The sequence below is a fragment of the Triticum urartu genome, chromosome 3A (assembly GCF_056163025.1).
Source record: "Triticum urartu cultivar PI428250 chromosome 3A, HENAU_Tu73, whole genome shotgun sequence".
Classification (NCBI taxonomy): Eukaryota; Viridiplantae; Streptophyta; class Magnoliopsida; order Poales; family Poaceae; genus Triticum; species Triticum urartu.
The window spans coordinates 11,466,625-11,609,065 of record NC_141875.1 but is presented as its reverse complement, the minus strand read 5'-3'; the positions used below and the strand labels follow the sequence as shown (position 1 = coordinate 11,609,065).

Sequence of the window (142,441 nt, the reverse complement as noted above, 5' to 3'; positions counted from 1 at the left end):
CACAGGGGAGGGGAGGGGAGGCGCCGAACTCGAGCAGCTTCGTTCGCCAAGGCCGTGGCCTGGTCGCGGGTATGGGAGTGCCATGGCCGCCGCCTCGCGTGCTCGATGTGGAGCTTAGTTCGTCAGGTGAGTGAAGGGGGAGGGGGTCGTCGACTGTGGGGGTGGGGGTGGGGCGGGGGTAGCTTAGTTCGTCAGGTGAGTGAAGGGGGAAGGGGTCGTCGACAAAGGGACACCTGGGAGCAACATCCGGGCCAAACCCGCAGCTACATCCCCTCTCTATAGACCCGACGCGTCCGTTTCCCCCCTCCAGGTGCCGGCGGCGGCGCCGTCTGTGAGGGAGGGCACACCCCGGACACGCGTGCCGGGCGTTTGCAACCGCCACAACACTTCCAGACTTGTGAGAGGCCGCCTACGCAAGATTTGGCGGCATGCTAGCCCCCGGAGGCCGCCGGCCACAGCCGTAGAAGCGCGAAGGGCAATCCGCGTAGAGGGAATTTTTCGGATGCTTCTCCATCACCAAAAATTATGAAAAAATACCATCGTTCCTATAGCACACGTGCCCACGTCGTGCAAAAAAACTCATGATTTTATCACGCTCTGAGTATTTAATAATATTCACGCCGCATCGTTACCGCAGAACGTCTACTACCGTGTCATCGCCGTCCGTGAGGGGGGCCACGCCCCAGAGACACGTGCCGCCTCTTCGGACATGCCACCACACCACCCCGCATGTATGAGGGCCCGGTGCAACGCTCCGGTCGCATTGCTACCCCCCAGGGCCCCCGTCCCGCCTAACCCTGTAGCGTTTGACCACGGGATCTAGCCCTTTGACTTTGCACGGACGGGCTTTGACCAGCGGACCTCCCCACCCGGTTGTGTTAGGTCAGCCCATAGGAACACTTTGGAGCAACATCCGGGCCAGACCCACAGCAAGATCCCCTCCGTGTAGACCCGACGCGTCGTTTCCCCCCTCCATGTGCCGGCGGCGGCGCCGTCCGTGAGGGGGGCACACCCCGGACACGCGTGCCGGGCGTTTGCAACCGCCACAACACTTCCAGACTTGTGAGAGGCCGCCTACGCAAGATTTCGCGGCATGCTAGCCCCCGGAGGGCGCCGGCCACAGCCGTAGACGCGCGAAGGGCAATCCGTGTAGAGGGAATTTTTCGGATACTTCTCCATCACCAAAAATTATGAAAAAATACCATCGTTCCTATAGCACATGTGCCCACGTCGTGCAAAAAAACTCATGATTTTATCTCTCTCTGAGTATTTAATAATATTCACGCCGCATCGTTACCGCAGAACGTCTACTACCGTGTCATCGCCGTCCGTGAGGGGGCCACGCCCCGGAGACGCGTGCCGCCTCTTCGGACATGCCACCACACCACCCCGCATTTATGAGGGCCCGGTGCGATGCTCCGGTGGCATTCCTACCCCCCACGGCCCCCGTCCCGCCTAACCCTGTAGCGTTTGACCACGGGATCTAGCCCTTTGACTTTGCACGGACGGGCTTTGACCAGCGGACCTCCCCACCCGGTTGTGTTAGGTCAGCCCATAGGAACACTTTGGAGCAACATCCGGGCCAGACCCACAGCAAGATCCCCTCCGTGTAGACCCGACGCGTCCGTTTCCCCCTTCCAGGTGCCGGCGGTGGCGCCGTCCGTGAGGGGGGGCACACCCCGGACAGGTGTGCCGGGCGTTTGCAACCGCCAAAACACTTCCAGACTTGTGAGAGGCCGCCTACGCAAGATTTGGCGGCATGCTAGCCCCCGGAGGCCGTCGGCCACAGCCGTAGACGCGCGAAGGGCAATCCGCGTTGAGGGAATTTTTCGGATACTTCTCCATCACCTAAAATTATGAAAAAATACCATCGTTCCTATAGCATATGTGCCCATGTCGTGCAAAAAAACTCATGATTTTATCGAGATCCGAGTATTTAATAATATTCACGCCGCATCGTTACTGCAGAACGTTTACTACCGTGTCATCGCCGTCCGTGAGGGGGGCCACACCTCGGAGACGCGTGCCGCCTCTTCGGACCTGCCACCACACCACCCCGCATGTATGAGGGCCCGGTGCGACGCTCCGGTGGCATTGCTACCCCAGAGCCCCTGTCCCGCCTAACCCTGTAGCGTTTGACCACGGGATCTAGCCTATTGACTTTGCATGGACGGGCTTTGACCAGCGGACCTCCCCACCCGGTTGTGTTAGGTCAGCCCATAGGAACACTTTGGAGCAACATCCAGGCCAGACCCACAGCAAGATCCCCTCCGTGTAGACCCGACGCGTCCATTTCCCCCCTCCAGGTGCCGGCGGCGGCGCCGTCCGTTGAGGGGGGCACACCCCGGACACGCGTGCCGGGCATTTGCAACCGCCACAACACTTCCAGACTTGTGAGAGGCCGCCGGCCAGAGCCGTAGACGCGCGGAGGACAATCCGCGTAGAGGGAATTTTTCGGATACTTCTCCATCACCAAAAATTATGAAAAAATACCATCGTTCCTATAGCACATGTGCCCACGTCGTGCAAAAAACTCATGATTTTATCGCGCTCCGAGTATTTAAAAATATTCACGCCGCATCGTTACCACAGAACGTCTACTACCGTGTCATCGCCGTCCGTGAGGGGGCCACGCCCCGGAGACGCGTGCCGCCTCTTCGGACATGCCACCACACCACCCCGCATGTATGAGTGCCCGGTGCGATGCTCCGGTGGCATTGCTACCCCAAGGGTCCCCGTCCCGCCTAACCCTGTAGCGTTTGACCACGAGATCTAGCCCTTTGACTTTGCACGGACGGGCTTGGACCAGCGGACCTCCCCACCCGGTTGTGTTAGTTCAGCCCATAGGAACACTTTGGAGCAACATCCGGGCCAGACTCACAGCAAGATCCCCTTCGTGTAGACCCGACGCGTCCGTTTCCCCCTTCCAGGTGCCGGCGGCGGCGCCGTCCGTGAGGGGGGGCACACCCCGGACACGCGTGCCGGGCGCTTGCAACTGCCACAACACTTCCAGACTTGTGAGAGGCCGCCTACGCAAGATTTGGCGGCATGCTAGCCCCCGGAGGCCGTCGGCCACAACCGTAGACGCGCGAAGGGCAATCCGCGTAGAGGGAATTTTTCGGATACTTCAACATCACCAAAAATTATGAAAAAATACCATCGTTCCTATAGCACAGTGCCCACGTCGTGCAAAAAAACTCATGATTTTATCGAGCTCCGAGTATTTAATAATATTCATGCCGCATCGTTACTTCAGAACGTCTACTACCGTGTCATCACCGTCCGCGAGGGGGGCCACGCCCCGGAGACGCGTGCCTCCTCTTCGGACATGCCACCACACCACCCCACATGTATGAGGGCCCGGTGCGACACTCCGGTGGCATTGCTACCCCCAGGGCCCCCGTCCCGCCTAACCATGTAGCATTTGACCACGGGATCTAGCCCTTTGACTTTGCATGGACGGGCTTTGACCAGCGGACCTTCCCACCCGGTTGTGTTAGGTCAGCCCATAGGAACACTTTGGAGCAACATCCAGGCCAGACCCACAGCAAGATCCCCTCTGTGTAGACCCGACGCGTCCATTTCCCCCTCCAGGTGCCGGCGGCGGCACCGTCCGTGAGGGGGGCACACCCCGGACACGCGTGCCGGGCATTTCCAACCGCCACAACACTTCCAGACTTGTGAGAGGCCGCCTACGCAAGATTTGGCGGCATGCTAGCCCCCGGATGCCGCCGGCCACAGCCGTAGACGCGCGGAGGGCAATCCGCGTAGAGGGAATTTTTCGGATACTTCTCAATCACCAAAAATTATGAAAAAATACCATCGTTCCTATAGCACACGTGCCCACGTCGTGCAAAAAAACTCATGATTTTATCACGCTCTGAGTATTTAATAATATTCACGCCGCATCGTTACTGCAGAATGTCTACTACCGTGTCATCGCCGTCCGTGAGGGGGCCACGCCCCGGAGACGCGTGCCGCCTCTTCGGACATGCCACCACACCACCCCGCATGTATGGGGGCCCGGTGCGATGCTCCGGTGGCATTGCTACCCCCAGGGCCCCCGTCCCGCCTAACCCTGTAGCATTTGACCACGTGATCTAGCCCTTTGACTTTGCACGGACGGGCTTTGACCAGCGGACCTCCCCACCCGGTTGTGTTAGGTCAGCCCATAGGAACACTTTGGAGCAACATCCGGGCCAGACCCACAGCAAGATCCCCTCCGTGTAGACCCGACGCGTCCGTTTCCCCCCTCCATGTGCCGGAGGCGGCGCCGTCCGTGAGGGGGGCACACCCCGGACATGCGTGCCGGGCGTTTGCAACCGCCACAACACTTCCAGACTTGTGAGAGGCCGCCTACGCAAGATTTGGCGGCATGCTAGCCCCCGGAGGCTGCCGGCCACAGCCGTAGACGCCCGAAGGGCAATCCGCGTAGAGGGCATTTTTCGGATACTTCTCCATCACCAAAAATTATGAAAAAATACCATTGTTCCTATAGCACATGTGCCCACGTCGTGCAAAAAAACTCATGATTTTATCGCTCTCTGAGTATTTAATAATATTCACGCCGCATCGTTACCGTAGAACGTCTACTACCGTGTCATCGCCGTCCGTGAGGGGGGCCACGCCCCCGAGACGCGTGCTGCCTCTTCAGACATGCCACCACACCACCCCGCATGTATGAGGGCCCGGTGCGATGCTCCGGTGGCATTGGTACCCCCCAGGGCCCTGCTATGTCTCGAGCTAGCGTTGGTTTTCCCCGAAGAGGAGGGGGTGATGCAGCACAGTAGCGTAAGTATTTCCCTCAGTTTTTGAGAACCAAGGTATCAATCCAGTCGGAGGTCACGCGCAAGTCCCTCGTACCTGCACAAAACGGTAGCAACTCGCAACCAACGCTTAGGGGTTGTCAATCCCTTCACGGTCACTTACGAGAGTGAGATTTGATAGAGATAATATTTTTGGTATTTTTGGTATAAAGATGCAAAGTGAAAAGTAAAAGCAAAACAAGTTAAATAAAGTAATGGAGATTGATATGATGAGAATAGACCCGGGGGCCATAGGTTTCACTAGTGGCTTCTCTCAAGAGCATAGATATTCTACGGTGGCTGAACAAATTACTGTTGAGCAATTGATAGAATTTAGCGTAGTTATGAGGTTATCTAGGTATGATCATGTATATAGGCATCACGTCCGTGACAAGTAGACCGACTCCTGCCTGCATCTACTACTATTACTCCACTCATCGACCGCTATCCAGCATGCATCTAGAGTATTAAGTTAAAAACAGAGTAACGCCTTAAGCAAGATGATATGATGTAGAGGAATAAATTCATGCAATATGATAAATACCCCATCTTGTTATCCTCGATAGCAACAATACAATACGTGCCTTGCAACTCTTTCTGTCACTGAGTAAGAACACCGCAAGATTGAACCCAAAGCTAAGCACTTCTCCCATTGCAAGAACTACCAATCTAGTTGGCCAAACCAAACGGATAATTCGAAGAGACTTGCAAAGATAACTCAATCATACATAAAAGAATTCAGAGAAGATTCAAATATTATTCATAGATAAGTTGGATCATAAACCCACAATTCATCGCTCTCAACAAACACAACGCAAAAAAGAAGATTACATCGAATAGATCTCCACGAGAGAGGGGGAGAACATTGTATTGAGATCCAAAAAGAGAGAAGAAGCCATCTAGCTACTAGCTATGGACCCGAAGGTCTGAAGTAAACTACTCACACTTCATCGGAAGGGCTATGGTGTTGATGTAGAAGCCCTCCGTGATGGATGCCCTCTCCGGCGGAGCTCCGGAACTGGCCCGAAGCTGGGATCTCATGGATACAGGAAGTTGCGGCGGTGGAATTAGGTTTTTGGCTCCCTCTTTGGTCTAATGGGGGTACGTAGGTATATATAGGAGGAAGGAGCACGTCGGTGGAGCTCCGAGGGGCCCATGAGGCAGGGGGGCGCGCCCTCCACCCTCGTGACCTCCCCAGAAACTTCTTGGAGTAGGGTCGAAGTCTCCTGGATCACGTTCGGTGAGAAGATCATGTTCCCGAAGGTTTCATTCCATTTGGACTCCGTTTGATATTCTGTTTCCTTGAAATACTGAAATAGGCAAAAAACAACAATTCTGGGCTGGGCCTCCGGTTAATAGGTTAGTCCCAAAAATAATATAAAAGTGGAAAATAAAGCCCAATATAGTCCAAAACAGTAGATAAAGTAGCATGGAGCAATCAAAAATTATAGATACGTTGGAGAGGTATCAGGCCCCCGTCCCGCCTAACCCTGTAGCGTTTGACCACAAGATCTAGCCCTTTGACTTTGCACGGACGGGCTTTGACCAGCGGACCTCCCCACCCGGTTGTGTTAGGTCAGCCCATAGGAACACTTTGGAGCAACATTCGGGCCAAACCCACAGCAAGATCCCCTCCGTGTAGACCCGACGCATCCGTTTCCCCCCTCCAGGTGCCGGCGGCACCGTCCGTGAGGGGGGGGGGCACACCCCGGACACGCGTGCCGGGCGTTTGCAACTGCCACAACACTTCCAGACTTGTGAGAGGCCGCCTACGCAAGATTTGGCGGCATGCTAGCCCCCGGAGGCCGGCGGCCACAGCCGTAGATGCGCGAAGGGCAATCCGCGTAGAGGGAATTTTTCGGATACTTCTCCATTACCAAAAATTATGAAAAAATACTATTGTTCGTATAGCACATGTGCCCACGTCGTGCAAAAAAACTCATGATTTTATCACGCTCCGAGTATTTAATAATATTCACGCCGCATCGTTACCGCAGAACGTCTACTACCGTGTCCTCGCCATCCGTGAGGGGGGCCACGCCCCGGAGACACGTGCCGCCTCTTCGGACATGCCACCACACCACCCCGCATGTATGAGGGCCCGGTGCAACGCTCCGGTCGCATTGCTACCCCCCAGGGCCCCCGTCCCGCCTAACCCTGTAGCGTTTGACCACGGGATCTAGCCCTTTGACTTTGCACGGATGGGCTTTGACCAGCGGACCTCCCCACCCAGTTGTGTTAAGTCAGCCCATAGGAACACTTTGGAGCAACATCCGGGCCAGACCCACAGCAAGATCCCCTCCGTGTAGACCCGACGCGTCCGTTTCCCCCCTCCAGGTGACGGCGGCGGCGCCGTCCGTGAGGGGGGGCACACCCCGAACACACGTGCCGGGCGTTTGCAACCGCCACAACACTTCCAGACTTGTGAGAGGCCGCCTACGCAAGATTTGGCGGCATGCTAGCCGCCGGAGGCCGCCGGCCACCGCCGTAGACGCGCGAAGGACAATCCGCATAGAGGGAATTTTTCGGATACTTCTCCATCACCAAATATTATGGAAAAATACCATCGTTCCTATAGCACATGTGCCCACGTCGTGAAAAAAACTCATGATTTTATCGCGCTCCAAGTATTTAATAATATTCACGCCGCATCGTTACCGCAGAACGTCTACTACCGTGTCATCGCCGTCCGTGAGGGGGGCCACGCCCCGGAGACGCGTGTGGCCTCTTCGGACATGCCACCACACCACCCCGCATGTATGAGGGCCCGGTGCGACGCTCCGGTGGCATTGCTACCCCCCAGGGCCCCCGTCCCGCCTAACCCTTTAGCGTTTGACCACGGGATCTAGCCCTTTGACTTTGCACGGACGAGCTTTGACCAGGGGACCTCCCCACCCGGTTGTGTTAGGTCATCCCATAGGAATACTTTGGAGCAACATCCGGGCCAGACCCACAGCAAGATCCCCTCCGTGTAGACCCGACGCGTCCGTTTCCCCCCTGCAGGTGCCGGCGGCGGCGCCGTCCGTGAGGGGGGGGGCACACCCCGGACACGCGTGCCGGGCGTTTGCAACCGCCACAACACTTCCAGACTTGTGAGAGGCCGCCTACGCAAGATTTGGTGGCATGCTAGCCCCCGGAGGCCGCCGGCCACAGCCGTAGACGCGCGAAGGACAATCCGCGTAGAGGGAATTTTTCGGATACTTCTCCATCACCAAAAATTATGAAAAAATACTATTGTTCGTATAGCACATGTGCCCACGTCGTGCAAAAAAAAACTCATGATTTTATCACGCTCCAAGTATTTAATAATATTCACGCCGCATCGTTACCGCAGAACGTCTACTACCGTGTCATCGCCGTCCGTGAGGGGGGCCACGCCCCAGAGACACGTGCCGCCTCTTCGGACATGCCACCACACCACCCCGCATGTATGAGGGCCCGGTGCAATGCTCCGGTCGCATTGCTACCCCCCAGGGCCCCCGTCCCGCCTAACCCTGTAGCGTTTGACCACGGGATCTAGCCCTTTGACTTTGCACGGAAGGGCTTTGACCAGCGGACCTCCCCACCCAGTTGTGTTAGGTCAGCCCATAGGAACACTTTGGAGCAACATCCGGGCCAGACCCACAGCAAGATCCCCTCCGTGTAGACCCGACGCGTCCGTTTCCCCCCTGCAGGTGACGGCGGCGGCGCCGTCCGTGAGGGGGGGCACACCCCGAACACGCGTGCCGGGCGTTTGCAACCGCCACAACACTTCCAGACTTGTGAGAGGCCGCCTACGCAAGATTTGGCGGCAAGCTAGCCGCCGGAGGCCGCAGGCCACCGCCGTAGACGCGCGAAGGACAATCCGCGTAGAGGGAATTTTTCGGATACTTCTCCATCACCAAAAATTATGGAAAAATACCATCGTTCCTACAGCACATGTGCCCACGTCGTGAAAAAAAACTCATGATTTTATCGCGCTCCGAGTATTTAATAATATTCACGCCGCATCGTTACCGCAGAACGTCTACTACCGTGTCGTCGCCGTCCGTGAGGGGGGCCACGCCCCGGAGACGCGTGCCGCCTCTTCGGACATGCCACCACACCACCCCGCATGTATGAGGGCCCGGTGCGATGCTCCGGTGGCATTGCTACCCCCCAGGGCCCCCGTCCCGCCTAACCCTGTACCATTTGACCACGGAATCTAGCCCTTTGACTTTGCACGGACGGGCATTGACCAGCGGACCTCCCCACCCGGTTGTGTTAGGTCAGCCCATAGGAACACTTTGGAGCAACATCCGGGCCAGACCCACAACAAGATCCCCTCCGTGTAGACCCGACGCGTCCGTTTCCCCCCTCCAGGTGCCGGCGGCGGCGCCGTCCGTGAGGGGGGGGCACACCCGGACACACGTGCCGGGCGTTTGCAACCGCCACAACACTTCCAGAGTTGTGAGAGGCCGCCTACGCAAGATTTGGCGGCATGCTAGCCCCCGGAGGCCGCCGGCCACAGCCGTAGACGCGCGAAGGGCAATCCGCGTAGAGGGAATTTTTCGGATACTTCTCCATCATCAATAATTATGAAAAAAATTCCATCGTTCCTATAGCACATGTGCCCACGTCGTGCAAAAAAACTCAAGATTTTATCGCGCTCCGAGTATTTAATAATATTCACGCCGCATCGTTACCGCAGAACGTCTACCACCGTGTCATCGCCGTCCGTGAGGGGGGCCACGCCCCGGAGGCACGTGCCGCCTCTTCGGATATGCCACCACACCACCCCGCATGTATGAGGGCCCGGTGCGATGCTCCGGTGGCATTGCTACCCCCCAGGGCCCCGTCCCGCCTAATCCTGTAGCGTTTGACCACGGGATCTAGCCCTTTGACTTTGCACGGACGGGCTTTGACCAGCAGACCTCCCCACCCGGTTGTGTTAGGTCAGCCGATAGGAACACTTTGGAGCAACATTCAGGCCAGACCCACAGCAAGATCCCCTCCGTGTAGACCCGACGCGTCCGTTTCCCCCCTCCAGGTGCCGGCGGCGGCGCCGTCCGTGAGGAGGGCACACCCCGGACACGCGTGCCGGGCGTTTGTAACCGCCACAACACTTCCAGACTTGTAAGAGGCCACCAACGCAAGATTTGGCGGCATGCTAGCCCCCGGAGTCCGCCGGCCACAGCCGTAGACGCGCGAAGGACAAGCCGCGTAGAGGGAATTTTTCGGATACTTCTCCATCACCAAAAATTATGGAAAAATACCATCGTTCCTATAGCACATGTTCCCACGTCGTGCAAAAAAACTCATGATTTTATCGCGCTCCGAGTATTTAATAATATTCACGCCGCATCGTTACTGCAGAACGTCTACTACCGTGTCATCGCCGTCCGTGAGGGGGGCCACGCCCCGGAGACGCGTGCCGCCTCTTCGGACATGCCACCACACCACCCCGCATGTATGAGGGCCCGGTGCGATGCTCCAGTGGCATTGCTACCCCCCAGGGCCCCCGTCTCGCCTAACCCTGTAGCGTTTGTTACGGAATCTAGCCCTTTGACTTTGCACGGACGGGCTTTGACCAGCGGTCCTCCCCACCCGGTTGTGTTAGGTCAGCCCATAGGAACACTTTGGAGCAACATCCAGGCCAGACCCACAGCAAGATCCCCTCCGTGTAGACCCGACGCGTCCGTTTCCCCCCTCCTGGTGCCGGCGGCGACGCCGTCCGTGAGGGGGGGGGCACACCCCGGACACGCGTGTTGGGCGTTTGCAACCGCCACAACACTTCCAGACTTGTGAGAGGCCGCCTACGCAAGATTTGGCGGCATGCTAGCCCCTGGAGGCCGCCGGCCACAGCCGTAGACGCGCGAAGGGCAATCCGCGTAGAGGTAATTTTTGGATACTTCTCCATCACCAAAAATTATGAAAAAATACCATCGTTCCTATAGCACATGTGCTGACGTCGTGCAAAAAAACTCATGATTTTATCGCACTCCGAGTATTTCATCGTTACCGCAAAACGTCTACTATCGTGTCATCGCCGTCCGTGAGGAGGGCCACGCCCCGGAGACGTGTGCCGCCTCTTCGGACATGCCACCACACCACCCCGCATGTATGAGGGCCCGGTGCGATGCTCCGGTGGCATTGCTACCCCCCCCAGGGCCCCCGTCCCGCCTAACCCTTTAGCGTTTGCCCACGGGATCTAGCCCTTTGACTTTGCACGGACGGGCTTTGACCAGGGGACCTCCCCACCCGGTTGTGTTAGGTCAGCCCATAGGAACACTTTGGAGCAACATCCGGGCCAGACCCACAGCAAGATCCCCTCTATGTAGACCCGACGCGTCCGTTTCCCCCTTCCAGGTGCCGGCGGCGGCGCCGTCCGTGAGGGGGGGGGGGCACACCCCGGACACGCGTGCCGGGCGTTTGCAACCGCCACAACACTTCCAGACTTGTGAGAGGCCGCCTACGCAAGATTTGGCGGCATGCTAGCCCCCGGAGGCCGCCGGCCACAGCCGTAGACTCGCGAAGGACAATCCGCGTAGAGGGAATTTTTCGGATACCCCAAAAATTATGGAAAAATACCATCGTTCCTATATCACATGTGCCCACGTCGTGCAAAAAAACTCATGATTTTATCGCGCTCCGAGTATTTAATAATATTCACGCCGCATCGTTACCGCAGAACGTCTACTACCGTGTCATCACCGTTCGTGAGGGGGGCCACGCCCCGGAGACGCGTGCCGGGCGTTTGCAACCGCCACAACACTTCCAGACTTGTGAGAGGCCACCTACGCAAGATTTGGCGGCATCCTAGCCCCCGGAGGCCGCAGGCCACAACCGTAGACGCGCGAAGGGCAATCCGCGTAGAGGGAATTTTTCAGATACTTCTCCATCCCCAAAAATTATGAAAAAATACCATCGTTCCTATAGCACATGTGCTGATGTCGTGCAAAAAAACTCATGATTTTATCACACTCCGTGTATTTAATAATATTCACGCCGCATCGTTACCGCAGAACGTCTACTACCGTGTCATCGCCGTCCGTGAGGGGGGCCACGCCCCGGAGACGCGTGCGGCCTCTTCGGACATGCCACCACACCACCCCGCATGTATGAGGGCCCGGTGCGACGCTCCGGTGGCATTGCTACCCCCCAGGGCCCCCGTCCCGCCTAACCCTTTAGCGTTTGACCACGGGATCTAGCCCTTTGACTTTGCACGGACGAGCTTTGACCAGGGGACCTCCCCACCCGGTTGTGTTAGGTCATCCCATAGGAATACTTTGGAGCAACATCCGGGCCAGACCCACAGCAAGATCCCCTCCGTGTAGACCCGACGCGTCCGTTTCCCCCCTGCAGGTGCCGGCGGCGGCGCCGTCCGTGAGGGGGGGGCACACCCCGGACACGCGTGCCGGGCGTTTGCAACCGCCACAACACTTCCAGACTTGTGAGAGGCCGCCTACGCAAGATTTGGTGGCATGCTAGCCCCCGGAGGCCGCCGGCCACAGCCGTAGACGCGCGAAGGACAATCCGCGTAGAGGGAATTTTTCGGATACTTCTCCATCACCAAAAATTATGGGAAAATACCATCGTTCCTATAGCACATGTGCCAACGTCGTGCAAAAAAACTCATGATTTTATCGCGCTCCGAGTATTTAATAATATTCACGCCGCATCGTTACCGCAGAACGTCTACTACCGTGCCATCGCCGTCAGTGAGGGGGGCCACGCCCCGGAGATGCGTGCCGCCACTTCGGACATGCCACCACACCACCCCGCATGTATGAGGGCCCGGTGCGACGCTTCGGTGGCATTGCTACCCGCACAGGGCCCCCGTCCCACCTGACCCTGTAGCGTTTGACCACGGGATCTAGTCCTTTGACTTTGCACGGACGGGCTTTGACCAGCGGACCTCCCCACCCAGTTGTGTTAGGTCACCCCATAGGAACACTTTGGAGCAACATCCTGGCCAGACCCACAACAAGATCCCCTCCGTGTAGACCCGGCGCGTCCATTTCCCCCCCTCCAGGTGCCGGCCGCGGTGCCGTCCGTGAGGGGGGGGGCACACACCGGACACGCGTGCCGGGCGTTTGCAACTGCCACAACACTTCCAGACTTGTGAGAGGCCGCCTACGCAAGATTTGGCGGCATGCTAGCCCCCGGAGGCCGCCGGCCACAGCCGTAGACGCGTGAAGGACAATCCGCGTAGAGGGAATTTTTCGGATACTTCTCCATCACCAAAAATTATGAAAAAATACCATCGCTCCTATAGCACATGTGCTGACATCGTGCAAAAAACTCATGATTTTATCGCGCTCCGAGTATTTAGTAATATTCACGCCGCATCGTTACCGCAGAACGTCTACTACCGTGTCATCGCCGTCCGTGAGGGGGGCCACGCCCCGGAGACGCGTGCCGCCTCTTCGGACATGCCACCACACCACCCCGCATGTATGAGGGCCCGGTGCGATGCTCCGGTTGTTGGGGAACGTAGTAATTTCAAAATTTTCCTACGCACACGCAAGATCATGGTGATGCATAGCAACGAGGGGAGAGTGTGATCTACGTACCTTGTAGATCGACAACAGAAGCGTTAACTTGGTTGATGTAGTCGTACGTCTTCACGGCCCGACCGATCAAGCACTGAAACTACGGCACCTCCGAGTTCTAGCACACGTTCAGCTCGATGACGATCCCCGGACTCCAATCCAGCAAAGTGTCGGGGAAGAGTTTCGTCAGCACGACGGCGTGGTGACGATCTTGATGTACTACTGTCGCAGGGCTTCGCCTAAGCACCACTACAATATTATCGAGGACTATGGTGGAAGGGGGCACCGCACACGGCTAAGAATATGATCACGTGGATCAACTTGTGTGTTTCTGGGGTGCCCCTGCCTCCGTATATAAAGGACTAAAGGGAGGGGTGCGGCCGGCCTAGGAGAGGCGCGCCAGGAGAGTCCTACTCCCTCTGGGAGTAGGATTCCCCCCCCCCCCAATCCTAGTTGGAATAGGATTCGCGGAGGGGGGAAGAGAGAGAGAGGGGCCGACCCCCTCTCCTTGTCCTATTCGGACCAAGGGAGGGGAGGGGCGCGCGGCCCATGTTGGGCTGCCTCTTCTCTTTTCCACTAAGGCCCACTATGGCCCATATCGCTCCCGGGGGGTTCCGGTAACCTCCCGGTACTCCGGTAAAATCCTGATTTCACCCGGAACACTTCCGATATCCAAACATAGGCTTCCAATATATCAATCTTTATGTCTCGACCATTTCAAGACTCCTCGTCATGTCCGTGATCACATCCGGGACTCCAAACAAACTTCGGTACATCAAAATGCATAAACTCATAATATAACTATCATCGTAACCTTAAGCGTGCGGACCCTACGGGTTCAAGAATAATGTAGACATGACAGAGACATGTTTCCGGTCAATAACCAATAGAGGAACCTGGATGCTCATATTGGCTCCTACATATTCTATGAAGATCTTTATCGGTCAGACCGCATAACAACATACGGTGTTCCCTTTGTCATCGGTATGTTACTTGCCCGAGATTCGATCGTCGGTATCCTATACCTAGTTCAATCTCGTTACTGGCAAGTCTCTTTACTCGTTCTGTAATACATCATCCCGCAACTAACTCATTAGTCGCAATGCTTGCAAGGCTTATGTGATGTGTATTACCGAGAGGGCACAGAGATACCTCTCGGACAATCAGAGTGACAAATCCTAATCTCGAAATACGCCAACCCAAAATGTACCTTTGGAGACACCTGTAGAGCTCCTTTATAATCACCCAGTTACGTTGTGACGTTTGGTAGCACACAAAGTGTTCCTCTGGCAAACGGGAGTTGCATAATCTCATAGTCATAGGAACATGTATAAGTCATGAAGAAAGCAATAGCAACATACTAAACGATCGGGTGCTAAGCTAATGGAATGGGTCATGTCAATCAGATCATTCACCTAATGATGTGATCCCGTTAATCAAATAACAACTCTTTGTCCATGGTTAGGAAACATAACCATCTTTGATTAACGAGCTAGTCAAGTAGAGGCATATTAGTGACACTCTGTTTGTATATGTATTCACACATGTATTATGTTTCTGGTTAATACAATTCTAGCATGAATAATAAACATTTATCATGATATAAGGAAATAAATAATAACTTTATTATTGCCTCTAGGGCATATTTCCTTCAGTCTCCCACTTGCACTAGAGTCAATAATCTAGTTCACATCGCCATGTGATTCAACACTAAGAGTTCACATCACCATGTGATTAACAACCATAGTTCACATCGTCATGTGACCTATGCCCAAAGGGTTTACTAGAGTCAATAATCTAGTTCACATCATTTATGTGATTAACACCCAAAGAGTACTAAGGTGTGATCATGTTTTGCTTGTGAGATAATTTTAGTCAACGGGTCTGTCACATACAGATCCGTAAGTATTTTTGCGAATTCTATGTCTACAATGCTCTGCACGGAGCTAATCTAGCTAATTGCTCCCACTTTCAATATGTATCTAGATCGAGACTTTGAGTCATCCAGATCTGTGTCAAAACTTGCATCGATGTAACTTTTTACGACGAACCTTTTGTCACCTCCATAATCGAGAAATATTTCCTTATTCCACTAAGGATAATTTTGACCGCTCTCCAGTGATCTACTCCTAGATCACTATTGTATTCCCTTGCTTAACACAGTGTAGGATTGACAAAACCTTCTTGTTGCATCACATACAACTCTTCTTTAATAAATCCATTAAGGAATGTAGTTTTGTTTATCCATTTGCCAGATTTCATAAAATGCGGCAATTGCTAACATGATTCGGACAGACTTAAGCATAGATACGAGTGGGATACTCTCATCGTAGTCAACACCTTGAACTTGTCGAAAACCTTTTGCGACAATTCTAGCTTTGTAGATAGTAACACTACTATCAGCGTCCGTCTTCCTCTTGAAGATCCATTTATTCTCAATTTCTTGCCGATCATCGGGCAAGTCAACCAAAGTCCATACTTTGTTCTCATACATGGATCCCATCTCAGATTTCATGGCCTCAAGCCATTTTTGCGGAATCTGGGCTCACCATCGCTTCTTCATAGTTCGTAGGTTCGTCATGGTCAAGTAGCATGACCTCCAGAACAGGATTACCGTACCACTCTGGTGCGGATCTCACTCTGGTTTACCTATGAGATTCGGTAGTAACTTGATCTGAAGTTACATGATCATCATCATTATCTTCCTCACTAATTGGTGTAGTAGTCACAGGAACAGATTTCTGTGATGAACTACTTTCCAATAAGGGAGAAGGTACAATTACCTTATCAAGTTCTACTTTCCTCCCACTCACTTCTTTTGAGAGAACCTCCTTCTCTAGAAAGGATCCATTCTTAGCAACGAATGTCTTGCCTTTGGATCTGTGATAGAAGGTGTACCCAACAGTAACTTTTTGGGTATCCTATGAAGACACACTTTTCCGATTTGGGTTTGAGCTTATCAGGATGAAACTTTTTCACATAAGCATTGCAACCCCAAACTTTAAGAAACGGCAACTTTGGTTTCTTGCCAAACCACAGTTCATACGGTGTCGTCTCAACAGATTTAGATGGTGCCCTTTTAACGTGAATGCAGCTGTCTCTAATGCATAACCCCAAAACGATAATGGTAGATCGGTAAGAGACATCATAGATTGCACTATATCCAATAAAGTACGGTTATGACGTTCGGACACACCATTATGCTGTGGTGTTCCATGTGGCATGAGTTTGTGAAACTATTCCACATTGTTTTAATTGAAGACCAAACTCGTAACTCAAATATTTGTCTCTGCGATCAGATCGTAGAAACTTTATTTTCTTGTCACGATGATTTTCTACTTCATTCTGAAATTCTTTGAACTTTTGAAATGTTTCAGACTTATGTTTCATCAAGTAGATATACCCATATCTGCTCAAATCATCTGTGAAGTTCAGAAAATAGCGATACTTGCCGTGAGCCTTAACACCCATCGGACCGCATACATCAGTATGTATTATTTCCAATAAGTCAGTTGCTCGCTCCGGAGAACGGAGTCTTAGTCATCTTGCCCATGAGGCATGGTTCGCAAGCATCAAGTGATTCATAATCAAGTGATTCCAAAATCCCATCAGCATGGAGTTTCTTCATGCGCTTTTACACCAATATGACCTAAACGTCAGTGCTACAAATAAGTTGCACTATCATTATTAACTTTGCATCTTTTGGTTTCAATATTATGATTATGTGTATCACTACGATCGAGATCCAACGAGCTATTTTCATTGGGTGTGTAACCATATAAGGTTTTATTCATGTAAACAGAACAACAATTTATTCTCTTACTTAAATGAATAACCGTATTACAATAAACATGATCAAATCATATTCATGCTCAACGCAAACACCAAATAACACTTATTCAGGTTCAACACTAATCCCGAAAGTATAGGGAGTGTGCGATGATGATCATATCAATCTTGGAACCACTTCCATCACACATCGTCACTTCACCCTTAACTAGTCTCTGTTTATTCTGCAACTCCCGTTTCGAGTTACTAATCTTAGCAACTGAACTAGTATCAAATACTGAGGGGTTGCTATAAACACTAGTAAAGTACACATCAATAACATGTATATCAAATATACTTATGTTCACTTTGCCATCCTTCTTATCTGCCAATCACTTGGGGTAGTTCCGCTTCCAGTGACCAATCCCTTTGCAGTAGAAACACTTAGTCTCAGGCTTAGGACCAGACTTGGGCTTCTTCACTTGAGCAGTAACTTGCTTACTGTTCTTCTTGAAGTTCCCCTTCTTCCCTCTGCCCTTTTCTTGAAACTAGTGGTCTTGTCTACCATCAACACTTGATGTTTTTCTCGATTTCTACCTTCGTCAATTTCCGCATTACGAAGAGCTTGGGAATCGTTTCCGTTATCCCTTGCATATCATAGTTCATCACAAAGTTCTACTAACTTGGTGATGGTGACTAGAGAATTCTGTCAATCACTATCTTATCTGGAAGATTAACTCCCACTTGATTCAAGCGATTGTAGTACTCAGACAATCTGAGCACATGCTCACTAGTTGAGCAATTCTCCTCCATCTTTTAGCTATAGAACTTGTTGGAGACTTCATATCTCTCAACTCGGGTATTTGCTTGAAATATTAACTTCAACTCCTGGAACATCTCATATGCTCCATGACGTTCAAAACGTCTTTGAAGTCCCGATTCTAAGCCATTAAGCATGGTGCACTAAACTATCAAGTAGTCATCATATTTAGCTAGCCAAACGTTCATAATGTTTGCATCTGCTCCTGCAATAGGTCCGTCACCTAGCGGTGCATCAAGGACATAATTCTTCTGTGCATCAATGAGGATAAACCTCAGATCACGGATCCAATCCGCATCATTGCTACTAACATCTTTCAACACAATTTTCTCTAGGAACATATCAAAATAAACACAGGGAAGCAACAACACGAGCTATTGATCTACAACATAATTTGCAAAATACTACCAGGACTAAGTTCATGATAAATTTAAGTTCAATTAATCATATTACTTAAGAACTCCCACTTAGATAGACATCCCTCTAATCCTCTAAGTGATTACGTGATCCAAATCAACTAAACCATGTCTGATCATCACGTGAGATGGAGTAGTTTCATTGGTGAACATCACTATGTTGATCATATCTACTATATGATTCACGCTCGACCTTTCGGTCTCCGTGTTCCAAGGCCATATCTGTATATGCTTGGCTCGTCAAGTATAACCTGAGTATTCCGCGTGTGCAACTGTTTTGCACCCATTGTATTTGAACGTAGAGCCTATCACACCCGATCATCACGTGGTGTCTCAGCACGAAGAACTTTCGCAACGGTGCATACTCAGGGAGAACACTTCTTGATAATTAGTGAGAGATCATCTTATAATGCTACCGTCAATCAAAGCAAGATAAGATGCATAAAAGATAAACATCACATGCAATCAATATAAGTGATATGATATGGCCATCATCATCGTGTGCTTGTGATCTCCATCCTCGAAGCACCGTCGTGATCACCATCGTCACCGGCGCGACACCTTGATCTCCATCGTAGCATCGTTGTCGTCTCGCCAATCTTATGCTTCCACGACTATCGCTACCGCTTAGTGATAAAGTAAAGCATTACAGCGCGATTGCATTGCATACAATAAAGCGAGAACCATATGGCTCCTGCCAGTTGCCGATAACTCGGTTAAAAAACATGATCATCTCATACAATAAAATTTAGCATCATGTCTTGACCATATCACATCACAACATGCCCTGCAAAAACAAGTTAGACGTCCTCTACTTTGTTGTTGCAAGTTTTACATGGCTGCTACGGGCTTAAGCAAGAACCAATCTTACCTACGCATCAAAACCACAACGATAGTTTGTCAAGTTGGTGCTGTTTTAACCTTCGCAAGGACCGGGCGTAGCCACACTCGGTTCAACTAAAGTTGGAGAAACTGTCACCCGCTAGCCACCTTTGTGCAAAGCATGTCGGGAGAACCGGTCTCGCGTAAGCGTACGCGTAATGTCGGTTCGGGCCGCTTCGTCCAACAATACCACCGAACCAAAGTATGACATGCTGGTAAGCAGTATGACTTATATCGCCCACAACTCACTTGTGTTCTACTCGTGCATATAACATCAACACATAAAACCTAGGCTCTGATACCACTGTTGGGGAACGTAGTAATTTCAAAATTTTCCTACGCACACGCAAGATCATGGTGATGCATAGCAACGAGGGGAGAGTGTGATCTACGTACCTTGTAGATCGACAACGGAAGTGTTAACTTGGTTGATGTAGTCGTACGTCTTCACGGCTCGACCGATCAAGCACCGAAACTACGACACCTCCGAGTTCTAGCACACGTTCAGCTCGATGACGATCCCCGGACTCCGATCCAGCAAAGTGTCGGGGAAGAGTTTCGTCAGCACGACGGCGTGGTGACGATCTTGATGTACTACTGTCGCAGGGCTTCGCCTAAGCACCACTACAATATTATCAAGGACTATGGTGGAAGGGGGCACCGCACACGGCTAAGAATATGATCGCGTGGATCAACTTGTGTGTTTCTGGGGTGCCCCTGCCTCCGTATATAAAGGACTAAAGGGGGGGTGCGGCCGGCCTAGGAGACGCGCGCCAGGAGAGTCCTACTCCCTCTGGGAGTAGGATCCCCCCCCCCCCCAATCCTAGTTGGAATAGGATTCGCGGAGGGGGGAAAAGAGAGAGAGGGGCCGGCCCCTTCTCCTTGTCCTATTCGGACCAAGGGAGGGGAGGGGCGCGCGGCCCATGTTGGGCTGCCTCTTATCTTTTCCACTAAGGCCCACTATGGCCCATATCGCTCCTGGGGGGTTCCGGTAACCTCCCGGTACTCCGGTAAAATCCCGATTTCACCCGGAACACTTCCGATATCCAAACATAGGCTTCCAATATATCAATCTTTATGTCTCGACCATTTCGAGACTCCTCGTCATGTCCGTGATCATATCCGGGACTCCGAACAAACTTCGGTACATCAAAATGCATAAACTCATAATATAACTATCATCGTAACCTTAAGCGTGCGGACCATACGGGTTCGAGAATAATGTAGACATGACCGAGACATGTTTCCGGTCAATAACCAATAGCGAAACCTGGATGCTCATATTGGCTCCTACATATTCTACGAAGATCTTTATCGGTCAGACCGCATAACAACATACGGTGTTCCCTTTGTCATCGGTATGTTACTTGCCCGAGATTCGATCATCGGTATCCTATACCTAGTTCAATCTCGTTACTGGCAAGTCTCTTTACTCGTTCTGTAATACATCATCCCGCAACTAACTCATTAGTCGCAATGCTTGCAAGGCTTATGTGATGTGTATTACCGAGAGGGCCCAGAGATACCTCTCCGACAATCGGAGTGACAAATCCTAATCTCGAAATACGCCAACCCAACATGTACCTTTGGAGACACCTGTAGAGCTCCTTTATAATCACCCAGTTATGTTGTGACGTTTGGTAGCACACAAAGTGTTCCTCTGGCAAACGGGAGTTGCATAATCTCATAGTCATAGGAACATGTATAAGTCATGAAGAAAGCAATAGCAACATACTAAACGATCGGGTGCTAAGCTAATGGAATGGGTCATGTCAATCAGATCATTCACCTAATGATGTGATCCCGTTAATAAAATAACAACTCTTTGTCCATGGTTAGGAAACATAACCATCTTTGATTAACGAGCTAGTCAAGTAGAGGCATACTAGTGACACTCTGTTTGTCTATGTATTCACACATGTATTATGTTTCTGGTTAATACAATTCTAGCATGAATAATAAACATTTATCATGATATAAGGAAATAAATAATAACTTTATTATTGCCTCTAGGGCATATTTCCTTCACCGGTGGCATTGCTACCCCCCACCCCCCAGGGCCCCCGTCCCGCCTAACCCTTTAGCGTTTGACCACGGGATCTAGTCCTTTGACTTTGCACGGACGGGCTTTGACCAGCGGACCTCCCCACCCGGTTGTGTTAGGTCAGCCCATAGGAACACTTTGGAGCAACATCCGGGCCAGACCCACAGCAAGATCCCCTCCGTGTAGACCCAATGCGTCCGTTTCCCCCCTCCAGGTGCCGGTGGCAGCGCCGTCCGTGAGGGGGGGCACACCCCGGACACGCGTGCCGTGCGTTTGCAACCGCCACAACACTTCCAGACTTGTGAGAGGCCGCCTACGCAAGATTTGGCGGCATGCTAGCCCCCGGAGGCCGCCGGCCACAGCCGTAGACGCGCGAAGGGCAATCCGCGTAGAGGGAATTTTCGGATACTTCTCCATCACCAAAAATTATGAAAAAATACCATCGTTCCTATAGCACATGTGCCCACGTCGTGCAAAAAAACTCATGATTTTATCGCGCTCCGAGTATTTAATAATATTCACGCCGCATCGTTACCGCAGAACGTCTACTACCGTGTCATCGCCATCCGTGAGGGGGGCCACGCCCCGGAGACGCGTGCCGCCTCTTCGGACATGCCACCACACCACCCCGCATGTATGAGGGCCCGGTGCGACGCTCCGGTGGCATTGCTACCCCCAGGGCCCCGTCCCGCCTAACCCTGTAGCGTTTGACCATGAGATCTAGCCCTTTGACTTTGCACGGACGGGCTTTGACCAGCGGACCTTCCCACCCGGTTGTGTTAGGTCAGCCCATAGGAACACTTTGGAGCAACAACCGGGCCAGACCCACAGCAAGATCCCCTCCGTGTAGACCCCACGCGTCCGTTTTCCCCCTCCAGGTGCCGGCGGCGGCACCGTCCGTGAGGGGGGGCACACCCCGGACACGCGTGCCACCTCTTCGAACATGCCACAACACCACCCCGCATGTATGAGGGGCCGGTGCGACGCTCCGGTGGCATTGCTATCCCCAGGGCCCCTGTCCCGCCTAACCCTGGAGCGGTTGACCACGAGATCTAGCCCTTTAACTTTGCACGGACCGCTTTAAACAGTGGACCTTTCCACCCGGCTGTGTCAGGTCAGCCCAGAGGGACACCTGGGAGCAACATCCGGGGCCAAACCGACAACTACATGCCCTCCGTGTAGACCCGATGCGTCCGTTTCCCCCCTCCAGGTGCCGGCGGCGGCGCCGTCCGTTAGGGGGACCACGCCCCGGAGATGCGTGCCGCCTCTTCGGACATGCCACAACACCACCCGGTTGTGGTAGGTCATCCCATAGAAACACTTCGAAGATGTGTCCCCTCCGTATAGACCCGATGCGGCTGTTTCCGCCCTCCAGATGCCGGCGGCGGCGCTGTTCATGAGGGGGGCACACCGCGGCGCTGCCCTCCAGATGTTTCGGCATAGCTGTTTTTGATTTTAATAAAATATAATGTTCTATATTCAAAAGAACATGACGGCACATTATTAATGTGCTCGAAAAAAATACAAACTATATATATATATATTCATAATCTATGAAAAAATTTACAAACTACACATATATTCATATAATACATAAAAAAGCATAAAAACATATGTAAAAAAAGCATAAAAACATATGTAAAAAAGCATAAAAACATATGTAAAAAAACACATGTAAAAAAAATAACTATGTCGCGCCATTGCCGTCGGCATAGATACGGCTGGGTTTAGGCGGGCGCCGTGCCACGGATCGATGACGTGGCGCCTATGCCGACGACTGCCGTCGGCATATTTGCGCCGCGGATCAGTGACGTGGCGTGCGGAGGTATGCCGACAGCCGCCCGTCCCGACCGTCGGCATAGCTTTGACGCCGTTAGCCGCTGGTCACGGGCGGGGTCGCCGGGCCCACATGTACGCCGACGGCTGACTTATGCCGACGGCCGCTGTCGGCGTTTATTAAACTAGGTCGACGGCTGATCTGTGCCGACGGTTGCCGTCGGCGTAGATAGGGGTAGCTCGACGGCCAGGATAAGCCGACGGCCAGGACTAGGCTGTCGGCATAGATCCAAGTAGGCCGACGGCAGCCGTCGGCATAGTTTTGGCCGTCGGCGTAGAGCCGTTTTCCGGTAGTGCCTTGCCCTTTGGCCCCGATTTGTTGAGCGAAGTTTCTCCTTGCCGTTGCATTCCTTGTCTTGGCAATGTAAGCAAGGGAGGCCGTCAGTTGAAGGGAGGAGAGATGAGAGGCAAGCAGACGAAGCGAGGCGAAGTTTGCCGCGATGAAGTCTAGACTCCTGAATCGAAAGATCGAGCACTTTCTTCTGCAAATATATGAGTCTTTTCTGCATCATATTATGGGTATAAGAAATTATTTAGATCGCCTTTAACATTCATCATGTTTCTAAGTTTTAGGTTATGAATTTATTTTAGGGTTCAAACTTCACCAAAGTTTATGAAACTTGCATACGTTCATATTATATGCAAAGAAGCCTTCACAATTTATATTTATGAAAAAAACGATGCTTCTTTCTCTTCCTTCTTCTTTCTTGAATTCAATATTTTTCTTACATCACGCCTATTCTTTTTCTTTGTTCTGCGCAATCTCTCAGGCAGAAGTAATGACGGTTTTGGCCACATCATCGTGGAATTAAACGTCGAATATTGTACTAGAGAGCAATCACGGGTAAAGCACGCCTAGTTGCTTGTCCTAACCTGCCTGCCACGTAAACACGGTGATAGTCCCGTCACTCTCTGGATATGACTCGGGTGGTGCATACTTGTCAGCAAGACGTACGCAGCTATCCTGGCTGAATCTTCTCTGCCCATCGATCTCTTTAGGAAATAGGATCACGTCGGAGCAGCAGTCCAACACGGGTGCTGGACTCCGACGACCTGCCGGTGCCGGCGTGTATGAATCCTGACCACTCCCATCCCATTCTTAAAAAGAAAAGGAAAAAACCGGACCAGCCCAACAGTAATGCATGTGACACTTAATATTCTGGTAGCAGGAAAATCGCTGCCGCGTCGGGGCAGAAGATCAACACGGATGCTGGACTCTGACCAGCCGGCCAGCGTGTAGTATAAATCATTTTCGCACCACCGGACGAGCGGCTGGAATTAAACGGCTTCAGCTCAACGTTGCACTACCATGGCGACCAAACTCATGCCCGCCGTGTTGCTGGTGATGCTAGAACTCTCCGTGGGGGCGTGGGCGCGCTCCGATGATTCGCCGTGTGCCTTCCCGGCGATCTTCAACCTCGGTGACTCCAACTCGGACACGGGAGCCTTCCCAGCCCTCTTCCCGGCGGTGCAGCCGCCCTACGGCCGGACCTTCTTCGGCATGCCGGCCGGGCGGCAAAGCGACGGACGCCTCACCATCGACTTCATGGGTACGTACGTCTATCCACAACATCTCAAGCGTAGCAGCTTTTTTCTGAGCAAACAACTCAAAACTATAGATTTTTCTATTGCAGCTGAAAGCCTGGGGCTACGTTACCTGAGTGCGTATCTGGATTCACTCGGGAGCAACTTCACGCAGGGAGCCAATTTCGCCAGTGCCGCCGGAACCATCAGACGGGTGAACGGGAGCTTGTGGACCTCCGGGTACAGCCCCATTTCCTTGGACGTCCAGATCTGGCAATTGCAGCAGTTCATCAACAGGAGCCAGTTCATCTACAACAACATAGGTGGAATCTACCGGGAGATCCTGCCGAACCCAGAGCACCTGGTCTCCAAGGCGCTTTACACCTTCGACATCGGCCAGAACGACCTCACCGTGGGCTACTTCGACAACATGACCACCGAGCAAGTCGCGGCCTACGTCCCCGATCTAATGGAGAGGATCTCGTCCGCGATCCAGGCCGTGTACGACCTTGGTGGGAGATACTTCTGGGTGCACAACACGGCGCCGCTCGGGTGCCTGCCGTACGCCTTGGTCTTCCGCCCGGACCTCGCCGCGGAGAAGGACGCCGCCGGCTGCTCGGTCGCGCTCAACGCCGGCGCCCGGTTCTTCAACGCGCGGCTCAAGGAGACCGTGGCGAGGCTCAGGGCGACGCTCCCCGGCGCCGCCTTCACCTACGTTGACATCTATGCCGCCAAGTACAGGCTGATAAGCCAGGCCAAGAAGCTCGGTTTCGGGGACCCCCTGCGCGTGTGCTGCGGGTACGGTGGCGGCGAGTACAACTTCGACAGGGACATCCGGTGCGGCGATAAGGTGCAGGCGAACGGCACGTCGGCGCTGGCGGGGAAGTCGTGCGAGGACCCGTCCAGGAGCGTGAGCTGGGACGGCGTGCACTTCACCGAGGCGGCCAACAAGTTCGTCTTCGATCAGATCGTGGATGGCGCGCTCTCCGACCCTCCCGTGCCTCTGCGGCGGGCCTGCCAGGGCAAACGGCAATGAGCATGACGTTCGTTAATTAGGCTGCGGATGTAGCTAGGATTTTTTTCTATGCACCCGTACTGTTGTTACAATAAAATCTGCAGTGAGTATCCGTACTCCAAATAAAATCTGCAGTGTATAAGTCATGTAAAAAAAATCTACGAATAAGGTGGAGCTTTCTTAAACGAGCGGGAACTTTTTTTTTTAGGACATAAACCAGCGGGAACTTTTTCTTTAGGACATAAACCAGCGGGAACCTTTTTTTTTTAGGACATAAACCAGCGGGAACTTGCCACACGTGCCCATCTCGTAAAATCCTGCATTCAGGCCGAAATGGCCCACCATTAGACATCACACACAAAATGGCTTTGACCTCATGTTGGGCCAGGAAGATCTTTATTGCCAGATTTGAAATATTGAACCTTCTGAGATCCCGTCTTGTTAATTCTCTTTGAAGGCTCTTCCGTTACCATATTACTACCTTCGTCCTGATTTATTGGCTCCCTTTATAATTTGTACAAAATTTTGATCAAATATTTAACTAACAAAATTTTAATGCATGTTAACAAAAATTATACCGTTGAATTCGTATTTGAACATAGTTTTCAATAATACAATTTTTTGTGACATGCATGAACATTTTGTTAGTTAATTGATTGTTAAAATTTGACACAAAATACAATGGAAACTAATAAACCAGGACGGAGGTAGTATTTGGTAATTCGGGCAAATTAAAAGCTGAAGAATACCAAGATTGACGATGATCCAAGGAAAACCTCTTTGAATAATCACGATAAAAATTCACAAAAAACTGAGAAGAACCGCATCTGCAAAAGGTTTACCATGTTTCTTCGATTTGGAGACCGTGCTCCATTTAGCCTCCTGTTCCAGCAATATAGTTCAAATTCCTTTTGAAAATTTGAGCTACCATTTAACCAAAGATATAAATGAAGATTGAATGTGGTATTTGCAATATATCCACCATTGTAGATGGATAAACCCACATCTTTTGAGGAGATAAAGAACTTGAAACACCAGTTTCTAAGGAAAGACACTTTGAAACGAATAGCATTGCCTCTGAAGCAAGATTAAGGATCAGACCAACTGAGTCAACATTGAGACAATTTTTTGGTTAGAAAATTAAGCCACCAAAAAGAATCCCGAACGACCAACCCTGCTCGAGCACAAATTGTCTTCAAAATCCAACCAAACCTGAAAGTTGAGGTCTGGAAGTGCCATGATCGGAAACCCGAAAAGAAATGGGACGGTGTGGTTGCTATGTTTAGCGGGTGTCCACCACATGGAGAGGGGTGGCTGACGCGGCCGGCGTGGCCAGCGCTAGGGGGGCAGTGGTCGCCACCGGCGAGGGGCTGACTACACGGAGGGGCTGGCGTGGGGCTAGGGCCAGGAGCTAGTACAGCTCGCACCCGAGTATACTGACATATTTGTCATGTAGCTCAACATATTAGTTGATTCAACTAAATTACAAATCTTATATACTCCCTCTGTTCACCTTTATAAGGTTTTGTAGATGTTTCAGACACTGTGCAAAACAACTCAATTTCACATGTCTGAAACGACTTATAAAAATGAACGGAGGGAGTACTATTTATTGCGTAAGTTCATCGTGCGACGTTACCATCCACACATAGCATTAGATATATATTATCCATAGATTTTTTTTGTATCACTTACAAATAGATACTCACTGCAGATTTTATTTGGAAGTACATATAAGCATTCCAGATTTTATACATATTTTATTTGGAGTACGGACGTTTGAAAAAAATCCGACATCGGCAGCCTAATAAATGAACAGCATGCTCATTGCCCTTTCGTTTGGCAAGCCCGCCGTAGAGGCACCGGCGGGTCGGAGAGCGCGCCCTCCATGATCTGGTCGAAGATGAACTTGTAAGCCGCCTCGGTCAAGTGCACGCCATCCCAGCTCACGCTCCTGGACGGGTCCTCGCATGACTTCCCCTCCATGACCGTGCCATTCACCTCCACCTTAACGCCGCATCCGATGTCCTTGTCGAAGTTGTACTCGCCGCCGCCGTACCCGCAGCACACGCGTAGAGGGTCCCCAAAACCGATCTTCTTGGCTTCGCTCATCAGCCGGTACATGGCGGTGTACACGTCAACGTAGGTGAAGGCGGCCTCAGGGAGAGCCACCCTTAGCCTCGCAACGGTCTCCTTGAGCCGCGCGTTGAAGAACCGGGGGCCGGCGTTGAGCGCAACGGAGCAGCCGGCGCTGTCCTTCTCCGTGGCGAGGTCCGGGCGGTACGCCAGGGCGTACGGCAGGCACCCGAGCGTCCCTGTGTTGTGCACCCAGAAGTACCTCCCACCGAGGTCGTACACCGTTTGGATCGCCGACGCGAGCCTCTCCATCAGGTCGGGGACGTAGGCCTCGACTTGCTCCGTGGTCATGTTGTCTAGGTAGCCCATGGCGAGGTCGTTGGCGCCGATGTCGAAGGTGTAAAGCGCCTTGGAGACCAAGTGCTCGGGTTTCGGCAGGATTTCTCGGTAGACTCCACCTGCGGAGGATAGGTCGAAGATCCTCCGATAAAAAAATTGTTGAAAATATATCGATTTTTGCATGGTGAAGTTTCATTTTCACCTATGTTGTTGTAGACAAACTGGCTCCTATTGATGAACTGCTGGAATTGCCAGATCTGCACGTCCAGGGAAATGGGGCTGTACACGGAGGTCCACAAGCTCCCGTTCACTCGTCTGATGGTTCCAGCGGCGCTCGCGAAATTGGCTCCCTGCGTGAAGTTGCTTCCCAGTGAATCCAGATACGCATTCAGGTAACGCAGCCCCAGGCTTTGAGCTGCAAGTCCGGAAACAAAACAAAACAAAAACCTTCAGTTGAGCTATTTGTTCAGAAAAAAATATCTAAACTTAATCCTAGTTACGCCCGAGATGTTGTAGATAGATGTGAGTACCCATGAAATCGATAGTGAGGCGGCCGTCGCTCTGCCTCCCGGCCGGCATGCCGAAGAAGGTCCGGCCGTAGGGTGGCTGCACGGCCGGGAAGAGGGCTGGGAAGGCTCCGGTGTCCGAGTAGGAGTCGCCGAAGTTGAAGATCGCCGGGAAGTCACACGGAGAATCATCAGAACGCACCCTCTGTAGAACCACCAGCATCACGACGAACATGATGAGTTTGTTGGTGGCCATGGTGGTGCAACGGCGAGCTGAAGCCATTTCCCGCCGCTCGATCGGTGGTCGTGACGGTGAAGTGGCTGGGAGAGGATTTATACACGCCGGCAAGGTTGTGAGAGTCCAGCACCCGTCTTGGACTGGTGCTCCGACGTGATCCTAAAGAGATGGGAATAGCCACGTTATGTTTGACAAGTAACCTCCCCACCTGATGTTGATGAACCACCCTCCAGAGAGTGACGGGTCATCACCGTTTGCGTGGCACGTTAGGACAAGCAACTAGGCGTGCTTGACCCTTGACTGCTCTCTTGTACAGTATTTGACGCTTAATTCCATGATGATGGTGTGGCCAAAACTGTTATTACTACTTTTGTCTACGAAATTGCGCAGAACAAAGAAAAAAAGGGAGTGCCGACGCTGGATGCGGATTTTTGGCTCTCGGGGGACACGTACCCCCTATATCCGGACGATGATGTGGCGCGCCTGGTGTCCCTTGGCAGCAGGGCGGTGTTTCTCCTTGTGTTCGACCCGAGCATGCCGATGATCCAGCTCGTGCGCGACCTCATCGAATGCGAGGATTTTAAATACAAGATCCAGGTGTTTACTGATAAGGACTCACTACTCCGTCCAATCTCTCGCTTGAATTACTCACATATACAGGTTACAAAGTGTTGGGGAAGAACAAGTTCCAGTTAAGTCTGATCTCTGCCAGGATAGGTTTTTTTAGGGGAAGGATAGCTTCTTCCTTGTGTTCTCTCTTGTATATGTAGTTGTGTGTCGTCGGGAGCTGGTGGTGGACTGAGCCTTGATCTGTCGTTTGCCCGCACAGCAGACGGTCGCTAACATCCCTCTCTTCTTGAAATATGCCAAAATCGCCATGGTAGATGTTACAATAGTAACCATCATTGAGGTCGACTTGAACAAGATCAAAGGGGGAGGCATCCTCGGTGTAGTAGTCGTGCCGTCGGGGACTTGCTCGAGGAAGGTGTCGAAGTAGTGGTGGTGGGCGACATAGACTTGATCGGAGTAACAGTAGGCTTAGTCAAAGCAGCAACAACGTCTGTGGAAAAAGTTCATCATTTCTTGGCTGTGAGCAACTTCTAACACTTACCCGTAAAACAGAACTTCTAACACTCCTCCCTCCGTGAAACTCTCTTTGCCCCTAAGCTGAATCTTTGAGGGAGATCGAAGGCTATCTCTCGGGATCCCATGGATTGTGAAGTTCCTTGATCTTGTTTGGGTCAGCGTGGAAGTCTTCCTAGTGATGGCCGAGATTAGTGTAGTGACTGTAGTCTTGGTCATGGTAGTGATCTTCATCAAAGTAGTAGCCGCAACCGAGATGAACATGGTTAGGAAAGGCCGCACGAAACATAGCTTTGTCAAAGGAGTAGAGGCAACCGAGATGGACAAAGAGTGTTAATTTCAGTCGAGACAGATTGCTCTCTCACCCCTCAATCGTATCAGACAAAGACCAATTCTATAAATATAAGAAAACTAGGAGAAAATGTGTTCCTGCACCAGTGAGAATATTTGCTCCTCCAAAGTCCACACAGTCCAGCATCAGCACGACGCCAAGCTACCAAATGTTGCTCAACCGAAGCAGCTGGGAAGCATCATCGCCCAGGATGATGACAACCTATGGCGTGAGCCAGGATCTCGCCGTGATGAGAAGTTGAGACCGAAGGGGTGACACATCGTTTCAAGGGAGAAATGAGGGCTCCATTATATATATCCAGCCGAAGTAAAGTGCCCATGACCATACCGGCACACAACATAACTCTCATTAGCGAACAACCAAACTTAAGCCAACACACGTATCAGAACAAGGAATAGTTATGGGAGTGGGAGGCGGCGGGATAACCTCCTCAAGATACTATTGAATTGGACATGTGCTTTTCCAAAAAAAAAAATGGACATGTGATTCATGTCCATCGTTACTACTTAGGACCAAGGGGCTCCTTTGACTTAAATGATTTCTATAGAGATTTTAGAGGATGAGAATACTTAGATTTTTTTTCTTATATTGGCTGTTTGATTCATATAATTGAACCCAATAGGATTTTTTTTCCAAGGATTATTTTGTACAACATTCAATAAAAAAATGCCCTGCAAAAATACATTCAATGAAAAATTAGTATCCTCTCAAACCTTTTAGAAATAATCTTTGCTTTTCCTGCGATGGGGTAAAACAAACGAGAATCTCATAGGATTCAGATAAATATGACATGCCAATACTATATTTTTCGATCCTAAAAAATCCTATGTTTTTCCTATTTGGAAGAGCAAGAAATATCTTCAATAAAAAGGTTTCCCAAATGGCCTACGGAGGCCACGGAGAAGACTGTTCATTCTCCATTTGTGAAAACCGCAGAGAGCTCGACGGGAGCTGGATTTGGGAGGACTGAGCGGGAGATCGATCGACGGAGCATCCATCCATCCATCCATCCATCCACCATGGCCAAGGTGAATGCCTCCCGCGCATTTCTCCCCGTCCAGTTTATCTTGCAGCAGCCGCCGCCGCGATTCACCGCGCGCGGACCTGAATGGGGTTGCCCGCTTACGAGGGTTGCGCGCGCAGCTGATGGGGAGGCGGCGCTGGTGTACGTGGAAGTGGCAGCCGCGGAGCTCGCCGCTGGCCGTGGCGGCGAGCGGCGGCGGCGGCCGGGTGTTTAGGGTTTGGGGGGAAAACTGAGCGTAGCGCGCGCGCTCGCATTCGAAGCGATTTTGCAGATGGTATCGCGAGAATGCTGGTTGCCATCCTCTGATCCAAGATTTTCTTGGTTTTCTAATTCAACATTTTGGTGTCCTGTATCAAGTTTTCGATCTGAACTTCTGCTGAAGCTGACAGATCGGCCATACATGTTATTTAGCTTCACTTCACTGTCATATATGGCCATCTGTATTACTGGTCAGTAACTTTGTATTTCGCTGGGAGCAATCTGCAGAAGGCTGGTGCGGAGAGGGACGCGGCGGCGGAGAGCTGTGCCAGAAAGAAGGCTAAGGTCGAGTCCGAGGCCAGGGCTGCTGCGTCGAAGATCACCGTCAACTTAGACCACAAGTTGCTGGAGTGCTCCGCTTGCTGCAGCCCATTGGCTCCACCCCTGTTCCAGGTACATAACAGAACCTTGTAGTGTGATGAACTAGTATTCCCTTTGTCAAATGCTTGCTCCATTTTACTAGATTCAGTTATACCCTGCAATTTAGTTCTGTGTTGCAGGTTATGATTTTCTTAGACATTCATCTGGTCTGGATTTCACCAAGTATCGCCATTAATTGACGTTTTATTTTTTTATGTTGATGTATTAATTGCTACTGATAGTTCACTTGTAGCAAATCTTGCATCAGTTATGATGTTTTGGTCAGTATTGCTGCTCATAGAATTCTGTTTTTCTTCTTTCTGATTTTAGTAGAACTGGTTGAATGTTACTAGGAAATTTAATAAAATCAAGATGTGGACGTATTTGTTCATTACAACTCATTTCAGTGTGTCTTTGACGTTCTCTAGTCCTTTTGGGTAAGTTCCCTTCCAGAGCAATCTGCAGACATATATTTTCTCCCAGGGCATGCCAATTGCCATGGTCAAGAGTGTATGATGCATTGCCAATCTTGGCCTATGAAGTATCAACTCTCTGGATTACAACTGTTAGTTGTTGAGTATGAGCCAAAGTTTAGAAAGGCCGCTATCAAGCTTGAACATGCGTGAAGATGCTATGTTTTGCATCACAATCGTAGAACTACTGAAGATATTATGGCACAAAACTGGCACAGCAGTGGTAATCCAGTGTTGTGTCATGCTTGTGCACTTGTCCTGTTTTTGACAGTTTCAGTAAAACCTGTATGTTTCTGTTTCTCTGTTTTTGTTTGCAGTGCACAAATGGCCACATCACATGCTCAGAGTGCCGCACCAATGCAGAGTACAGTTGCAGCTTGTGTGCCGAGCCCGCCAACACCCGCTGCGACATCATGGAGCGCGTACTTGGCGGCATGACCGCGCCGTGCTCGTTCCGGGAGTTCGGCTGCTCCGCGACGATCCCGTTCACGAAGAAGCTGACCCATGAAGAGTCCTGCCTCCATGCCCCGTGCCACTGCCCTATCCCCTATTGCCGCCTCTACGCCAACCGTGGCCAGTCCCTGAGCGAGCACATCGAGACGAAACACTGCTTGGTCCCATACGGCAACGCCACAGCCGGCAGCCTTTCCCCGTGAGGGTGTCTGACGATGAGCCGGTGCGCCTGGTGTTCCTGGACGCCAGGGCGGTGTTCCTGCTGGTGGTCGAGCGGAGTGGGCCATCGGGGCGTGCCGTGTCGGTGGTCAAGCTCGTCAGCGAGCTGGTCAAGGAGGAGGAGAAGGATTTCAAGTACAAGATCCAGGTGCATACGCGAGCAGGCGTCCTCTCTCTGTCCGGCGAGACGCAGAGCGTCGGGCGGCTGATGAGGCCTTACCAGGCAACCGCGTCGCTGTTTGTCTCGGACGCCGTGTGGTCTCCCCTGGATTCTCCCGTGTACCTCGAGTTTAAATGAATCTGGATAAGCTGTATGCCGTTCAGTTGGCAAACCTACCCCATCAGTAGGAGAATTCGGAGACTCCATTCTGTTTGTGCTCTTCTCAGCTGTGCCCTTCTGGTTGCTGGTACTATCTTATCTCTGTTGTCTTTCGAAGTTTGGTGATAGGATTACAATTTATGGTTTAATTAAGTTGAAGACATTTGTATGGCCAAGCACATTCAGATGTTCTGTTTGTGTTCTTGTCAGCTTTTGAACCTGAACAGTGAGTTGGTTCTACAAAATGGGTAGTGTCACTGAAGAAGAATGTAGGCAGCTGTTCTGAACTTACTCAAAAAGTAGTCCTTTCATGGAATAAGTGCAGATTTGTCAGGTGTTTGGTTCCATGTGCACTTCTTTTTATCCGACAGTGTGTTTGCGGTTTTTCTCTATATGCAACTATGCATGCATGTATTTATCGTTGAGCTTTTGAGCCCAAACTTTATTGGTTAATTCTTGTGAGTTGAGTTGGTTCTACAAATACAAAATGCAGAATGTAGACAACTGTCCTGAAATTACTCAACACTCGGAACATCACATTGCAGCTAGGAGCTGCTGGCACTATTTCAGTCCCTCAAATTCGGTACGACTGTTCGGTCATCTCTACAATCTTGTTAGCATCATCTGGTTGAACGATTTCTTCTTAGCATCATCTGGATGCCCATCTGATGTTTCTGCCCCATCGATCGCGCCCAAAAATAATAATTTTTTTACTCCGACAAGAAGAGCAAAAAAAAAAGCTCCAATTTGAGAAGCAGAGAACCTCTCTGCTTCAAACATCAGATCGGCATTCAAAGATCATCTGAACACGCCCAACATCCAAACAGCAGCATCGCTATTTCTTGGAAAATTACTGTCAATGCCGTTCCAATTGCAAAGCCAACATCGTCAGGAGACTACAGTCCAGCATCTGACTACAGAGGAAAACACACGAAGAAGGCGAGGAGCAGAGCCTATCTAGGAGGAGCTGAACTTGGTGACGGCCTTGGTGCCCTCGAGACGGCGTGCTTGGCGAGCTCGCCGAGGAGCACGAGGCGGACGGAGGTCTGGATCTCCCTGGAGGTGATGGTGGGCTTCTTGCTGTACCGGGCAAGCTTGGCGGACTCGGCGGCGAGCTTCTCGAAGATGTCGTTGGTGAAGGAGTTCATGCTGGGCATGGCCTTGGAGGAGATGCCCATCTCCTGGTGCACCTGCTTCGGCACCTTGAACAGGTAGATCCTAAGTTACCCGGATACTTCTGAATACTGCCGTATCAGGCGTATTGGATACTCGGATACGTTTGGATACTTCTCAAAAGTCAAAATATATCCCCTTATTTTCTGTTTTTCAAATAAATAAATAAAATCGGATACTTTGGGGATACCTGTGGGATACCTTGTGGACACAGGAAAATCCTATCTATCCACACCCACAACAGCCACCTCCCTTTTCATGCCTCATTCTGTTCCACCCCAAGTGCCCAAATGTGACCGAGCCTACTCTTCGGCAGCTTCCAATTGAAGTTGCAGCAGCTGAAGACAACTAAGATCATACTTATGGTACATTTTTCATGTTTCTATCACCTTGTTAATATCTTTAAACTTTTATATTTTCATATAACCATTATATCCTATATATTTTATTTATTTAACCAAAAAGGCCCATGCGTTGCAACGGAAAAAATATATTCATAATCTCCAATTGCCATGACCACATTTTCCTGCATCACCGAGATACACTATCACAATTTTTTAAATCATGAATTTTCTAAACTCGGTTAACGTATTTGAAATCATAAACATTTTTCAAATTCATGAACACCTTTATAAATTTTTGAACATTTTATAAAATTAAGAACATTTTGAATTCATGAACATCTATATTATTTTATCCGCAAAAACACTTTTATATTTTTTGCAAACATTTTTAACAAAATTGCACATTTTTTAAACAACTTTCTTGAACCCGCAAACATTTCTAGAATCGGCGAATATATTTTTGGAAATTGGTGGAACAATTTTTGGAACTCATGTACATTTTTTTGATTTAACGAATATTTTTTGAAATGCATGATCATTTTTTGAATCAGCGAGCATTTTATGTATGAATAAACTAAGTCACGAATAGTTTTTGAATTTTTAGGATATTTTTCCATTCATGAACATTTTTTGAATTGGTGAAATTTTGTTCAATTTATTAACAATTTTGATACATTAACTTTTACAAAATCACGATTTTTCATATTTCCCAAACATTTGTTGTCAAAATGTCAAACATTTTTTGAATAACCAACATTTTTACAAAAACATGAACATTTTTTGAATCCATAATTTATGATTTATTTTAAAAAAATCAAAATTCTTATATATTGCACTCCCAAATTATTTAATGTAGAAAAAAACCAGAAAAAAGCAATTTGAAAAACAGGCCGCCCGAACATGGGCCGGCCCAAACGGGCACGCTGCGTCTTCTCCTAGCGGAGCACTGTATGGCCTGGCCCAGGCGGGGGATTCCACTGTGTAAAATATTTTTGATCTTGTCTCAAAAAAAATATATTTTTGATCACTTATATGTGGCATTGGTGGGTAATATTTTAAAACTTGGGGAGCAATTTCTGCGACTTACCGCTAGAAGCAATATCCTCTTTATTATTAGGTATAGATATATACAAACGTATTCCCCTATCTGTACTTTTGAAAATTTGACGTATCCCGGTATCACAGTGTCCGTATCCATATCCGTATCGCCGTATCCGTGCAACTTACGGTAGATCTTGTACTCTCAACGCTCTTCTTGTCCGTCTTTCTCCCCTCCTTGGACTTCGCCGGCCGCTTCTTCTCCGCGGCGGGCTGCTTCGCCGCCACCGGCTTCTTCTCTGCCTTGGAGGCCATGGATGCAGCTGCGGTTGCTGCTGCTTGCCAGATGGAGGGAGCTGTTGTTTCGCTTGAAGAGATGCGTGAAATTGCAGAGCGGTTGTGATGGGAAAAAGGGGGCGGCGAGATTATATAGGAGGAAGGAGGCCAGCTTCGATTGGTGGATGATTGATTCCTCGGATAAGTGACGTGGCCAAAATTTGCCCTATTTGGGGAGTAAGGGCATCTTCAATGAAAGATGCCTAGATAGGCGCTTAGGGAAATAAAACAAATCTCACAAAAGCAAAAACCCATCAGAGCACTTATTGTTACATCGCTGAGTGCTAATTGCAGGGGCGCCTAGGGGACCGGCCGTTTCACGCAGCGCTCCATCTCGTACAAGAAAATAGCACAAGCGCTGGACTCCTTTTCTTGGGTCGGTGTCGCACCTGTCGCCAGGATTGGATGGCCCAACTGCACCATCGAAGAGGAATTGAATCATGGCACCACCATGGATTACGAGTCGAACGACGACTAGTCTACGAGTCGCACTTCAGCTGTCGACTCCTTTTCTCGTGTAGACTACAAATACGAATCGAGCCGTCGAAGGACTAATCGACGACTAGTCTTGACTAGTCGTGCATCTTGAGTCGTTCGACTCAAAAAAAATTCCAGGCTTGCTCCAGAGAGAGCTGCCTCAGCTGGGACGAGGCGCCGCCAGCACCCACTGGCCTGCCACCGCCGCCGCCACCCACCGCTGGGACGGCGGATGGCGCAGCCAAGTGCGGCAGCCGGCCGGAGCTCGTGCTCAGGCGGCGGCCATGGCCGTGACCCGTAGGCGCGCGCGGCCTTGAGACGAGAGAGGAGGAAGAGAGAGAGAGGGGAGAGGAAAGGAGGAGGCATGGTGGTGGTCGGCGGGCTCGCCGGCGGGAGCGGCTGAGGTCGGCGGAAGGCGGCAGGAGGCGCGGGTCGCGTGCTCTGTGCGTGATGGCGCTGGCGGCGGCAATTGGGTAGATCGAGAGCTAGGGTTCCAGTGGTTGGGGGACTAAGTAGGCTGGCCACTTGGGCCAAATGGGCCAGCTGGTGGGCGTGCTGCACGGTGCTGAGCTGGGCTGGGCCTGACAAGTGTTGACTAGCACTGCTGGTTTTATTATGTATATACTGTAATGTGCTGTACAGTTTACTACATACTACTACGTACTACTACTAGGTATTAGTAGTTGAGTACTACAGTACTATGTCGACTAGTCTAGCACTAGTCTAAGACTAGTCCGATTAGTCTATGAGTCTCAACCTCGGAACGACTCGTCGACTTGTCGACTCGTAATCCTTGGGCACCACGCTAGTGCCCAACGTTGTATATGCCCTAGGCGCATCTACAATGCCAGGCGCTATGCCCAAACACCAGGATTAATATCCTACTGAATTGGCAGTTAGACTAACTAATCATAGCGTCTTATAAAGAGATTCTTATAGAGTCAGTAACCAAGGTAATGCCCTCTTATGCTATGTCAGTGTTTAAATCACCAAAGGAAATTTGCAAGCCAATTGCCGATGAAATTTTGGGGTTTCGGTGGGGAGATAATGAAGAGCAGAATAAGATGCATTGGTTCGTGTGATGGAAATTGTGTATTCCAAAGAAGAAAAGGGGGACTGGGGTTTAGGGACCTTCATAGTTTTAATTTTGCTAGGAAAACAGTGTTGGCGACTGATCCAAAATCCAGACTCTTTATGTGCACAAGTCCTGCGATCTACATACTATCAAGATGGAAATATTCTTAAAGTTGGACCTAAGAATGGCTCGTCTTACACTTGACAGAGTATCGTAGCGGGTATTCAAACTTTTCAGCAAGGGTGCATATAGAGGGTTGGCTCCAGATAAATATATGGCAAGACCCATGGATTCCTACAAGCGCATCATGGAGAGATATTACGCCTAGGGGTGGAACTATGTTGTCTAAGGCTGGTCATAGTGGTTGTATCTTAGCTAGTATCATGCATTCGAGACTAGCAAACACGCTGATGCGGCAGACAATTAAAGAAGAGAGAGGGTAATTAGACTAACATAGGTAGATACCGAGCTTGGTTCCCGGTTGACAAGGCTAGATGGGCAGGGTAGTGAGCATATTAATCATGTTTGTTAAGACATATGCCGGTTACAGGTGCCTGGGAAAGTCAAACACTTTGCTTGGAAGGCGCTACATGGAGTCCTACCCTACCGTGGAGCTTTGGCAGCCCACATACCTTATTCACCACAATGCCCATGATGTTTGGTGGGTGCCGAAGACTTGCAGCACTATCTCTTCAAATGTCGATGTGTGAAAGAAGTGTGGTCTCAGCTAAAACTTCTAAATGCCATTCAAAGAGCAACTGATGTGGACAGGCCAGGCTTAGTCACTATGGAGATCTTATCAAAGCTTGATATGTTGCTTCAGATGGACTATCTGTGGCTGAACTGGCTGTTGTGGCGGCGTGGTACCTTTGGTGGGAACAACAACAACTTATGAAAGGAATCATGATTCAAAATCCTGTGAAAACAACATTGTCTATTCACGACTAGCTACAAATTACATCAAATCGATGTCTCCAAAGCTCCTGACTCAGAAGAACATATGCGGCAAAAACCGTCTCATGGACTAGTCAAGGTTAATGTAGATGCATCATTTCATGCATGTGGATACTTTACTCGAGGTTGTGGTGCTATCGTGCATGATGAACTAGCAGCAGTGACTTTCCGCATATCCGAGCTGTTGATTCAGCGGAGCTCATTGCAATTAGAAATAGAATATACTCATTGGCAAATTTGGAGTGCAACAATGTGGAGATTGAATCTGATTGCTCGTTTGCGGTGGAGGCAATTCAGCAATTGGACTCTTATTTAGGACCCGACATTGCATTGGTCTCTGAATGCAAGCAGTTGGTGATGGACTTTGCCAAAATATCATTTAAACACTGTTTCTGGGAAGCTAATTAACCAGGTAGCAGATGAGCTAGCTAAGCATTCTTTTAGTGCTAGATCTTCGGGTTCTTGGGATAATGTAATTCCTGACTTTGTTTCTCATGTACTTGTAAACGACATTACCATCATATGACAAATAAAGTCTATTTGCGGTTAAGAAAAAGCTACTCCTAGCGCCTTACTACATGGCATCTGCGCAAAGGGTGGAGGCGGACGCTTTGTCTTTTATTGTTCTTCTACAGGACTTGAGAGATGCATGTAGCGACAGATTTTTCATGCAGGGTTTTAGCGATTAAATATCGCCCGTTGTTAGTTCTCAGCATTGGGATGGAAAGCGCTAAGCTGTTTTTTTACAGTGTTTTTTTTCTTCATAAGCGTCTACACAAGCGCTCTACAATGGTGATGCCCTAATGGTCAATGTTTGGTTACCTGCATATCCCTCAGGCCCATGGGGTGCAATTTCAGGCCATTTGGTTGCCTGGACTACATCAAAATCCTGTCCTGCACGAACCTTAAAACTTAAAACACACAACTACCATGAAGAAAGTCTATTTAGTCACGTACATCAACGCTCAACAATCTGACTAACTACATGGCCAATAACATGGCGAGTAAGTGACAGTCATCTCACAAGTAATGATGAAAAAAGGTTGTCAAAAATGCTGATAGGGGACTAGTTTTCAGGAGGTCGTCGCGAGGAAGCTAATGATGTAATCGGATCATCGCAGGTTAACAGTTTTGGAGATAAAACTACAAACTCAAATTATACAAGATTCGTATGTGCATGCATTTCAGTCATATGATTTCTCTATTTCTGCATTTTTACAATCCTACGACTCAAAGAGGCCCTATCTTTCTTGAAGTTATGGTGAGTAGAAGTGTGTGTGTGTGTGTGTTTTGCAAAATATGGTGAGTAGAATTGTTGCTAAAGGCTCCATAGTAATATGAAAGACAACTGAGTAATATAATACACCTAATTTGTCATTTGGGCATGTATACCCATCGGTAATTGCTTTTGGGTCTCAAGCTCTGGTGAGCTATTATTCTGACGATGAAACTAAAATAGAGTTGCAGTTTTGAAATTCAAATTCAAATTAATGGTGCGACGATATGTGAATGGCAGCCTTTTAAAAAGCTTATTAGATGAAACGCATACAGTGCGTTTTCATTATGTAGCCAAGGTCACTTAGATAATGTACTACTACTCCTGTGTACCCAAATATAAAACGTTGCTGTAGTTTTTATATTTTGGGACAAGAGGTACTAGTACGTAGTAGTAGCCCGTACAAGGGGTCCCGCTCTATTTTATTTGCCGGAACTTCACGCCTTGGGGCATGGGCGCCGCCACCATGACTGCGCGCAGGGTCGAGGGGTGGGGTGAGTGGGGGCAGCTGCTCTCGTGATCGGCCCATCGGTGGTACGGCGTCATGGCGGCGCAGCCGCGCGAGGCGTTGGAGCACGGGAGCCGGACCGACTCCAGCATGCGCTCCACCGTGAAGCATCGACTGTACTGCGGCGACGGACCCAGCTGTGGCGTCTTGGTAACCTTGTCGTAGCAACAAGAGCATACAAGCATCCCAGCCGTGTCCTGCAGCAGCAAATTGAAACGAAACGAATTCGTCAAGTCAAGGATCGATCGAGAGGGTGAAGATGGATGCCGATCGATCAGTCGATGTTGGATTTTCTTTCAGCGATATATACGCACGGGCACGGCACGAACCTGGTAGACTGGAGGCTTGAGGGATTGCGAGCAACTGGGGCAGTTGAAACCTACCAGATCCACGGTCGCGTTGCTGGCCTCCTCCTTCCCCGGCACCGGCCTGCTCATCTTGGAGCTCTTCCGTTTCTAGGCTAGCTTTGTTTGGCAGTTGGCACTGGACCTGAACATTTGGATCGCTAGAGTACCCAGTATATATGCTCCTGGTCGCGTGGTAGTCCAAGAAGCAAAAGGAGAATTCTAATATTTCGACTTCCACTCCCCACTTCCCCATGCACTAATTCCAAGCACAAATAAATAATAACAACAACGAGTAACGAGGAGGCGAGTAGGATTTAATATGATCTCTGGTAGTGGGAACTTGTCATACTCCCACCATTCTCTTATACAAGGCCACTATAAAAAATACATTTTGCATCTATATAAGGCCACTAACAGTAACCGAGACAAAATTTAATGATATTTTCTCGTAGTAGCAACTTGTTTAATACTTGCATGCATGTAGTCATAATGATATTGTGCTATTTTCTTCTCATTCCTTCCTTGCATGCATGTGGGCGTATTAGTTGTCCCAGTTAACAAGAAGAAAAGTTGTCTTGCAAAGTAGTTATTAAATTTTACCTAGGTACCTATAATTTGAGTTTGTGGCCTTGTATAAGGGAATGGAGGGAGTAAGTGTTTTTTTCTAGATTGACGGGGAAAGAATCCCCATGGTTTGATATTTCAAAAAGATCTACTATCTCGCGAGCCATGAGAACTAACACAATCGATTAGCCGTACGTTTTCCTCTAGTTTGCAATAGAGGTCTGGTTACGGAAACATTTGCAACACAAGTTATATTGCGGGTTCTTTACAACGTAGGTTGTGTTGCGGGATTTCTTTGTAACATGGGTCGTCTTGCAGAATATTTTTTTCACAACATGGGCCGCTGCAGAATCTAGCCTTGTGTCAGTTTGCAACAAGGGACTAGTTGTAGAACCCCTTCTGAAACTATGGACCAGTTGCTGAAGATGGACACGTAGAGGTTGGCTCCCGACCATTTGATTAAGAACCCATCTAACGGACGCTCGCACAAAGATCGGCCAACTGAAGGGAATCATTTCCCATTCGAAAAGACTTTATTTTGTAGAAAATCTTGAGAGCTTTATTCAAACAAAGGAGCTCCTAGGATCATCAGCCATCAGGCTACCGATAAGGAACAACGGTACAGAGTCGAGCCAACTCTCGGCCACCATCAGCGAGCTGGCACGCTTCGCACAAAGATGGGCCGGGAAATTAGCAGACCTGTTTACATGCTAAATAACAAAGAAATTAAAAGACAAAGCATGTTGTCCAATCTCTACAAGTAAAGAATCCACAATAGAACGAGAGTTGTGGCGAGTGTTCCAGAGATTCATAATCTTTGGTCAGTCGGTTTCCATTACCACATGTGAGAATCCACACAAGCTAGCAAAGAGAACTCCTTCCCTTGGTGATAAGGCCTCGGCAATGAAGGGGTCTGTAACACCCACATGTGGCTTGCACCATGAAGCGAGCAACGCCATAGATGATGGAGCTACACTGCCGGCACCAGCGAGTTCTGCTTCAGAGTTTATTGCGCCATTTGTCTTAATAAACCCAATATCAGGGGCTCGCCGGCCGTGACCTGGCAGTATAGTCGCCTGTGCAATAGGGATATCTAGCAAGGCCAGATCTTCTCTTATGCGACGAACAGAGTACACCGGATCCACATGCTCCTTCTCACGAGTCCATTGATTCCGTGAATGCCAAATAGCGCACATCACCGGTACGCTCTTTGCTCTAACTGGATCCGTAGACCGATCATCACATAAAATATCTCTCGCCTAGGTGGTAGGATACAACCTTGGAAGATGGAAGTCGAACCATGTTTGCACTTCATCCCAAAATATGCGTGCATGGGAGCATGAGACCAATGGATGCATGAGATCCTCCTCTCTAGCCAGACAAACATTGCAACGGCTAAGAGGTTTAATGTGTTTATGCTTAAGGGTAGCTTCATCAGGGAGAATTCCGCGTAGTACTATCCACCAAAATACCCTCACCTTGGACACAACTTTGAGCTTCCAGAACGATGTCCACATCTGCTGTTCTGATTTTGAAGTACCGGTAACCGTCCCTTCCTCTAGGGCAACACACTTTTTTTGATTCACAAGAGTGCGGTACGCCGACTTGACAGAGTACACATCTGAATTTTCAAAAGCCCAAGCAAAGAAATCATCCCCACCACCATTATGGATTGGTATGTTCAATAGAGCTTCTGCATCCGGAGCTAGAAATGTTTCACGAACAAGTTCTGTTTTCCATGTCCAGTTACCATCATCAATAAGCTCGCTCACTGATTGTAGAGAGATATTAGTAGGTCTGAACGTAGGAGACATACGCATGGTACCTAGGATCCACTTCTCGTCCCAAATCGAGATGGAGTGACCATCACCAACGCACATGACCATGCCCGTCTGAAGAGCCTCCCGTCCTGCCACAATCGCTCTCCAAATATGAGAGGTAAACTGCGGGACTGTAGCTTGCATAAAATTTGAATCCGGACGTGTTCTACTTCGATTCAGAGGAAAATTGGATGTAATACGCTAGAGTACATTTTTTGACGATTTTTTTAGGCACAACATAGACGCAGACGCTTATGCATACGCATATATACGCCCACCCCTATGAACACACGGACGCCCACCCTAGCACCCTCGAAAGACTGAGTCGACACATCATCTTGAGATTAACAAAGTCGTCCCAAATGCTTTCGTAGTCGACGGGAACGTCCACTCTCACTGAACGCACATCGTCGCAAGGCCTAGAACAACTCAGCGAAAATGTGTACACCTGTAAAAGTCTATGACTGAACTCTGGTGGGTTAGGGATACCAGTGTATTCCTAACCATTCAACCATGGGTTGATTTGCAATTTTTTTATGACTAGATAACTGCACGCGCTAACAAAGTATCTATGACTAGGTAATTTCCCGTACGTTGCTATGGATGGTAAATAATTTGTAACACAACAATAGTAGATGAAAAATACACCATGATCGAATCTGCAGCTTGTCTTCTTCGACTGAGTTAGAGAGAAGAAGGAGATATATGAAATGTGTTTTCAGAAAAATCCAAACTGTACCTTCGATGGCCAGAGCCCCTCCATCACCACTGTCATCGACGCCATCCGCGATGAGGCTGCTTCTTCTCTGCCTTGGGCTTCTTCTCCGTCGCGGACTCCTTCACCGGCACCGACTTCTTCTCCGCCTTGGGGGCCATGGATGCTGCCACTGCTGCTTGGTGGACGGGAGCAAAGGTGTGATTTCGCTAGAAGAGAGGTGGGGAATTGCATAGGCGATGTGGTGGGAAGAAGGGAGCGACGCTATTATATGGGAGCGAGGAGGTAGGCTCTGATTGGTGGAGCGGTTGATGCCTCGGATCGGTGATGTGGCCAAGATATGCTCTTTGGCGTGAATTTTGTAATTTGTGGTCAAGAGTAGAATAATATGTTTATGAATATACATAGATTGGATATTTGAAGATCACATGTGTGGACTTTTAATTTCAAATAAAGTACTTCCACCATCCATACATATTTGTTGGTCTTATAAATCCATCTTTTACATGACCGGAGTGAGTAGGTTGCTATACTTGTTGAGAGCATCACCAACAGCTAGACTGAAAATGAGCCAGATACCTAAAAACTGAATTTTTAGGCTTTTTGGCCCTCCAAAAGGCTCCAACAGGCAACAGCTAACATATATATGTATCTCAATGAGGATCCGATCTTTTGGACTGATATTTACTACTATCTCCGTTTAGAATTTTTGGTCCGGTCTTTTGGACTGATATTTACGACTACTCCAACTTCACTGCCGTCGACAAACAAAGAGACCCTCAATGCAACAAATGGATAAGATCCCTGCTAAGAGCATCTTCAATAAATAGTCTAAATTTGACGGTTCAAAATCGGAGATGTAAAATTTGGACCGCCAAAAAGTGTGTTTTGGAGCTCAGGAAAAAGGCCAACTCCAACGGATGGTCCAAATTCATAGTCCAAAAAAGCAACTCCAATAGATGGTCCAAATTCATGGTCCAAAACCGTCCAGCAGCCGCGCGGCTGCTGTTCAGCCGCTGTCCAGCCACTGTACAACCGCACATATTGCATAAAACATGTTTTAAAACAACATAAAAAATTTCATGTCCATAATATCAAATTATTACATAGTTCTACAGATCCCGGAGATGAAATGCAACACAAATATAACATAGTTTTGCACAATACAACATAGTTTTGAACAAACAAATAATGAATCTATGCGGATCATTCGCCATGCCATTTCCAATGCTCTTCCATCAAATCTTTCTGGAGTTGGTCATGCACATCGGTGTCTCTAATCTCGCTGTACACCTTCATGAAACGTCTGAGGCGCTCCTCTTTGCGCATGGGGTTAACACGAATGCCCATCAACTGATAGAACGCACGACCACTTCTATCATAGTTATTGCAAATTGCTTGACATAGAAGATAGAAGTGCTCTCTGCCATCGCCAAGTTGTCATCAATGTAATCTGCCGGAACATCATATGCCATCATGCGCAAAGCGGCAGTGACCTTCTGCTCAGTGCTATGGCCAAGCAATCCAGCACAGTTCCTTCTCTGCTCGAAGACTGGATTATGCTGCTTCACAGAATTGCAAATGCGGAAGAACAAGTCTTTCGACATTCTGAAACGGCGTCGAAAGTAATTCTCTGGAAAAACAGGTGATGATGCAAAGTAGTTGCGCACCAACCATTTGTGCGCATCAATCCGTTCTCTCCGAATGAACGCACGACCATAAACGGAACCACCGTGCTTCGGTTTCTTCCTCTTGTGCATGGCCACTAGCATAGCAATCTCCTCTTCTTCATGCAAATCAAATTCCTCGTCCGACGATGAATCATCCACGAAAGAGGAGTCAACCGAGCTCATCTACAATGCACACAACCACCGTCAAACATACTATCCAATCCCAAGTTAAATCATTTTTTTACCTTGGGGAATTCCGTCGAACACCTTGTGCGCGCGGTGGAAGAAGATGGACGCCGGTTGGATTGGCCGCTGCTGACGGCTGCGGTCGGCTCCGGACAGCGGCGGTGATAAGAAATGAGCTTGGAGGTTGGCCAAGAGGAGCTCGGCGGGCAGTGAAGAATAGTTCGGCAGCCGGGCGGAGGGCTTGGTGCGGCGGTCGTGCGGCCAGCGCAACAGCCGTGGACAGGCTCACGGCCGATGGGAGGAGGTCGGCGGCAGCCTAAGACCCGGCGGAGGCCTACCGCGGCAGCCGGACCGCCAGAGGCGCCGAATCCCGCGCCGACTGCCTTCCGATTCGGCGGCGTCCGGGCGGCTGCGAGCCGGCTACCGGCGAGGGAGGCGACGGGGTGATGGCGGCAGAGGGCGGCGGCGGGGATGTGGGGTGGTGGCGGCGCCGACAGCGAGGTTTTGGGCGGTCGTGGCGGCAGATTCCGGCCGGCTGGTCTTCGGGCGGGTGGACGGGCGCAGGCAGGAAAGGAAAGGAAGTGGCTGTTGGGCTTTCGCGGGCGGCGGCTGATTTTGGACTAGATACATCTCATGATGTAAATTTGCACCGTGAGGTGTTGTATTTTACATCACGAGAAGGCCGCGGTCCAATTTTTTTGCATATGGATCGTCTGTTGAAGCAGCGTTTTTTGTTCAAGACGGTCTGAAAGTTAGGTACTTTTACATATGAACCATCTATTAGAGATGCTCTAACCCATGCAAAACAACCATGCCCAACACCCAGGCGATCAAGTCACCGCACCACTAGTCCCTTCGGCCAGCCTGCTCCAAAACAATGCCTCCAAGAATGTAGCCAACACCAAGGCATGATAGTCTTCTTAATCATAAAATACCTCAATCTAGGGTTTGCCCCGACGCACTCGGGAGGTGATGCAATACCACAATAACGCCTTTGAGGAGGAAAAGGGCGCCCTCGGGAGTCACCGATGTTGGTGTTGACATCTGGTGCTCTTGAGGTCCTCCACCTTGAGGCGCCAAGAAACAGATGTTTGCGCTGGGGAGGAAGAAGATAAGGTTTGGGGTGGTCCCAGATGCTTCTCGCAGGGAAGGGATAAGTCTGGGACGGTGGTTATATTATACAGTTTAACTAATTCACATCTAGATGTTTTTTAAAGATGTCACATAGCTTCCACAAATATGTAATGCAGCAATAAGAAAAAAAAACCACAAACTAAGTAGACATTAGTTTAGATGTGATATAACTATGTCACATCTAGATGTGTCCTAGACTGACCCTATATTATAACTGCACGATCATGTTTAATCCCACGTACGCGACGCGACCGGCGCTTAGTTTGGCCGCCGCACGACAGCAAGCGTTTTCCTAATTAAAATCGGTTTGGATGGCTAAGCTAACCAACTACACAACCGTGTCGGAGTCAAAGTCCGATCCGAACTAGACTCGCGATCCTCTCTGGGTCTATATATTCAAAGTCCAGCATACATACGTACGTGAAACCCTCGACCCGCCCCGGCCGTCCACCATCGCCGGCGCTCCAAACTCTCGATCAGCGCATACACCGATATACGTACGTACGTGCTGCCCCGGCCATCGCCGGCCGATCGCCGCCTCCACCAAGTTCAGGCTTCCAGATGGCGCTGAACGAGAGCCTCGCCAGGTTCCGGCTGCTGCAGGAGAAGAACCAGGCGGCTCTGTCCGCCATCGCCGCAATCAGGACCTCATCATCATCGTCCACTAAGCCGTCCCAGCGGCAGGCCGCTCCAACTCCACGGCCGGCGGCTAAACCATCCCCGTCCCCGCCCGCGCCCATGCCTGCCGCCGTCGTCAGGTTCTCCGATGACACGGCGCGGCTACGGAAGATCAACGAGGTGAGGACGTCCACCGTCGGGCACCAGATGAAAAGCGTGATCGACCTGCTCGACAAGACGAGGGAAGCTCTTACGACGCATCAGATCAACCAACGGACCTACGTCGACATCGACGGCAACCGGACCCTCGCCGAGAGCCTGAGGAACAACCCCAAAGTGCGCTTCGACGGGCGGCGCTACTCCTACAAGCCCACGCACGACGTCAAGGCCAAAGGCGAGCTGCTCTCGCTCATCAGAAGCTTCCCCGACGGCCTCCCGGCGTCCGAGGTGGATGACGCCTATCCAGCCGTCTTGGAAGATCTGCAGGCCCTCAAATCCTCGGGCGACGTCTATCTGCTGCCGGGGGAGGGAGGCATCATCGCGTACCCGAACGACGACCCGAGGTCGAGGATGGAGGTGGACGGCGAGCTCAAGAAGCTGTTCCACGACATCAAGCTCCCGCGGGAGATGCTCGACATCGAGAAGGAGCTTCGGAAGATCGGCGAGAGGCCGGCCACCGACACTGTGAAGCGGCGCGCGGCGGAGCAGCTCCATGGCCGGCAGCCGAAGCCCAAGAAGGCCAAGAAGAAGTCGCGCGGGATCACCAGCAGGACCAAGCTCACCAACGTTCATCTCCCGTGGCTCATGGACCTGCCTGTCGACTCGAAAGATATCATCTAATGACTGATGGGTAGTGTGTAAATCATGTATGGCACGTGGATTGGAACTTCTGACTTTCTGTTGGATTCTATATATACTCTGCCGTCCCAGGATGCACCTGCCCAAGACTGAGATTTGTCTTACGGTGTGTTACTTTACAACGAAGATGTCAAGTAACTAAATGAACCAACTGAATTTCCAGGTGCTCTCACCAATTACATCGAAGGTTTCAACAATCAAGATTGGCTAAGCCAGTCTTTAAATTTGTGGAATACATGGCCAAAAAATGAATGCACTACAAGAAAGAGCTTAGATGCCGAGTACACGACAAAGGTCGATTGCCTCAGCAAGGCTTTGCCGGGTGGCACACTCGGCGAAACCTACTCAACATACATCATAAAACGACACTCGACAAACAAAAGGGATAGGCGGAACGGGCGAACAATGCTGGTGCCACATGCTGCTGGTGTTCTGCCAAGTGCACGTTCTTTAACACTCGACAAACATTTTGGACAGTGACAAAAGAAAAAGGCAGGCGGCTTGCCGGCTGTGGCGGAGGTGAAACCTTCCGAAGTAACAAGAGCATGGCTTGACGACCTGTGGTCGAGGGACGACAGCATGGCGGGTTGATGGCTTCCCTGTCGTTCGCCATCGATGGTGGCTCCGCCCTTGCCAAATAGAGGCGAAGGAATGCGCTGCGGCACGACTGGGCCATGGTTGTCTCACCATTGTGCTTGCTAGCGGCCGCGCACGTGGGGATTGGGGAGGGGCAGCGTGGCGGTGACAGCGTTCCGTGGCACGCATGGGAAGGATGAGGCGGCGTGGAGGCGTTCCGTGGCATGCATCGTCTCTCTCCTAGGAGCGTCGTCGTGGAACCCAGGTGTCTCCGGCTTGTCATGCCACCATCTGATCCTGTCTTGAAGCTTCTTCGGTATTGGTGTCGGACGGTTGCACTTACCTATTTATCTTCTACACGGGTCCTTGTTGACACCACTCGTGGTCCTTGATGTCTGCAAATAGAGGCCCGGGCTCCATGATCCGAAGCGGGATGGCAGGGGCCCCTCTCCGACGACAACTTGCTTGTGAGTGTCGCAACTAGCCCGGGTGTTTTACCTATGCCTTGTTCCGTCTCTTGTTGGTAGTCTAGGTTACTTTGTGTTAGTGTGTGGGTTCTCCAGTTATCTTGTTTTTCTCATTGATCTGCTTTGTAGGATCTCCTCATCAGCATGTATCTGTTTGGCTGTGCGGCTTTACATATAAAGTTGGGTGGAAGTCTTTTTTGGTTGATAGGGATGCTAGCACGGATGCTAGTTGGACAGAATTGGACCTTGTGGTGGAGAGCGACTGTGCAGATACGCTACATTTGATCTCTGCTGTGGGGAAAGATCGTTCAGCTCACACTCAGAGTCATGGAGATTATATCCCTGCTAGCTCAAGAAAGAAGGATTCAGTTACAGAAGATTAAGCGTAGTGTAAATCTCGCTAGCATACTCTCGCCCATTTGGGACGTACTCAACAGCGGACTGCTGTTTGGCTGCGTAACCCTCCCGACAAGATCGCGAGCATCATTGCCGCTGAGTGTAACCATATTACTTGATGAATGAAATCCTCTTTCCCGCAAAAATAAAAAATAAAATCAACCGTCATGAATAGGAACCAGAAAAAAAATAGATAATTTAGCTTACATGGACAAACATTGAAAACTCTGATTGGAGAGCTTCCACATTACACTTAACATGACTCGACAGCCTCAATCAGCATAAGGCAGCATTATGGAGCATGTCAACCTTTCTAGTGTCCATGTCAATCAGGATCAACTGCCTCCATCAATCTGACATTATATGATCTTGCTATCTTAAGCAGTTGGCATGTATAATCTGTCACTATCGAATGTTGATCCGCTCCAAGGCCGAGCACGTCAACATTCCACGCGTAACACGGCCAGTAAGAAGCTGCTTGATGGATCACGCTGTGGCCGTGCTCACCGAGCTCATGAACTCGTCGGCGGCGACGAGCCTCGCGAGCACCTCCGGGTTGAGGCACACCTCCAAGGCCATGCTCCCACCGCCGCCCCTACCTTCGAACACCGTCGCCGTCCCGTCCATCTTGTTCGCCGAGCTGCGCCGCACTGCCACCGGCCGGCCCCACCCGAAGTCGTTCCCGTACACGTCGAACCGCGGCGAGTTCCCGAACACGACGTGCACGCGAAGCTAGGGTTACGCGCCCATGACGTGAGCCTGTCCCTCTCGCTCGCCTCGTCGAGCGACGCCACCATTTTGTTCAGCAGCGACGCGGCCCAGCCCAGACCCCTCTCCAGGATCTCGCCGGCCGTGGACGTCGCCTCGGCGCGTGCCACGGCGTTGCCCGCGTAGCCCGCCGGTATGCCGGTCAAGCGGCCCCGGGATCCGACGAGGAGGACGTACGTTGTGCTGTGGTCCGGCGCCAGCCTCCTCGCTCGGCACACCGCGACCACAGGTGCGCCAGCAGGGCCTGCAACGAGGAGATGGTGGCGCTGCCGCTGCCGGATGCCTCGGCGTTCGCCTTCGCTTTGAGCTTCCTTACGCTCTCCGCGGAGAAATGGAGGAAGCAGTCCTGCGGCTCCACTGCCACCGATGATAGGTGCCCGTAGCTGACAATGTCCTCCAGTTTGGCGAATGGCAGAGGGATCGGGACACGGCAGCCGTCAAGGAACCACCTACGGTGCACCGGTAGTGGCGAGGAGATGGCGGCGGCGTCACTCCGACGACGGCTGATCTCGGACCAGGTGTTGAAGAGGTGCCAGAAGGACGTCCCGTCGCCAACACCGTGGTTGAGCGACATGGCGACAAAGACACCGTCAGCGAGCTCGGTGGCCTGCGCGGCCAGGACCGGGTGGGAGCCCGCCACGGCGTCCACGCCGAGCAGCCCGTCGAGCGGGAAGAAGGACCGTACCACCACGGGGGTGTACAGCGGCACGACCACGTCGGCCACGGTGACGCCGGGAGCCACGGCGTGGACGAACTCGGCGCCCTCCATGCTGCAGCGGAGCGAGACGGGGTCACGGAGATGCTCCCACCCTCCCCGCCGGGAGCAACGGCGAGGCGGCCGGCGTAGGGGTAGAAGCGGCCGAGTGCGCGAGCGAAGGACGAGGTGAGGCCTTCGACGACAGGGGCGTGTTGACCATGCTCTCCCGTGGTGGGGGGCTTGGGCAGGAGGACGCCCGTCTGGCAACTTGGGGGGGGGGGGGGGGGGGGGGGGGGGACTGATTTAAGCCTAATATACATCTGAACAAGTGATTATTTGCTATGAAAATGGTGTATTGTGGTGGGTTGGCCCTCCCTGACGAGGCTCAGCAACACTCGGCCCTCCTCATCCTTTTCTCCTGGCTCCGCCACTGGCGACATGTCGATGGTCGTGTCTGGCTCTGACGGCAGCCAAGGCGTCGGCTCCGGCAGGACCATGCGCCGGGACACGATCTGGACGACATGGTTCATCTTGGTTCAGATTGCTCAGTAGCCGGAGTAATGGAGTGCGCGTCGGCAGAGCAGGACTGGTCGGAGCGCATGCACGGCCGTGGTTCCACGTCTTCTTAATAAATAATCTGATCTTTGGAAAAGGATATTTAATTATGGACAGGTCTAAGGAGCGGCCGGCTGCTCCCTGGCGCTCCGGAGCAGCCGGCCGAAAAAGGAAATTTTTGGTCTTTAGTCCCCCTAATAATCTATAAATAGAAATAGTTTGTCCTCTAAATTCATATTAGGAAAAGTAAACACCTGTGATCATGTGTGAACAGGAAAAGTAAATGCAAACCAACCACCTAAACAGTGTGAACGCACTTATTTTGAGCTTTTAAATTTTTAAAAACCCATAACTTTTAAACCCCGCATCAAAATTAAGATTCGTTTTCACCGTTGAATCCCTTGCGACGTGTTCTTCGAAACTAGATCCCGTATAGGTATGTTCCGATGAATTTTTTTGTGCAACTTAGCCTCCGTTTTTGTGCAACTGACTAGCAGTTGATGTGCAACCACCTGACAATAGATGTGCAACTTTTCGCCTACCCCGTGGATGTGTAGTTTTCACTTATAGCACCTCCACCTCCAAACTACCTCCTTCTAGTGAGATGTGCAAATTCGTGTGTTGCTCATGCCAACTGCCTAGTAGTTGATGTGCAACTTTCTCCCCTGCCCGTGGTTGTGCTTTCACTGTTTGCTGCATCGGCCAACTGTTTAGTAGTAGATGTGCAACTTCGGATACTGCCATGGCCAACTGTCTACCAGTGATGTGCAACTTTTCCTCATACCCCGTGAATGTGTAATTTTCCTACTAGCACTAGGTCCAAACCACCCCTCTAGTGGGATGTGCAACTTTTCACTACCCTCATGAATATATAACTTTTCACTACCCTCATGAATATATAACTTTTCACTACCCTCATGAATGTGAAATTTTCACCATCCAACTATTGCTACCTGTGAGATGTGCAACTTCATATGTTGCTCCGGCCAACTGCCTAGCAAACTTTGTACAACTCCATTTGTTGCCTACGCCAACTGAAACTACATATCCACAAGTAAGGAAGGGAAGGAGTTGCACATCGAGTACAAGGAAGTTGGCTCGAACAACAGACTAAGTTGCACATATCGCTAGTAGGGGAGGTGGGGAAGGATGTATCAACTATAAAAAAACTACACATCCAGGAGTAGGGACAAGGGTTGCACATCGATTGAGTAGGGACGAGTGTGGACCTCCGCGATCGCGGTGTGCGACTGTGCCAACACCCCCGCAGCCGCGCGTGTGCTACTATAAGAACGAGAGTGTGCAACTCCATGGTCGTGCATGTGCGACTATGCGGACGAGAGTTAACTCCGCGGTCATGCGTGTGCGACTATACAAACGAGTGTGCAGCTCTGGGGCCATACCTGTGCGACTATACCAACGATAGTGTGCAACTCCGCGGTTGTGCATGAGCTACTATGCCGACGAGTGTGCATCACCGTACTCGTGCGTGTGCGACTATGCCGCCACACGTGTGCAACTCCCGCAGTCGTGCGTGAGCAACTATGTCGAAGAGAGTGTGCACCTCCGTGGTTGCGTGTATGTGAGTATGCTGACGCATGTGTGCATCTTCTTCAGTCATGCGTGTGCGACTACGCGGATGCCAACTCCATGGTCATGTGTGTGCAACAATACGAACGAGAGCATGCAACTCCTGGTCGTGCGTGTACGACTGCGGATGAAAGTGTGCAACTCCACCGTCACACGTGTGTGACTATCCTAACAACAATGTACAACTTTGCGGCCGTGCATGAGCTACCATGCTGATGAGAGTGTGCATCACCGTGGTCGTGCGTATGTGAGTATGCCGACGCACATGTACACCTTTTGCAGTCATGCGTGTGCGTCTACGCGGACGCCAACTCCATGGTCACGTGTGTGCGATAATACAGACTAGAGTGTGCAACTCTGTGACCACACCTATACGACTATGTGGACGAGAGTGTGCAACTCCACGATCACACATATGCAACTATCCTAAAGGCAGTGTGCAACTCCGCAGTGGTGCGTGAGCTACCGTGCCGACGAGGGTGTGCATCACCGTAGTCGTGCATGTGCGACTATGCCATCGAGCGTGTGCAACTCCCGCAAATGTGCATGAGCAATTATACCAACGAGAGTGTGCACCCCACGGTCGTGCGTGTGCAACTATGCCGACACGTGTGTGCACCTCCCATGGTCGTGCGTGTGCAACTATGCCGACACGTGTGTGCACCTCCCGCAGTCGTGTGTGTGCGACTATGCAGACGAGAGTGTGCAACTCAATGGTCGTGCTTGTGCGACTATTCTGACTTGAGTGTGCAAGTCTGTGGTCATGTGTGTTCAACTATGTGGACGTGAGTGTGCAACTCCGTCTTCATACGTGTGCGACAATGCCGATGAAAGTGTGCAATTCCCCAGCCGTGCTTGAGCTACTCCGCCAGCCTGAGTGGGCAAATCCACAATTTGTCACAAATTATATCTATGTATTTAGCAGCAATGGTAGCAGTAGCATATATCCAAAAAAATGTAGATCCAACTAGCAAATCAACATTACTACCTGTATCTACCAACGTGTAGCAGCACTACATCAAGATGTATCTACCACCGAGCCTAGCTTCGATTAAGCCATCATCTACATCTATCTACCAGTTCCACGTTGCCCCCTACTCACCTCGCTTCGATTAAGCGACCACCAGCTTCAGCCTGCAGCATGAGCCAAAGCACCCGCCTCTCATCTTCTTCGCTCAGGCAGCGTAAGAGGCAAGCTACAGAACCAGCATCGCTGGCCTGGGCTCGTTGTTCAACAAGGTTCAAGCATCCAACCCGGATGTGCACTGCGTCACAAGGTTCATCTACACGACGTCGAGCCATCAGCTTCCCGACGGGTTCATGGCGAGGCCGGTGCGTCGCGGTGGCCACCGACAGGTGACAGCGGCGCCTCAGCGCTAGCGAGATGGGTCGACGGTGGCCGGCGCAAGTTGGGGCGGGGGGCGGCCGTGCGAGATGTGGCGGTGGAGGCGGCCGACGCGAGCTGGCGGCGGCGCCGGTGACCGATGCGCAGGGGATGGAGACGATAAGACGAAGTGTGTGGAGGCTGAGGGGATAAGGCAGATGCCAGCCGTGAGGAGGCCCGACCAGGTGGCACCTGACCCACGCGCGCGGCTATTCGAGCGAGATCGTGTGGCCACGATCCGGCCGCTCGCTTCGACTAGAAAGCGCGCGCGCACCAACTAGGTTTTAGGTTTAATTATATATAAATATCGGATACTTGGTTGCTTTCTAATCTTTCACTGTTTGAGCATGAATGGTCTAAACTGAAATCTAACCAAAATCCGAATTTAATACTCCCATCATCTCGAATTATTCGTTTTAAATTTGTCTAGATACGGATATATGAGCAGGGGTTGTACGCATATGCGTAGCATGAACTTCACATTGGGCGAAACATCTTGGCGAGTGTAATGACTTGGCAAGACCCCAAAATACAGGATTTTTAAAGAGTTGTGCATGGATAAAAAAAGTTGTTCGATGTATGCGTGAGCTATTTGTAAGTTGCCTAAAACTGAAATTTTGTGAGTTGACTTCTCGAAGAGAAGGAAGGGAGACGAGGCTGAGTTTCGAGGTCGATTTCTAAAAGAGAAGGAACATAAACATCGTGTTTATGGGCCGTTGAAACTCCCGCAAAGAGCACCCCTCCAACACGCGACACATGCCTTGTGGGCCCCGCACAACTCTCCCTCCACCTTATACCATCTAGAATCCTCTTTCCAACCACATGTCGTATTCCCCGAGAAGCTCCTTTCGTTGTCTTATTGACATGGAGCCGACCAACACCACCTCTGCAAGTTCCCTCTCTGTCACCTCCTCCTCCCATCCCCATGACGGCATTGCCATTCCCCGCGGGAATGTTACAAGAGGTGGAGCCGCGTCGAGCTGGCTGCTTGGTGTTGTCAACGCCGTCGTTGCTAAAGGTGTCTGCAACATGATCCATGTTGCAATTTGTGACTAAAGGCCCATGTGTTCATAACATTATGCAAATTGGAGGTGAATGCCACATGGTCCATGTTGCAAGCATCCATCTGCGACTAGATGAGATGACATGACCCAGATCAATGAGTGCAATATGGTCTATGTTACAAACGAAGAGCGCAATATGGCCTATGTTGCCAACCGCCGGGCCGCACTAAACAGCTGATTGGGTGGATTGTAGCCCGTGAATGCAACAACTCGATGGATCTTTAGTTGGAAACATTCTCGTTCTAGTATACTTTCATGCCGCAACATTCTCCTTGCATGATCATGCTATTGGAATTTGTAGTATTCCGCTTGAATCAACTGGCCAAATATAGCTTGAATTAGCTTCTCATCCCACTATTAATTCATTGGGTTTACAAGGTCGTTCATCTTTGAGGTAAGATTTTGCATCTCTCGGTGTCATCACTTTCTCTGCCCGCACTTGCTGGGATAATGGCATCATCGCAGACATGAAATTGAGTACCATCTCCCACTCTCCCTACATAAGCCCTCCCAAAACATTGTACTCCGGCCAAGAGACTTTGCCACGTTGAGCAAATTCCACGTGGGTAGTATTTGGCACGAAGGACTCCTGCACAAAGTGATACAAGTTCTACCTTCAATCTCCAAACTTGTTACGCCAGCATCGCTAAACCGATACAGTATAAGTCGTAAAAACTCATACCTCCCTTTCCTTTTGGCATGCACGTCTTCCACCGAGCTAGTGATGAGCACATGGGTACATCATACACGACATTTCAGAAATGTGCAAAATTTAGTTGAAAAGAATTACTAAGCCGAATCAAGCAAACACATGCCCAGGTGAACGCTGACTTAAGTTTACCTTGTAACCTTGATGACACAACTATGCTTTCATCCCCATTATTGTTGGTTGAACTTAGGTATAACATGGAAGCGATCCAACAACCAATGAGCTCTTGAAGCAACCGGTTTGGGGGAACAAATTTGGAGGAAACAAATTTCAAGTGAAGCTGATGTTGTCAGTTTTTACCTCTGATGTTTTGGTGTACCACACCCATGTGGTGAAGATACGGGGCTATAGGGGTACATCGACAGAAGCTACATCAAATTATGTTTCCAATGCAAAAAACCTCACATCATTTGGAGTTGTGAGTCAAAAGTTGTAGTCTTTCTCGTGGAAGGTGTCGAGGCTGTCAAGACTTCGCGAATTTCCGAGGAGCTCTCCAACAACTCCCAAAGTTTTCTGCTTATTCACCCAAGAAAGCCATGCAAACCTGCTTACTTTGGAAACCATTTTCACACCTAGCCAAAGGGGGGTTGTCCCTGCTATAAAGCCCCATCTCCCCCATCCTCTAGAAAACCTTTTGTCAAACCATTTAGGTACAAGCTTATGCAGCAAGATTGCTAGAGAGATCCGAGAGATCTTGCTACCTTTGCTCTTGTGAGTTCATTTGGATTCGCGAGAAGGAGCCTCTGGTTCCCCCTAGTTCGTGCTCTACGGTTTCGGCCGTTTTGTGTGGATTAGTCCCGGTTTGTGGTTCTGCGATTGTTCGGACAACGGGTTGGAGTTCTTGTAGCTTCGGTCATCCATCCCCAACGTACGGGTTGCATCCAACCTTGGCAGGTATAAAGCTAGTCATCCCGGCTGCTTGCAGATAGTTATCCCTCCCGATTCGATCCTACGACGTGAAGATCGGGCCATCCTCGGGCGTGAACTTGTTCATAGGGTTCCCACGTATCAGCTAGCTATTGGATTTCTTTACCTCCTAGTGATAGCGATTTTTCCTTCCATTCCCCAATTGACACACACGCACACACGCACACACACACACACACACACTCTCTCTCTCTCACTCTCTCTCTCTTTATTGTCAACCGTCTCCAACGCACGGCACATGCCTTGTGGCCCCTGCACAACTCCCCCTCCACCTTAGGCTGGTTGTAATGGGGAGTATCATATACTAGTATCATGCATATGATACTAGTATATGATACTACCTTCCTAATGCATAGTATCATATATATTAGTATCATGTAGTACTCTATTTATTGCCATGCATGACACAAGGTAGTTTAGCATTTAATATGATACGGTATTATGATATGATACTACACCCTCTTTTTCTTCATTTAATGCTATGACACCTCATCAAAATTGCTTAGTTGACATGCACGATACTACCTATGATACTACCATTACGACCAGCCTTGTGCTCTCTAGAAGCCTCTCCCAACCGCATGTCACCGTCCCTTTCTCGGTCTCATCTTTCTCTCGCGCATCTTCCAAACGACGCCGTCTACGCAAGCTAGCCCCCTCTCCCACGTGACCTATGGTTCATGAAGGCCGGCCCACATGTTTGCAACATTACGCAAGCCAAAGTTGACCACAACATGCCTTTTTTTTGTGTGTGTGCGCGCAAACATCCTGCGCACTGAACGGCAAGCATGACATAGCCTATGTTTCAAATCGTACCGCCGATCGGACGGCTCGTAACGCCAGGTCTTTTCCAGCAGCCAAGACGTGAGCCGACTTGAAACGCGTGAGGACCCACCAGTCAGCCAGCGTGGCACCGTAAACCAACCGCGTCTCCGCCCGCCCATATATCCGCTGGGTCCGTCCCACGGTCCCCCAGCCCAACCCACACCAAACGCCACGGCCAAATCCAAAGCCAAGTCGCACTCCTCCTCTCCTATCCTCTTCCTCGCCGAGGCGGCGACCGGCCAGCGCCGCGACCGCAGCCCCGGACGCTGCCACCGCCACCCCCCGCGCGTCTCCGATTCGGTGAGTCGCGACGCCCCCCCTGTGTTCTTCTGACAAATTCAGCAAGTAGGTCGCTATTTCCTCAGTTTCCGTGGGAAAATTGCAGTCCCTCCCGGCGCCGCAGTAGCTAGGGCTCTAGATCGCGCCGCGCGGGCGTCGCAGGGACCCAGATCCGGACGGGCAGGGTTGAGAGGACGGGCTTTTTTGCGCCCTTTTGGTGTTCGATTTTCGAAACGCCGTTGCCGAAGTTGGTCGCGATTCTACCATGGTTTCGCCGCCGGCCGCGGCTCAGATCTGTCGCCCCTCGTGAATTATTACGTGGTTCTGGTGCGAAATTTCGCGGCCTCGTGAATTTATTGTCTGGAATTGCGGATAGATTAGATTTTCCCTAGAAGAGTCTTTCTGAGAGGATAAGTTACCCTGACCTGAGATTTACCCTGACCGGAATTGTGGTTCTTGCAGGCGAATTTGGGGCTCAGGAAAGAGGAGGAGCGACTTTTCTCTGGTGGTCGGAAATTCAGGACAAGGTAAGAAAGTGTATAATATGCCTGCACCTACCGCAATCATTGGATCTGTTAGTGCTTATGCGTGGCTGAGTCATGCATGCATGCGCTGTACTTCTGGTAGTGCCAGCTGCAGTTGTATTCCCTCTAGCTGCCTGGTGGTGGTCAGCGCTTGCTTGGTTTAGTTTGTTTGAACTGCTGGCAAAAGCCTGGATTGTTGTTCTGTTGATTGATCTGGCGAAAGCTTGAACCTTTAAGCTACTGTTTTGATATTAAGTGGATTACAGGAATCAGTTTGGTACTATTTCTGTGTAGCCTTAGCTTTAAACGAGTCTCACTTTCTTATGGTCACTTGTATTTGCCGATTTCAAGCATTTTCTTCAGGGAAAGAAAATATCACTAGTCCCTTGATTTCTTCCCTTTTACAGTTTGAGAATTGGGATTACATTCGAATTTTAAACTGATGCAACTATGCGTAATAATCAACAGACCTTGTCACATGTGTCAGGTTAATTAGTCAGCAGTATATGTTTTTGGTAGGATCTGAATGGTTAGCGCAGTTTGGAACCTTTAAGCTACTGTTTTGGTGTTAAGCGGATGTCATGTATCAGTTTAGTGCTACTCTGGTGTTAATCTTTTCTTAGACATGCCACACTCTGTAAAGTATTTGTTGGTTGTAAGGATTTAGCTTCACTATGCTTTGAAATGCCTGATATTAGATGTCATTTGGTTGCCAAATATCTTTGTTTCAGTTGTCTAAAGCTATTGCTCTGCTTACTGATTTGATTTACACACTTCTTCTCTAGCTTGCTTGATAATCCTAGATGTTCAGTAAACTAACAGTGTTTTTCTCTCTTCTATGAGATGCACTTCCTTGCATCATTTCACGGCCCTGCAGGTTTTGAGCTTTTGTCTGTTTCGCTGGGATGGATGCCAAGAAGTTCCTGCAGATGGTCGAAGACAAGAAGAAGAGACTCCTCGAGAAGAAGGAAGCCCCACTGAAATGGCAGCAGAAACTGGAAGCGGCAATTAAGGCCACTGAAGAGAAGGAGAAGAAGCTCAAGTCAAAAAAGCACAGGAGGCGAAGCTATTCTTCCTCAGAATCTGACAGTGAATCCGAGAGCGACAGCGATCGGAAACACAGGAAGAGGAAGGACCGCAGAAGGCACAGGAAACATGGCCACTCTGACTCTGATGGTGCCAGGAGGCGCAAGCACAGGTCAAAGAGGAGGAGCTCAGACTCTAGCGATGAGAGCGACAGTGATGAATATGATAGCGAATCTGAAGAAGAGCGCCGAAGGAAGAAGCACTCGCACAGGAGGAAGCATCGCCGTCACTCTTCAAGGTCAGAGTCTGATGCTTCAGATTACAGCAGCGATGATGATGAGCGAAGGTCAACCAGGAAGGACCACACTAGGAGCCGGAGGCGCCGCCACCGATCATCAGACGATGAATCCGAGGACAAGATCAGGTCAAGGCATAGGAAGCGCCACAGATCAAGTGACGAGGACAAGCCATCAGATTCTGACAACCATAAGCGCCACAGGAGCCGCTCTCTGTCCTTGGATGATGGAGCTGCCGGTGAGCCAGACAAGATGAATGATGGCAAGGGGTCTCACAAAAGCAGACACCCCCGCCGCCACCACCATCACCATCATGATCACCATGCCAACTCTGCTGAACCCAGTGACGGGAAGCAACTCGTGTAAGTTGCTAATGCCTCAGAACCTGATTGGCATCTTCACTGGACTCTGTGACGGCAATGTTTGCTTGCCCCAGTTGGCCAGTTGCTGAATGAAGGCGATGTATCTTTCATAATGTTACTGTCTCGGCTCTGCTGCGGCTTTCTGAAGCCTGTACTTGTTGTACCGAAACATTTGGCGAAACCAGATGTTATTTCCAGCGTTTCCTCTGTTGTCATATGTTTGCTTGCTGATTTGGTGGTTAAACATGCCTGTTTCATTTGCTGCAAGTTCACTATTGCATTTTTGTTTGTTGAGCCATACTACGGTGGATCATATGCTGCTATGTCTACACATTTTTTGCGGGATACTAGCTACGCGTACACATTTTTTGTGGGATACAAGCATTCTGTGGCGGTGCAGCAGAGAAGTATGAAACACTATGTTTCAGTTGGGGTTAGAGCTTTTCTGTTTGATTGTTTGAATGCTTGTCATACTCCAAGAAGAACGCCCAAAAACCTTTTGTTGTGGCCTACCTATATCACCTTCATATTGGAAACCTCTACTCAATGTGTATCTGTCATAATCTACCATATGAGCAAGTGATGTAATCGTGACATATCCACACCTACAAACAACCTTTACAAAGAGAACGAAGAGAGTGCAAACAACACATCCTGGTAGTACACAAGAGATGCCTTCAACTGATATCATATAAGTTCAACAGTGCAGCAAAGTGTACTGGTAGTTGCTACACGCTCTCCACATAACTCAGCTTAGCATATCTATATAATGAATAAATGCATAGGTCAATTCAAGATTACGCGTATGTTGCAACCCGTGGCTTAAAGGGGAATGGGGGCGAGGAAAAGCATGGTGACAAGGTCCTTCACATGGCTACCAAAGGTGTAACCGTCCCTACCGCGGAGGTAGATGACCTCGTTCGACCTTGCTATGTTCACCACCAGTTGCGCCGCTGGCAATAACACACGGTCCATCGTCATGCACGCCTGGTTCATCGTCCTCCAACTATCCTCTGTCATGGCGGCAATTGCCGCCACGGCCTCCTCCCCTGTCGTGCCCTTCTCTACCATATAGCACTCCACAATGCTAGCCACGTCCTTCTTGTTCTTCCCCAACTGCATGTACATCGGTGATGTCGGTTGTTATGACAGTACATTCTATCATGTTTTGGTTAATTTTTTGACAGAAATGCAGCATTAATTCACATATGTATAGGAGACGGAGTACCTTGTAAGAGGAGATGTCGTTGAGGAAGCGACCGATCTGTGCACCGGCACGGACTACGTCAGGAACGGCACATGTCCACTCGAATACCTTCTTGGTTGCTATGGCGCCGTAGCCCATGAGGGCCACAAGGTTAAGCATGGGCAAGCCCGAAGACATGACCGACAACTCCTCGTGTTCCTTGAAGGTCGGCCGATGCTTGTCGTTGGACCATTGGGCCTCTTGCATATAATATTCCGCCTGCAGCTGGTACTGCGTACACAACAATTTAGAACACACTATTACCGTGTTGGCTTATTTTACAGTAGTATTTGCTTAATTTAATTTTTCTGAAATCAATTATTGGTCTCACCTATTAACCTTTAAACTATACATATGTTTATTTTACTCCCTAAACGACACTTAAAAGAACTAGAAAGTACAGTTTATGACGTTAAATGAGAGATAAAATTGTTTACGGCAAAACTAAGCCAAGTCCATATATGAGAGAAATGAAAATTCCTCAAGGAACCATTTACATATTAAAATTGGTGCACGTAATTACAACATACCGCCTTTCTTGCATAAGACATGCGGTACTTCTCGTCCGGTTTCAACATATTCTCAAAATCTTTGAAGTTGCTTAGCGTTTTGATGTATGGCATGCGAAGGTATTCAGGTAGAATAGAAACCGCGCTATCGTCCCATCTGTAAGAAAAAAAGATATGTTTGCCTTAATGAGAGATCGAATTAAAGATTGTATTAGAATTATGAAAGGAAAAGATACCTCATACTTTCTTGAAATAATTGAATTACACCCTATGTAAGTACCTCTGCATGGCTTCGGTGAAACTGTGACATTCCTCTAAGGTGGCATGGACATCATAGGTATCGTCAAGAAAAGTCACCAACCCAAACGTCTTGGCGAACATCAATCGTGCGCGTGAGTGTTCCTCCTCAGGGATCATTCCGCAACTCCAAAAGTAGACCTCCACCATACGGTCTCGAGTGTACGGTAGATTCACCGTGTTGTAAAGATCCCTCCACCACCTAGAGAGGTTTATTAGTTAAATTACCAATTAAATGTACACTCACGATCTTATGCATATTTGTTGTGTGCATAGTTTGGTGAAGATCAAAAGGATTTCAATGAAGTGCAAGGTACTAAGATATGCATTGTTTTTTTGCGAAACTAAGATATGCAATTTAATCCCAAAAGCAAAAGAAAAGACTTACAAGGACAGTGCCTTCAGCTCCCTGAGGTGAAGAGACCTCATGAGGTGAGAGTTGAGCCTAGCAAGCTCTAGCAGCGTATTGTCGTGCGTCTCCTCCCGCGCATACTCACCAACGTAATACATGGTCTCTAGCAGCCTGGTGAACCGCGGGAGAGGGTGGTCGAGGGCGCGGGCGACCTGCTCCGCCAACGGCGACCGGAGCTCACCTTTTGCTGCAATGGCCTCGAGCTGGTGTCGTGTGAAGTTGATGACATCGTCGAGGGCCAGGCCATCACCCGGTACCGCCATGTGAGCTGCGTTGTACAAGCTTAGTAGAGCCCTCGGGTCACTGCTCAGGCTTGCCTTGAAGTTGCCCATGCCATCTCTAAAGTTGTCCAAGGCATCTGCACAAAATGTCCGAATTAAATCGAGTTTGGGGATGAAAATTGTTAGAGATGACTAATATTTTTAAGTGATTTTAAGATTGCAGATAGTTCTTTTAAGGGGGTTTACCGAAGCAAGTCTCAAAGTAAAATTCTAAAAGTGTAGTTGTGAAAGTACCATTCGAATATGTGAAGTAAAAGACACCGAATAAGATTAACAGACCAGGGAGGCTAACGGTCAATAAAATATATTTTTCTACAAGATAATCATTAGATGCCTGCAAATAAAATTCAATGAGAGGGTTTTTGCTAGAAACTTTGTTCTGGAAAATGATCTGTTGACTTCACGGTAGAAATTGTACTGGCGATTGAAGGCAAAAGGATGTCGACACTCTTCGACCGAAATTAATAATAAAATTATAGGGGTTTTCCACTTCTAAGTCATATGCTGTTCTGTATAGGTCGTTCAAGTCGCACAGAAAATTTTAGATAGGCCACTATGCAGTTCTGTTGGTTAAACAATCAACACCTAGGCAACGACTTCCAATTTTGTATTGTCTTAAGGGATAATATGATTATTGAACTACCTGTGGACACCCATATCCCATGCTGCCGAAGCAACCGAAACCGAGTCGCGACAACATGAAGGTCATCAGAACCAGCGGACTCATCCGGGTGAACGATCCGGCTTATGGCCGATTCAATCTCTTCGCGGAAGTGGCCATCCACGCCGAGACGCTCAAGTGAGTCCATCAATGTCACCGCCTCGGCCACACTGTCGTCGGAGAACATCGTGCGCACTCGCCCCTTGAGTTCCTCCACCCTCTCCCTCATCCACTCCTCCGACCTCTGCATATATCAACAAGGTACCCACATAGAAACTGATATGCAGGTTTAAATTTTTTTGAAGGATAATATACAAAATTGGAAGTGTCCATAACATATATATAGACAAATCAATTACCCCCAAGATTGTCTTTTTTTTCTTAAACTTGCAATGGAGGTTGGGCAAAATGGAAAACAAGCAGAGGTAGATCTGCACATGGAAGGAGTATATATGTATGCCATGCCTGCGGGTGAGGAGGGTCGTGGGTGATGAAGAAACCGCCCCACTCCGACGCAGCAAAGGCGCCACGGGTTGCAGCGCTACCGGCGTTGATCATCCTCGGCCTGCTCGCAGCATCGTCAGCACTATTCACGGCCATTTGAGTGGTTGCAAGCTTGACGTTGGAACAGTTGTGTCTGAGAACTTGTGATGCATAGGGACGGACCTATATGTCTCTTTTTATAGACTCGCTCAGGAAGGAAAAATGGGGGAGACAGGCCGGCTCATTGTACTAGGTGAAGACCGTCTCTCCGTCTTGTTCTTTGAAAAGAAGTACAAAGCTGATGTGGCATCATGTGCTGCTTATTACAAAATTTGTTAAGAGGCGTCAGTCATGCTGCCCCCAGTTAACATGTGCTATATTGGAGCTTATTTGCTTAGATTTTTCTCTTTGCACTATATATCATACTGTATATTAGGTCCTGGTCCATTTGCTAGAGAGAGAGAGAGAGAATAGAGACGCGAGCTTGCACAAAACTAGCCTGCTTCTGCGGTAGTTGTAGATTAATAAAGTGAAAATAAAATTACTGCAAGCCGGGGTACTAACTAGCCGTTGAAGCTGGAGTATTAACAATCCCTTGTCCTTGTGGTGGGGGAGTTTTAAAGTGACACTACACAGAACAATAAAAAGAATGAGACAGCTAGAACTAGTCGTTGGCAGCATATTTTCATAGAAGAAGCAACCTCATCATCCATGGAGCTTGAGACGCGAAAGCGGGTGGGCAGCATGCACACCCACACATTTTACCAACAGAGTGATCCTCCGTTCTCATGTTCTCTTGAAGTTGTTTCAGTGTGAAGTTTAAGCCATTCATAAGCCCTAAGCCCTAAATGATACTCCCCACATCCGAAGAAGCTTGTCCCTCAAAAGGATGTATCTAGCATCAAGTTAATGCTAGATACGTCCATTTGAAAGACTAACTTGGGACAAGTTTTTCTGAACGGAGGGAGTATCTAAGGTTTAGGGCATCTCCAGCCGTTGGCCCCCCAGGAGGGGCAAAAAATCGCCCCCTGGGGGCGCGCCGGCGCTTAACCGCGCACTGGGGGCGTGATGCCCCCCAGTCGCGGCGCCCACGTTTTTTTTTAAAAATTCAAATACGGCGCAAACACGACTGAAATTTGACGCAAACATCGGCGAGTTCGTTCAAACTTAAACATATTTTACAAAAAGAAGAAAAAAACTTCCGCGGGCTACCCCCGCCGTCTCCCTCGCGGCCCGCCTCGCCGCCTACATGCCGAGGAGGCGGTAGAACCGCGTGTAGTCGCCGCCGCCGTCGTCGTCGTCGTCGTCGCCGGCCCCGCCTGCGCCTCCGACGTCCCTGCTGCATCCCTCCCCCGGTTGGCGCGGCGGGTTGGACGGTCCGGGGGCGTCGTCGTCGTCGTCGCTGTCGAGGACCACGACGCCGTGCTCGTCCTCGCGCCCACGCTTGCGGGCGGCGATCTCCTCCAGGGCCCGGCGGTGCCGGACCATCTCGTCGCGGAGGTAGTCGTCCCGCGCCCACCGCAGGGCGTCCTCGTCGGAGATGCCGCGCCGGGCTATCTCCTCGTACTCCGCGGGGAGGCCGCGCTCCGGCTTGGGCTTGACGAGGACGAAGCGGCCGGTAGGTGGGGAGGCGTTGGCGCCGATGCGGACGCCGGAGCTGCGTGTGCGGGCACTGACCGGCGTGCCCTGGGGCTCCGGCTTGGCGGGGCGGAGGCAGGGCAAGCCGCCGGACGACGAGGAGGACCCCCCGGTCTCCATGCGCCTCGGGGTCCAGGAGCTTCCTCGGCGGCGTGAGAAGGACGGGGGATCGGGGTACTCGAGGCGCAGTGTGTTGCCGCCCTCGATGTACTCGAGGATGGCCTCCAACGTGCGTCCGGGCACGCCCAACCACCGGTGCCGGCCATTGGAGTTGAGCCTGCCGGAGGACACGACGCCGTTGGTGGCCTCGAGCTGCTCGGCGTGACGGCGGCGGAAGTAGGGCTCCCAGAGCGGGCTGTTGGGGACGTACCGTGGCCCTTCCCTCGCCGCCCGCGGCAGAGACGCGCGGATGCGTGTGATCTCCGCACGCCGCGCCGCCCCGGTGGGTGCTGGTGGCACCGGCACGCCGTGGCGCTGATCCTCCACGCGCCGGGCACCCGCATGTCCGGCGGGACCGGGTACCCGGCCTCGTAAAGGAGGCGAGCCTCGTCTTCGTGGAGATGGCGGCGGCCGAAACCGTTCGCCGCCGCGCTGTCACCAGGGAAGTGCTCGGCCACGGGTGGAGACGGCGAGAGAGAGGAGAGGGAGGAACGACGACGGCGAGAGAGAGGAGAGGGAGGGACGACGGCGAGAGAGTGTGATCGCCGAGCACGCCGGTGCGCGTCTTATATAGGCCGAGACGCCGCCCGTACGCGTAGCCGCCGTGTGTACGCGTGGCGGGCGAGGGAGGGCGAGGGACGCGCGTCGTCCGGCCTTCACTGCGCCGCCCGTGAGGCATCAATGACGCAGGCTGACCGGCGCGGCAGCGCGGCAGCTTTGGCATTGATTCGCCGCGGGAAACGAGGCGATGAGGACGACGAAGGGGCGAGAAGAGAGCCGTGTCGCTGACGCGGCGGGCCCGCGGCTTTTTCGCGCCAAAAAAGTTCGCCCGGCGCCCCCGGGCGCCCCCCAGCGCGCCGGGTTCGGCCTGGGTCCGCCGGCGCTGTTTTCGGCTCAGGGCGGCGAAAATCGGGCTCCTGGGGACGCGACTGGGCCGATTTTTCGGCGCCGGCGCAAGAAAAACGCTTGGGGAGGCCTTCCTGGGGGCGCGGTTGGAGATGCCCTTAGGTGTTGGAAATCTAGCTACCGATATCCTATGGAACAATGATCTTGCTACCTAAAAGGCGTATGGAAATTAAGTAACTCCGAGAAATTTGTTTTTGTTATGGCATTGAAACATGGTGGTGAAATTTGTGTCTTTGGACATGACACCTACTCCCTCCGTCCCAAAATTCTTGTCTTAGATTTGTCTAAATATGGATGTATTAAATCATGTTTTAGTATTAGATACATTTATATCTAGACTAATCGAAGACAAGAATTTTGGGACGGAGGGAGTAGCTTCTAAGGATCGGCAGTAGGAAGTAGACGACAGATTGATCACTAGATTAATCAAGAATAAAACTGGATGGCAGCTTCATGTCATTTGGCAATGCCTATCACATTGAGGAATAATCGTGTTCATATGTTAACGGGACGATTATATATGGAGGAATCTTGAAGTGGTTAGAACATGAGCGTCGAGCGATGATATTACTTTGATATATGGTAGATGGTAGTTTAGTGTACAAGTGTGCAGACATACTTACTAGTACCATATACTACTACCAGTAGTTGTTGAGAGATCTGAGAAAATATGTCGGTATACTACTGCCTAGTACTAGTACTTCCTCCGTAAACAAATATAAGACTGTTTAAATCACTACAGAGGAAGTAGTTTATATCTCATTACAGATGAAAACACGCACTTGAACGTTAGAGGCAAGCAACACTAGGCTCGTTGTTTTCTTCTGCTTCACCCAGGCGTCACGTTTCAATTCACCCGTGGAGATGGAGAGAAAGAGAGGCTTCACACGTGCCTTGTCTTCTTCTTGAGCATCCGCTGACTGCCATTTTTCTTCATTTCACCACCATGGAAAAGGGGACGCCTTTAAATAGATAAAGCCCAGTCGATGCAGGTATTTACGGGTGCCAATGAGAGAGCCCATTCTATTCCTCGGTGTCATACAACCTCCTCCATTTCCCCCAGTGCAACTCAGCTTTGGCATCATCATCTACAATCAATTTGTTCACAATTCTATTTGGCGCTTAATACACCGAACACAGGCAAATGCATACGCAGCGCACACGCTTCCTTCGGTAGTTTCTCATTGGGCCGGCCCATCTAAGCGTTTTACGTTCCCAGTTTTGGGAAGTTTCCAGAAGCTTCCAGTCCCTCTTTTCTTTTCTTTTTTCTTTATCTGCCTTTTTCGCAATTTTGATGGGTTTTCATATTGTTAACCGAATGTTTATATATGGAGGAATCTTGAAGTGGTTAGAACGTGAGCGTGGAGCGATGTTATTACTTTCATATACAGTAGAGGGTAGTTTAGTGCATGCATGTGTGCAGACATACTTACTACCATATACTACTACCAGTAGTAGTCGGGAGATCCGAGAAAATGGAGGGAGACAAAAATATGTTGATATACTACTGCATAGTAGTTTATATCCCATTAGAGCATCTTCAACCGGCCTCCTTAAATTTGTCTTCTCAAATGTTCACGGACGCGTCCGATAACTATCCGGACGTGGATATGTATCCACGTCCCCTCGTCTCGTCACATGCATATGAAGAGAGAGAGAGAGAGAGAGAGAGAGAGAGAGAGAGAGAGGAGCTTTGAAAAGTGTCCTTCCCACCTTTGATGTGGTGGCACATCATCACCTGACAGAGTCCTTCACCCGTGCACTATGCGGGCAGCCGGATTCTTGGTGTCATGCCCTAATCGAGTGTTCTTCTTCAACATGTGTCTGGGCATTGGCAAATGAGGGTGTGATTGAACATATGATAATGACAAGGGAAGAGAACGCCAAGCTATGGCTGTTCACCATGCATGACACACTTTCGCAGGAGGACTTCATGCAAATTATTGTCATGCTATGGGTGATCTGGCCCGCCCGTCGTAAATCAATTTATGAGCATATGTTCCAACCACCAATGTCAACACACTTATTCATCGATAGTTTTTGTACAAATCTCGAAGTGCTAAGTCCCTCTAAACTTCTTGTCACAAGGTTATTCTAACGGCTGGCGAGACAATGTTGGATCAGACTGCCTCCAGGCTTTACAAAATTCAGTGTTGATGCTACTACAATTTGTGCATGGAGATAGGGGGCGGTTGTAATTATCTGCCGGGACGATCAAGGGAAATTCCTGGGATCTTTGTCAATCACCTGGTCAGGGCTTTCAAAACCAACAACTTTGGAAGCCATAGTTGTCTCTCACCTAGTCGGGGCTTTCGAAATCGACAACTTTTAAAATTCGGGAAGCATTGGCTCTAGTGGACAATCTTTTACTCACAAGGATTCTGGTATCCTCTCACTGTCTCTCAGTTCTAAGGGACTTGGCAGAAAATACAGTTGGATTTCAAGGTGGAATTATAAGGGAGGTGAAGCTTCACACGGATCTCTTCGAGGAATGCAAGTTAACTCACGAAAGTAGATCATGAAATCACAAAGCTGATAGTCTAGCAAAGTTTACTTAATATCTAGATTTAGATAGACATGTCTAGCTAATCAAGCCGCATGACAATGTAATCATTCCTTTGGAACTTGTTGAATAAAGTTCTAGTCCCACTCAAAAACAAAATCTTCCCCGCCTAGCTTAGCTTTCGCATCGGAAAACCATGTTTGATGCGCGTTGCGTCAAGTAGTGGCGGATTCGCACAGGGGCACCCACGGTTGGGCCTGCCGTTTTTCATTTAACTTATCTAAAAATTCATAATTTTTTTATAATTTATAATTTTTTTGCTTCTTTCAAAAAATATTCTAAAATTAAAAGAATTTGGAATTTAAAAAGTTAAAAAAGTTCTCACGTTTTCAAAGCTTGTTCACAAATTCAAAAAAATCCGGAAATTTTGAAAAATGATTTTGTTTTCAAAATTTGTTCGAACTTGAAAAAAAACTGGTTAGGTTTTCAATATTTGCTTGCCGATTAAAAAAATGTTTGGGGCATTTGAATTTTTTTTTGTATTAAAAAAATGGTTCGAGATTCACAGTTTGTTTTCAAGTTTTTAATAATTTGTTCATACTTAGAAAATGTTCACGTTTAGAAAAATATATTTTGTATAAAAATCAAGTTAAAAAGATGTTGAAATCTGTCGCGACTGATAGTTCTTATACCCCGCGCTGCCTATTTAGACACTGAAGGTTAGCAACTACTGTGGCTAGGGACGGGGATCCCCAGTGGGAGGTCCAGTTGCGTGCTGATGGGCTAGTCTAGTCGGGTGAGACTTGTGGGGCGCTCGTATGGGGGAGGCAATGCACACCATATAGGAGGTTGCATGGAAATGGCTTGAAAATAACATCCACTTCATGGGCTTATTAGTAGGGGAGCTCCTATTTGACGCTCTTTGCATCAAATAGTAGGCTGCCGCACATGAGGAGTCTTGCTGGGTCGCCCATGCAAGCTGTAGCACTAGTGGACGCATCGAGCACTCTAGTTCTTGGTTTTACTTTATTTCTTGTGTACTGTAGTGATGTACTACATGCCCATGTACTATGGCGAAATACTGTAAACAGAAAAAGTTAAAACCTTAGAACATTTTGAAACAATGGCATGTTTTAAAAATTCAAAGAGTTTTTTGTACATGAGCATTTTATGATTTTTATAAATTCACGAATAAATTTTGAAATAAATCTCAAAATTTGAAAATATGAACATTTTTTGAGATATCCATGTTTGGAATTTGCGAATAGATTCTGCAAAAGAATATTTTCTAAAATTTCTAATAAATATTATTAAACACGAACAATTTTTCACTTTATGAACATATTTGCAAAATGGGATTTTCTAAAATTACTATTTTTCTAAATTGAATAATACAAGAACATGTTTGTATTTTTGAACAATTTATAAAAATATGAATAATTTTTAAAATTCAAAAAAATATGAAAACACGACCATTTTTTGAAAATATCCAAAATATATTTTGAATTTGTGAATTTTTTTTTAAATTTTTGAATATATTTAAATAAATAAACTATTTTTAAAACAAAATAAAACTAATAAAGCAACAGATGGAAAAAGAAAAAAAAAGGACTGAAACCTTCTGGAAAGTTCCTAAAACTGGTAAAAAACTAGAAGGAAACATCAGGAAGGATTACAAAACCAGTGTGTACGTTAGCTGAAATTGGGCCAACCCTCCCTAGCGCTAGCGTCGCATCGCCTGTGCGAAGCCCCTCCAATTTGTCGCTTAATGCGTCAGAGAGGGTTTTTCCGGGAGCTCCTTTGTGACGCTCTCTTTGTCAGAGAGCCCAGGCTTCGCACAGGGCTCGGCTCACATGGGCCAGCCCATATTACGGTGGCACTTCGCTATGTGGAAAAATGCCAAAAACAAATCAAGCACTAGACGGTGGATTCGAACTCTAGACTTCACAGTTATGCACCTACGCTATATATGCAACGCGGATTTTAAATAAACAAACTACAACGGCAAAATCTGAACTTCTAGAATCGAAACAAGGACCTTTTAGAATATATTTTTAGAAAAATCGAACCAAGGACCTGCTGTTAGTGAACCAAAATAGCTAGCCACTGTAACTCCTAGAAATAGCAACCCAGTGCATATGAACTATAAGTTGTAACATATTTAAATTTTTTAGAAATATTGAAAGTTATTTTCTGTTTGAAAATTTTATATATTTTTTGAAACACGAACATTTTCCGATTTATTAACAAAATTTTCAAAACACATACATCTTGTGAAAACGTGAATATTTTTTTAGTTTGTCAAACATTTCTTGAAAAAAATAAACATAATTGAAAATTGGAACAATTTATCAAATTACAACAATCTTTTAAAAAATAGAAACATTTTCTGAAAAACAGGAACAACATTTGAAAATGCACATTTTTTCAAAATTAAGAAAAACTTATTCGAAACAAAAAAGATTTCCAAAAGTTCCCTAAACATTGTTTGAATTTGAGATCAAAATTTGTAAACATGGACAATTTTTGAATATGTGAACAAATTTGAAATTCACAAACATTTTTGAAACTGTGAATTCATTTTTGAAAACACGAACATTTTTCGGAATTACGAGCAAATTTTTTTCAAAAAACGAGCATGTTTTGAAATTACGAACAATTTTTTCAAAAAAAATTTTCCTTCAAAAAGTCCCTAAGCATTCTTTGAATATGCGGACAAAATTTGGAAACTCGAACATTTTTTGAATATGCGAGCAAATTTGGAAATACTGGAATATTTTAATTTCAGATCATTTTTTGAATTGATCAACAAAATATAAAATGCGAACATTTTTTTCAAATTCCCCAAAAAATCGGAATTTGACAACAAATTTTCGAAAAATTGAACAGTTTATGAATTGACAAATTTTTAAAGGGGGTACTATTTTTTTTGTAAAAGAAGCAAACAAAATTTAAAATTTACCATAGCTAAAAATAAAAATGAATTTCTACTATTTTGGAATTTGTGAACTAACTTTCAGCGCAGGATCATTTCTTACAAAAGGAACAAAATTTTAAAAATACGATCATTTGATGAAAAAGAAAAAAAAAGGGAAAGGAACAAAATGAAAAGAAAAAAGAATAAAAAATAGGAAAAGAAAAAAAAGAAACATAAAAGGAGAAAAACTAGAAAATAATAACAGAAGAAAACAAAAATAGTTCAGGAACCCTAATTCAGAGAAACCAGCTGGGTACCTTCGAGAACGTTCCCAAAACCGGGATCAGAGGTGCCTGTCTTGCTGCTAGGGGGGGGGGGGGGGGGAGTGGGGGGGGTTGCGAAGCAGCGACAATTTGACGCATAATGCGTCAAATAGGAAATCGCGGTTTGTCCTATTAGTAGTGCCAATTGTTTGGTAGGACTTGAGCCTGATCTCTCATAGATTTAGCAGCTGAAGGCCTTGTTTGTTGTTTGATATAGCAGGCTTTCAAGTCACGTCACCACCCACTTTTTTGGTCAAAGGTTGACCAAAAATTCAAATTGTCCAAGAAAAATGATATTTTTCAAATTGTCCATGCCGGCCAATCTGGAAAAGTTTTGCATCCTTTTGAGATTTTGTAAATATGATAGAAATTCCATTTTGGGCTTTTTTAGTTAAAATTCTACCAAATATTCAGAGTGTCCAGAAACAATTCAAAAAACATTCTGTAAAATCATCACCACCACTCTGACCAACCTGGGAAAATTTCACACTTTTTTGACAAATTGGTTCTAAAATATAGTAGAAATTCAATTTCTTCCCCTTTTTACCAAAAAAATCGAAGTGTTCAGGAATATTTGAAACAATTCTGTAAAATCAACACTACCATGCTGAGCAATTTTAGAAAATCGCACTTGTTCTAACAAACAAATTTTAAAATACATTAGATATTCAAATTGATTATTGTACATAATTAACAAATTGCGTTTTTTAAAAATTTGACCAATAAGTGGCTGCTGACATGGAGTGTTGCTCCTCCGCCAATTTGGTCGAATACGTGTCACGTATGCCAAAACCATATTTAGGCAATGGGGGTGCGTAATTTTAAAGAGAATTTGAGAATTGATGGTTGTGATCTTACCGGTATTGGAGCTCGGGATTGTAAATTAAAGTAGGGCGTGAGTTCGGGGTTGGTACATGTACTTCTCTCAATACCAAAGAACAAACAACCTGGTGAAAAATCTGTGTATGCCACATTGCCAGTCCATATATGACAAGCCACAACCATTGTATAAGACAAACCCAATTGAGAAAATGATCGACATTTAAAGACACCAACGCAAGCAACAAAATAGTCTTGACTCCACATTGATGGCATTTTAATTTCTCAATCGGTTGAGCTCTGTATGCTCCAAAAATTTGTAGCCACATAGTCGGAGGGAAGACCTCTAATGCAAAATGCCCGCTCATCCCTCGTGTCGCTGTCCCACAGGGCGACTCGGGCGGCGACCATATCCGCCAGGCCTCGGTCACCCTTTCCGCCCACTTCCCTCCGTCGATGGACACCTTCGGCAAAGCCCGGCCTGGTGATGGCGGCGGCAAGGATTCACCTTATGCTGTTGCTCAGCTTCACTCGCGGGGCCTGTCCGTGGTGGCTGCTTGCCACAAAGCGTTGGAGCGATGATGTTTCTGGAGGGGGTCGGCGGTTTCGAGTGCGGTCAAGGTTAGAGCGGCGCTCCACGGAGCATGGTGGATTGTCATCCTCTTGAATGCGGAGAAGGTTTTGGGGTCTGGTTTTTCTCATAAACTGGATCAACCTTGTAGGGTTCTGGGCCAGGTTTAAAACTCTTGCATTCAGCGCTACGTCAAATGCAGAGCCAAGCAAAAGTATCTCGATGACCATTTCGCCCTTCCTACGTACACGCATGTATATTCGTGGCTAATATTGCGTCGTGTTGAATCCCTAATCAGTTGGCGTTCGCGTGCTATTTGCGTCCCTTTTTTTTTTTGGATTGAAGTAAGGCCGCCATGTTATGCTTGGCCATATACGACCACGCCTTAAACGAGCTTTAGGTAGGTCGGAATCTGCTATCATTTTAGTACGTACGTAGTTTGTTAATCTGGCTCGGCTCACTGACACGGGGTGCTACGTGAGAAGTTTTGATGACTTGCTGATGACTTTTGAAGTGACAGTGAGTCAATGACACTGCTGCTTCGTGCTTCCTTCCTTCCTTTCCATTTGTTCCTTGCCACTCGCGTTTCCTTCTTTCCATCGCTTTCCCGGTTAGCTGGTCAAAAATGGGATGCCTCATCCACCGTAGCCACCAAGCAATTCGAGATCAGGCTACATGTATATATAGCGCCCATCACCTGAGAAGGAAGCTCAGGTGCCATTTGGTAGTGTGCCTCGTTAACTTTGACTGTACTTCTGTTTTCATTTGGATGCTTCTTGACAACGTTTGCAACTAATATCATTCAGTAGCTTATATATACTCTCTTTTGATCCAGCCAATAAAAAGAAACTTGCTTTGGTATTTTTTCTTCTGCATTGCACTATCACTTGTTGCTTAGGATGGTAATAGTACCACAGAGTATCCTATGCTGAGATTCTTCAGCCAACAGTGTAGCTTGTTTACGACATGGCCATGAGCGGCATTTCATTTCTGGATTGTTTATTTTTTTGCTCTTTTCGGTCTCTTTATTTTGTCTTTTATGCACATTGGGAAATACATGCTCCAGTGCTGCTTTGTTTCATGCATGATTTTTAAACTTTGGTTTGATTTGGATTTTGGAATACAGATGGTACACCTCGGCCTACCTTCTTACATATAGAAAGAAAATATTACCGCGGTGCTTGGTTGCTTTTTGGCTTCTGGAGTTGTCTCGTGCCTATGATGAGTTACAACAACTATTGTCGACATCGTCTGACAAATATCTTCATGATAACAATCGCAAAATCTGAGGTTGCGCAGCACTCCAGTATTACCTTTGTTTCTTCTCTGCTAGACCAAGGGTGGCTGTCCCATGGTTTTGTGATGGAGTTTGCTTGTCGATTTTTTGTTTGTATTTCTTGTATTTTGAGGGAGTCCATAGAGAGAGTGGTTGAGTGCGCATTGCATTGTTTTGATAAGTGACTTGGTGGTCTAGTTGAGTAGTTTTAGACCATTTTGTTTTGTTGTGTGCAGGTTGTAAGGAGTGCTGCATCCGTATAATAAGGACGTCCGAGGTTAGGCATAACAAGGTGCCAAAGTTTGGGACTAGGCTTTATTGAACCGAGTGTGAGTAAGCTGGACAAGGATAGATGACATATTTTTGCTCAGGCACTAGTGTGGCCACGGGAACCACATAAGTTGAACGTACACGCTGGAGAAGTCGGCACCGACGTTGGTGTCAGTGGCGGACTCACCATTAGGGCGAGCAGCAATGATCGCCCTAGGGTCTGCGAGCTGTGTACCCGCCTCCTTGCCTATATTTCTTCCTTTTGGTTTAAGTGTCATTTTTTTCTTGCTTAAGCAAGAAAACATGCAGAAGTACCATGGAAGTGGCTCCCCTGACGTACGTCAGTTGTGATGTTGGTCACTGACATGTGGGCCAGCCAGTGCCTCGGGCCCACATGTTAGTGACCAACGTCAGAACTGACGTACGTCAGAGGATACTACTTTGAAGTACCATTGTTGTACATACATGCACTCGAACATAAACAATTTAGCAAAATATATGGTGTGTGTGTGTGTATATGTGTTGGGGTGGGGGAGCCCCCCCCCCCCCCCCCCCCCCTAATTTAACGTGCTTCCGCTAAAAAACTAATTTAAGGTGTTGTTGGGGCTTGGATCCCTAACCCTAACTGAATTAGTTGTCCATGATTTGAAAGTATATTTTCCATCAATAAATTTATTTTTAGGGTGTGTAAGAAATATTTGAATAGTTTCATTTCGCTGTCAGCCGAGTTTCTGTGCATTGGTGCTTTGCCACACCATGGTCATTGATTGAATCTATCCAGGAGTCTCGGCATATTTTGGTGCACACCGACATGTCCCCAAAAAGTATTAATGGGTCCAGGTTCGCTTCTAGATCCGCACTTGACGTTCGTCCTACCAAGGATGGGGTTGTTGGGCCTTTTGCCTTTTTGCGGTTGTCTTTATTGCAACTCTACACCAACATGAGACACAGAAGAGTACAAAACAACAATACAAAATAGGAGGAAAAAAACAAAGATAAGAGATACTCGATTAGTGTGGCTAAAGTCATTCTATTAACAAAGATACATAAAAGTAGTATGTGGGTCTGAATCATGATTGAGCATATATGTCGAGAAGATTAGCTCTTCCTTATAAAAGCTTCACTACATTTACAAATTATTTTGATTTTGCCAATATGTTCCATTTTTAAAGAAATCTCAATCCCTCAGGATATGGCCAGGTTTCAAACATTCATGGAATCTGAATATCTGATTCTATAAGTGCATTCATAGCGGGAATAGCCAGAAAAGAGATATCCGGGTCTTCGACTTCTATTGGGCCTCTGTTGGACAACATTTGGGCGAGATTTAGCTACCCACTACTGTTGGCCCGGTTTACCGGGATGATCCCAATCTAGTACTCCCTCCATTCACAAATAAAAGAGATGTTCTAACTTTTTTGTTTATCGGATGTATATAGACACAGTTTAGTGTGTTTGTTTCCTCATTTCATTTGTGTACGGAGGGAGTATGTCAAAAATTCTTTGTCTGGAAGTTTTTTTTGTTGAGAAAGTCTGGCGGGTCGCTGTGCCACTTGAGGGCGGACGTCCTCAATTTGATTCAAACAGTAACACCAATCCGGCCCATGCACAACCTGAAAGATTTTTGTTTGAGCAAATGCACAACTTGAAAGGTGGGACGGACATCTGAAGGGCCCAAGACTGGATCACTAGTTAGGACTTCCTTGTTCAAATCCACACCGCCTGCCCCTTTAACCTGGCCACTATCCTTAGCTGAAAGATTGTTATTTACAGGACATTAGCACCACTGGTTGAGCATGGCATAAAGCAAACACATTGTTAACTTGAGCAGATGATAGATTGGAACCGACAAGATGACCAAGCTCAACACATTCAGCCTCAGATAAATGATCTAGAGAAGAGCATGGATAACTTGTACAAAAAATATTCCCGAATAACAGTGAGATTATGCCTTGCTTAAATAAGACCTTCACGATCAACAAGTTCCTTAACATGCAGTCTCTTCAGGAAATAAAGTCCATCTTAGAGGTATTGCTAGAGTTCCCATGCTGCACATAGACAACCTGATTAAGAAAGGGTTACTTGGAGGTGCCAAGTGAAGTGAAATTAGCATCTGTGAGCATCTGTTTAGAGGGCGCAGAAGATTTCTTAATACCCACTGTGGTCCAAGAACGGAGTTCCTCTTGTTCCCAAGCATGAAATACTTTGACAAAATCAGGCCCACCATGCCCCCATAGATTGAAGAATACTTGAAATTCTTTGCAACTAAAACTCTTTAGGTAATGTACAAAGAACCCCACTTTCTTAGAAATACCGAGACTAAAAAATTTCTATCTCAAAGATGTTGAACCCTGAAGTCTGAAGCAATTCCTCCTAAGCAGGCATTAAGATAAGAACTAACAGTACAACAGTTCATCCTTGAATCTTTTGGTCGAAGCAACAGAGAAAAATTCACGAGCACCCTGGTCCGGAGAGAAAGCAACCAGAGAATTGAATTTACACCACACTGAGCGTTGGATAGCCATACCTATGCGTAGATCAAGATCCTACGTGTTCTCCTGTACTAAAACAGATTAATCCACCATGACAGGATCCTTCTCGATGGCAAGAGCCACCAGATCATCCCTCTCATCGAATGGATCCAGTAATGGATTTGGAAGCTGATCAACCCGGCCACCAATAATGGCCTTAAAGCAGCTGAAATTCACCTCGTCGCTGATCGCTATGGATTCCTCATCAAGGAGTATGGTATCCATGATCACACGGTCTTCGTCCATCTTGCCATAAGGTGCCTGTTGGCAGAAAAGGCAAATCTCACCACGATGAATTGTTAGTTTCTTGGCAAAATGCTGGTTCGCAAATCTCACCACCATGAAGATGTAGCTAAGGTTAATTGTTAACCTGATTCATGTATCACAAGTTCGAGAAGAGAAGTCAAACTACCCGATAAGGATGATAAGTACTCGCTGTAAGCTAAACAATCGTATATTGTGAGAAAAATGGAATAATGTATATGATTTATTTTGATGTTTACCAGAGGACTTTGTATTAAAGAAGAGAAAGATTTACATCTTCTTTTGTGTTGGTGCACTCCACTCTATAAACTAGTTCTAGGAGATTTTTTTTTCTGGTAGATTACCTATTGTAGGACAAAAAATGTCCTACATTTTTATTTTGTGGACCAAACTATAGAGTTCTATTCCTTTCCTTTGAAATAGTAGGGAAAGCTAGACTTTATCTATCGAATAGGTCTAGTCTTTTCCCTTCTGCTGCTTTTGGAAGGGGGTTTGGGGGAAACCTTTATCTATATTTTCATGTCGTATATGTTTGGAATTGTACATATAAATGGTTTCTTCGGTTAAAGTTTGCTTAGTTTGGCTTTTGGAAAAATCTATATGTAGTGGCACATGTGGTAAATCTACGACATAATCTACATTAGTGGGTTCAGGTGCTGTGATCAATGTGAAGGGGTGGAGCTTTGACTCACAGGATGTTGGCAAACTACACACTGTTTGGGTCCAATTTGGAAAGGTGCCTGAATGTTTCAGACATTTTTTTGGGATGTGTGAGGTGGCTGCAACTCTTGGACCAGTGTTAGAAATTGACATGAATACAATCATCAAAAATAAGATTAGAGCTAAGATTGGAATAAGAGACAACGAAAAAAATACCAGCTTATACTGAGATCACTGACAAAGAGTTGATGATATACAGGATCATACCAGAGCTTGAGAATGTGGTGGAGATGGGATGGTATGGAGAGCATAAGAGACAGGGGATGGAAGAAATAGAGGCAGGCAATAGTGAGGGATTCATGAGAAAAAGACACAAAGGAGATGATGATAATGTGATTGGGAATAAAGAAATGATCTCACTAGAGAGCCTGTGACTTGCACAATTTGAGGAATTGAAGAAGAAAAATGAGGAAATTATAAGGATCCAAAAAGAGCAAGCCTTGGAGATGGAGGCAAGGAAAAAGGTAGAAACCAGTCTGGATATGATTATGAAAAAATAATTGATCTGGAAGAAGACAAAGTGAGACAAAAAGCCCTTAGAATGAAAGAAGAGAAAAAGATCATGGAGCTGGAACAAGATAAGAAAGTATTCATGGATCTTATTAACAAACAACAAGGAGTGTTAGTGAATAGACTTAGCAGGGTGATCAGACCAATTATTTCCCCAAATCAAACAGCCTTTATCAAAGGGAGATATATAATGGAGGGTGTGATGGTATTACATGAAGCATTAAATACAATACATAAAAAGAAACAAAGTGCCCTATTGTTTAAGGTGGATTTTGAAAAAACATATGATAAGATCAAGTGGCCTTTTGTATATAAAATGTTAAAACTCAAAAAAAATTCTGATAAATGGTGTGACATGGTGATGTGGGGGTTAAAGTGAATGACGAAATTGGACCTTATTTTAAAACTTTTAAAGGATTGAGACAAGGAGATTCTTTGTCACCTTTACTTTTTGATATTGCTGCAGATGCATTAGCCATTATTCTATACAATGCTATGCAGGAAGGGTTTGTAAAAGGGGTACTTTCTGAATTGAACAATTGTAAAGTGAATATACTGCAATATGCAAATGACACTATTTTCTTATTACAAGATGATGAAGATAGTGCAAAAAATTTGAAATTCATTCTGACAGCATTTGAACAGATGTCTGGGCTAACCATAAACTTCCATAAAAGTGAAATTTTCCTGTTTGGAGAGGCAGTTGATAAGACTAATATATACCAGGAAATTTTTACTTGTGAGGTGGGAAAGATATCCATTAAATACCTAGGATTGCCTATTGCAGATGTTAGGCTGGGGAATAGATTTTGGAAGGGAGTCACTGAAAAAATTGAGAAAAGATGTGCATGCTGGCAGGGGAGACTCTTCAATATGGCTGGGAGAGTAACCCTGGTACAGGCATGCCTGACCAATATCCCATTGTTCATGATGTCTTTTTATCCTCTTCCTGTGGGAGTTATGAGAAAGGTTGATTTCTTTAGGGCCAGACTTGTGTGGCAAGAAGATGAAAACAAAAAAAGTACCATTGGTTAATTGGAAAACATGTTGTTTACCAAAAGAACAGGGGGGGGGGGGGGGTTGGGGATCATTAATTTGGATATAATGAACAAAGCCCTGCTAGCTAAGTGGCTATGGAACTGGAAACTGAATCAGGAACACGGGTGAATATTTTGAAAAACAAATACATTCAGAACAAATGTCTGTCTGGGGTGGAAAAGAAACCTGGGGATTCCCAGTTCTGGAGCAGTTTAATGGGAGTTAAAAAATATACTTCCAACATGTTAAGAAAGTGATTGGGGAGGAAATGAAACTAGATTTTGGGAGGATTGGTGGGTTGGGGCTAGACCTCTAAAAGACCTTTACCCTAGATTATACAACATCAGCTTTGACCACAACATATCAGTGACAGAAGCTGTGAATAGAGGGTGGAAGGGTTTTAGCTTTAGAAGAGATTTAAATACAGAAACAACTGGGCTTTGGAATAGTTTGAAACAAAGATGTGAGGAGGTAAGATGCATGGGGGAAAAGATCAGCCTCTGTGGATGCTTACTAAAAACAGAAAATTCTCAGTTAAATCTTTATACTCCTTTATGATCAATGATGGAGTGGGATTTCCACACAAATTTTTATGGAAAACTAACATCCCATCAAAGATTAAAATGTTCTTTTAGCTTTTGGTCAGAAGAAGCATTTTGGGAAAAGAGAACTTGAATAGGAAAGGGTGGAAAGGATCAAAAGAGTGCGTGTACTGTGGAAAGGAAGAAAATATCGATCACTTATTCTTTGAATGTTCGGCAGCCAGATTGGTCTGGAGCCTGATTAAATGTGCTTTTGATCTCAGACGCAGCCCAACTAATCTCAATGATTACTTGGGAGGGTGGCTGAAAACATTTAAGAAACCAGAGAAAAAAATAGTTCTGGTGGGGAGTGCTGCTATATTCTGGGCTCTTTGGAAATGTAGAAATGATATAATCTTCAGATTAAGAAAAATTCATGATCCAATGACATTCATTCGTCTGATGTGTAATTGGATTGTGGATTGGTCGATTTTGTAGAGAAAAAAGCCGGAGAAAAGACTACTGCAGCTGGGAGCAAAACTGATCGAGCGGGTGGCAAATGAGATATACAAGGCGACGTAGGGGTGGAGGCTGGGAGTTCGGCGACTGGAGGGCTAAACCGGCGAAGGAGCAAACCAGACTTCCTTTCTCTGTTTGTTTCGTCTTGTTATCCTGAACTTATAGTAGAAATAACTAGCTGGTGTCTGATGTATCCGATGCATTCTCACCTTTGTAACCTCCATGCGGCAGTACGCAGTTAGCACTTTAGCTCGTTATGTAGCCTTGATGCGCATGTGATGGTACCTGTTGGGATCTCGACTTTGTTGCTTGCTTTTGGTTCCATTAATGAAATCGGAGGGAACCTCTTTTATTAAAAAAAATGTGGTAAATCTATAGGGTTATAACTGTTCATTCATCCCGGAGTATACTTATAAGAGTACTGCTACACGGACGACAAATTTACGGTCAACGCCTGCACGATCCTACTTGGCAGCGTCAACAGCTAGCGTGCATGCAGGAAGAGCTGTTGGGGAGGACGCATTATTCGCTGATCGTGCAGGCAGTGTCGTGTCTAAAGCAATCTCGTATACTTAGTGACCTCACCCCTCTCTTTCTCTCTCCATCTGTGTCTGAATTGAATATCGTCCGCTACAAACAGCTCAACACAATACGTTGGTTGTGGGATCACCTCCAGAAACTCACCGACCTCACGGATTTGTGCAAATTTTGACTGCCCAGACCTAGACATACAGTTTCAGGTAAGTTCAGACGATGTGCTACTGAGGGGAAGACTTGTATGAGATCTCACATTTAGATGAGATCATGAGATCAACACCGAAAATATATATATCATATTTAGACATTAAAAAAATCTGAAATTATTTAACAACATTTATGTGGGGTATGTCTACACCTTCGAAAAAAGTCAGCTCAAAACTCGATGTACATTTAGAAATTCAAAAAAGAAAAATTCGAATGTGAATGGTAACAACTTTGGGTGAATAGTACTTTGACACTATTTACATTTGATTTTTTATTACTGTAATTAAGTTGAATTAGAAGTTGAAACCTTTTGAGGTTATACATCAAACATTGTTGTGTGTCTAAAAAAAGTTGAGAACGTTTGCACATGTATTTTTTTTTCAAAAAAAATCAATATCATTGATCTCACCTAATGTGAGATCTCACACAAGTCTCTGCAGATTTTTTTTAAATGTCTAAATATGATATTTTGATATTGATCTCATGATTTCACCTAAACGTGAGATCCCATGCAAGTCTCCCCGATGATCCTTTCCTTTCCATGATCAATCATATCCACAAATAAACTGGCCCGATATTGAAAGATTGGAAAACAGCAAGTACCCAATACTCTCGTCTCACCGCCAAGTTCAGATTATTATTTAAGATGCGTCCACAACACCACCAGCTACGCCACACTCCACCGCTACTGACTGAGAGGTGAACCAAGATGGACCATGTCCAGTCCATGTCCCGGCGCATGGTCCTGCCGGAGCAGACGACGGCCTGCCTACGGCCAGAGCCGGAGACGACCGTCGACCTGACGCCATGGGACCTCCGGATGATCACCTTGGAGTACATCCAGATGGGCGTCCTCCTGCCCATGCCTCCCAGTCCCACTCCCACCACGGCAGCAGGGGAACAGGGACACCAGTCACACCAACACCACGCCCCCGTCGTCCAACGCCTCGCGGCGTCCTTCGCGCGCGCTCTGGGACGCTTCTACCCCTACGCGGGACGCCTCGCCGTCGCACCAGCCACCAGGTGGGGACAGCGGGAGCCTCGCCGTCTCACTCCGCTGCAGCATGGAGGGCGCCGAGCTCGTCCACGCCGTGCCTCCCGGCGTCACCGTGGCCGACGTCGTCGCGCCGCTGTATATACCAGGGGTGGTCCAGTCTTTCTTCCCGCTCAATGGGCTTGTCAGCGTGGATGCCGCCGCGGGATCCCACCCGCTCCTGGCCGCGCAGGTCACCGAGCTCGCCGACGGTGTCTTCGTCGCCATGTCGCTCAACCACGCTGTCGGTGACGGGACGGCCTTCTGGCACCTCTTCAACACCTGGTCCGAGATCAGCCGTCGTCAGAGTGACGGTGCAGCCATCTCCTCGCCGCTGCCGGTGCACCGGAGGTGGTTCCTTGACGGCCGCCGTGTTCCGATCCATCTGCCCTTCCGCAAACTGGAGGACATCGTCGGCCATGAGCACTCATCATCAGTGCAGCAGGAGGAGTGCTTCCTCCATTTCTCCGGCGAGAGCGTAAGGAGGCTTAAAGAAAAGGCGAACGCCGAGGCGTCCTGCACCGGCAGCGGCACCATCTCCTCGTTGCAGGCCCTGCTGGCGCACCTGTGGATCGCGGTGTGCCGGGCGAGGAGGCTGGCGCCGGACCAGAGCACGACGTACGCCCTGCTCGTCGCATGCCGGGGCCGCGTGGACGGCGTACCGGCGGGCCACGCGGGCAACGCCGTGATGCGCGCAGAGGCGACGTCCACCGCCGGCGAGATCCTGGAGAGGGGGCTGGGATGGACGGCGACGCTGCTGAACAGAACGGTTGCGTCGTTCGACGAGGCGAGCGAGCGGGACAGGCTCGCGTCCTGGCCGCGAAACCCGAGCTTCGCGTGCGTGTCGCCGCCCCCCGCGGCGCTGGTGGTGACCGGGAACTCGCCGCGGTTCGACGTGTAAGGGAACGACTTCTGGTGGGGCCGGCCGGTGGGCGTGCGGAGCGGCCCGGCGAACAAGATGGACGGGACGTCGACGGTATTCGAGGGCGGAGGCGGCAGCGGGGCTCGTGGCCGACGAGGAGTTCATGAGCGCGGTGAGCGCGGCCACGGCCTGATCGAGAAGCTGCTGCGAAAGATCTCTGTTGGGTGGTTGACAGTCAGGGACACCGGACACGTTAAATGTTGATGTGCTTGCTTGGAGCGGATCAACATTCGACACTGACAGATTCTTTTTATACATGGCAGCTGCTCGAGATAGAAAGATCAACATTCCTTTATTTAGATGCAAGATCAACATTCGGTAGTGACAGATTATATATGTCAAACTGAGACAGTTGATCCTGATTGACACGACATGTGAATGTTTTTTATTTTCATTTGATCTATTTGTCAAACATCATGGCAGTACAAACAACATAAGAAATAACAGAAACTACATCCAAATTCATAGACCATCTAGGGACGACTACACACACTGGAACAAGCCGAAGCCGCACCACCATCATCGCCCTTCCCTCATCGAAGTGGGTAATCCGTATTTTAGTAGACAATCGAGAAGTCGTCGTGCTAAGACCCAATTAGACTAGCGCACCAGAACAACAACCTTCGATGATAAAGAGAAGCGTAGATCAGAATGATCCAACCTGTAGACACAAGAAAGCAAACAGAGAAAGACCGGATTTAGGGAGAATCACTGAAGACAAATGCCGACCAAATCCCACGAGATCCGCCGGAGACACACATCCACATGTCCTCCAACGACGCTAAACGCACCATCGAAACAGGGGCTAGACGAGAAGAACCTTATTATATATTCAGAAAACCGCAGTCGCCTCATCATTATAAGCATGACACAAACTCTAAACATACTCGAAGAAACATCAAACAAAGGAGGAGACCTCCCACCGGCAATGGCCAAGATCCACCACGCATTCATAACCCTAAGGCCACATGAGGCGAGACAGATCCGTGGCGGTGCCGACAGGAGGTGGCTGGGAACCCTCGTCCCTTAGAAGCTCTCGTCCGCTAGGAGTCGTGACATGTGATGGTTGCATACTTAGTGTGGCTCAATAATGCCGCCTTGTTTTCAAAAGGGGCTGTGGAGTCATGCTACTGGCTCAGAGCACCTCGATAAGCAATACAAAGATTTACACATCTCAATTTTCAAAAGTGTGTTAGAGTACTGGTTGGTGCAATATTTACATGTGAGTGGAGTCCAAGCTCCGACTCAAAATTTGGAAAAGGGGTATGCACAAAAATCACATCTGAAGAGATACTTTTAAATGATAACGATGTATACAGTTGATGCACTGGTTTTCCCCACTCAAAAGAAAATCTGGGTGGGAGAAATTATTTCCTTATGTTTTTTTGTGAATGTCCTTATGATTTTAATTGTACTAAATCCAGTGCCTACCATCTCTTACAATGCGACGTATCCTCTCTGTTATGTTATGTTATGAATATTTCCCCTCATTTTGCTGAAAGTGGCTCACTTTATATCTTAGATCGTTATTTCCTATTTTTATACTTAATATTTTATAGCCATTTTTGTTACGTCAAATTTCATTTTTGGCATGATTATATACTGATAGTGTGCATTAGGTTTCGGGGGGAGCAGAGATGCATAGTCAAAACAAAAAGTAAAGATCGGTCTTTTCCTATCAAGGGATTGGCTTTTCAATATTTAGATGGTTATTAGTATTTGGAATTTTTATTTTTATGCCCCTTCTTCTTGCTTAGTTCTACTCAGTTTTGCCCCGCCCATCTAACATCGCTCACTTTTGCCCTCCTCTGCTCACCTTGGCCTCACAAAACACCAAACGGTGGCTTGCTGTCGGATCAAAACCATTGATTGTTACTTCGCCTGGTACTGACGCGTGGGACCGACCAGTACGGCCGCATTCGCATTGCCGGTTGTTTCCTACACTGTGACTAACGTGTGGGACCACCATTATATGCCGCATGCACTACTGATTTCGCATCGCCGGTTGTTTCCTGCACAGCCTGTGACTGACACGTGGGACCCACCGGTATGCAAAGCTGAATTCACGTTGTCGGTTATTTCCCACATAGTGACTGCTCGTGTTTTCGCACACGGGAAGTCGCATCGCCGGCGCCCATTAATGGTGGCTTAACGCTGCAACCCACCCCCTATCACCCCTCCCGAGCCATATATGTAGTCTCATATCCCATTTTGCCACCTGCCTCCACAACCTTATCCGTCACCGGCGCCGCTGCAGCACAAACCGTAGCCCTTCTCTCCCACCTTCCCTTCCACACCCATGGTGTGGTCACGCAACATCACTTTCCATGATGCCGAGCTTCTCGCCCGCTGCGACATCCCGCCGCTGCCAGACATGCATCTGCCGACAGGATGGCTTGTGAGTCAGGGGACCTACTGGTGGAGCCTGTCTCTGCCGCCGCCTTGATCGCCTTTGTGCGAGTCGTCGACAGGTTTCGGGCAGGTCTGATGCCGGAGGAGAGGGCGCATCTGGACTTCGCGCCAAACAACACTACACTACCAACCTCTGCACTCCGGTTGAAACCATAGCCACATTCCACTACACTCCACTCCCCTCCCACACTACCAACCTCCTCTCCGGCCAGCTTCGTCCTTCTTCTCCGTGGCGGCCACTGGATCTTACTCCGAGATGTCCAGATTCGAGGGCTGGGAGCTCATCCGCTTGCAGCCCCAAGGAGCAGATGGTCGCTCGCGCTGCTCCTCGATGCTCCCGAAAGGAGTGCGCCCTCCCTCGGTCTTCAGCGAGCCGCAGGAATTCATTGCCCAAATGGCGCTCGAATTCGGGGCCAGTGGATCTCGCATGCCTCGCCAGCTGTGGTCACCATCTCCGCATGGTACAACCCCTCTGTGCCACCGGAACAATTTAGGTAGCACCTCGTTCTCGCTGCGTTGGGCACCAAAACGGAGGCCCTACGCGCCTTCATCGGTGGCCACCAATCCGAAAAGGAGGTGTGGTGTGCCCGCTGCGCTTCAAGATGAGGCGGCTTCAGCGACCCTCGTGAAGGAGGCAGCTGTCGTGGTTCTAACTCTGGCAGTGATGTAGGGGGGTATGTATGGAGAGGCTAGATCTCAGCTATTGGGAAGTTGTAAACACACCAAGATGTACGAGTTCAGGCCCTTCGCGGAGGAAGTAACAGCCCTACGTCTCGGTGCCCGGAGGCGGTCGACTGGATTACTGGCGTGTGAATAACAGGGGTGCGAACCCTTCATACTGAGGAGGGGGGTGGCTTATATAGAGTTCGCCGGCCCCCTCCTGCCCTCAGTAATGCAGGGTTTAAGGTACATTTAAGGTTGGGCGTTACTGGTAACGCCCCTAATAAAGTGCTATAATGACCATAAAGACTACTTAACAACTGACCGTTTGCCTGCGGAGTGACTACAGGTCTCCTGGCGGTCGAGTGGTTGGCTTCATGATCGAGTGATAGCTTTCTGGTCGAGTGTCTTGAATCCGTCAAGTGGGATACCTTCAAGTCGATTGAAAGGGGACTTCTCCTAGGGATGTCCTAGGGTAGGGCTACTTGGACAGGTCCGTGCCCCTACCCTAGGTACATGGCTTCATCATTAGCCCCCGAATGGATCGAGGTTAGAGTGGGGAAAGAGTTGGAGATCTTTTCGACTGATTCTTTGGGCTACGTGAGCGCCTCGTTTTGGGTCAATCGTCACGGATGACGTTGCCAACCTTTTTCAGTCGCCTTGATCCATTCCAGGCCTTTCGTCGAGTGAATTTCTTTATTTGCGACATACCGAGCGTCGGTGCGGGCGGGGTCTTCCGTTTTGACAAGTTGTTCTGCAGCCCGCGGATGTCGTGGGATTTCGGATTTTGGGAAGCGCGCGGGACGGGAGCGGCCGCAGTACTCGGAAGCGATAAAGCGGAAGTTCCTTGATCCCCGCGTCGCCTTTTTCGCCATGTACTGCGCGCGCGTCTGCTGCGGGATTTGACTGGATAGCCTGGGCCTACCAGTCAGCCACTCGGGAGCGGCCCCTTATAAATCGCCGGCTCGGGGTTTCCAAGCAGTGTGCTCTCTTCTCCTCCTTTCTTCTTCCTCTCTCCCTTCGCAAGTCCTTCCGCCACCTCCGTTCTCGCCCCAGTGCAGCAGGCCCGTGCGAGACTTCGCCGGCGACGATGACGAAGGGCAAGACCTCCGCTCTGGAGCGCGTGAAGAAGGCGACGACGCAGGGGAAGGGGAAAAGATCTACTCGGGGCGGATCCTCCTCAAGGTCCGCTCTGCCCAAGGGCTGGATCCAGGGCGATTGGATGCCGTTAGTGATCCGGCAAGAGGATCTCGACGACATGGTCGAGGGGGGGGGGTCATTCCCCATGAGGCTGCGCGTCTTCCGGGGAGAGAGATCGAACCTCAACCCCGCGATGGTGAGTGCGTGCTCCTAGCCACCCACATCGACCGAGGGTTTTCTCTGCCGCCCCATCCTTTTTTCCGGAGCTTCTTGAACTTCTTCGAAGCGCAGCTCCACCACTTTACTCCCAACTCCATTGTATACCTTGCCGCTTTCATTTCCATGTGTGAGGCTTTCTTGGGTTGCCGCCCCCATTGGGGACTTTTCAAGCACATCTTTACCTGCCGTTCCCAATCGGTCAAGAAGGCCAAGTCGAGTGACGAGAGGACGAAGGTGATCCAGTTGTGCGGGGGCTTGGCGATCCAGACGAGGGGGAGGAGCTGTTTTCCATCCATTACTTTCCCGGAGTCGGTCCGTGGCTGGCAGGCGACCTGGTTCTACTGTCAGGACCAGGTGACCCAGGACAGTCGACTGGTCTCCCTCCTTTCTCACTCGACCGAGCTGAAAAACCTGCTTCTCTGAAAGTGGCGCCGGAGGAAAGGGCCCAAGTCAAAGTGCTGGCCGGTCGAGTGGTTGAGCTTGTCCGTGAGGGCGTGACGGGCATGGATTTGCTGGAGGTCTTCCTCCGGAGGCGCATCCAACCGCTCCAGGCTCGTGACCACCCGATGTGGCTGTACTCGGGTCTTGACGACACCACTCGGATCCACCCGGAGGAGGTCACTGATGAGATGCTGGAGGGGTGGCTGTCAAGAATCACAAGAAACAAGGACAACCCCCGAGGAGCCAGGAGGGTAATTCCACTCGTCAACTCATACGACGTGGACCAGGTATGTCTCTATGCTCCTGACTGAGATCTTGTTTTTCTTCATTGGTCTTCTTTGAGTTGGTCGATTGACCTTTGTCTCGCCTGTTGTTTTTCAGGCGACTACTGAGATGTACTCGACGCCCAATGGGGCACAGGGGCCAACTGAGGAAGGGGAGGCGAGCGGAGGTGAGAGCGGGGACGATCAAGGCGAGTGGGAGTCCGACGGTGAAGGAGAGGGAGGCGACAACGTCGACTCCAGCGAAGAGGAGGAGGAGGAGGTTGAACCCCCCCCCCCCCCCCCCGCCCGGAGGGGAGATCCAAGCTCACACACGATCCGGCGCGGGAGCGTGGCAGTGCGACTGCTCCTGTTGGGCAGTCGTCGAAACACCCTCGGACCTCTTCTCCTACGCCGACTGGAAAGACTCCCAAGCATCCGCGCGCAGCGCCGTCCAAGCCACCCAAGGCTCTGCCCAAGATGAAGATGGCCGTCCCCACCATTTCTGGGTAATAATAAAACTTGTTTTCCTTTGTCGACCGTGGACGGATCCTTGGTCGATCCATTGAGCCAACCGACTGACTTTCGAGGCTTGCAGTGCTGCTACTTCTGAGATGTCCGCCAAGGACGACGACCAAGAGATGGAGGATGCTGTTACCTCCAACCCTGGTACGATTACTGACGTTTCTGCTTTGAGTCGACTAAACATTTATTGCAACCCTGGTCGATTGAACTTTTCCTTTGTAGCCCCTCCTCATGTTATCGACCTCCCGGATGACGACGACAACGGTCCGTTGAGAGTGAGGAGGCACAAGAGGGCGTCGGCTGACAAGACCCCCCAATCCGCTCCGGCGTCCGAGGCCGTGGCTCGGGATGGTGGTGACACCAATCGGGCTTCTGTGACCTTCGCCGTTCCTCTGGCGAGTGCGCGGCCCTCGTCATCGACTGCGGATCCGTCTTCGCTTTTTGCCGCATACCCCGTCCCTGAGGACCAAGCGGCTGCTGCAAAAGAGGCTATACGCCAGGCGGGGATCATGATGGAGCAAGTGAAGATGGCTCGGGAGGCCAGCCAAGCAACCTATGACGCGAGTTCGGCTCTTCAGAGCAACGTCCAGGTCAGTTGACTCAACACTTGGTCTGTTATGATATGCTGTTTGAAGAGTCTCTTTTCCGAAGATCTTTTGTATCTGTATCCGTACACCCACTGGGTGTGTCTGTCAATCCTTGGACGAGTGGGGGCACGCTAAGTGCACCCACTGGGTGTAGTCCCCGAGACTACGGTGGACTGCTGGCAGTCGACTGTAGTCTTTACATTGTGTTGCTGTAGCTGTATTTCTTCACTCGGTTTGGTCGGGCCAGGTCGAGTGGAACTGTATCCGGTCGACTACGGGCAGTCGACTTTTTCTCTCTTTCTCTTTGTTTTTTTTTGGTCGAACCAGTGGGGGCACGCTGAGTGCACCCACTGGGTGTAGTCCCCGAGACTACTGTAGAATGTTTTTGATTCGGCTGTGGTCTTAGAAACGTCATCATTGTCTCTTAGTTACTCGGAAGCAACTTATCTTGGACGTCTGTCGACTGATTTTTCTTTTTACAGAAATCTTGCGAACTTGTAGCTCGCTCCACTGAGTTGGAGAATCAGCAGATCCAGCTCAACCTTAACTTGAAGCTTGCTCAGGAGAATTTGAAGAAGGCGCAAGAAGAAGCAAAAGGTATGGCTGGTGAGGTTCTCCATTCTTAACGGGTGGCTTTTCTTACTTGTCCATTCTTGATGTTGGTTCCACTCGACGCGCCGCAGATAAACTGGAGGAAGCTCTGAAGAAGAAGGATCAAGACCTTGCAGAGGCACAGAAGGAGGCCTCGAGCAAAACGAAGCTCGCAGAAGAGAAATTGGCTTCGGTCGGAGCTCTTGAACAGGAGAACTCCAGACTGAAAACTGCCCTCGAGACAGCTAATCGAGATGCCAGTCGACTGAAGAAGGAGAAGATGGCTCTGCACGACAAGGCGGGCGAGCTGGCGGGGAAGGCAAAAGATCTGGAGGCTTATCTCGGAGGACTCGCCAAGAAGCTGTTCGTCATGCTCGAAGGTAATTATTCCAACCCGGCTGTCTTGTAGTTGCCGAGCCCGCGTACGGCCACTGTCTTATTCTTGAATCGTGTTTGCAGAATTCTGCCAGAGCTTCGAAGAGGAAACCAGTCGAGTGGAGCCAGGCTTGGATCCCTCCAATTCTCTCGTGAAGGACGAGGCTGCTATGAACGTGCTCCGACTGGAGTCTCGTGTTACCAGCATCGTTGATTATCTTGCTCGGCTGAAGGCTGCGATGTCGCGGATCGACACATCACTCTGGCCCGGAACGACACTTCAGAACGACCTCGAGTCCCTGATGGTCCGACTGAATGAAGTCCCGGGTCGAGTGGCGGAATGGAAGAAATCTTCTACTAGATGTGGTGCTGATGTCGCTCTGTCTCTGGTCCGCGTCCATTGCAAGGAGGCGCGAAAAGAAAAGCTGGCCGCCATCCAAGTTGCCAATACCAGGAAGCACAACTTTCAGGACTTCATGGATACTTTTATTGCTGTTGCCACTCGTATTGCAGATGGGATCGACTTGGATGAGTTCGTCGCCCCTTCCAGTCCTCCTCCCGAGGAATGAAAAACTTCTATGCTTCACTTTAAATTTGCCTCGGAATGCCGAGTGGATTTGTAACCGTTAAACTCCGCCGAGCCGAGGGCTTGAGTACTTTGATCTGAGGTCTGGGACCTTTTAGGCTTTATTTGATCTTGATTTGTCGTTGAATATCTTCATGGTTTGATTCGTCGAGTGGATCTTGATCTTCACTCGGAATAACCTTGTATTTGCGGCGCAGCTCCGAAGGGGAAGGTAGCAGTCGACTCGCGGATTGGGTTGTGTCTTGTACTTAGGCGAGCACTGGGCTGTAGCTAAGCCTCCGAGTGAGAGGTTTGCTCTCCACTCGGTAGGATTTTTAAACACTTAGGCGAGCACTGGGCTGCAGCTAAGCCTCCGAGTGGGAGGTTTGCTCTCCACTCGGTAGGATTTTTAAACGCTTAGGCGAGCGCTGGGCTGCAGCTAAGCCCCCGAGTGGGAGGTTTGCTCTCCACTCGGTAGGATTTTTTCAAACTTAGGCGAGTGTCTGACTGCAGCTAAGCCTCTAAGTGAAAGAACTTAGGCGAGTACTGGACTGCAGCTAAGCCCCTGAGTGGGAGGTTTGCTCTTCACTCGGTAGGATTTTTAAACACTTAGGCGAGCACTGGGCTGCAGCTAAGCCTCCGAGTGGGAGGTTTGCTCTCCGCTCGGTAGGATTTTTCCAAACTTAGGCGAGTGTCTGACTGCAGCTAAGCCTCTAAGTGAGAGAACTTAGGCGAGTACTGGACTACAGCTAAGCCCCCGAGTGGGAGGATTGCTCTCCACTCGGTAGGATTTTTTCAACCTTAGGTGAGTGCCGGACTGCAGCTAAGTCTCTAAGTGAGAGAACTTAGGCGAGTGCTGGACTGCAGCTAAGCCCCCGAGTGGGAGGATCGCTCTTCACTCGGTAGGATTTTTTCAAACTTAGGCGAGTGTCTGACTGCAGCTAAGCCTCTAAGTGAGAGAACTTAGGCGAGTACTGGACTGCAGCTAAGCCCCCGAGTGGGAGGATTGCTCTCCACTCGGTAGGATTTTTTCAACCTTAGGCGAGTGCCTGACTGCAGCTAAGCCTCTAAGTGAGAGAACTTAGGCGAGTACTGGACTGCAGCTAAGCCCCCGAGTGGGAGGATTGCTCTCCACTCGGTAGGATTTTTTCAACCTTAGGCGAGTGCCGGACTGCAGCTAAGTCTCTAAGTGAGAGAACTTAGGCGAGTGCTGGACTGCAGCTAAGCCCCCGAGTGGGAGGATCGCTCTCCACTCGGTAGGATTTTTTCAAACTTAGGCGAGTGTCTGACTGCAGCTAAGCCTCTAAGTGAGAGAACTTAGGCGAGTACTGACTGCAGCTAAGCCCCCGAGTGGGAGGATCGCTCTCCACTCGGTAGGATTTTTTCAAACTTAGGTGAGTGCCGGACTGCAGCTAAGTCTCTAAGTAAGAGAACTTAGGCGAGTGCTGGACTGCAGCTAAGCCCCCGAGTGGGAGGTTTGCTCTCCACTCGGTAGGATTTTAAACACTTAGGCAAGCACTGGGCTGCAGCTAAGCCCCCGAGTGGGAGTCTGGCTCTCCACTCGGTAGGATTTTTCAAACTTAGGCGAAACGGATTCGCAGCTAAGCCACCCTCTGAGGGATTTCGCACGCAAACAAAAGTGACAGCAATTATTGGAACACTCTTGTCTTTGATAAAAATGAACTGCGGATTTTTTTTTCTTATTACATCCCGTCCAAGGGAGAACTCAAGTGTAAAATGGGCGGAGTAGTTCCGCATTCCAAGCTCGTGGCTCGTCGATCTAGTGATCAACATTGTAGAGGTGATATGCTCCATTGTGGAGGACTCTGGTGACGATGAAGGGGCCTTCCCAAGTAGGAGCAAGTTTGTGCGGTTTCTGTTGATCCACTCGGAGGACCAAATCTCCTTCCTGGAAGGCTCGGCTCTTCACATTCCGGGCGTGGAATCGACGCAAGTCTTGCTGATAAATGGTCGATCTGATCATGGCCATCTCCCTCTCTTCTTCTAGGAGGTCGACTGCGTCTTGCCGGGCCTGTTCTGCTTCATCCTCGGTGTAAAGCTCGACTTGGGGCGCGTTGTGAAGAGGATCACTTGGCAGAACTGCTTCGGCTCCATAAACCAGAAAGAATGGAGTTCTTCCAGTCGACCGGTTAGGGGTGGTCCTCAATCCCACAGAACTGATGGAAGCTCGTCGACCCAAGCACCTGCCGCGTGCTTGAGATCACGCATCAGTCGAGGCTTTAGTCCTTTGAGAATCAGACCATTTTCTCTTTCAGCTTGTCCATTCGACTGGGGATGGGCGACCGATGCGTAGTCGACTCGAGTGCCTTGAGAGGCGCAAAAAGCTCTGAACTTGTCCGAATCGAAGTTTGACCCATTGTCAGTGATGATGCTATGCGGGACTCCATACCTTAATGTTAGCCCTATGACAAAACTGATAGCAGTGCAAGCATCAAGATTCTTGATAGGCTTAGCTTCAATCCATTTGGTAAACTTGTCGACTGCCACAAGCACATGAGTGAAACCACTTCTGCCTGTTCTCAGTGGACCAACCATGTCTAGTCCCCAGACAGCAAAGGGCCAGACGAGTGGAATGGTCTTCAGGGCTGATGCAGGCTTGTGCGACATGTTGGAGTAGAACTGGCACCCTCCACACTTGTTGACTATCTCTTTTGCCGTCTCATTTGCTCTAGGCCAGTAAAATCCCGCTCGGTATGCTTTAGCCAAAATGGTCCGAGGGGACGCATGGTGACCACAGGTCCCCGAGTGGATATCATCAAGGATTATTCGACCCTCTTCTGGTGTTATGCACTTCTGACCAATTCCAGTCGCGCTTTCTCTATACAACTGCCCCTTTATGACTGTGAAGGCCTTGGATCGGCGGACGATCTGTCGAGCCTCCTCCTCGTCCTCTGGGAGTTCTTTCCTTAGGATATACGTGATGTATGGTATCGTCCAGTCGGGAGTGATTGCCAAGACTTCCATGATTAGGTCGACCACAGCAGGAACTTCGACTTCAGTCGGATCTGTGGCACTTTTCGGCTGCGGGGCTTCTTCTGTAAAAGGATCTTCTTGGACCGACGGCAAGTGAATGTGCTCCAGGAACACGTTGCTGGGAATGGCTTCTCTCTTGGAGCCTATCTTTGCCAAATCGTCAGCTGCCTGATTTTTCAGTCGGGGGATGTGATGAAGCTCCAACCCCTCGAATTTCTTTTCTAGCTTTCTCACTGCATTGCAATAACCAGTCATAGCCGAACTTCTGACGTCCTACTCCTTCATCACCTGATTAACCACCAAATCTGAGTCGCCATAGACTATGAGGCGACGGACGCCGAGTGAAATGGCCATGCGCAACCCGTACAAAAGTGCTTCATATTCTGCTTCATTATTGGAGGAATCGAAGTGAATCTGGAGAACATATCTGAGCTTATCTCCTCGGGGGGAGACTAGAACTACCCCAGCACCGGAACCATTCAGCATCTTAGATCCATCGAATAACATGGTCCAGTGCTCCGAGTGAACTTGAGTCGGAAGTTGCTATTCAATCCACTCGGCGATGAAATCTGCGATTGCTTGGGACTTGATAGCCTTCTTTGCTTCAAACTTGATATCTAAGGGAAGGAGTTCAATCGCCCACTTGGCCACTCGACCAGTTGCATCTCTGTTATGCAGAATCTCTGACAGTGGGGCGTCGCTGACGACTGTAATGGAGTGGTCAGAGAAGTAATGTGCAACCTTCTTCGTGGTCATGTAGATCCCATATACAAGCTTCTGATAGTGAGGGTATCTTTGTTTTGAAGGGGTCAAAACTTCAGATAGATAATAGACTGGGCGCTGAACTCTGAAGGCCTTTCCTTCTTCTTCCCGCTCGACCGTAAGTACTGTACTGACAACTTGTCCTGTGGCTGCAATGTAAAGCAGCAGAGGCTCTTTGCTGATTGGGGCAGCAAGCACCGGCTGGGTGGAGAGCAGAGCTTTGAGCTCTGCAAATGCTGCGTCAGCTTCTGGAGTCCACTCGAACTTGTCAGACTTCTTCATCAGTCGGTAAAGAGGCAACGCCTTTTCACCGAGACGAGAAATGAATCGACTTAGAGCGGCCAAGCAGCCTGTAAGCTTTTGGACATCGTGCACGCGTACAGGACGCTTCATCCGGAGTATGGTGCCAACTTTTTCAGGATTGGCATCGATCCCCCGTTCGGAAACGAAAAACCGAGTAACTTTCCACCTGGAACTCCGAACGTGCACTTTGACGGATTGAGCTTGATATCATACCTCCTGAGGTTGGCAAAGGTTTCAGCAAGGTCAGCCCGCAGGTTGGAACCTTTCCGTGACTTGACCACAATATCATCCATGTATGCCTCCATATTCCGACTGATTTGAGTGAGTAGACACTTCTGAATCATTCTCATTAACGTGGCTCTGGCGTTCTTGAGGCCGAACGGCATGGTGACGTAACAGAAGCATCCGAATGGAGTGATGAAAGCTGTTTTGATCTCGTCGGGTCCATACAGACGGATCTGATGGTACCCGGAATAGGCATCTAGAAAAGACAATCTCTCGCACCCCGCAGTTGAGTCGACTATTTGGTCGATGCGAGGGAGAGGAAAACGATCTTTCGGGCAGGCCCAATTGATATGTTTGAAATCAATGCACATGCGAAGTGACTTGTCCTTCTTGGGGACCATGAAGACATTGGCGAGCCACTCGGAGTGGTAAATCTCTCGGATGAACTCCGCTGCTAAGAGCCGAGCCACCTCCTCGCCAATAGCTTCCTCTTCTGGACGGCGGACCGTCGAAGATGTTCTTTCACGGGCTTGAACTTCGGGTCGACTCGTAGACGGTGCTCAGCCAGCCCCCTAGGAACTCCAGGCATGTCAGAAGGCTTCCATGCGAAGCCGTCCCAGTTCTCACGGAGGAACTGGATGAGTGCTTCTTCCTATTTGGGGTCGAGCGTCGTCGAGATGTGAGTCGGAGCAGCGTCGGGGTCGGTCGGGTGAATGTGAGCTGTCTTAGTTTCACCAGACGACTGAAAAGCAGATTCTGAACCAGGCTTCTTGGCCCGTAGCAGTTCACTCGGATCAGCAGTCTTCTGGTACTCTTGTAGCTCAACAACTGCCATCTGAGCGTCAGCAATCTTCGATCCTTTCTGAAAACACTCTTCTGCTTTCTTCCGATTGCCGGTAACGGTGATCACACCTCTGGGGCCGGGCATCTTCAACTTGAGATATACGTAGCATGGTCGAGCCATGAAGCGTGCATAAGCTGGCCGGCCCAGAATAGCATGATAAGCACTTTGGAAGTCCACAACCTCAAATGTCAACTTTTCCCTGCGGTAATTCTTTGAATCACCGAAAACCACGTCGAGAGCAATCTGGCCGAGTGACTCGGCTTTCTTTCCAGGAATGACTCCATGGAAGCTCATGTTGCTGGCACTGAGCCTGGACATCGGAATGCCCATCCCTTTCAATGTTTCAGCATACAATATGTTCAGGCCACTGCCACCATCCATCAGGACTTTGGTCAGTCGAGTGCCTTCGACAACTGGGTCGACCACCAAAGCTTGCCTCCCAGGGGTGGCAATGTGCGTAGGGTGATCGGACTGGTCGAATGTGATGGCAGTCTGAGACCACTTCAGATAACTGGGTGTCGCCGGAGCAACCATATTCACCTCACGGTTAATGACTTTCAGTCGACTTTTGCTTTCGACATCAGCAAAAATCATCAGGGTGGAATTGATTTGGGGGTATCCATCGTCACTGTCTTCCTTGTCCTCGACCCTGTCCGACTCTTTTTCCTTATCCTTGGACTGTTTGCCCTGAAACTGCTGGATCAGGAGTCGGCATTGTCGAGTGGTATGCTTTGGGTAAATGAAATTACCCCCTTCATCTTTCTTGGTGTGGATGTGACATGGCAGATCCAAAACATCGTTTCCATCCTGATCCTTGACTTTCTTGGGCTTCCAGGTGCCCTTGGGTTTTCCCTTGAAGTTTCCCTGGGCTACGGCCAGGGCCTCCCCAGGAGCGGCTGGCTCGGCCTTCCGCTTCTGTTTTCGACTGGAGTTTTCTCCGGTTTCTTGGGCGACTGCCTTGTGCTTGCCACTCCGGAGTCGGTCCTCGTCTTCACCATTAGCGTACTTGGTGGCAATCTCCATCATTCGATTCAGAGACATCTCTCCAGTTCGACCGAACTTCAGATTCAACTCTCTGTATTTAACGCCTTCCTTGAAGGCACAAACTGCTTGATGGTCTGGCACATTCTCAACCGAGTGATGCAGTGTGATCCACCTCTGGATGTATTCCTTCAGAGTTTCATTCGGCTTCTGCACGCAAGACCGCAACTCTGTAAGGCCTGCAGGTCGCTTGCATGTTCCTTCAAAGGTTGTGATAAACACTCGGGAGAGGTCCTCCCAAGTGTAAATGCTGCTGGGTGCCAACTGATTTAGCCATGCTCTGGCTGAGCCCTCTAACATGAGAGGCAAATGCTTCATGGCCACCTCATCATTGCCACCGCCAATCTGTACAGCCACTCGGTAATCTTCGAGCCAAGTGTCAGGCTTAGATTCACCGGTGAACTTGCTAATTCCAGTCGCCAGCCTGAAATTGGGAGGAATCACTGCGGCTCTGATGGCTCGACTGAAACACTCTGGCCCTGAAACACATATTCTGCTGCTGGAGGGCGCATCTCTGTTCTGGCCTTCCCGATAAGCCCTGTTCCTGTCAACCAAGCCTTGAACAAGGACAGATCTCGCGTCAAAGCCTGGGTCCCTGGGGTCGACGGGAATCCTCTGCCCAACGCTATGAGGGCGCCTGTCATCTCGATGTCGAGGCACATATGACCCACTCCTCGGGGGAGGGGTTGGCACTCGACGTCGATCATCATGATCGGATCGGTGATCATACTGCTCATTCCTTCTGTACTGATCATGCCGGTCGCCACGTCCCTCGCGCCTCGGGGGCGACCGCGGGCTGTGAGCCGACTGGACTGTATCTGTTGCAACGGATCGACTGTGGATCCTATTCCGCGACTGGGAAACAGCGGAATTCTGGTTTCCCGCCGCCCGGAGCAACGCTCTGATCTGTAACAAGCCCCTGCCAGCCTCCGACTGGGAGGGCTGAATCGATTCTGCTATACGGGCCGCGGCGGCCAAATTCTAAACTGGGGTTCGGTATACCTGCGTCGGTGGGAAGAGCTGATGTCGACTGGACTCGGGAGCCCGCTGACGCGCTTGCTCGTCGAGTGCTCGTTGGAGATTCTCCAGTCGAGTGCGCTCGGCCAAACAAGCCAAGCGCGCGTCCTCCAAGGCCCGGGCCTCGGGGGACTCTCCGACGATAGGGGTGCGGAGGGCGTCCGTGTTCCGGCGGAGAAGCTCCTCTCGCTGTGATGACGTGAGAGGTTCGGGGAGATACTCATCGTGGGGATGCGACGGGTCGCCCCCACCCGTGCCTCCATCAGCGCGAGGGAAACTGGGAGGACCGTGCGTTCCATCGACCGCCAGGATCTCAGCCGCGGGGTTGCTGCTGTCGCACTCGGATGCGGTCTCCGCGGAGCCAGTCGACAGGTCGAACAGGCCGCAGAGGGATTCATCGGGCTCGATTGCCGCGACTTGCGGGGCGGCCGACTGGCGAGCCACGGCGTGCCTCACCCACCTCTGAAGTCTCGACCGACCGGAGCGCTTGCGCCGGTGGGAGACAGAGCGGGGAGATGATACGGGGGCCGACCGATACTAGGTCGACGGCTGCCGCAGGAGGACGCCACGAACGCATGCGCGGAAATGCGTCGCACCGTGGACGGGGAGCGCATCGACGTCGAGTGGCGCCTCCAGCAGCCAGGCGGAGTCGTCGGCGATGAACGTGAGCGCGCCGAGGCGGATCTCGCGGCCCTCCACCAAAACTCCGCACGAAACCATGATCAAAGGGAACGGAAAAGGCGCAACTTCTCCAATCAGGCGCTAAGATTCCTGCCCCACGGTGGGCGCCAACTGTCGTGGTTCTAACTCTGACAGTGATGTAGGGGGGTATGTATGGAGAGGCTAGATCTCAGCTATTGGGAAGTTGTAAACACACCAAGATGTACGAGTTCAGGCCCTTCGTGGAGGAAGTAACAGCCCTACGTCTCGGTGCCCGGAGGCGGTCAACTGGATTACTGGCGTGTGAATAACAGGGGTGCGAACCCTTCATACTGAGGAGGGGGGTGGCTTATATAGAGTTCGCCAGCCCCCTCCTGCCCTCAGTAATGCAGGGTTTAAGGTGCATTTAAGGTTGGGCGTTACTGGTAACGCCCCTAATAAAGTGCTATAATGACCATAAAGACTACTTAACAACTGACCGTTTGCCTGCGGAGTGACTACAGGTCTCCTGGCAGTCGAGTGGTTGGCTTCATGGTCGAGTGATAGCTTTCTGGTCGAGTGTCTTGAATCCGTCGAGTGGGATACCTTCAAGTCGATTGAAAGGGGACTTCTCCTAGGGATGTCCTAGGGTAGGGCTACTTGGACAGGTCCGTGCCCCTACCCTAGGTACATGGCTTCATCAGCAGCCATGGCAGGTCACGATGCGGAGACGTCTTTGGCAGCCCGTGATGAGGCATCAGAGCAACCCCTCCTTGCCCGCACAATCGAGAAGCGGCGAAGGAGGGCAGTGAAGGCAATGTCAAAATAGCAAAGTAGTCCAAGGAGGACAAAGACGAGGACGGTGACAGATCGGAGAACTCCGGCAGTGAGCAGATCCGCCTCGATCCGTTCTACCTCTTCGACCGCTACTGCCACAAGGATGACCGAAAAGGCAAAGGCAAGGGCAAGGGCGGCCGTGGATGAACTTCTCCCATCGTTGTTTATTTTTGGTAGTCCGATGAGACGTGTTTATCTATGTATGTATGTTGCATGAGACTATTATGGATTTGAGAATTAGGTTTGATGGATCCGGTTGTGGAGAATCAAATTTGTGTGTTGTCCGGTCATTCTCTGCAGATTTGTCCGGACACATCTGCTGGCGTTTGGGGCCAGATTTTGGTACTTGTGGTTGTAAATGCTCTTAGATTGACACGCCTAAGGTTAGAGAAGTTTGACCAACTTAGGAGGGTGTTTGGTTCATGCCCCACCTTAGGCAAGATGTTTTTTGCCACATCAGGGCCCCACATGACATACACTCAAAAAGTGCGACAAGATTCCCTTAGCCTTACCAACTTGTGGCTCTCATTTTACTGAACTAACCTTAGGTAAACTTGGCAAAAAAAGGGGGCATTACTAGGCCTAGAACCAAACAACCCTTTACATGTGAGTGAAGTCCAAGCTCCCACTGAAATTTGGAAAAGGGTTATATAGGAAAATCACATTTGAAGAGTTTTTCAAATCATAAGGACGTATATAATTAATGCCCTCTCTCACATGCCCCCCCCCCCCTCCCCCGATTAAAATAAAATCTGGGTGGGAGCAATTCCTTACGGTTTTGAACGTCCTGATGATTTTACTTGTACTAAGTCCGATGTGTACCATCTCTTACAATGCCACATATCCTCTCTGTTATGTTATGTTATGAGTATTTCCTCTCATCTTGCTGAAAGTGACTCACTTTATCTCTTAGATTGTTATCTCCTAATTTTCTACTTAATATTCTACTGGTCATTTTATTATGTCAAATTTCATTTCTGGCATGATTATATACTGAAAATGTGCAATAAGTTTCAATAAGTGGGGAGTGGAGATGCATAGTAAAAAAAAAGACTAGCGAGTTCTTATCTCTTCGGTCTTTCGTATAAAGGGATTGGCTTTTCAATATTTAGATGGTTATTATTTCATTATGTTGCATCATGAATATGTTGTGAAAAGGTGCAATGGACAAGCATAGGGGAAAGAGTAGAATGGCACAGTCAAGCAAGTCTTAAAATAAAGTTGTCTATTTATTTTTTGTGGAGTGAACACAAACTCATATGTTTTTTATTGCATTCGTGTAACTATTTTTGAATTTTTTGGATTGCTTACCAACAAAAGAATTATCATTCACTTTTACTTTATGTTTTTTTCAAGGCTATGCCAACATGTTCATAAATTTCGTTTGGCTTTGAATAAGCAATACTAGCCACCCAAATCTGCAATACGGGATACCTAGACAAATATGTTCGACATATTTCACATGAGATTCATGTAGTATTATATCATGCAATCTTTGAGTATTTTATAGCTATAATATGGTTTTCAATGGGATGAACTATGATAATTAAATTTACATCTATGATGTGCATATATGACTCCAATCTTACATGTTTACGCGTTATAATGTGGTATGTCTATATTCGTTCATATTTTGGCCATCTAAACTTATACGTGCATTGCACGTGTACCTTACTAGATGTAAATAGCAGTGTTCTCCATATGTAAATGCAAAAAAGAATAGCAGTTGTGAACTTATATCGCTTTGAGCAGGTTCATCAAGTCACAAAATCTACTCCATCACGTGCTTTATTACATGATTTACACACCCATCAGCTAGATGATATCTTTCGAGTCGACAGGCAGGTCCAAGAGCCACGGGAGATGAGCGTTGGTGATCTTGGTCCGGCTGGTGATCCCACGCAACTTCTTCCTGGCCTTCTTCGGCTTGGGCTGATGACCATGGACCTGCTCAGCCGCCCGGCGCTTCATAGTATCGGTGGCCGGCTTTTCGCGGTTCTTCCGGAGCTCCTTCTCGATGTCGAGCATGTCCTGAGGCAACTTGATGTCGTGGAACAGCTTCTTGAGCTCGGCGTCCACCTCCATCCTCGACCTCGGGTCGTTCGGGTACGCGATGATGCCTCCCTCGCCCGGTAGCAGATAGACGTCGCCCGAGGATTTCAGAGCCTGGAGGTCGTCCTGCACGTCTGGATAGGCGTCCTTCACCTCCGAAACCGGGAGACCGTCCGGCAAGCTCTTGATCAGTGTCAGCAACTCGCCTTTAGCCGTCACGTCGTGCGTGGGCTTGTAGGAGTAGCGTCGCCCGTCGAAGCGCACCTTGGCGTTGTTCCTCAGGCTCTCGGCGACGTCTTTGTTGCCGTCGATGTCAACGTAGCTCTGTTGGTTGATCTGATGCGCCGTAAGAGCTTCCCTCGTGGTCTCGAGCAGGTGGATTACCTTTTTGAGCTGTGATCCGACTGTGGACGTCCTCACTTCGTTGATCTTCTGTAGCCGCGCCGTGTCGTCGGAGAATCTGACCGCAGGCGCAGGCGGTGCTGGTTTAGCCGCCGGCCGTAGAGTTGGAGTTGGAGCGGGTCGCTGCTGGGACGGCTTGGTGGATGATGATGAAGAGGTTTTGGTTGCGGCGATGGTGGACAGAATCGCGTGGTTCCTCTCCTGCTGCAGCCTGAACCTGGCGAGGCCATCGTTCAGAGCCATCTGCAAAGAAGGGAGGCGACGGCCGGCGATTCGCGTGCGAAGGGTTTGAGGCAGCGCCGGCGAATCAGCAGCTGATCGGAAGGTAGACGGCAGACACGACTAGTGCTGGGTCCGTAGTAGAGACACGGAGGAGGAGCAGGATTATATGGCACGTACGGGAGGGACTCTCCTCGTCTGATCGTCGCCCTGATGGCGTCGGATCGTAGTCCGATTTGCAGAGGTGGATCGAGAGCAATTCAGGTCAGCAGACTCAGCACACGGTTACTAACTTATTGTCCATGGTTTGGATGGTGTACGTCTTCCATCCAGTAACCAGCACACGTATTACGTACGTATGGGCGTGTAATACCACCCGCTATAGCGTTACTCATTTTTTTTAAACACTATTTAGGACCCCCTGCAGGAAAGAAATTCTTTTTAGGGGTATATTTTTCGGTTTTGCTAAAGCACATTTTAAATGTGCCTTAAGACCTATGTTATTGATTTTATATGGAGATTCGTGTGGATATTTCTTTTTGTTTGTTCGAGTCATTTAGATATGCAATGACCAAAGTGGTTCGGAAGCTAGATATGCAACCACCATTAAATAGACTGGTTTTTGATGATCATACGGTGGTTGATCCCTGTGTTCCTGTGAACTTGATTATTAAAAATTAAGAAAAGTATACTTTTCATCCCTCAATTTTTGGCGGAGTCTAGATTTGGTCTCTCAACTTTAAAACCGGACAACTTGCACCCTTAACTTCTCAAACTGGACAAGATTCATCCCTGGTCACGGTTTTAACCGGTTTTGGTGGTGTCCCACCCTAGTTTTAACCGTTCCGACTCAAATTTGCCTACCTTTTCCAAGTCCACGTACTGTTTTCAAATTCGGCTACTTTTTCAAATACGTGAACCTTTTTAAATTTTGTGTACTTTTTTTAAATCGGCGTACTTTTTTCCAAGTTCATGTATTTTTTTTTTCAAAAATGCATATGTTTTTTAAAGTTCATTTAGTTTTAATTTTTTAAAATTGATGCACCTTTCATATTCGAGTACATTTTTCTGAAAGAGTTCATGAATTTGAAAATTTTATGCGAACTTGAAAAAAGTACGCGGATATGGCTTCTTTTGCGCAAAATATGTGGATTTCAAAAATTATTTCAACTTGAAACAAGTACCTGAATTTCATACAAAGTTCATGGATTATAAAAGCAACACGGATTTAAAAAAAAGGGAGTTTGAAAAGCATGTGGATTTGAAATAAGTATGCGAATTTCAGAAACAATTCATGGCTTTGAAAAATACTTGGATTTGATAAATTTACACAAACTTGGGGAAAATACGGGGATTTGGAAAAATACGTAAATGTAAAAAATCACGGATTTGAAAAAAGTACGCGAATTTCAGAATAGTTCGCTGATTTGAAAAAAAATATGTTTATTTTTTAAAACATACGCGACCTTGAAAAAACTATGTAGAGTTGAAAAGTGTATGTGAATTTCAAAAAATTCACGGATATAATTTTTTTACAGGAATATGAGTGAGCACAGGTCAAAACCGGGGTGAATCAACACCAAAAACCGGTCAAAACCGAGTCCAGGGACAAACCTTGTCCGGTTTCAGTAGTTGGGGGTGCAAGTTGTCCGGTTTTGAAGTTGAGGGACCAAATCTAGACTTCACCAAGAGTTGAGGGACGAAAAGTATACTTTTCTCTTAAAAATTTGCATGAATGGTGTGTGTTGTAGACAAATCAAGGAAGAATAAAGTGTATGAAGGAGGGCGTAAAGCAAGTTGAACAGGTGGCTAGGGAGATCTTCAAGGCGGCACATGGATGGACGACAGGGGTGCCTAGGTTGGAAGGCTCCTGAAGATCAGACATGCTGCGGCTTCCCTATCCACTTAGTTTATGATCTTCTTTGCTTCCTCTTGTCATTTTGGTCATGTAAGGAGAATGGAGAAAGACTATTCCCTATGTAATGGTGGTATGGTTCCTTATGTTTGGGTAGTATCTAATGCTCTTTGGCGTAGACAGTACCCTATCTTGACAAAATGTTGTGAGGGAGGGGGGGGGATGAATCCCTACCTTCAACGTAGCATTGTTAGAGCAACTCTAGCAGACCCCGCATTTTGCCGACCTGTAAAATGTGTTTGCAGGTCACACGGGGGCGGTTATGCAGGCCGAATTTTGCGGCGGTAGATTAGAAACCGCAAACAAACCCCTAAGTTTTAAAAAAAGTTGTTTCGCGCGAGAAATTTAAGCAGCAGCTCGCCGGAGTCCGCTCGCATAGATTGTTCTTCTTCGCATATTAAGTTCGTACACGCCACATACTGTTGGAAATATGACCTAGAGGCAATAATAAATTAGTTATTATTATATTTCCTTGTTCGTGATAATCGTTTATTATCCATGCTAGAATTGTATTGATAGGAAACTTAGATACATGTGTGGATACATAGACAACACCATGTCCCTAGTAAGCCTCTAGTTGACTAGCTCGTTGATCAATAGATGGTTACGGTTTCCTGACCATGGACATTGGATGTCATTGATAACGGGATCACATCATTAGGAGAATGATGTGATGGACAAAGACCCAATCCTAAGCCTAGCACAAGATCATGTAGTTCGTATGCTAAAGCTTTTCTAATGTCAAGTATCATTTCCTTAGACAATGAGATTGTGCAACTCCCGGATACCGTAGGAGTGCTTTGGGTGTGCCATACGTCACAACGTAACTGGGTGGCTATAAAGGTACACTACAGGTATCTCCGAAAGTGTCTGTTGGGTTGGCACGAATCGAGACTGGGATTTGTCACTCCGTGTAAACGGAGAGGTATCTCTTGGCCCACTCGGTAGGACATCATCATAATGTGCACAATGTGATCAAGGAGTTGATCACGGGATGATGTGTTACGGAACGAGTAAAGAGACTTGCCGGTAACGAGATTGAACAAGGTATCGGGATACCGACGATCGAATCTCGGGCAAGTGTCGTACCGATAGACAAAGGGAATTGTATATGGGATTGATTAAGTCCTTGACATCGTGGTTCATCCGATGAGATCATCCTGGAACATGTGGGAGCCAACATGGGTATCCAGATCCCGCTGTTGGTTATTGACCGGAGAGTCATCTCGGTCATGTCTGCATGTCTCCCGAACCCGTAGGGTCTACACACTTAAGGTTCAGTGACGCTAGGGTTATAGAGATATTAGTATGCGGTAACCCGAAAGTTGTTCGGAGTCCCGGATGAGATCCCGGACGTCACGAGGAGTTCCGGAATGGTCCGGAGGTAAAGAATTATATATAGGAAGTGCTATTTCGGCCATCGGGACAAGTTTCGGGGTCACCGGTACTGTACCGGGACCACCGGAAGGGTCCCGGAGGTCCACCGGGTGGGGCCACATGGGCTGTAGGGGGTGCGCCTTGGCCTATATGGGCCAAGGGCACCAGCCCCAAGAGGCCCATGCGCCAAGAATCAAGGGAGAGGAAGAGTCCTAAAGGGGGAAGGCACCTCCGAGGTGCCTTGGGGAGGAGGGACTCCTCCCTGGCCGCACCCTTCCTTGGAGGAAGGGCCAAGGCTGCGCCTCCCCCCTCTCCCTTGGCCCTATATATAGTGATGGGAAGGGAGGGCAGCAATACCTAAGCCCTGGCGCCTCCCTCTCCCTCCCATGGCACATCTCCCTCCTCCTGCAGCGCTTGGCGAAGTCCTGTTGGAATCCCGCTACTTCCACCACCACGCCGTCGTGCTGCTGGATCTCCATCAACCTCTCCTCCCCCCTTGCTGGATCAAGAAGGAGGAGATGTCGATGCTCCGTACGTGTGTTGAACGCGGAGGTGCCGTCCGTTCGGCGCTAGGATCATCGGTGATTTGGATCACGACGAGTACGACTCCATCAACCCCATTCTCTTGAACGCTTCCGCGCGCGATCTACAAGGGTATGTAGATCCACTCCTCCCTCGTTGCTAGATGACTCCATGGATAGATCTTGGTGACACGTAGGAAAATTTTGAATTTATGCTACGTTCCCCAACAGTGGCATCATGAGCTAGGTCTATGCGTAGTTTCTATGCACGAGTAGAACACAAAGTAGTTGTGGGCGTTGATTTTGTTCAATATGCTTACTGTTACTAGTCTTATCTTGATTCGGTGGCATCGTGGGATGAAGCGGCCCGGACCGACCTTACACGTACTCTTACGTGAGACTGGTTCCACCAACTGACATGCACTAGTTGCATAAGGTGGCTAGCGGGTGTCTGTCTCTCCTACTTTAGTCGGATCGGATTCGATGAAAAGGGTCCTTATGAAGGGTAAATAGCAATTGGCATATCACGTTGTGGTTTTTGCGTAGGTAAGAAACGTTCTTGCTAGAAACCCATAGCAGCCACGTAAAACATGCAAAGAACAATTAGAGGACGTCTAACTTGTTTTTGTAGGGTATGCTATGTGATGTGATATGGCCAAAGGATGTGATGAATGATATATGTGATGTATGAGATTGATCATGTTCTTGTAATAGGAATCACGACTTGCATGTCGATGAGTATGACAACCGGCAGGAGCCATAGGAGTTGTCTTAATTTATTTATGACCTACGTGCCAACATAAACATCATGTAATTACTTTACTTTATTGCTAACCGTTAGCTGTAGTAGTAGAAGTAATAGATGACGTGACAACTTCATGGAGACACGATGATGGAGATCATGATGATGGAGATCATGGTGTCATGCCGGTGACGTTGATGATCATGGAGCCCCAAGATGGAGATCAAAGGAGCTATATGATATTGGCCATATCATGTCACTATTTCATTGCATGTGATGTTTATCATGTTTATGCATCTTGTTTACTTAGAACGACGGTAGTAAATAAGATGATCCCTCATAATAATTTCAAGAAAGTGTTCCCCCTAACTGTGCACCGTTGCGACAGTTCGTTGTTTCGAAGCACCACATGATGATCGGGTGTGATAGATTCTAACGTTCACATACAACGGGTGTAAGACAGATTTACACACGCGAAACACTTAGGTTGACTTGACGAGCCTAGCATGTGTACAGACATGGCCTCGGAACACAAGAGACCGAAAGGTCGAGCATGAGTCGTATAGAAGATACGATCAACATGAAGATGTTCACCGATGTTGACTAGTCCGTCTCACGTGATGATCGGACACGGCCTAGTTGACTCGGATCATGTAATCACTTAGATGACTAGAGGGATGTCTATCTAAGTGGGAGTTCATAAGATGAACTTAATTATCCTGAACATAGTCAAAAGGTCTTCGCAAATTATGTCGTAGCTCGCGCTTCAGTTCTACTGTTTAGATATGTTCCTAGAGAAAATTTAGTTGAAAGTTGATAGTAGCAATTATGCGTACTAGGTCCGTAAACTGAGGATTGTCCTCATTGCTTCATAGAAGGCTTATGTCCTTAATGCACCACTCAGTGTGCTGAACCTCGAACGTCGTCTGTGGATGTTACGAACATCTGACATACACATTTTGATAACTACGTGATAGTTCAGTTAAACGGTTTAGAGTTGAGGCACCGAAGACATTTTGAAACGTCGCGAAACATATGAGATGTTTCGAGGGCTGAAATTGGGATTTCAGGCTCGTGCCCACGTCAAGAGGTATGAGACCTCCGACGATTTTCTTAGCCTGCAAACTAAGGGAGAAAAGCTCAATTGTTGAACTTGTGCTCAGATTGTCTGAGTACAACAATTGCTTGAACCGAGTGGGAGTTGATCTTCCAGATGAAATAGTGATGGTTCTCCGAAGTCATTACCACCAAGCTGCTAGAGCTTCGTGATGAACTATAATGTATCGGGGACATATATGATGATCCTTGAGATATTCGCGATGTTTGACACCACAAAAGTAGAAATCAAGAAGGAGCATCAATTGTTGATGGTTTGTGAAACCACTAGTTTCAAGGAGGGCAAGGGCAAAAGGGATGCTTCATGAAACGGCAAATCAACTGCTGCTCTAGTGAAGAAACCCAAGGTTGAACCCAAACCCGAGACTAAGTGCTTCTGTAATAAGGGGAACAGCCACTGGAGCAGAATTACCCTAGATACTTGGTAGATGAGAAGGCTGGCAAGGTCGATAGAAGTATATTGGATATACATTGTGTTGATGTGTACTTTACTAGTACTCCTAGTAGCACCAGGGTATTAGATACCGGTTCGGTTGCTAAGTGTTAGTAACTCGAAATAAAAGCTACGGAATAAACGGAGACTAACTAAAGGTGAGCTGATGATATGTGTTGGAAGTGTTTCCAATGTTGATATGATCAAGCATCGCACGCTCCCTCTACCATCGAGATTGGTGTTTGCGTTGAGCATAGACATGATTGGATTATGTCTATCGCAATATGGTTATTCATTTAAGGAGAGAGTAATGGTTACTCTGTTTATTTGAATAATACCTTCAATGGTCTTACGCCTAAAATGAATGGTTTATTGAATCTCGATCGTAGTGGTACACATGTTCATGCCAAAAGATAGTAATGATAGTACCACCTACTTGTGGCACTGCCACGTAAGTCATATCGGTATAAAACGCATGAAGAAGCTCCATGTTGATGGATCTTTGGGCTCACTCATATTTGAAAAGTTTGAGGCATGCGAACCATGTCTATTAGTGTATATGCATGAAGAAACTCTATGCAAATGGACCGTTTGGACTCACTTGATTTTGAATTACTTGAGACATGCAAATCATACCACATGGGCAAGATGACTGAAAGCCTCGTTTTCAGTAAAATGGAACTAGAAAGCAACTTGTTGGAAGTAATACATTTTGATGTGTGCAGTCCAATGAGTGCCGAGGCATGTAGTGGATATCGTTATGTTCTTACTTCACAGATGATTTGAGTAGATGTTGAGTACATTTACTTGATGAATCACGAGTCTGAATTATTGAAAGGTTCAAGTAATTTCAGGGTGAAGTTGAAAGATCGTCGTGACAAGAGGATAAAATATCTATGATATGATAGGAATATCTGAATTACGAGTTTGGCACAGAATTAAGACATTGTGGAAATTGTTTCACAACTAATACAGCCTGGAACACCATAGTGTGATGGTGTGTCCGAACATCATAACTGCACCCTATTGGATATGATGCATACCATGATGTCTCTTATCGAATTACCACGATAGTTTATGGGTTAGGCATTAGAGACAACCACATTCACTTTAAAAGGGGCACCACGTAATTCCGATGAGATGACACCATATGAACTATGGTTTAGAGAAACCTAAGCTGTCATTTCTTAAAAGTTTGGGGCTGCGACGCTTATGTGAAAAAGTTTCAGGCTGATAAGCTCGAACCCAAAGCGGATAAATGCATCTTCATAGGACACCCAAAATAGTTGGGTATACCTCCTGTCTCAGATCCGAAAGCAATAAGGGATTGTTTCTAGAATCGGGTCCTTTCTCGAGGAAAAGTTTCTCTCGAAAGAATTGAGTGGGAGGATGGTGGGGACTTGATGAGGTTATTGAACCGTCTCTTCAACTAGTGTGTGGCAGGGCACAGGAAGTTGTTCCTGTGGCACCTACACCAATTGAAGTGGAAGCTTATGATAGTGATCATGAAACTTCAGATCAAGTCACTACCAAACCTCGTGGGATGACAAGGATGCGTACTACTTCAGAGTGGTACGTGATCCTGTCTTGGAAGTCATGTTGCTAGACAACAATGAACCTACGAGCTATGGAGAAGCGATGGTGGGCCCGGATTCCGATAAATGGCTCGAGGCCATAAAATCCGAGAGAGGATCCATGTATGAAAACAAAGTGTAGACTTTGACAGAACAACTCGATGGTCGTGAGGCTGTTGAGTACAGATGGATTTTAAAAGGAAGACGGACAATGATGGTAAATATCACCATTAAGAAATCTCGACTTGTCGTTAAGAAGTTTCCCGACAAGTTCAAGGAGTTGACTGCGGTGAGACTTTCTCACTCGTAGCGATGCTAAGATTCTGTTGGAATTATATTAGCAATTACTGCATTATTTATGAAATCTTGCAGATAGGATGTCAAAACATTGTTTCCTCGACGATTTTATTGAGGAAAGGTTGTATGTGATACAAACCGGAAGGTTTTGTCAATCTTGAAAGATGCTAATAAGTATGCAAAGCTCCAGCAATCCTTCTAGGGACTGGAGTAAGCATCTCGGAGTTGGAATGTATGCTTTGATGAGATGATCAAAGATTTTGGGTGTATACAAAGTTTATGAGAAACTTGTATTTCCAAAGAAGTGAGTGGGAGCACTATAGAATTTCTGATGAATATATGTTGTTGACATATTATGGATCAGAAATGATGTAGAATTTCTGGAAAGCATATAGGGTTATTTGGAAAGTGTTTTTCAATGGAAAGCCTGGATTAAGCTACTTGAACGTTGAGCATCAAGATCTATAAGGATAGATCAAAACGCTTAATGGTACTTTCAAATGAGCACATACCTTGACATGATCTTGAAGGTGTTCAAGATGGATCAGCCAAAGAAGGAGTTCTTGCCTGAGTTGTAAGGTATGAAGTTAAGACTTAAAGCTCGACCACGGCAGAAGAAAGAGGAAGGACGAAGGTCGTCCCCTATGCTTTTATCATAGGCTCTCTACAGTATGCTATACTGTATACCGCACCTGAAGTGTGCCTTGCCATGAGTCAGTCAAGGGGTACAAGAGTGATCCAAGAATGGATCATAGGACAGCGGTCAAAGTTATCCTTAGTAACTAGTGGACTAAGGAATTTTCTCGATTATGGAGGTGGTAAAAGAGTTCGTCGTAAAGGGTTACGCCGATGCAAACTTTGACACTAATCCAGATTATTCTGAGTAGTAAACTGGATTCGTATAGTAGAACAGTTTTTTGGAATAGCTCCAAATGTAGCGTAGTAGTTGCATCTACAAGATGACATAGAAATTTGCGAAGTACATACGGATTTGAAAGATTCAGACCCGTTGACTATAAAATCTCTCACAAGCATAACATGATCAAACCCAGAACTCATCGAGTGTTAATCACATGGTAATGTGAACTAGATTATTGTCTCTAGTAAACTCTTTGGGTGTTAGTCACATGGGGATGTGACCTTGAGTGTTAATCACATAGCGATGTGAACTGGATTATTGACTCTAGTGCAAGTGGGAGACTGTTGAAATATGCCCTAGAGGCAATAATAAATTAGTTATTATTATATTTCCTTGTTCGTGATAATCGTTTATTATCCATGCTAGAATTGTATTGATAGGAAACTCAGATACATGTGTGGATACATAGACAACACCATGTCCCTAGTAAGCCTCTAGTTGACTAGCTCGTTGATCAATAGATGGTTACGGTTTCCTGACCATGGACATTGGATGTCATTGATAACGGGATCACATCATTAGGAGAATGATGTGATGGACAAAGACCCAATCCTAAGCCTAGCACAAGATCATGTAGTTTGTATGCTAAAGCTTTTCTAATGTCAAGTATCATTTCCTTAGACCATGAGATTGTGCAACTCCCGGATACCGTAGGAGTGCTTTGGGTGTGCCAAACGTCACAACGTAACTGGGTGGCTATAAAGGTACACTACAGGTATCTCCGAAAGTGTCTGTTGGGTTGGCACGAATCGAGACTGGGATTTGTCACTCCGTGTAAACGGAGAGGTATCTCTTGGCCCACTCGGTAGGACATCATCATAATGTGCACAATGTGATCAAGGAGTTGATCACGGGATGATGTGTTACGGAACGAGTAAAGAGACTTGCCGGTAACGAGATTGAACAAGGTATCGGGATACCGACGATCGAATCTCAGGCAAGTGTCGTACCGATAGACAAAGGGAATTGTATACGGGATTGATTAAGTCCTTGACATCGTGGTTCATCCGATGAGATCATCCTGGAACATGTGGGAGCCAACATGGGTATCCAGATCCCGCTGTTGGTTATTGACCGGAGAGTCATCTCGGTCATGTCTGCATGTCTCCCGAACCCGTAGGGTCTACACACTTAAGGTTCGGTGACGCTAGGGTTATAGAGATATTAGTATGCGGTAACCCGAAAGTTGTTCGGAGTCCCGGATGAGATCCCGGACGTCACGAGGAGTTCCGGAATGGTCCGGAGGTAAAGAATTATATATAGGAAGTGCTATTTCGGCCATCGGGACAAGTTTCGGGGTCACCGGTATTGTACCGGGACCACCGGAAGGGTCCCGGAGGTCCACCGGGTGGGGCCACATGGGCTGTAGGGGGTGCGCCTTGGCCTATATGGGCCAAGGGCACCAGCCCCAAGAGGCCCATGCGCCAAGAATCAAGGGAGAGGAAGAGTCCTAAAGGGGGAAGGCACCTCCGAGGTGCCTTGGGGAGGAGGGACTCCTCCCTGGCCGCACCCTTCCTTGGAGGAAGGGCCAAGGCTGCGCCTCCCCCCTCTCCCTTGGCCCTATATATAGTGGGGGGAAGGGAGGGCAGCAATACCTAAGCCCTGGCGCCTCCCTCTCCCTCCCATGGCACATCTCCCTCCTCCTGCAGCGCTTGGCGAAGCCCTGTTGGAATCCCGCTACTTCCACCACCACGCCGTCGTGCTCCTGGATCTCCATCAACCTCTCCTCCCCCCTTGCTGGATCAAGAAGGAGGAGACGTCGCTGCTCCGTACGTGTGTTGAACGCGGAGGTGCCGTCCGTTCGGCGCTAGGATCATCGGTGATTTGGATCACGACGAGTACGAATCCATCAACCCCGTTCTCTTGAACGCTTCCGCGCGTGATCTACAAGGGTATGTAGATCCACTCCTCCCTCGTTGCTAGATGACTCCATGGATAGATCTTGGTGACACGTAGGAAAATTTTGAATTTATGCTACGTTCCCCAACACATACATACATAAAGGTTAGATATGCTAGACAGGGCCTACGCTACCGCACCAGTACACCAAAATTGAGCTCACCGGAGCTTCTGCGGTAGCTGCCCATCGGCGGCGATCAGTCGGAGTCGGAGTCGACCTCGATGTAGAGCTTTGCCTGCTCCGCCTTCATCACGCGCACGTCGGCCTCCTTCGATGCGTGCGCTTGCGATGCCGTGAGGCCCGTCTCGAGGAAGAGCCGCTCGTACTCGAGCTCGCGCCGGATGCGCTCTTCCATCTCCTCCTGATCCCTCGTCGACCGCTCGAGGAGCTCCTCCTACGCCGGTGGGAGGTAGTCCTCGGGTCCGATGACGCCTCAGCGCGGCGGCGCATCATGCACGGCCTCCTCCGGCTCCCTCTTCACCGGAACGAGCCGCGAGCTCGATGCGCCCGCGGATGAGCACCGCGCGGCCCCGTGGCCGGATGAGCTCCCCGCGGACCAGTTGCCGGAGGAGGCGCGGCGGCGACGGGCGCGCTCGAGCTCGAACTCGTCGAGCTCGCGCCGGTTGAATGCCGGCGGCGGCCGGGCACCATGGTTGAGCCACCGACGAGCCCCCCGCTTGGGCGCAGCGTCAGATCTGGCGCGGCGGCGGCGCTCCGCCTCATCCCCCGAGTCGGCCATGGTGGTTCAAGGCTCCCCGGCGGCGAGAAATCGAGCAGCGTGGTGGGGAATTGGAGGGGACCGCGGCTGTGGGAGGATAGGGTTTCGACCCGCATCTGCCCCGCAAACCCGCAGTTATAGTGGCTCGGAGGTTGCGTTTGCGGGCTGCGGCAAAAATTTTTACGGGCCGGACATCGATGCGGGCTTTGGTCTGGCCAGAAAAATGAGCCGAGCCCGTATAATCGCCGGAATTATGCGGGTTTGTGCCGGATGCGGGGTCTGCTAGAATTGCTCTTAGCTTATATTCGGATGGTTGTAGCGAAGTAGGGTCTGGAGTCTGTTAACACTGTGATTTCTTTAAATGAAACCAGAGAAGAAGCTCTCTTTTATAAAAAAATATCAAAAAGAAAAGCTACTCATTATTTTACAACTCTATTTAGGACCCCTGCAAAAAAGAAACTCTTTTTAGGGGTATATTTTTCGGTTTTGCTAAAGCACATTTTAGATGTGCCTTAAGACCTACGTTATTGATTTTATAAGAAGATTTGTGCGGATATTTTTTTTCTCTTTGTTCAAGTCATTTATATGTGCAATAACCAAAGTGGTTCGGAAGCTAGATTAGTCGTACATATAATCCTTTGTTATATTCAAAAAGAAAAGCTACGGTTTATTGGTACTCTCTCGTTCCTACTAAATATGAGCCTTTTTAAGAATTTCACTATAGACTACATATGAAGCAAAATGAGTGAAAATATATTTTTAAAAAATGTTTATATACATTCAAGTGTAGTCTTTATAGTGAAATTTTTAAAATGACTAATATTTAAGAACGGAGGGAGTACTATATATGTTGTGGAATGTGGCGCGCGTGCGTATGACCTACAGAAGTTGGTCAGCTTTATTTTTTGAGGGGAAGCCGGTCAGTGGATTTTTTTAACGCAGTATAGACGCAAGCGCTCATATAAACGCGCATACACTTACCCCTATGAACGCACATACGTACACCCTATTCTTATAAGCATCTCCGAGAGACTGAGCCGGCATATCATCTTGAGATTTTACAAAGTCACCGTAGACGCCTCGTAGTCGACGGGAACGTCTCCTCCTACTGAAAGCGTATCGCCGGAATTCCTGAAATAAATCCAGGATAAATGCGAGCACCAGGATTTGAACCCTGGTGGGTTGTGAATACCACTATCCACCTAACCATCTCCACCAGAGGTGGATTTTAATTGATCGAATTCGAACCGGAGACAAAGAAAATAACGGGACAGACTGTTTTCAATACAAGCCTACGCCCGGCGCTGCATGCATTACTCCCGAGTCCCGACCGCTCAAATACTGGAACCAAGGTATCGCGGTGTTAGAGCATCTCCAGCCGTGCCCCAACAGGCATCCCAGGCGTCTTTTTTATCGCTGGTGGCCGAAAATCGGCCCAGTCGCGCCCTCAGGAGCCCGATTTTTGTCGGTTTGGGCCGAAACTGGCGTCGGCGGACCTCGGCCGAACCCGGCACGCTGGGGCGCCTGAGGGCGCCGGGGATCTTTTTTTGGCGCGAACGGGGATGGGCCCGCCGAGTCAGTGAGACGCCGCTTCTCGTCCTCATCGCCCCGGTTCCCGCGGGAATCAATGTGAAGGTTGGCCAAGGCTGCCCCGCTAGCTGCGCGCCGGTCAGCCTCCATTGATGCCTCACGGGCCGCGTAGTGAAGGCGCCACCGCCGCGCGTCCCCCCTCTCCCGCCACGCGTCGCCCGGCATGCAGGCTCTCGCCGCCCGGGCCGCGCCTATAAAAGTCGATGCCCCCGTCGGTGAACGCCACAGCTGCCACACTTCGCCTCACAACGCCACACAAAGCAGCATCCTCCCCCCTTCCCGACGAGCAAAATGGCAGAGAGGTTCCGAGGCGACGGCGATGCGGCGAACGGCTTCGGCCGCCGCCATCTCCAAGAGCCAGTGGCGCGCCTCCTCTACGAGGCCGAGTATCCGGCGCCCCCGGACATGCGCGTGCCGGTGGTGTGGAGGCTGAGCGCCGGCAGCGTTCCAGTGCCACTGGTGCCCGAAGGGGCGGCACGGCAAGCCGAGATCGCCCGCAGCCGCTCGTCGCTGACGGAGGAGCAGCGGAACCAGCCAAGGTATGCTGCCGATAGCGACATGCTGTGGACGTAGTACTTCCAGCACCCCCGTGAAGAGCAGAACGCCTTCGTCAATGGCATCATCCCCGCGTCCGCCTCAACGCCGAAGGGCGGCGTGAGTGGTGCGGTGTGCCAGGCCAAACCCTCAAGGCCGTCCTCGACTACATCGAGACCGGCAACACGCCGCGCTTCGAGTACCCACCATGGCCGTCCTTCTCTCGCCGCCATGGCAGCTCCTGGACGCCGCGGCGAATGGAGCCTGAGTTGTCCTCCTCGTCGGGCTCCGGCTCGCTGTCCTCAATGTCCGCGCTCTCCTCCGACACACCGACACTCCGCCCCGTCAAGCCGGAGCCGGAGGAGACGCCTCTTTGGCGCCGCACACGCAATGGCACGCTCGTCATCAACGAGGGTGCCCGCCCCTCCCCGCCCGCAGCGACGCCCTCCCCACGCTCCCTCTGGCTGGTCTGGCCGCAGCCCGAGCCGGGGCTGCTCCCATGAAGCCGGAGCACGTGGGCATGGTGGCCCCCGACGACGAGTCCGCCCTCAAGTGGGTGAGGGAGGACTACGTCCGCGAGCAGGTGCTCCGCCAGCGTTGTGCATACGCGGAGCTCCAAGCCCGGCGCGAGGAGGGCAGCGTCATCGTCCTCGACAGCGATGATGAGGAGGAGGCCGGGCCGTCCAGCGCCCCTCCGCGCGTCGGCGATCCAGGCCAAGGGTGCAGCAGGGACGGTGGAGGCTCAGGCGGGGCGCGCGACGACAACGACGGCAGCGACTACACCCGTTTCTATAGGCTTCTCGGCAAGTAGATGAAGTGCGGTGGCCGCGGCGTAGCAGGGCTAGCTGTAGCTAGGCGTAGTTTGCATGTTTTATCTGTTTTTTTTATAAATTTCAATGAAGTTTCGCCGAGTTTATTCAAGATTGCCGAAGTTTATGCAATTTTGTGTGAAATGTCGCCGAGCTCGCGCGTTTCTTGGGTTCGGCCCGGGGCCCGCGACTGGGCACACAATCGCCCCACGCGCAAAACAAGCGCCAGTTCGCCCTAGGCGCCTCCTTTTTGGCGTTCTGGGAGGCCGAACGGCTGGAGATGCTCTTATTAATCTTGAATGGACGTAGTACTACTAGTAGTAGTTTACTATAGGAATTAAGTCTTTTTTCCTAAAAAAGTCTATTTTTTGGGAATGCTAGGAATTACTAGGAATTAAAGTCTTTGCATGTTCTTCTTCAACAAAAAATCTCTCCATGTTCCATTTTGAAAAAAAATGTCTTTGCTTGTCACGTGGCTTAGCTTTTGGAAATGGTCCTGATAACGCCCACACGTGTGACATACTAGACATCCGTCCACATACCATGTGTGGCGTGAGCAGGAGGCAGTCCACACGGACTGTGTGTGGACGAACATTAGAATTGTCCACATGTGTGGGCGCAACTACTTCGTGCCACACGCCCAACAGGTACTATTCATCCCCACCCCGCGCGTGTGCCACGAAACAAATATGCCCACATGTCCTGGCGCAGCTGCGTTAGGTACCCGCGGAATGACGATTTAGTTGCCATCAGGGATGGCAGATGTAGTTATCCGGGATGGCAAATGCAGTCGTAAAAGTATGGCAACTCTCTATGTTTTGATTAACTATAGTTGCCATGTCTAATTTATGATAGTTGCCGCATGTAATCAAACCATAGTTGCCGTGTGTGATTAACTACTTGCAACATATGGTCAAGCAATAGTTGCCATGTGTGTTTACCTAGTTGCCACGTGTGGTCCAACCACAGTTGCCATGTATGGTTAATCACAGTTGCCATGTCTGTTTACCCTGGTTGCCACATACGTGCAACTGCAGTTGCCGTCTAGCAACGAATCATAGTTGTCATGTGTGTTTACCTAGTTGCCACGTACGCGCAACTGCAGTTGCCATCCGGCAACATACGAGTGTCGTGTGGGCGAAAAGTAGTTCGCCCAAACGCGCATAGACTAGGTGGTGGTTGTGTGGGCAGAAACTAATTCTTCCACACAGCGCAGCTGGCAAACCGCGTGCTGCGGGGCGTGCGGGCGAACTCTCCAACGCCCACACACACGATGATGCCCATATGGCACTCAGATTCTAACAGATTCCTTTAGGATTCGTGCAAAATATAATCAACGTGGATCAAGGTGTGTAGGCGATGTGCAAACATGCCACATGTATGGGCGTTATCATTTGGGTTTGAAAAAGTAACATAATCACGTACGTGTAGTAGTGGTAGGAGGAGTTGACTTGCAAGTCATGTCCGGCTAGGCGTTGCACGTTGGTTGTATTAGCAGCTCGTGTCCGGGGTTCATTACAGAGTTCTTGTACAACTAGGTTTAGTCTGTTCGTGTCGTGTCGGTTAGGCACTATTCTGGTTCGCTGCATATATTTGTGCAGCAGGTTCTAATAAGTTTTATAACGGGTCAAACATCAAAGCCGTGAGACAAAAGAAAAAATACAGAAAAAGAAAGGGCATCATACGAGCCCCGGGCAAAAGTTTTTTGCGCACGTGTTTATCGTCTATTTTGATGTGATTAAATTCTACGGGAGAGTCACGACACTGGGAGCCGATCGACGCCTAGCTAGCGGTAGCGGAGATGGATCGATGAGGACCGACACAGGCCGGGCAATGTCTATTCCGTGAGAGAGGCGCGGGCACTCCCAAACGATGCCGGACTACATGCAATGTGTCACCCTCGTCGTCAAGGACGAGGTGGGGCGCAGGCTCGCAACCACCATGAGGAAAACCGACAACCTGCAGGCCCTCCTCGAATTCTATTACTACACCATGGCGCCCGCCGTGGAGCGCGGTTCAGGGGTCCTCGAGTACCGCGGCGCCCAGATCATGTTCCCCAGGAGGCAGAAGCCGGTGGAGTTCGACATGAAGGACGGCGACATCATCGACTTCGTCCCGGCGGTCAAGCCGCAGACGCTCGTCACTCGTGCTGGAGGAGCAGCACGGGGAACTGTGCAGCTTCGCGCGCACTATGCGGAGGACCGACCGGGTGAAAGATTTGATGGATTTCTACGTCAGGACGGCGCTAAAGGCTGTGCCTGTTTTTGAGTTTGACGGCAGACGTCTTGTAAGCGATGAGACGCCGGCGGACTTGCACCTTGAGGATGGGGCAGTCATCCACGTTTCTCTGCGTGTTGATACGAATATGTGGGCCTATGGGCTGGGGGAGTGATCCACGTTAACACGTAGGCCTATAGCGTTCGATACAATATATGTTTCTTGTTGCATGCATTTTCTTGGTTATAGTTTTGTTTAGGAACTTACTCTATTATTAGTTAACACGTTATTTTTGTGAGGAGTAAACATGTTATGTGAATTACTGGACTTGGTACGTAGTTTAATTATGTCAAGACTTATATTCACTTGTGAGAAGTAGATTAATGCAGCCCCTAGATCTTGATGTTGTTTCTTAAATGGAAATAAAGAGTACTGATAAGAAAGGTAAAAAAAATCGATTTTAAGAGTTAAATATTAAACATTTATTTTCAAAATTCTTCAAAACATACGTAAAATGGATCTTATTTGAAAGACCTCGTTATGAGAAGCACAAATATAAAACATAACTTAATTTGGACTGTTCATTCATTTTTTTTAAAAATCAAAGCAAAAAGTAAAAACATGCGCGGGGGACTCGATGTCCCCGCAGTTGCGTGCCTCCAACCCACTCTCTGTCTTTGTTTACGGTACGGCGCTTTGCAAGTAATTGCAAGAGTCACTATGGACGATGCAACCTATGGATTCGCAGAGAGGTGGCTCCGCTTCACAACCTTTAATTTGTTATTGTTGTTTGAGTTTCCATATTATTTTCGAAAAAACTTGCGATATATTTATCTTCAATTATGGCAGTAAAATGAACACTAGAAATGATAAAAATTATATCAAGATTCGTAGACCATCTAGCAACGGTTACAAGCACTGAAGCGAGCTGAAGGTGCACCGCCATCATCGTCCCTCTCTCGCTGGAGCCGGGCAAAATATGTTGTAGTAGAAAGTCAGGATTCGTCGTGCTAAGGCCCCATATGACCAACACCCAGAACAACAACCGTCATAGATGAAGAGCATTGTTGATCGAAAGGATCCAACTTGAAGACACACAAACATGGATGAATGACGACCAAATCCTAGCAGATCCATCAAAGACAGATCCGTCGGAGACACATCTCCACATGCCCACCGACGATGCTAGGTGGCTAGGCGGGAAGAATCTTATTTTATCTTCGGGAAGCCATTGCCTTCTCATCTTCTCGAGCAGGACACAAACCCTATCAAAACTCAAAGAAATATCTAAAAACGGAGCCCTCCCGCCAGCAAAGATTGGGATGCACCACACCCCCATGGTCCTAAAGCCACCAGAGACAAGGCGGACCCATGGCGGCGCCAGCTGGAGGCAAACCCTAAGATTTTGTAGAGTTGGCGGTTGGTTTCTGACGGTTCGCTTTTTATATATAAAGTGGGGCAAAAGCCTTCCTATAGAAATATCATATGTCTTTTGGGCACTTGCCATTCACGCACGTGTGTTCTGTATATGAACCATTGAATATTTCTTAATTTTTTTTGTGGGTGATTTTTTCTTAACACGGTACAATACGCACACATAAATCTAAGATACTGAACCGTTACAACAATTTGAGATTGACGAAGTCACAACATGTTTGTCATAGTCGGCGGAAATATCTCGTCCTGGACAAAATCGCGGGAAAGGCTGAAATAAATTCAGAAAAATGCGTACATCATTGTCGAAGTCTAGGACTTACCTGGTGTAATTGTTCCATCAAAAGGAACCTCTATTAGTTGCAGATGTATTTTTTCTCTTAATCCTCTTTTAATTGTTCCGAAAGAAAAGCTGTTTTTTCCATTGGTGCTGCGCTCGGAACACTCGACGACGATATTGGCGGACGTTGGAATCGGAGTCAAACAAGAGAACGGGACGAACTGTTTTTCCATATAGGCACACACGCCCGCCGCACGTACGCTCAAGTCCCGGCTGCACAAATCCTAAAACCATCGACCATCGGAGCCGGCGCCTAGCGGAGATCGAGGTCGACGATATCGTCCGGGCATGTCGCTTCGGTGGCAGGAGCACAAGATCAACAGACCGACGAGGCCATATGACAAGTTTGTCACCCTCGTCGTCAAGGACGAGGCAGGGCGCAGGCTCACGCGCACCATGGGAAGAAACGAAACCCTGCAAGTTCTCATGGACTTCTACTACTCCACCATGGAGCCCGGCGTGAAGCGCGGCTCGGGGGTCTTCGAGTACCACGGCACGCAGATCGTGTTTGCCAACGACCAGGTGCCGGCGGACTACGACATGAAGGACGGCGACGTGATCGACTTCATCCAGGTGGTCAAGCCAGAGAACCTCGTCACCCCAGTGCTGGAGGAGCACCACGGACACTTGCGCAGCTTCGCCTACACCATGCGGAGGACCGACCCGATGCAGGGCCTCATGGATTTCTACCGCAAGATGGTGCCACACGTTGCAGTTTTTGAGTTCGGCGGCAGACAAATTGGGGGCGACGAGACGCCGGCGGACCTGCACCTTGAGGACGGGGGTGTCATCGTCGTTCATCGGCCCCGTTAAGGCCAGCGTTGTTGATGGCCGTACGGGCTTACTTATGGGCTTCCACACGTACTACAAGTTTCTAGCTAGTCGCATTTTCTTGGTTGTAATTTTGTTTTACAACTTGCTTTCTATATGAACGTGTTAGTATGTGAATTTCTGGAAGCGATGATTGTAAGTCCATCTATGTCAGACTCTGCTTGCTTTCTGTCATGTCTATAAGTTTAACTCCATCTCCATGTGCCATGGGATCGGAATTGCATTTGTATATACTTTGAAGCAATGGATGGACTTTTTACAAGTGCCTTGTTAGCCTATCCTTGTTGATGTCAAGTAACGCATTTTTTTTTGCGGTGAAGTAATGCATGTTAATTTGATGGCTACACACACTGTCAGAGCTTAACAGTCTTGGGATGATACCAATATATTTCAAAGTAGATGTGCACTACCAAGAGATTTCTAAGATGTAAGATGTCTATCTATGAGTCAAGCCCCAACTTATGTAAGATACCATAGTCCTAGGATTACAAGAGTCATAGTCTGCTACGTAGGTGGATGTAGAGTCCTCCACATCTCCAGCTTCTTGTCTTGCACTCGTAAGTCGTCTCCATTCTTTACGTGGTTCGTCATGGGCTGCCCAAAGTGGCCCAGAACGCAACTGACCTACGGGTCCTCCACCCGACCAATCAGGCCGGAAGTCGACACGGTGAGAGCCCCCTTAGCTGGGACACTGCCAGTAGCCTTGAATCGGTCTACAAGTTGGCAGCACCTCGGCTTACCCGAGCTGCTCATTTACTTTAGTCGTCGGGCTTGAAATTGGTTTAATGAGAACATCCTCTAAACAACATCTTCACGCTGCCGACCTCCGTCTGCCGAGCTGCTTTCGAAGTTGCGCGAACCCCTCAGATTTGAAATATTGATGAAGATGGGCAACCTCTGTGGGAAAAACCTTTTCCCGCCAAGACGGCTTCCATGAGCCGATTCTTCATAGATTCTTTTATTGGTGCAATTTATTACACCTGGAGATGGCCTAGCATCATCCTTCGTGCAATGCGGCAGGACATGGTGAAATGAACATACGCGCCGGACACGTGAAGTTGGACCCCATGTCATGTGCGTGCACATGTCTAGACAATGTGCCCCGCTAGCTGCTGCGCAGCGCAGGACAAGCTAGCAGTGTTCACATGGCAACGGAGGAGACATGGTGACCGTCTTGTTGTCCTTGCACATGTCTAATGGCTGCCACTGCCTCTGCTAGCTGCACGCTGCACGGATCGACTAAGGGCACGGTACGTACTAGCTATAGCTGTACTTCTGGATCGGTTCGGTGTGTTCACATCTCGCAATGGTGTGGGTCACGCAAGAAGAATAGCAAAGGCATCTCCTACGACCACAATCATCATCAAATAAACATTTAAGGACAATGATCGAACGTGCCCGCAGACAGTCGCCCAAGCCAAGACCCTCCATGCTGCAGGTTAGTTTTCCCTTAATTTGATCATTCCACCTGAGTGGCGAGCTATCTCAAAAAAATAAACAATAGTTCTCCCTTAATTTGGATGTGCCGGTGATGGTGAGCAAGAGAGAGGAGAGTGCATTGATTTGTCGCTTATTTCACCGTCCGTAAGAAGTTGTAATGTACTGATCACGTTGTATGGTCTCACTTTTCTCCGCCTTTCTGTCACGTGGTCGGTTTGTGTGTCGGCCTTTTTGTAAATAGTGTCCTGGCCTTTGGATGCCTCCCCCTCTCTGGGGTTGCATCAAACTGGTCTATAGAAAACGAGCAGTTTTAACATGCTCTCTTTATCCCATCTTTTCACATGAGATGCAAGATTATATATTAGAACTGAATTGTTGATCTTATTAAGAGTGAATTCCGAATTTTACCCCCTAATTTGACATTTTTGACACTAATTACCCCATTTAGTGAAATTTCATTCATTTTACCCTATTTAGCAAAAGTTCTGCCATGATTTACTCCGTTTAAAATTTTGCAAGTGTTCTGACCGATAGGTCCCAATTGTCAGGTCCAGCTGACATGCCTGTTCGACGGTTTTTTCCCGCCTAATTTTCTCTCTCCTAAACCGGTCCTCGCAGCTTCTCCCAACCAGACCAGCCCGATGGAGGTCGCTCGCGTCGCGTCCAACGCACAATGCCCGTGTCGACCACGCTCCACACTCATGCTCCTGCCCAGACTTTTGACCGCACGTACCCGTCAAGCTCGCTCGAACCTAGGGTTAGGGATTGTCAGGCATCGGCAATGGCGTCGACGGTAGCGACGCTATTTCATACCTCCTCGTGCGGCGCTGTATGGTCGTGACATCAACGCAAGAAACGACCCCGTGAAATCCGGCCCTGACAATCTCGCCGACGTCTGGCCACGACATCAAGGCAAGAAACGACCCCAAGTAATCCGGCTCCGTCAAACTCGCCGACGTCGGCGCGTCCATGTACGTGACCCCATCAGGTTGTGCTCAGTTGATGGTGGGTCTATGGCGACCGCTAGTCCAACAAATCAGTGAGGTTGGCGAACAAACAAGCCCTCTCAGTCATACCCCCATTGCACATGGTTTTGACCATCTCCATCATATATATAGCAATTTGTGTATTCTGAAATTTGTCCCGACTCATGCATTGGCCTGTGAGGCGTTTGATTCGGACAGAATTAAAATGCTTATTATTAGAAGATCACGTGTATACATATTACCCTTCTATAACTGGCATACATTGATCTAAAGTTTCTTTTTCAACATTTTGAATATTGTCGAAATTCTTTTACTTCTTTGTTTGCGGCAGGATTGTGCGTGTGAATTGTGGCAGAATGCTCACAAAATTTTAAAAAGGGTAAATGTTGGCAGAACTTTTGCTAAATGGAATAAAATGAATGAAATCCCGCTAAATGAGGTAATTAGTGTCAAAAATGTCAAAATAAGGGGTAAAAACCGGAATTCACTCTCTTATTAAATAGTGGTTTGATTAATTCTTACCTTTTTACCTCACATGTAAAAAAAGGGGTAAGAGGGAGCATGTCAAAATTTGCCATAGGAAACTTGATGAAGCTTGGTACGTATTTTTTTTTGTTTCGTAAGGTCCCGCCATATTTCATATCTTTTATTTTTGGAAAAGGAGGCTTGCCCCCGGCCTCTGCATCTGAACCATTCATGCAGCCATATTCTTAAAAGTCTCGAGAAAACACAAAGCCTTAGATTCATTACAGCTCGCAAGCGGAGCAAAGAAAAAAAAATACATAACTCAATACCACAACCGGTATGTATAATATGACAAGATCCCTAGGCTCTATCCTATTATGAGACCATCATCCAAACCGGTTGAATATAGCCTGTACTACCATCTCCCACTGGTTGCACCCAGTAACCAAAGGCTCCCTGGAGTCCGTAGGAGTGAGTAAGGATCACGTACGGATTCATGCCGTAGCTCTGAAGATTACCTGCAAAAGGTTAAAATGTGTTGTCTGTTAAAAATCATATCATTCTTGCAGTTCCATATAGCCCAAATAAGCGCACATATTCCAATACGAATATGAGTCGCAGTAATATGATCTACTCCAGCTAACCACATCCCAAATACCGATTCAATGCTAACTGGATGAATAATGTTAAAGGCTATATGAATCGTTCGCCAAAGTACTTTCGCGAGAGGGCAATCTATGAATAGGTGTTGTATTTTTTCGTCATGATCACAAAAACAACATCGTGCACTGCTCACCCAACGTCGCTTTAGTAAATTATCTTTGGTGAGGATTACTTGCTTGTGGACAAACTATATGAAGATTTTAATACGCAAGGGACCTTAACTTTCCAAATATGTATCGATCTCGGGATTGGGTCAGAATTAATTAGATCCATATACATGGATTTGACCGTAAACACTCTGTTTCTAGCTAACTTCCAGTGAAATGAATCAGGTTGGTCGGATAATTGTACCTCCATCAACCTCAGTACCAAGTGCATTCAGGAGTTCCAGCGCTCCCCAACTAAAGATCGCCTCAACTGAATATTTAAGGGTACCGATTGTAATATTGTGCCCACACAATCCATTACGTTGTACAATATTATATAGGGTGGGGTACTGTATGGCTAGAGGCGTCCCCCTAACCACATATTCTCCCAAAATCTTGTTGCCATTCCATTGCCAACAAAGAATTTGACCCTACGAAAGAACAAATCTTTCATTCTCATAAGCCCTTTCCAGAATGGCGAATCATTAGGTCTCGCGGTAACTTGGGGAATCGTTTTAGATTGCAAATATTTATTGCGTAATATATGTGCCCACATACCATCAGTCTCTACTGATAACCTATACAACCATTTACTCATGAGGCATTTATTTTTAATTTCCAGGTTCTCAATACTGAGACCCCGCAGGTCCTTAGCTCAGCAGATGATATCCCATCTTGCCAGGCGATACTTCTTTTTAGCCTCATCTGACTGACAGAAAAATCGAGATCGAAATCTAGTCTCTTCCGTACCCCTTTCGATACTTCGAAGAAAATAACAAGAACATCAACATACTGGTTAATATTGAATTAATGAGCAATAACCGACCTCCATACGGCATTAGCTTGCCCTTCTAGTAGCTAAGTTATTTTCTCAATTCGATCTTCGATGCATTTTCATTCTTTATTCGAAAGTTTGCGATGATGAATCCATATGCCCAAGTAACTGAATGGCAGAGAACCTAATTCACATCCGAACAATTATCTATATGCATCTTGCTCATCTTTAACCCTACCAAAGCAGAACAATTCGCTCTTGTGAAAATTAATTTTTAGTCCCGAGAATTGTTCAAAGAGACATAACACTAGTTTCATATTTCGAGCCTTTGCAAGGTCATGCTCCATGAAAAGAATAGTGTCGTTGGCATACTGTAAGATGGATACTCCCCCATCGACTAGATGAGGAACAAGTCCACCAACTTGGTCGTTCTCCTTGGCCCTACCGATCAGAACGGTCAACATACCAGCCACTATATTAAACAAGAGAGGAGACATCGAATCACCTTGTCTCAATCCCTTATGAGTCTGAAAATAGGGGAGGGGGAATTGTATGTTAGTCGAGATACAACTCGTAGCTCATTTCCATGTGCAGTTTAATTACTGCTCTGGTCATGTATGGCTTCTCTCGCTATGTTTATCTCGTTCGCTTCTCTCTACAACTGACCACAATGTTGAGATGAAAATATGATATCTAAACCAATTAAATGATCAGAGCATAGTAAACAAACTTTTCCCTCCCTTCTTCTCGCTATGTTTATCACTGTTTAGTTTGGACCGTAGACACTAATTAAACATTTGTAAGTTGTACTTAGAAAACATTTCTAGGTGGGTCGGATGGGAAACGAGCCAATGCCGTACTTTTCTAAGTGAAGTGACTAAAGTGATCCTAGCATACAAATTTTGTGACCCTAGTTGAATTGTACACTCCAAATGTCCATGCATCTTACTATTCTTCCCACGCGTCCGTGGCTTGAAGATTGAGGCACAGAAAGAAAGCAATTGCCCGTAGACCAACCTACTCTCCATAGCCTCCCTCTTGTAGAGAAAAGAGATTCTGCCATGCATGCTATATAGTTTGCATGTATCAGCCACTCGTCGTCTTTGAGATTCGGATCGGATCCGTGCATGCATGTTCTCACTGTATTGCTTAGTTAACCTCAGTTTATGACCCAATGAAGAGAATTTTAAAATAAACCCACTCTTGAATATGTTTTAACAAGTTTTAAAATTCAGATAGGAAGTGTTGGCATATTATTAAGGATGATCTTATGCCTATGTTTCACGATTTTTTCAATGGTCACCTAGAATTCTTTCATCTTAACTTTGGTATGATTATACTGTTGCCGAAGAAAGAAGAAGCGGTTCGTATCGAGCAGTTCAGGCCAATTTGTCTTCTGAATGTGAATTTCAAAATATTCACGAAAGTGGATACTAATAGACTAACACGGATCGCCCATTCGATGGTGCGACCGAGTCAGGCGACTTTCATGCCAGGGAGACATATCACTGGAAGAAAAAGGGGCTATAGTCCCGGTTCGTAAGGGCCTTTAGTCCCGGTTCCTGAACCGGGACTAAAGTGTCGGTACTAATGCCCCGACCCTTTAGTCCCGGTTCAATCCAGAACCGGGACTGATGGGCCTCCACGTGGGCAGTGCGCAGAGCCGCAGGAGACCCTTTGGTCCCGGTTGGTGGCACCAACCGGGACCAATAGGCATCCACGCGTCAGCATTTCTGTGGCTGAGGTTTTAGTTTTTTTTAAGGGGGGGGGGGTTGGGGGTTTTGGGGGGTTAATTTAGGTGTTTCATATATTGTGTTAGCTAGCTATAATTAATAGAGAGAAGTGTCCTCTCTTATGTCCGTGTTTGGTCGACGCTACGTACTATACATACGTATAGAGAGGACTAGACACGCTGGCTAGCTAGTAAGCAAACGAAGGAAACAGAGGATCGTGATGAACATATATGCATACAGAGAAAAGTGATATCGACCACCTCTCTTTCTCCAAGAGATTGGTCGAACAACAAGTTCTCGTATATCTATCTGACACTACCGGCTACATATATACAATAATTATCTCTTACAAATATAATCATACGGACTCAGCGTCCACATAGAATTATCCGTTTTCAGGGATCACGTGGTCAAGAAAGAATGCCGCCAATTCCTCTTGAATTGCTCGCATGCGAGCTGGTGCTAGGAGTTCATCCCGCTTCCGAAACATCTAATTTAAAGAAGGGGGTCAATACATATATATATGAATGAATGAAACTCAACACAAATGATGGTAATAAAATAAAATTGTGAATGTTGTTATTTACGTACTTCATATTGTTCTTCAGTGTAGCCCCGCTCACAGGTCTTGTGGCGGATGGACTCGCAAACATAGTATCCACATAAATCATTCCCTTGTTCCTGCCACAACCACTTTACAAGAAATAGAGGTTAATCAAACTGATAAGTAAGAATGCCAAATAGTATTGATGAAACTAGCGCTTGAATGACTAGTAGATGCGCTTAAAATGCTACTATAGTAATTACTTTCGGGTGTCTAAATTGCAGCTCCTTCGGCAATCCCGGAGCTTTTCTGGTGAATTTTCTTCAAACCCTGCCGGAGAAAGAAAACAATTACTTGATATATCAGGAAATGAACAAAGTTGCTGATATGGTGGATAATGATCGATTTAACTTACTTCTCGAGTATTTGAGTCATGTCTGCATAGTCCTGGGGATCTTTTCGTCTTGAGTCTAAGACGGTTACTAGTCCCTGCTCAAGCTTAATATGTAGGAGAATATATTGGAAACTGCACACGCATGCATAACTCATCAATTACATTACTATAACCTTGACTAATATATAAGGAAACCGAATACGCACAAGACAGTAACACTCACTTGAAGTTGTAAGGAAAGAGTATTATATCTTTTTTTTGATTTATTACCAACGATCGTAGCAAGTTGGCCTCGGTATCTGTGGCATGAAATTTAACCTGAGTTGCATCTATGAGATATGTGTTAATGAACCCAATATCACCGACTTGTCTTTTCTTCAATTCGGCGATCTTCAATCTGCATAATATAGTGAGGATGATTATAAATACATGCAATGAAAGAGCTAAGCTATATAGAGAAACTTAATGACAGAAGTAGTACTACTTACAGACAGTAGCAGGCGACCGTTGTTTTATCGAGGGCCAATTGATTGAAAAACTGATAGAACTCCTCAAATGGAACAGGCAACAGATCAATTCCAACGAGGTCATGCTCCTTTTTAACTTTCACATACAAAGTACTCCTCCCCCCAGAGTCTCTGCAGATTTTCAAGTACCAATCATGCAATCTTCGCATCATCGTTGATAGAGATCTTTCATCTTTGACGAGAGGCTTCCCGTACTCGTATCTTTGTATCTGCATGTCCATGGGTTCATAATGTACTTCGTCGGGCAGGTAATCTGCAAGATTGCTATAACCGGGCACCATCCTCGGATCATTAGCGACGTTGTGGCTAGGCACCTTGAGCGGGGGGCACGATTGCTTCGCTTGTTCGCCGAGCTGGGCAATTTGTTTCCCAGCTCGTTGTTCTTTCAGCCTTTGATCACTGACAGTACTGTTGGAAATATGCCCTAGAGGCAATAATAAATTGATTATTATTATATTTCCTTGTTCATGATAATCGTTTATTATCCATGCTAGAATTGTATTGATAGGAAACTCAGATACATGTGTGGATACATAGACAACACCATGTCCCTAGTAAGCCTCTAGTTGACTAGCTCGTTGATCAATAGATGGTTACGGTTTCCTGACCATGGACATTGGATGTCGTTGATAACGGGATCACATCATTAGGAGAATGATGTGATGGACAAGACCCAATCCTAAGCATAGCACTAGATCGTGTAGTTCGTATGCTAAAGCTTTTCTAATGTCAAGTATCATTTCCTTAGACCATGAGATTGTGCAACTCCCGGATACCGTAGGAGTGCTTTGGGTGTGCCAGACATCACAACGTAACTGGGTGGCTATAAAGGTACACTACGGGTATCTCCGAAAGTGTCTGTTGGGTTGGCACGAATCGAGACTGGGATTTGTCACTCCGTGTGACGGAGAGGTATCTCTGGGCCCACTTGGTAGGACATCATCATAATGTGCACAATGTGATCAAGGAGTTGATCACGGGATGATGTGTTACGGAACGAGTAAAGAGACTTGCCGGTAACGAGATTGAACAAGGTATCGGGATACCGACGATCGAATCTCGGGCAAGTATCGTACCGATAGACAAAGGGAATTGTATACGGGATTGATTAAGTCCTCGACATCGTGGTTCATCCGATGAGATCATCGTGGAACATGTGGGAGCCAACATGGGTATCCAGATCCCGCTGTTGGTTATTGACCGGAGAACGTCTCGGTCATGTCTGCATGTCTCCCGAACCCGTAGGGTCTACACACTTAAGGGTTATAAAGGAAGTTTGTATGTGGTTACCGAATGTTGTTCGGAGTCCCGGATGAGATCCCGGACGTCACGAGGAGTTCCGGAATGGTCCGGAGGTAAAGATTTATATATGGGAAGTCCTGTTTTGGTCACCGGAAAGGTTTCGGGGTTTATCGGTAATGTACCGGGACCACCGGGAGGGTCCCGAGGGTCCACCAAGTGGGGCCACCAACCCCGGAGGCTTGCGTGGGCTAAGTGTGGGAGGGGACCAGCCCCAGGTGGGCTGGTGCGCCCCCCCACAAGGGCCCAAGGCGCCTAAGAGGTGGAAAGGGGGCAAACCCTAAGGGGGTATGGGCCTTAGGGCCCATCATGGTGCGCCTCCCTCTTCCCCTCCCCTCTTGGCCGCCTCCCCTTTCCCATCTAGGGCTGCCTCCCCCCCTAGGGGTGGGAACCCTAGAGGGGGCGCACCCTCCTCCCTCTCCCCTATATATAGTGAGGCCTAGGGGCTGCCCATCACACGCGATTAGATCTCTCTCGTTGGTGCAGCCCTCCCTCTCTTTCCCCTCATATCTCGCGGTGCTTGGCAAAGCCCTGCAGGAGTGCCACGCTCCTCCACCACCACCACGCCGTTGTGCTGCTGCTGGATGGAGTCTTCCTCAACCTCTCCCTCTCTCCTTGCTGGATCAAGGCGTGGGAGTCATCGTCGGGCTGTACGTGTGTTGAACGCGTAGGTGCCGTCCGTTCGGCACTAGGATCTCCGGTGATTTGGATCACGACGAGTACGACTCCTTCAACCCCATTCTCTTGAACGCTTCCGCTTAGCGATCTACAAGGGTATGTAGATGCACTCTCCTTCCCCTCGTTGCTGGTTTCTCCATAGATAGATCTTGGTGACATGTAGGAAAATTTTGAATTTCTGCTACGTTACCCAACAAGTACTTCCCGACTGCTCCGCTTCGGCAAATTCCTTTCCAATAATGCGGTCATAGTTTCCTTTCAGCGGAGACTTCGGTGGTTTTGTTAGGGCAGCCAGAGTGCACTTCACTTTCACCCGATCTACCTTCTCCTCCGGAGGTGGATGTTTCTTTGCTTTCACCCCTTCAAAGAAGTTCCTCACTTCTTCTCGCGCGATCTCGGCGTTCTCCTCCAGGGTCCTCTCATATGGTAACTTCTCTGGAGTCTTCAGAGATGGACCGAATCTGTATGTCCTCCCGCCTCTGGTTGTACTGCTAGACGCCGACCGAGCAGACGGAGCGGTTGTCTTCTTTACTTGATTAAGAGGCGGAGGAGAAGGACTACGACGCGCCGGAGCAGCTGGAGCGGCGGCAGGTCTCTTCCGCCCTTGCTGACGAGGCGGAGAAGGAGGAGGCTGGCTGCTCGGGCGCGTCGGCGCAGGCGGAGAAGGAGGCGGAGTGCCGCCACGCGCCGAAGAAGGAGCCGGCCGAGGGCCCTGATCGTCACTCGCCGGAGGAGGAGGCGGTGGAGGCGGAGTGCCCTGACTTGCCGGAGGAGGAGGAGGAGGCGGAGGCGTCCAGTTCGGAAGGTTGATGAGCTCCTTCCACCATAGGCATGGAGTCTTCAGAGCAGACCCCAGCCGAGTCTCCCCTTCACCGGTAGGGTGGTCAAGCTGGAGGTCCTCAAATCCCTCCGTTATCTCATCCACCATCACCCTAGCATATCCTTCTGGAATCGGCCGGCAGTGAAAAGTTGCGCCGGGTTCAGTAGGATAAACAGAGCCAACAGCCGCCTTGACCTTCAAATTCATCCATTGCGTCATAAGGTGGCAATTTTGAGACTCCGGTATAGCATCCACGGGATAGCTGGCAGGAGCCGTCAAGGCATGCTCCAGCTGAAGCAGCTCGGTGGAAGCCACGCTGCTTCTGCGCTGAGATGGCGGGGTAGCTTCGGGGGAGGCTTCGGCAGTACGTTTGCTGCGATTTTCTTCTCGTTCCTCTATCGCGTCTACCCTTGCTTGCAGCACCTGCATTTGGGTCTGCTGCACTTTTTTCCTCCTCTCATGGGATTTGTAACCGCCTGCGTCCAGAATCCCAACCTTCCACGGAACGGAGCCTGGCGTGCCTCGTGTCCGTCCAGGGTGCTCAGGATTCCCGAGGGCCATTGTGAGCTCGTTGTTCTCTCTGTCTGGAAAGAACGTCCCTTCCTGCGCTGCTTCGATATACTACTTAAGCTTACTGATTGGTATGTCCATTTGATCGTTCGTCCAAATGCACTTCCCTGTTACAGGGTCCAAGGTTCCGCCAGCCCCGAAGAACCAAGTCCGGCAACGGTCTGGCCAGTTAATTGTCTCTGGTTCGATCCCTTTATGAACCAGATCATTCTCAGTCTTGGACCACTTAGGCCGGGCTACGAGGTAGCCACCTGACCCCGTGCGATGGTGAAGCTTCTTCTTCGCAGCATTTTGCTTGTTTGTCGCTGACATCTTCTGTCTCTTTTCCGATGTCTTGTGGGCCACAAATGCAGGCCAGTGATCTCTGATCTTCTCATATCTGCCCTTGAATTCTGGTGTCTCATTATTTTCGACAAACTTATTCAGCTCTTTCTTCCACCTCTTGAATAGTTCTGCCATCCTCTTCAGAGCAAAAGACTTGATTAATTTCTCTTTAACTGGGTTCTCTGGATTATCCTCAGGCGGTAGGGTGAAATTTGACTTCAGCTCAGTCCAAAGATCATTTTTCCGCATATCATTGACATAAGACACCTCAGGGTCTTCTGTAGCCGGCTTAAACCATTGCTGGATGCTTATCGGGATCTTGTCCCTAACCAGAACCCCGCACTGAGCAACAAATGCGCTCTTTGTCCGGAGGGGTTCAATAGGTTGGCCGTCGGGCGCGATTGCTATGATCTCAAACTTTTCATCCGAGCTCAACTTTTTCTTCGGGCCTCGTCTCTTTACCGAAGTTGTGCTCGATTCGGAGGGCTAGAAAAAAGAACAAAGACTTAATTAATATGTGTACATACCAAAACAATGAATGCATCAATCAGCTAGTCAGCATAGGCTTAACTAATATATATACCTGGCCGGACTCGGTTCGGTCACCGGAGCCGTCATCACGGTCTCCTTCTTGCACCGGCATTGGGTCACCGAAGCCGTCCTCATGTTCTTCTTCTTGCACCGGCATTAGGTCATCGTAGCCAGCTTGTTCACCCTCTCCTTCCAGACCATCGGTTTCGTTGAGAAACAACGAGATGGCATCACTTCCTTCTGCGATTATGTCCCTCAACAACGCTTCTTTTGTTGCTTCGTCTAGGGCGGTGTCCATAGTTTCTACAAATATTTACAACATGGCAATTATTATTCAAACATGACAGATGGATATATTAGTGCCAAACGTAGAACTAGCTACCTAATCATAGTAAGTTATCGGGAGGGGCTATATATCGACAACGACGACACTACATCTATGTCCCTCGGCGACCCTCGTTCCCGATAAAAAAAGAGGAAGAAGAAGAAAAAAAAGAGGAGAAGAAAGAATAGAGGAGAAGAACCCTCGAACCCTCGACGACCCTGGAACCCTCGACCCCTAGACGACCCTCTTCTTCCTCTCATGTTCGAGAGGATCGCCGAGGGGTCGGGAGGTTGCCTAGTGTCAAAGGATTCAACAAAACCATGTCTTCATCATTAGGCGAAAGTAACATGTGCATGATGGTACGAAGCTCTTCAAAGTTGTTCTGGAACGGAGTCCCAGATAGGATAATTCGCTTTTTGGTACAAAGTTCAGAAAGAGCCTTCCGAATATCGCTATTTGGAAGGCCTTTGCTGAATTCGTACCAAAAGGCGGATTATTCTATCCGGGACTCCATTCCAGAACAACTTTGCAGAACTTTGTACCAACATGCCCTGGTTACTTCCGGCTAATGATGAAGGCATGGATTTCCTCAATACTTTGACACTAGGAAACCTCTCTCGACCCCTCGAACCCTCGACGACCCTGGAACCCTCGACCCCTAGACGACCCTCTTCTTCCTCTCATGTTCGAGAGGATCGCCGAGGGGTCGGGAGGTTGCCTAGTGTCAAAGGATTCAACAAAACCATGTCTTCATCATTAGGCAAAAGTAACATGTGCATGATGGTACGAAGCTCTTCAAAGTTGTTCTGGAACGGAGTCCCAGATAGGATAATTCGCTTTTTGGTACAAAGTTCAGCAAGAGCCTTCCGAATATCGCTATTTGGAAGGCCTTTGCTGAATTCGTACCAAAAGGCGGATTATTCTATCCGGGACTCCATTCCAGAACAACTTTGTAGAACTTCGTACCAACATGCCCTGGTTACTTCCGGCTAATGATGAAGGCATGGATTTCTTCAATACTTTGACACTAGGAAACCTCTCTCGACCCCTCGGCGATCCTCGACCCCTCGAACCCTCGACGACCCTGGAACCCTCGACCCCTAGACGACCCTGCTGGAACCCTCGACCCTCGACCCTATAGAACCCTCGAACCCTCGACCCTGAAACCCTCGACCCTTGAACCCTTAACGACCCTCGACCCTCTACCCTAGTTCCCGACCCTCGACCCCTCGGCGATCCTCGACACCCTCGTTCCCGATAAAAATTAAGAAGAAGAAGAAGAAGAAGAAGAAGAAGAAGAAGAAAATAGAGGAGAAGAAGAAAGGAATAGCTAGAGGAGAAGATCGAAGAAAAAAAAGAGGAGAAGAAGAAAGGAATAGTGGAGAAGAAGAGAAAATAGAATCCACTATTCCTTTCTTCTTCTCCTCTTCTTTTTCTTCTTTTTTCTTCTTCTTATTTATTTCACCTCTTCTTTTCCTCTCCTCTTCTTCTTTCTTTCCTCTTCTTATTTTCTTCTTTCCTATCCTTCTTTTTCTAAAATTGTAACTTTTGCATATATAAAATTTTTCTAAAATTGTAACTTTCTATATAAAACTTTCCTATCGGGAGGGGGAGAAGATCGAAGAAAAAAAAGAAGAAAAAAAAGAGGAGAAGAAGAAAGGAATAGAGGAGAAGAAGAAAAAATAGAAAAAATATCTATTTTTTCTTCTTCTCCTCTATTCCTTTCTTCTTCTCCTCTTCCTTTTCTTCCTCTCCTCGTCTTCTCCTTCTTCTTCTCCTTCTTTGTCTACTTATTTTCCTTTTCCTTATTTTACTTTTTCCTCTACACTAACATAAAATGCACTAACCTAAAATGCAACAAACATAAAATGCACTAAAGAGGCTCAACTAACCTAAAATCAGTGATAAAATGCACTAACCTAAAATCGATATCTACTAACAACTTAAAAAAATTAATACATATATGAAAAAATGCATATATGATAAAAAACATCATCATATCATCAATAGAAAAAAACATCATCATATCATCAACAGAAAAAAACATCATCATATCATCAACATCATCATATCATCAACATCATCATATCATCAACCTAAAGGGCGCCAGCGCGGGGCGACGAAGGGGCGGGGCGGCGACGGGCTCGGGGCGGCGACGGGGCGGGGCGACGGTGGCGGGCTCGGGGCGGCGACGGGGCGGGGCGACGGCGGCGGGCGCGGGGCGACGACGGGCTCGGGGCGACGGCGCGGGGCGACGATGGGCTCGGGGCGGCGACGGGCTCGGGACGACGGCGGGGCGGGGCGACGGCGGCGGGCGCGGGGCGACAGCGCGGGGCGACGACGGGCTCGTGGCGGCGACGACGACGACGAATGGCCTGGGGGCGTCGGGGCGAATGGGAGGCGGTTGGCCAAAATTTCACAAGTGTTGGCTTATATAGCCAGAGCAATGGTCCCGGTTCGTGCTACGACCCGGGACTAATGCTCCCTTTAGTCCCGGTTGGTGTGACGAACCGGGACCAAAGGCCAATTTTCAGCAGCCGAAAGGGCGGGAAGCGAAGGCCATTGGTCCCGGTTGGTGGCACCAACCGGGACTAAAGGGGGGCAATGGTCACGGTTGGTGCCACGAACCGTGACCAATGCCCCCTTTAGTCCCGGTTGGTGCCACCAACCGGGACCAATGGCCTTGTGCTGCCCCGCGCCCAAAAGTTCAGTCCCACATCGCTAGCTGAAGGGCGCGGGCACTTGTTTATAAGCGCTGCTGTGCCTCCCCATTCGAGCTCCTCTCTAATGCAGGCTTTCGGGCCTAAACTTGCTACTGCCTGTGGGCCTATTGGGCCTTCTGCGGGTCTACCCAAGATTTTTCAGATCCACTGTTGGCATTCCGTACTGTGGGTCTACCTGTACCCCGCCGCCTAACAGATTGACCCATTTGCACTTAAACAAAGGGACCTTAAAATCAGGTCCGTAGTCAAGTTCCCATATGTCCACTATGTAACCATAATATGTGTCCTTTCCGCTCTCGGTTGCTGCATCAAAGCGGACACCGCTGTTTTGGTTGGTGCTCTTTTGATCTTGGGCGATCGTGTAAAATGTATTCCCATTTATCTCGTATCCTTTATAAGTCAATACAGTCAAAGATGGTCCCCTGGACAACAAGTACAACTCATCACAAACAGTGTTGTCACCTCTGAGACGTGTTTCCAACCAACTGCTGAAAGTCCTGATGTGTTCACATGTAATCCAGTCGTCGCATTGCTCCGGGTGTTTGGAGCGCAGACTGTTCTTGTGTTCATCGACATACGGGGTCACCAAGGTAGAGTCCTTTAGAACTGTGTAGTGTGCTTGAGACCAAGAATATCCGTCCCTGCATATTATTGAGTCTCTTCCAAGAGTGCCTTTTCCAGTCAGTCTCCCCTCATACCGCGATTTAGGGAGACCTATCTTGTTAAGGCCAGGAATGAAGTCAACACAAAACCCGATAACATCCTCTGTTTGATGGCCCATGGAGATGCTTCCTTCTGGCCTAGCGCGGTTACGGACATATTTCTTTAGGACTCCCATGAACCTCTCAAAGGGGAACATATTGTGTAGAAATACGGGTCCCAGGATGACAATCTCGTCGACTAGATGAACTAGGACGTGCGTCATGATATTGAAAAAGGATGGTGGGAACACCAGCTCGAAACTGACAAGACATTGCGCCACATCACTCCTTAGCCTTGGTACGATTTCTGGATCGATCACCTTCTGAGAGATTGCATTGAGGAATGCACATAGCTTCACAATGGCTAATCGGACGTTTTCCGGTAGAAGCCCCCTCAATGCAACCGGAAGCAGTTGCGTCATAATCACATGGCAGTCATGAGAATTTAGGTTCTGAAACTTTTTCTCTGGCATATTTATTATTCCCTTTATATTCGACGAGAAGCCAGTCGTGACCTTCATACTGAGCAGGCATTCAAAGAAGATTTCTTTCTCTTCTTTCGTAAGAGCGTAGCTGGCAGGACCTTTATACTGCTTCGGAGGCATGCCATCTTTTTTGTGCAAACGTTGCAGGTCCTCTCGTGCCTCAGGTGTATCTTTTGTCTTCCCATACACGCCCAAGAAGCCTAGCAGGTTCACGCAAAGGTTCTTCGTCACGTGCATCACGTCGATTGAGGAGCGGACCTCTAGGTCTTTCCAGTAGGGTAGGTCCCAAAATATAGATTTCTTCTTCCACATGGGTGCGTGTCCCTCAGCGTCATTTGGAACAGCTAGTCCACCGGGACCCTTTCCAAAGATTACGTAGTGTAAATCATTGACCATAGCAAGCACGTGATCATCGGTGCGCATGGCGGGCTTCTTCCGGTGATCTGCCTCGCCTTTGAAATGCTTGCCTTTCTTTCGACATTGATGGTTGGTCAGAAGAAATCGACGATGGCCCAGGTACACATTCTTCCTGCATTTGTCCAGGTATATACTTTCAGTGTCATCTAGACAGTGCGTGCATGCGTGGTATCCTTTGTTTGTCTGTCCTGAAAGGTTACTGAGAGCGGGCCAATCGTTGATGGTCACGAACAGCAACGCCTTAAGGTTAAATTCCTCATGTCTGTGCTCATCCCACGTACGTACACCATTTCCATTCCACAGCTGTAAAAGTTCTTCAACTAATGGCCTTAGGTACACATCAATTTCGTTGCCGGGTTGCTTAGGGCCATGGATGAGAACTGGCATCATAATGAACTTCCGCTTCATGCACATCCAAGGAGGAAGGTTATACATACATAGAGTCACGGGCCAGGTGCTGTGATTGCTGCTCTGCTCCCCGAAAGTATTAATGCCATCCGCGCTTAAAGCAAACCATACATTCCTTGGGTCCTTTGCAAACTCATCCCAGTACTTTCTCTCAATTTTTCTCCACTGCGACCCGTCAGCAGGTGCTCTCAACTTCCCATCTTCTTTCGGTTCTCACTGTGCCATCGCATCAACTTGGCATGCTCTTCGTTTCTGAACAGACGTTTCAACCGTGGTATTATAGGAGCATACCACATCACCTTCGCAGGAACCCTCTTCCTGAGGGGCTCGCCGTCAACATCACCAGGGTCATCTCGTCTGATCTTATACCGCAACGCACCGCATACCGGGCATGCGTTCAGATCCTTGTATGCACCGCGGTAGAGGATGCAGTCATTAGGGCATGCATGTATCTTCTCCACCTCCAATCCTAGAGGGCATACGACCTTCTTTGCTGCGTATGTACTGTCGGGCAATTCGTTATCCTTTGGAAGCTTCTTCTTCAATATTTTCAGTAGCTTCTCAAATCCTTTGTCAGCCACAGCATTCTCTGCCTTCCACTGCAGCAATTCCAGTACGGTACCGAGCTTTGTGTTGCCATCTTCGCAATTGGGGTATAACCCTTTTTTGTGATCCTCTAACATGCGATCGAACTTCAGCTTCTCCTTTTGGCTAATGCATTGCGTCCTTGCATCGACAATGACCCGGCGGAGATCATCATCATCGGGCACATCGTCTGGTTCCTCTTGATCTTCAGCAGCTTCACCCGTGGCAGCATCATTGGGCACATCGTCTGGTTCCTCTTGATCTTCACCAGCTCCCCCTGTTGCAGCATCACCGTATTCTGGGGGCACATAGTTGTCATCGTACTCTTCTTCTTCGCCGTCTTCCATCATAACCCCTATTTCTCCGTGCCTTGTCCAAACATTATAGTGTGGCATGAAACCCTTGTAAAGCAGGTGGGAGTGAAGGATTTTCCGGTTAGAGTAAGACCTCGTATTCCCACATTCAGTGCATGGACAACACATAAAACCATTCTACTTGTTTGCCTCAGCCGCATCGAGAAACTCATGCACGCCCTTAATGTACTCGCGGGTGTGTCTGTCACCGTACATCCATTGCCGGTTCATCTGCATGCATTATATATAATTAAGTGTCCAAATTAATAGAAGTTCATCATCACATTAAAACCAAAGTGCATACATAGTTCTCATCTAATAACATATAGCTCTCCAGAGCATCTAATTAATTAAATCATACATTGAAACTATGTAAAACATTTCAATGCGAAAACAAATGCGATCATAATCGCAACCAAGGTAACAATTGATCCAATGGCATAATGATACCAAGCCTCGGTATGAATGGCATATTTTCTAATCTTTCTAATCTTCAAGCGCATTGCATCCATCTTGATCTTGTGATCATCGACGACATCCGCAACATGCAACTCCAATATCATCTTCTCCTCCTCAATTTTTTTTATTTTTTCCTTCAACAAATTGTTTTCTTCTTCAACTAAATTTAACCTCTCGACAATAGGGTCGGTTGGCATTTCCGATTCACATACATCCTAGATAAATAAAATCTATGTCACGTTGGTCGGCATAATTTTCATAAACAATAAATGAACCAATAGTTATAAAGATAATATACATACCAAATCCGAATCATAGACAGGACGAGGGCCGACGGGGGCGGATACCAAAACCATCGCTCTATATAAGATGCAATAATAAATGTAAGAAAATGATACAAGTATCTATCTAAACATACAAGTAAGAATATTTTTCCTTTCAGAAAGAAGATAAGAACAAGAGGCTCACCATGGTGGTGTCGGTGATGAGATCGGCGCGGGTGATCGACGGCGGTGAAGACGGGGACGGGGCGTGACGGACTGCTAAATCTAGACAAATCTCGAGGAAAATGGAGCTTGGAGGTCGAGCTTCGAGAGGAGAAAGCTTAAGTAGTGTGGCTCGGGCATTCCATCGAACACCTCATGTGCATAGGAGGTGAGCTAGAGCACCACAAAGCCCTCTCCCCCTCGGCCAGAAAAAACAGAGCACTGTGCTCTGCTCTTGCACGAGGGGGTATATATAGGCACCTCATTGGTCCCGGTTGATGACATGAACCGGGA

At 48.6% G+C, this 142,441-nt stretch overlaps 9 protein-coding genes, 1 long non-coding RNA gene, 1 other non-coding gene and 3 pseudogenes across 15 annotated transcripts; 8 read left to right on the top strand and 6 right to left on the bottom strand.

The window, feature by feature from the left end:
• Window positions 1–24,285: 24,285 nt before the first annotated feature.
• LOC125547595 (GDSL esterase/lipase ACHE) lies at window positions 24,286–25,809 on the top strand. Its single transcript, XM_048711415.2, has 2 exons — window positions 24,286–24,634; window positions 24,719–25,809. The coding sequence occupies exons 1-2, from the start codon at window positions 24,394–24,396 to the stop codon at window positions 25,642–25,644; spliced, it is 1,167 nt and encodes a 388-aa protein (XP_048567372.2). The 5' UTR covers window positions 24,286–24,393; the 3' UTR covers window positions 25,645–25,809.
• Window positions 25,810–27,272: 1,463 nt separating this feature from the next.
• Window positions 27,273–28,935, bottom strand: LOC125542360 (GDSL esterase/lipase ACHE). Its single transcript, XM_048705369.2, has 3 exons — window positions 28,569–28,935; window positions 28,241–28,453; window positions 27,273–28,157 (listed from the first exon to the last, which is right to left on the bottom strand). The coding sequence occupies exons 1-3, from the start codon at window positions 28,825–28,827 to the stop codon at window positions 27,448–27,450; spliced, it is 1,182 nt and encodes a 393-aa protein (XP_048561326.2). The 5' UTR covers window positions 28,828–28,935; the 3' UTR covers window positions 27,273–27,447.
• A 2,151-nt stretch (window positions 28,936–31,086) lies between these two features.
• On the top strand, window positions 31,087–33,377 carry LOC125547594 (uncharacterized). The gene is given in 4 exon segments (XM_048711414.2): window positions 31,087–31,245; window positions 31,728–31,892; window positions 32,650–32,977; window positions 32,980–33,377. Coding segments are annotated over 4 exon segments (825 nt in total). The 5' UTR covers window positions 31,087–31,236; the 3' UTR covers window positions 33,303–33,377.
• An 899-nt stretch (window positions 33,378–34,276) lies between these two features.
• LOC147977773 (histone H2B.2-like) lies at window positions 34,277–36,193 on the bottom strand. The gene is made up of 2 exons (XM_087514535.1): window positions 36,068–36,193; window positions 34,277–34,525 (listed from the first exon to the last, which is right to left on the bottom strand). The coding sequence occupies exons 1-2, from the start codon at window positions 36,191–36,193 to the stop codon at window positions 34,277–34,279; spliced, it is 375 nt and encodes a 124-aa protein (XP_087370661.1).
• Window positions 36,194–40,249: 4,056 nt separating this feature from the next.
• On the bottom strand, window positions 40,250–40,976 carry LOC147977772 (uncharacterized). The gene is made up of 2 exons (XR_015599504.1): window positions 40,834–40,976; window positions 40,250–40,701 (listed from the first exon to the last, which is right to left on the bottom strand). It is a non-coding gene; the product is annotated as an uncharacterized LOC147977772 (long non-coding RNA).
• Window positions 40,977–47,501: 6,525 nt separating this feature from the next.
• Window positions 47,502–48,398, top strand: LOC125548432 (uncharacterized). Its single transcript, XM_048712025.1, has one exon. It carries the CDS (start codon window positions 47,502–47,504, stop codon window positions 48,396–48,398), a length of 897 nt encoding a protein of 298 aa, XP_048567982.1.
• A 1,940-nt stretch (window positions 48,399–50,338) lies between these two features.
• On the bottom strand, window positions 50,339–55,278 carry LOC125542359 (putative acetyltransferase At3g50280; annotated as a pseudogene). The gene is made up of 3 exons (XR_015617942.1): window positions 54,568–55,278; window positions 51,752–51,957; window positions 50,339–51,640 (listed from the first exon to the last, which is right to left on the bottom strand). The product of XR_015617942.1 is annotated as a putative acetyltransferase At3g50280 (transcript).
• Window positions 55,279–58,505: 3,227 nt separating this feature from the next.
• LOC125542358 (FAM133-like protein) lies at window positions 58,506–61,076 on the top strand. Of its 4 annotated transcripts, none has more exons than XM_048705365.2 (3): window positions 58,506–58,674; window positions 59,116–59,180; window positions 60,055–61,076. In XM_048705365.2, the coding sequence occupies exon 3, from the start codon at window positions 60,083–60,085 to the stop codon at window positions 60,863–60,865; it is 783 nt and encodes a 260-aa protein (XP_048561322.2). In that variant the 5' UTR covers window positions 58,506–58,674; window positions 59,116–59,180; window positions 60,055–60,082; the 3' UTR covers window positions 60,866–61,076. The 4 variants fall into 4 exon arrangements, with proteins under 4 accessions (XP_048561322.2, XP_048561321.2, XP_087402074.1 ...); XM_048705364.2 differs by having other exon boundaries at window positions 58,507–58,674; window positions 60,021–61,076; XM_087545948.1 differs by lacking the exon at window positions 58,506–58,674 and adding an exon at window positions 58,747–58,980.
• A 146-nt stretch (window positions 61,077–61,222) lies between these two features.
• LOC125529558 (eudesmanediol synthase) lies at window positions 61,223–64,901 on the bottom strand. Its single transcript, XM_087545945.1, has 7 exons — window positions 64,733–64,901; window positions 64,250–64,511; window positions 63,302–63,683; window positions 62,897–63,115; window positions 62,638–62,773; window positions 62,090–62,338; window positions 61,223–61,977 (listed from the first exon to the last, which is right to left on the bottom strand). The coding sequence occupies exons 1-7, from the start codon at window positions 64,865–64,867 to the stop codon at window positions 61,684–61,686; spliced, it is 1,677 nt and encodes a 558-aa protein (XP_087402071.1). The 5' UTR covers window positions 64,868–64,901; the 3' UTR covers window positions 61,223–61,683.
• A 10,896-nt stretch (window positions 64,902–75,797) lies between these two features.
• Window positions 75,798–75,882, top strand: LOC147977771 (small nucleolar RNA SNORD34). Its single transcript, XR_015600059.1, has one exon. It is a non-coding gene; the product is annotated as a small nucleolar RNA SNORD34 (small nucleolar RNA).
• Window positions 75,883–83,507: 7,625 nt separating this feature from the next.
• On the top strand, window positions 83,508–85,300 carry LOC125529559 (putative acetyltransferase At3g50280; annotated as a pseudogene).
• Window positions 85,301–103,186: 17,886 nt separating this feature from the next.
• LOC147977770 (uncharacterized) lies at window positions 103,187–104,068 on the bottom strand. The gene has a single exon (XM_087516439.1). The coding sequence runs from the start codon at window positions 104,066–104,068 to the stop codon at window positions 103,187–103,189; it is 882 nt and encodes a 293-aa protein (XP_087372565.1).
• A 16,254-nt stretch (window positions 104,069–120,322) lies between these two features.
• LOC147977769 (uncharacterized) lies at window positions 120,323–120,881 on the top strand (annotated as a pseudogene).
• A 1,852-nt stretch (window positions 120,882–122,733) lies between these two features.
• LOC147977768 (uncharacterized) lies at window positions 122,734–123,315 on the top strand. Its single transcript, XM_087516438.1, has one exon. The coding sequence runs from the start codon at window positions 122,769–122,771 to the stop codon at window positions 123,291–123,293; it is 525 nt and encodes a 174-aa protein (XP_087372564.1). The 5' UTR covers window positions 122,734–122,768; the 3' UTR covers window positions 123,294–123,315.
• The last annotated feature ends 19,126 nt before the right edge of the window (window positions 123,316–142,441 follow it).

What these genes read in the sequence shown, in the direction of transcription:
- LOC125547595 (XM_048711415.2), top strand. Translation starts at nt 24,394, where the DNA reads ATGGCGACCAAACTCATGCCCGCCGTGTTGCTGGTGATGCTAGAACTC. An exon ending in CCTCACCATCGACTTCATGG is followed by an intron (nt 24,635 to 24,718) that starts GTACGTACGTCT and finishes TTTCTATTGCAG; the next exon opens with CTGAAAGCCTGGGGCTACGT.
- LOC125542360 (XM_048705369.2), bottom strand. Translation starts at nt 28,827, where the DNA reads ATGGCTTCAGCTCGCCGTTGCACCACCATGGCCACCAACAAACTCATC. An exon ending in CCTCACTATCGATTTCATGG is followed by an intron (nt 28,454 to 28,568) that starts GTACTCACATCT and finishes CCGGACTTGCAG; the next exon opens with CTCAAAGCCTGGGGCTGCGT. An exon ending in GTTTGTCTACAACAACATAG is followed by an intron (nt 28,158 to 28,240) that starts GTGAAAATGAAA and finishes TATCCTCCGCAG; the next exon opens with GTGGAGTCTACCGAGAAATC.
- LOC147977773 (XM_087514535.1), bottom strand. Translation starts at nt 36,193, where the DNA reads ATGGCCTCCAAGGCAGAGAAGAAGCCGGTGGCGGCGAAGCAGCCCGCC. An exon ending in TTGAGAGTACAAGATCTACC is followed by an intron (nt 34,526 to 36,067) that starts GTAAGTTGCACG and finishes TACCTGTTCAAG; the next exon opens with GTGCCGAAGCAGGTGCACCA.
- LOC125548432 (XM_048712025.1), top strand. Translation starts at nt 47,502, where the DNA reads ATGGCGCTGAACGAGAGCCTCGCCAGGTTCCGGCTGCTGCAGGAGAAG.
- LOC125542358 (XM_048705365.2), top strand. Translation starts at nt 60,083, where the DNA reads ATGGATGCCAAGAAGTTCCTGCAGATGGTCGAAGACAAGAAGAAGAGA.
- LOC125529558 (XM_087545945.1), bottom strand. Translation starts at nt 64,867, where the DNA reads ATGGCCGTGAATAGTGCTGACGATGCTGCGAGCAGGCCGAGGATGATC. An exon ending in TGTCTTATGCAAGAAAGGCG is followed by an intron (nt 62,339 to 62,637) that starts GTATGTTGTAAT and finishes TTGTGTACGCAG; the next exon opens with TACCAGCTGCAGGCGGAATA. An exon ending in ACGACATCTCCTCTTACAAG is followed by an intron (nt 61,978 to 62,089) that starts GTACTCCGTCTC and finishes ATGTACATGCAG; the next exon opens with TTGGGGAAGAACAAGAAGGA.
- LOC147977770 (XM_087516439.1), bottom strand. Translation starts at nt 104,068, where the DNA reads ATGGCTCTGAACGATGGCCTCGCCAGGTTCAGGCTGCAGCAGGAGAGG.
- LOC147977768 (XM_087516438.1), top strand. Translation starts at nt 122,769, where the DNA reads ATGTCGCTTCGGTGGCAGGAGCACAAGATCAACAGACCGACGAGGCCA.